The sequence below is a fragment of the Scleropages formosus genome, chromosome 12 (assembly GCF_900964775.1).
Source record: "Scleropages formosus chromosome 12, fSclFor1.1, whole genome shotgun sequence".
Classification (NCBI taxonomy): Eukaryota; Metazoa; Chordata; class Actinopteri; order Osteoglossiformes; family Osteoglossidae; genus Scleropages; species Scleropages formosus.
Genome location: NC_041817.1, coordinates 22,358,944 through 22,503,122, shown reverse-complemented (window position 1 = coordinate 22,503,122; position 144,179 = coordinate 22,358,944). Strand labels below are relative to the sequence as shown.

General features: G+C 44.0%; 1 protein-coding gene across 2 annotated transcripts; it reads left to right on the top strand.

The window, feature by feature from the left end:
* Positions 1-44,364: 44,364 nt before the first annotated feature.
* LOC108928474 (ephrin type-A receptor 3-like) lies at positions 44,365-123,248 on the top strand. 2 transcript variants are annotated; one of them, XM_029256736.1, is made up of 18 exons: positions 44,365-44,565; positions 54,415-54,479; positions 61,097-61,757; positions 85,197-85,352; positions 88,721-89,056; positions 91,969-92,093; positions 97,527-97,689; positions 98,563-98,665; positions 99,158-99,222; positions 99,894-100,019; positions 101,891-102,076; positions 105,749-105,810; positions 108,174-108,383; positions 112,614-112,763; positions 113,531-113,724; positions 117,534-117,689; positions 120,801-120,896; positions 121,679-121,754. In XM_029256736.1, the coding sequence occupies exons 1-17, from the start codon at positions 44,481-44,483 to the stop codon at positions 120,874-120,876; spliced, it is 2,919 nt and encodes a 972-aa protein (XP_029112569.1). In that variant the 5' UTR covers positions 44,365-44,480; the 3' UTR covers positions 120,877-120,896; positions 121,679-121,754. The 2 variants fall into 2 exon arrangements, with proteins under 2 accessions (XP_029112569.1, XP_029112568.1); XM_029256735.1 differs by lacking the exon at positions 120,801-120,896 and having other exon boundaries at positions 121,679-123,248.
* Positions 123,249-144,179: the final 20,931 nt, after the last annotated feature.

Below are 144,179 nucleotides of genomic sequence, written 5' to 3'. Positions count from 1 at the left end.
GACATTGTTATGGAATAGAGCAGAATGCACATATTGCGAAAATGGTGCCATTTTATGTGTTACAAGCGAATTCAGGGAAGTTGAAGCCGTTTCTCTTGCTGTGGTTGTTTTTAGAGCTGAACATTGCAGTGAACTTGTAGAATGTGTGCGTGAAATTTACAGCTGCAATATGTCACTTAAGATACATTTTTGGCGTTCCCATTTGGATTTCTTTCTCACTGAAGGGCTGCTGTGAGTGATGAACACGAAGAAAGGCTCCATCAGCATATTTCTGTCATGGAGAAAAGACATATGGGAAAATGGTTGCCAAACATGCTAGCAAACTATTACTGGAATGTCATTAAAGAAGTTCCAGAATCCAATTACAAACTAAATGCTTCTAGAAAGGATTTTTAAATATATATTTCTAAGCATTTTCTGACCCGTAATCACATGCTTAAAATATATTTTAAAGAGGATCTTTACTGTCATATTCGTCTTCTCCGTGTTTGAATTAATAAAAGGATGTTTATATGCCTTCAGCTTTAAATATAATGTTTTGAGTAATTTATGACAAAAATTCAAATTTTCATTGCAGAAAAAAAGTATTATGGTATACCACATTTTGGATTTCATTTTTGAATTCAGGACATGGTATTCAGTAAAAATTACCTATTTTTATTCTAAGGGTAATATAAATCATTTAAATTTGTGGATCAGCGTAATCGTGACATTTCTTTGAGAATTTAGTAAGTTTTTCCGTAAACAGGTATACATGTAGGGGGGTGTAGTGGCACAGTGGGTTAGACTGGGTCCTGCTCTCCTGTGGGTCTGGGGTTCGAGTCCTGCTTGGGGTGCCTTGCGATGGACTGACGTCCCGTCCTGGGTGTTTCCCTCCCCCTCCGGCTTTACGCCCTGTGTTGCCGGGTTAGGCTCCGGCTCCCTGTGACCCCATATGACAGTGTGTGTGTGTATACATGTACATGCTGTAGACTTTGCAAAGTGGCACTGAATGAAGTTTCTTGTTGAGAGGGCTACCCCAGTCCACTCATCATTACACTGCTGTGTACCTGCTTTTCAGACTCCAGAACTGGTGTCAAGAAGAAGATGGTCAGTTTGCATTTTTACATCTGGTTCCTTGACTACTGGAAAAGCCACCTCTTCTATATCTCTCTCGTGCCCGTTTTCCTGCCAATGCGAAGAGAGTGTGTGTGACAGGAACGTTCGCCCATGTGTGTGAACATGGTGCCCGGCCAGCCCCCTCTGAAAGGCCTCTAATTAATAGGCTCATTACCTTTCAATCTAACCTTGTTCACCCTCTCGGGGGAATGAAAGGGACTTGTCCATCTGAAGAATACTGCCCCCTGGACGGTTAGTGATGCTTCACTGCTGCTGCGTAATTGATGTCCCTGTAACCAGGAACGAAAACAAAAGGGGACGAGGAGGCGACGGCGCGTATTTAATGGCGGATGGCCCTGCCCAGAAAAAGGCGCTGAAAGGCCATTATCTCCCCGTCCTCACTGCCTGCGTTGTGTCAGGGGCCGGTGATGAGATGCAACTGGATCTGCATGCAATGGCACAAGGGAAATTAAACTGCCCCGATGGCTCCATTGGAGGAGACTGAACACAATGGGAGGCTGTATCTGCGCATGTGGGTGTGTTCCGTGAGTCATATCACCCACTCCGTTTTTTATTCCTGATGACAGCAGTGCATCAGGCAAAGTCTGATTAAAACCAAAATTGTCCGTAATCAATTTACCTTTTCGCGTTTATCAGTTTGTCATCTTCCCGCCGTTTCAGATGCGATGAGCCGATGGCTCCGGCACGGCCTCGATCTAATCGACGCCTGTCCAACTTGCGTGACTTTAGACAAAGGAGGGCTAATAGGAGCTGGGATGAAAGCCTAGCACCTCAAGTGAAAGCAATCTCTTCCTCCTCAGGATGTCATACATTAGCATCCCATAGCTCGCCACAAAACGTGTAATATTTAACCTAACTCCTAGAGTGTTCAAACAGTCAGCACAGAACACTAACTACATTTGCAGATATAATCGCTAACTGTATTTACAGTTATAATCACTTATAAGCAGTGCATAATATGTTTAAAAAAAAATAGATTGTACAAAATAATGACAACTCAGGAAACCAAGGTTTGCACATTTTTGTATTTTATTTGCCTATGACAAAGAGCGGCACAGACAAAATATTTAGCTCTACCCTCAAAGCACACACAAAACCAGATATTACATGAAGTTTCACATAAAACATACTGGCGGTGAGCAATCAAATATTACAAATACACAGAGACACACGCAGTGAACCACCCCAGTAACTAAACCATAAATGACACAACAGAATTAACGCAATGTGCCAGATTGCTTACTAAAATATTACTAAAACTGCACAAACACAATACACAGCAAGAGATCTTGGGCAGGGTCTTACCGTCCCACCTCTGCAACATAAAAAAGATGTACGCTGGTCTTCGCTGTGTTAAGGAACTGATATTAAATCTGATAACCATTTTTCTGACACTTTTCTCTGAAGCAGTTTACAATTGTTTACCCATTTATACAGCTAGGTAATTTTTTACTGGAACAACTCAGGGTAAATTCCTTACTCAAGGGTAGTACAGCTGGATGTAAGGCTCAAACCTGCAATCTTTACGTTCAAAGACAGCAGCGCTAACCCTTACACTACCAGCTATTTGGTAAGTGTAGACACATTTAGGCAAATTCAAAGTCACAATTTTTCAACTACTTGGCTCATTCCATTTTTGTTGGTTGCACCCGTATTCAGGGAAAAGGTTTGCTTCAGTTATTAGGTTATGATAGGTCTGCGATCACGCTTTCACTGCTTCGTGAATACACACAGGCAATGGGAGCTGATGTAAATGCATTAAGTGAGATCATTGCGGTGACAACTGCGGTGAGAAAGTCCAGCCCTCCTGGGAACCATACTGGCAGGCCATTGAGTCTTTATAGGTGTGGAAATGAAGGGTCGATCTCCATGTACCGGGATCCCCATCACAAAGCCACCTCCACACCCAGCCATTAGCCCCAGTATTGATTTCTGTCCCACTTTGCTGAGTGAATGGACAAATTGTTCCTTTCCTTGAGACCACCTACAAGCCCCCGTGTCTGTGACTCTGGCGAGACTTGAACCCGTGCACTTTGAGAAGAATGCTCTGATTTGCTGGTGTATTGCTTTTGATTCTCTGCAAGACACATTAAATGGTTACCCTTACAAAGAAACCACTCCTCTGATAAACATATTCAAATGGCGGATTCAAGCTGGTATGTCCTCAGTGTTCCTCTTTATATATAAATATTTATGAAGCCTACATGGATGTATAGCATGGCTTGCATCCTGATTTTTGTGGTTCAAGAGGCCAGCAAAAAATTGCAGGCTTCTCCACAGATTGCAATAAAAAACAGTAATGATGATGAACTATATGATTTCTTACCACAGTTCACTTGGGAAGGGCGCAAGCAAATAAGAAGATGAAATTTAAGAAGGTATAGGGCTTCAATCAAAGCACCCAAGTCTTTATTAAAAAATGTTTCTCTTCCAAACAGAATCATTGATAGCTTATGCTAGTGTGGTAATTAACCTGGGGGTAATTACACCCTGGATGGTGATCCTGTCTTTCTGAGGGTATGGTGTTTGTGGGTGTAACACTTGAATCTTTCAAGCTTCTGAGCTACAACTACAATACATTATTTTCATATATCATACTGAAAGCGAATCCCGCCCCTTTCCAGTGACAAAGAATTGCCCCATGTGCTAATCTCAGAAACACAGCCTGGTTCTCCTCAACACCAGAGTATACTGTGCTTTTCAGTGCCTCAAACCTGAATTCATGTTCTTGACCTCCAGCTCTTGGGCTGGAAAGCTTGCAATGCATAGAAAGTCCTGAGCGTCGAAAGGACTTCATCTGAGGATGGAATTCAGCTCATCCGTTTAGAGCAGATGCTTCGCGGTGAACACGTGACATTCAGACGGATCAATAAGGGATGGACGCCTGTCAAGCAAACGCAGCAGCAGTGTCCAGTTTGCATTGCATGTTAAAATGAGGTATTGCTGCCAAAGGAATTGTTATGAACAGATGATAAACTGCACCAGCAAATCTTTCTAGACCATTGGTGTGAAGCCTTGCCAAAGAAAGCTTGTTACAAAAGCCATTCTCTCTCTATCATCAACATTTGTCTCTGCATGCAGTTTCCGTGATTTTCTGTCTCTGAGAAGCGTGTTCCTCCAGCAGGAGACTGCCTTTATTTACAGTGTTTTGAAAACAATACCTTGAGCATGTGCTCTCTGTGGAGCAGAAGGGCTCTGACTCAGTGGGGTCGCATGTATGAACATTTCCGTAGCTGCTTGTTTTACATTTACATAGGGATGGGTGTTTTTGTATAAAAAAACACCCAATAAATCAAGAAGGCCGGTGTTTAAGGAAGAATAGCCTGAAAAATGAAAACAGTGCAAACAATGTCAATATTTGCACATCGACACACAAGTTTTAGTTTATTCCCCTTTGATAGCTGGTGCTGGGAGAAGAATGGAGGTTTGCTTTTTATTACGATCCGGAAGAAACAACGACCTCGATTGAAGCTGAGGATGCCAAATGGCTGTTGGTATGGGTTTTTTGCTCTTTGATTGATTTTTTGGGAGCCCTGCAGAGTATCTACAATCTTGAGATGCTCAAAATGTTGCACATTTCATGTTCTGAAAGGGCAAAGTCTTGTCTTTCTTAAGCTTAGCTGCACACATTGGTTGACTGTGTTTGAAGCAGCTGTGAATATCAAAATTCTGAAGGGTGAGACATCAGAGGCAGCACCGGTCAATGTTTATCCTATTGGTATGGTACGCTGGTGGGGCCTTACGCACTTGGTGGATCTGCATGAGTGGGTGAGAACATGCTCCTGATCTCTTTGAATCTAATTTGAATTTTAATTCAGTCCTCAGACTCTCTCATCTGTCCGAATGGAACTTCAACGCGGGCAACACAGCGCTTCTCCCACTGACTGCCCCCGCTAAACAGCTGAGTGAAGAAGTTAATTAGTTCTGAACACACGAGGCTTCCGTTCGGCCTACTTAATGAGACGGTGTGCCCATGCTGTCAAGGAGCTCAGCTTCAGATGACCCCCTAACTCTGCTAATTGATGTCCCTGTAAACAGGAAAAAAAAAAAAAGGATACGTCTCTGCTGTGAACCCTAACCCCAATGCTCAGAATGCCTCCCATGGTAGCATAACCCCCTGCACCTCCATTCAATAATTCCTGTCACCTTAATCTGGAAGCATTCAGATACAAGTATTCCCAGTTATACAGACCTAATTCATTCCTGAAAACGGTCTGTATACCAAGAACCTGTAAACCGGAAGTCCTTTCCCATGGGGAAAAAAAATTGTTGTTTCTGAACTCCACGGAGATGCCCAAATATTTTGACAAACACTTAAAAACAGTCTCATGAAATATCAGTCAAAACGTTAGGATGGAAAGATATTAAAAATAATCAAGAAAATGTATTGTTTACTAAACTACTGTAAAGTACAGTACACATAAACATATGAAAGACATATATAGTACTTTTATATTTACATACATTTACCATTGCTCATGTGCTAGAGGCTTTTCTCCAAAGCGATGTACACATAGTTGCATTAGCTGCGTACGGATGGAAAGCTGCACTGAAACATGGAATACCAAGATATAGTTAATACCTGAGTTATGAAGACTTGTTAATAGATTACAAAGAAACTCATAGCATCCTGTCCCTACTCTCAAGGCAGACTGAGTCTAGAGGTAAAGCACTTGAAAGAAAAGAAACATGAACAGCTTACTTTTTGAAATGGCCATTTTGGCCGTTGAAGAGCTGTGAATCTTAAGTGTTTTTTAAGCTAAATAACTGGTACTTTCATTCTTCGGCGTAAAATTTGTCACCGATAGGGTACCTGGCAAGGCTGTTGCTTTAGCTCACGTTGTTATGGCAACATCCAACTGTGGTTTGCACCTACAGAGTGGGCTGTGTCACTGAATACACTTCAGCCTTTTCCAAGTCTTTCAGACTCCTGGCGCCCTTCATGAGGAAAAAAAAAAAATCAAAACCGCATAGTCTTTTCTGGAGTTTAATCCATCTTTAAAGCAAACACGGAAATTAGCATATTTCACTGTACTTTTGCCTTTTGAGACGACCGGTTATTTCATCTGTTTGGATGCGCTCCAGGCCTGTTGTGGGCAGGGCTTCAGTTATGGTTTGCCGAGGCCCCGCCCCTCGCTCTTGGAGGACGCCACATTTTCCACACTGGTGGGGTAAAGAGGGTTGGGTACAAAAGAGAGACATTGTTGAGCTTTGGGTCAGACCTGCACTCTGAGTCAGTATCCACAGGGAACCCCGATCATAATGAGTTTGTTTTTAATTATTGTTCTTTAATTTAAACCAGCATCCTCGCAGCGGGAGCTCCGAGAGCTTCTCGGAGGCCTTGCGCAACTGATGTTCCGATAAATGCTTGAACTTTCCTATGAACGGAGGCATGTAGAAAGCTGGCGTTGAGGACCTTGTTTAAGGAAGGTACATCTCCCGAAACGATGAAGTAAAAGTTTGGGTTTCCTGTCTGAGAAGGAAGTTGGTCAGTGATTCCCGTCTGAAAAAACAGGTGAAGTGAATACAGTCTAGCAGCAGCACCACAGCACTAACAAGCACCAAATGTTCAGATATTTTTTCCTCATAGTGATAGAAATCCATTTCACTGTCAGGCATAAAATAACAGTTAATAAACTGACTTCCCTCAATGTTTCTGGATGGAAATGTGCGCACTGACAGGCTTTCAGTAAACGGTTACCATATTTGCTCTCGGTGTACAGTCCGAGGCGTGACGGGAGACCCACACATAGACAAATGAGCGCAACCCAAACTGGATCGTGTGCCATTCGTAGGCCGCACATTAGGGGATTAAAATTCCACAGCCCTCCACCCAGCGTTGATGTCATCTCGGGAGTGAGGAGGATCCAACCCGCGGGAGCCAGACCGCACGCCTAACCCCGGAGCTCCGATTCCTCTGGGCTTCTGCGTCTGGTGAGGAACCCTGGGAGAATCCAGCCTTCGCTGGCATCGGGCCCTCAGATCACCCACAACTGGAGCTCCCTCCTGGGCCCATCCCGCACATCTGGGACATCTTGGTCTTGAGTTTTACATATAAAGGGTGCAGACAGATTTTTATGTGCTTTAGTCCATCGTATCAATATCTTGAGCTGTCTTTGCTATCCGAATCATTCGGCATTCCCCGATCAGGATGCCAGACATTATGTTTCGCACCCTTTTTCTCCAACTGCAAGCCCTACGAATCTGCTAGCTTGGTGCAGGAGCTTTCGTGCAGGGTAATGTTGTGTATAATGAGGAAAACAACAGCTGATTAATTGCTGATTTAATCAGGGCTGCGTGTAATACGTGACATGTATTAATTTGGATACAACAGACTTGTTGTATCATAATAAACGTTGTTGTTAAACTCCAGCACTGCCTTGCAAGCGTGAAGACATGACTGATGCTCATTGGCATTGTTCAGTCCTTAAACAGGTCGTGTGGCGATCGCACCGGGGTGGCCTGTGGTGACACTCGAACGGTGGGAGTTTGCCAGGAAGACACCTGTTGCAACGTTGCCTTCAGAAGGGTGCGGTGACTGTAAGTCTGGAAGGATAGACCAGGGAGCTATTGATGGGTTATGAGAATAAGGACACAGGCTTGAACAGCAAGATCAGCTGTGGTCCACCCATCTCTGTTGCCTTCTCTCATCTGAGTCTCCCCAGAGACCTACAATGGCAGATGCAGAAAACAACAATTACCCGCCCACAGCCTTTCGCTGGAGTGTACTGGTGGCTCGGGGCTGGAGCTTTTCTTAGTCTTTGCTTGGCAGCTCCACAGGCCTACGAGGGTAGGACCGTGTCACCCTCTTGCCCTAATTTTCTGTCGCCTTTCATTTCTCAGGCCCAATACACTCCAGTCCCTCAGCCATGGCAGCAGCTCTCCAGTCTGGGACTCTATGACAGTATGTTTGTTCTCTGCTGTTCCCCAGAGGAGCAATAGCCTGCTTGGTGCGGAGATTCCTAAATGAAGACCAGGGATGCTGCAGCAATAGGTATGATCGGTGTGGCCTTTGTTCTCGGATCACTATAAATGGGTAAAACGTTGTAAGTCACATTGGAGAAAAGTGCCAGCTGAATGAATGGATGTACATGTAAATGCGCTTGAGTCTGAAGAAAATGCTTTGCTTTGGTAACAGTCACTTACTGAGCTTCCACTTTGTGTTTTATAAAGTATGACGTCTGTTTATTGCGAGGGGGTGCGGTGGTGCAGTGGGTTGGACCGGGTCCTGCTCTCCGGTGAGTCTGGGGTACCTTGTGACGGACTGGTGTCCCGTCCTGGGTGTGTCCCCTCCCCCTCCGGCCCTGCTCCCTGCGCTTCTGGGCTAGGCTCCGGCTCCCCGCGACCCTGCATATGGGACAAGTGGTTCAGTGTGTGTGTGTGTCTGTTTATTGCACCACATTCACATATTTGCTTTGCTTTGCTCTTATTATAAAACGTGCTGGAATTATCCAGAAAGGTTTTGCTAAATTGGGGCGAGACGTCATTGTTTTGTGACGGTGAAAATAATAATGCAGGAAAGAATGTGGATTATTTGGAAAAGCAAGCGAATAAGTGTAAATGAGATGCAGGCCCGGTGACCGTGAAAGCGGGCAAAATGTAAGGCCACGGTTGCCTTCGGGACGCCTTGACCCATTCCACTAGGTGTAAACGTTCGAAAACTCCACCTGCAGGCTTGTTTGTGTGTTTATGTGCCTTGTGACAGATGCCCTGCAGAGTCTTCGGAGGCCTTCCTTAACGCACCCGCTTTTCCCCCTTGGCGCCAGTGTGGAAATGTCAGGCTTATTAAAAGTTCTTCAGTGTAATCCGGTGGTCCCCGGCAATGGAAAAGGTGCGAATTTTCCCGCAGTCCTTGCCGCCGCCTCTCCTTTGGTAGGGTCTGTCAGCTGAACGTTCAGAAGGGCTCTTATTAGGATTGCGGTGGAGTTCTGCTGCAATTGGATAGGTGCTCGAGCCGAGCCGCTTTCGAAAGCCGCTGAAACTTGTTAAGCCGGCAGCGGGCAGGTTTTCAAGGAAGACCGAGTGCGGCAATGAGTGCACCCAGCCCAGCTAACTTTTACTGATGGAAACACTTGCGATCTAAGTGAGAAGGGTACAGAGCGAGGACAGTAAGTACTGCCTGTGTGTGTGTGTGTATGTATGTGTGTGTGTGTGAGAGAGAGAGAGTTTTGTGTGTGCGCCTGTGTGTTTTTGTGTGGGATAGTGCACTGCGGTTCAGACCGTCCAAGGTTCCACAGGCAAATTGGATTTTACACTGTGTTGTGAGGCGGAGCTGGGAGGATCCATCTGGCAGGCCCTCGGTGGGTTCTGGATTCCCACAATGGCAGACTGTGTTTCCTCCCACAAAGATGCACTCGCTGGGCCAAGAGGAGCAGACCATGGGGTTTGCTGGAGCTGCTCTGGACCTCCCTTAGGGTTTGGATGCTCCGGTATACCTTCGACTGTCCCGTATCACCTTACACTGCAAACAGACGCAATAATCTGCTCTGTGACACTTCATTTATATTCCGCAAGTCAAGATAACTGCTTTTTAAAAACCATTCTGGCGTTTCAGCTTTGGAGCAGAAATGCCATTTAAATTGTCATACTGATTTTTATGGCTGCTGGAAAATAAACAAATAAATTGCATGGAAAGTCATGGAAGTCTGAAACCTTCGAAACGCAGTGTTTACGATATTGTAACCAAAAACTTTAATAAAGTGGCCCAGAAAGGAAAAATAAAAACAGGTTCCGTCAGGAAATTAATTAACTGCCTCAACTGTCAATCACTCTGTGTACTTGCCACACAAATATTATTGCAGGATAGATTGCCAGCCATCATGACAGCTGGAAAGGAAACATGTGCGTTTCACCTCCTTGCAGATGTTTATGTGTTTAAACACACACGACCATCCATTATGTGTAGATAATACGACTACAATATCCCCCACTGCAGAGCTGTCCAACCTCGCAGAGTGCAACGGTGACAGAAAGAAATTTATGTAATAATTTATGTGGAAACACACTGGCTCGCACATTTATAATGTGACATGTCATGATTTAATGTTAGAGAAATATTACAAAAATGGAACTCTTGAAGATTTCCCAGGTTCTCCTCGGCTAAACGTAGCAGGTCGTTAAGTCCACAAACTGGGTTTATGATCAAGACCATGAAGGTCTTTAACGAGAAAATCCCTGCCCTGTATCCTTGAGCAACATACTGCGCCTAACCTCCATTGCTGTGGTAAAAATATCCAGCTGCAGAAGTGCTATGCAAAGTAAGTCATGTTCACTAGAAGCACCGACTTACTACTGAAAACGAACAAATCTGGAGCAGCCGCTGTGCTTAGAGGACCTAAAATAAGATGTTTCACACAATGCCAGTTAAATGTCTCCAGATGTACTGTCCATGTTCAAAGGAGCTGCATGCTGCTCACCTGCAAGACCCCTGGCCATTTTTACTTAATATGGAATCCTTTTAAAGTGCACAGAATGTACACATGTGCTTGTCTTTAGTACCTTTGGCTGTCATAGTGACTCAGTGTTCAGGAATAAGTCAATCCAACAGATGCATCCGGAAACTAAGAGATGTAGACAAAGATCCTCACTATTACTATTACTATCAAAAAAGAAAAGAGCAAAAAATTTTTGTGCAAAAAATTGCTCAAAATGCAACTGGCAGCAGGCGGCACAGTGGTTACAGCTGTCGCTTCTCTTAAAAGACAGAGATTTTAATCCCTACTCCTGCTGTAGTACCTTTGAGCAAGGTACTTACCCTGAATTTATGTAGTAAAATTACCCAACTGTATAAATGGGCAAATATTTTTAAGTCCCTTACCACTGCAGATCGCCATGGAGAAACATCTTCAGATAAATAAATTAATAAAAATGTGAATAAGTTTGCTATTAACACTGATATTACAATTATGGGTGGCTAAGATGATATTTTTATCCAAAACAGCACGCCAAGTTTATAGCAAGTACAGTACATGAGAATTTTTATTTGTCTCTTCCTCGCTGCAAGAGAAGGTTACAAGCTTGGCCATTATGTAGAAATGAGAAAAAGGTTTAAAAATATCTAGAACAGAAACTTATCAGATAAGCCACTACTCAACATATTAATATCACCCTGGTGGACACTGCCACTGTCCGCTGGCATCGGACAAAGAATCCAGATTCACTATAACCTGACATTAATTGAGCTCCAGCACAGCTAATCTCTTGTTTTTCAAATGGTGACACAACCCGGTTTGAAAGGGGTCTATGGTGAGAAGTGTTCTGACCCCAGCGCTGTGGTCACAAACGTTCCTATTGGCTGTTAATGGAGACACTGGAGGGTACCAGACGGCTCGGGAGCACGTTTCGGAAGCACGTCATCGTCGGTTGAGTATGCAAAAGGAATACGGTGAGACGTTGTGCAAAGAATTGGAGAGGCCCAACCATGCAGCCACTGCTGCTAATTTTTCCCAATAATAGCAGCTGACAAAAAGCTGGGAGCCCCCCGGGCCCCTCGAATTTATGTAAATCCTCTATGGTTTATAGAACACATCTACGTGGACAAACATAGAGGAGAACAACGCACCTTATCCCCTCTGTGTGACGCGGCACAACGGTCAGCAGGGCCCGGTCGCTCTCTCCAGAGAAAGACCTTATTCTACATGTAATAAAGAGATGAAAACATTGAGCCCCTGAGGATCCAAAGCCAATTTGAACTGGTCAAAAAAAAAAAATGCATATCAGGGCAATAGCAAGATGAGGGTAGAGCAGATGAAGTGAGATAATGATATGTAGGGGAACGGGAGGGATTCAAAGGTGTCTGTTCACTAATGGGATTAGGACGAGGTCTGGGAGACTGATGCTTAATTTATTAACGATGCTCTCCTCAATCCGTCCTCTTCGCACACAATAAAGGGTCTTTGACCAGGCATGATGGAATAGCCAAGGTTACCCACGGTTCGTGTTTCGAACCACGGGATTCCATACACACTTGTGTTTACTGCTAACATCACAGAAATGAAGACACACCGACAATCAGCGGCAGCATGAGGATTTATGCTTAATCTCACAGTTGAACCATCGTTCACATGTGAACGGTTCTCATCCCCTGTTTGTGAGTCAAGCGAAGAGGCCCCGAGTCCTTGCTAAGCTAACCGACAAACACGGCTCTGAATGAGGCGCACGATCCAGGGTAAAGAAGAGAGAAATCGTTCTATTTAACTCCCCTTGAACATCTGAGATGGATGCGTCTAGTTTATTAAGCTGTCACTGTGTATTTAACCACGTTCTCGTTTTGTCACGCTGCATCCGTAACAGCAGATTTGCTAGCGTGGAGGCATTCAGGAGCTAAAAAATATATATATCACAGGGAAAATGAGATGTAAATCCTACAATGCAACTGGCAGTGTGCGGTTCGGGTCTAATTCTGTCAGTTAGAGGCCCAGCCTCAGCAGCGCTGCTCCGATATACAGTCCAACGGCAGTAACAGAGTTGTTCATATGAGGACATTGTGTGCCTTTGGCAGGGAGGGAAATCAATGAAGGCATGAGGACAATAGCCAGCGTTTAAACAGGCTGCCGAAATGGCCTAAGACACGCACAAAGGAAGCTATGATCCGAATAGCGGACAGGGTGGGTTGAGCGGGAAGCGGTGCTGGGGGGGGCTTTGGGAGTCTGCTGGCTTCGCTGTGCCCTTGAAACAATCCTCACTTAGAGATTGGATTTGCATCCGTAATAGAAGCTCAGGCCTCCGTTCCTGAAAGGCTTTCGCCAGGCGCGACCCCTTGGCTGAACCCACGCATTGACTAGCGTCCCGCCTCATCCGCGGCCCGCTGCGGCATCATGGGAAAATTCACCAACTTAAAGGAAATCCCGGGGAGGCAGGGGCCTGAGCTGAAAGGCTCGGAGCTGCCGCAGGGGTATTTAGTGGGGGAAATTGCTCGGCCGCACAATGGAAACCGCTGCCGTTAATTACTGCTAACAAGAGTGTCTAAAAAAAGGCTTGAGGTGACATGGAGGCGAGCGCGATGAAATGAAAATTCACGTGAGCTTAGAATTCAAGAGTGGACCTTCTTGCACTGCTGGCATCGCTCTGTTCCTCTTGGCACAGTTTCTAGTCTCGTGTTTTCTGTTGTGGGTTTTGAAGCTTGAGACATCATTCAAACATACTGAATGTTGAGCGGAATTGGGACAATTCGCAAATTCTACACCGGGGAGGATTGTCACAGCAAATCCAACTGAATGTCATAATCATAGTACTTCCATCCATCTGTTGTCAGTAAATGCTGTTTGCAGTGGTCTAGAGCCTATCCTGGAAGCACAAGGTGCGAGGCAGAGTACACCACAGATGGGATGTCAGTCCGTTCCAGGGCAGTCGGACTCATTTTTTCGATTGTTCATTCACACACTAATGGGAATTTACAGTAATCAATTAATCTGAAACACATGTCCTTAGACTGTGGGAGGAAAGCCACAATAACACAGGGAGAATATGCAAACTCCACACAAGCTTAACATGTCTTGAACCCATTTCCAAATCCACAGCCAAGGTGCTGAGATGTACTAGTGCACCCATTGTGCTGCTAAATTATGATCATGATATTAGATTATGGCATCATTAAAACATTTTTTACTTTAATTTTTTAAAAGTACAAGTGGATTTTGGGCAACACTTTAGGAGGTCTGAGCAGTAGTTAAGGATTTGTTATTAAAGACATCAGCGGACAATGACTTGGTTTCAAAAAACGGAAACATCTTTCGTTTATATTTTTCTTGCAAGGCTGTGTTGTTCTTTCTGGTGACCTGCCCCTCCAGTTCAAATGTTTCATGTTCACTGGAGCAGAGATATTACACTCTGGCTGCTATCCAAAATAATACACAGTTGTCATCAGATATTGTAAATGCAGAAGGTTTTCCCTGTTTCACGGCAAAATGTTTTTTCACAAGAGGAAAACGGAGGTGAAATAAAGACAATGGATGGCAATTTTGATAATAATAAATAAATACAGTAGTAATAATAACAAGAATACCCTGATAACTGAGATATTTCCTTGTTACTGGGCATTGGGCAAAAATCTAACCAGACCTTTGGAATTATGAGCTAAATGTTTTATTATATTAAGCAAAAAGGAATCTTTTCACACCTTATTGGAATATTTAATTTAAACCTATTCATATGGTGGACTTTGCTGTAGTTTTGTCGCTCATTGATGTAACGCTGCGCAGTACATTCTTTCTTAGGCCTAGTTTGTCTGTAAGTTTACCGTACATGCTGATGTACTGCATGATCAGATGACCCTTGTGTAAGTGTACTTTTCCCCCACTGATGCTGTGGCCAAAATACATTTTAGCCATGACATTCATAACCGGTTTTAAATTGTTGAACTCATTAAGCCTTGTGTCTTTTGACACTGAAAAGTCAGTGTTTACTATAAAAAAAAGAATGGTCCTAGAGAAAATTAATTTGGCATTGTGTATAAGAAAATTTATCTCGCAAAAACAAACACTGCGCCCAAAAGGAAAGGTTAAAAATAACAAATAGCTCAATGTAATCACTTTAAAATGAAATACCTTCAACAATCTTTTTTGCTTTAGGATGTCAGAGCAATTTGCAAGACATCACAATCTCAATTAGCTGGCATAGTGCTGATCTTAATAGGATTATCGCTGCAAGAAAATTATTTACTTGCATTTATGTGGAAAGCCTTATTGCAGATCGCCTATTTAGGCAAGTCACTCAGGCTGTACTAAATCACATGCTTGTCATGTGTTTCATGTAATAGGACAGAAAGTATAAGACGTTACATTGATTGGCTTCGGCCTCTAAGGACCCCGGTGTCGACAGCTTAGTGGCCCTTAATTGAAAATGAGAGTATAGCAAATATTTGGTCTGTAGTAGGTAATTCCCTGCAGCTTTTTTGTTGTTGTTCGACGACATGTGGGACGGGCGTCATAATTAGCAAACAATTCCATAAAGACCAGACAAGTAAAAAGACACTCCCAAGTGAGGAAATATCTCTGAGAAATATATTTATATATCTGTATATCTAACCCTAACCCTAACTCCAACAAGGACAAAAGTTATTCCCACAGACATTTTTCTAGTTTATGCTCCAAATTGAGCAGACGGGTCAGGTTCTATATTTTTTATGTACGAAACATAACTGTAGGTCAGAGGTCTGAGAGTTTGAGGAAAATTCTGTCGACGGGAGTACTCATTTCTTTATTTTTACATGATTAGCGTGAGACTAAAGACAAGAGACTAAAACCTGGACTGAAGAAAGTACCATCTTCAGAAGGGTTGGCAAAAAGCGAAGCTAAGGCATGTTGAAATCCATTATAAATGATCACCTGTCTCTTGATCATACTATTTACTTTTGGCATTTCTCAGCAATCGTAATTTATCATTTATCACCCAATTTCCAAAGAAGTAGACATAATTAATTTAATTCACTGAATTAAAGCCCACACAGGAAATTAATGAATAGCAGGAATCAACAATACTGAAAAAATACAACCACAACACAAGGAAGAAAAAAAAACAACAATCACAAAGTACATTAGTTTGGAATTTTTCCAGGGAATCTTTCAATTATGGAGAGTGAATTGAACCTAGCTGTACGTGAATGATAAATAACTTGGTGCTGGAGCAATAGATGAAACAATTATACTAATCTATAAATTTAATTAATATAACACCATCTGGGAACACTGGCCATGTAGACAATGATTTTTTCAATAGACGAGCTCCCCACAAATCGAATGCCTAACACAATAACTTGTAAAAGTGTGTTCATAAAGCACTCACGCCGACAAGCGGGACGTTTCATTGAGGTAGCCTGTAACATATTAGTGGCGCGCAACACAAAGCTCTCCTATTCAAAACTGTTGACTCGTAGCTTTACGCTAACAGTCCAGTCTCGTGTGCGGAATATTTATCGATAGAGATGCACGGTGTACTAATATATCGTGATGATTTAGCGGGAAGTAAAACACTTGTCAAATTAAGTTACGGCAGCCTGTCAACCACTCTCATCCACAGGGCCATCAAATCGCCTACAGCGGAGAAATAGCTAACAAAAGACCTCCGGTGTTGCCGAGAATAATCCTTCACAGCCAAAGTGTTATGTAGTTTACTGGATTACACATCCCAAATTTTGGCATTTCCTGCAGTCGGAACAATTCCAGACGTTGGACATTTTATTTTGACAGCACTGCAGTGTTCATCAGTGTAAAATGGAGTAAAATCAAGATGGTATTTCTATGGCAGCCTTTCTGGTGCTGGTGCTCAAAGCGCTCCTCCTGCCCTGGGACACGCTGTCCTGGTGACCCCCGCGCCCGACCGGCCGCCCGCCCGCTTGTTTGGCACGTCCATTACTCCTGAAGCCTTTGAGCAGACTGGGAATGTGCACACGGGACCCTGGGTGAAAAGGTTTCCGTCCCATTAGAGGTCCGAGAGCGAGAGAGGGCCCTCAAACTATTATTTTAACAACCGGGCCCCGGCTGCAGTTTTGCACGGGGGCCCTTGTCCGCCCAATGAAAGAGCGATTTGTGGCGCCTGCCCCTGGTTGGACATGTGTTTCCTATTCTCTGTGCCGTTTAGCCAGTCAGAGTCCAAATTAACATAAAAGAGTAGGTAGGCCTGTTCTTGCACACGGCCCCCGGGCTGAAGGGTTGGGGAGGGAAAGGTTGCTCCCGGATTACCTCATTTATTATTATTTAAATCTTATTTACCTTCTTAAGTGTGCATAAGAATGAGGCATTTTCCAGAAGCTCGGGGGTCCCTGCTAATCGCGCCAGGGGTTGTGTAAACCTTGGGGAGGGGTTCGAAGGGGGTCGCGATGGGACCTGTTTGTCTCCGGGAGACCCGCCAGGACTTAGGCCCCACACACTGAGGTCTGTACTCCTCGAACCGCTCGAGCCCAACCTTCTTCAAGTGCCAAGCCACTGCCGAGATGGGCAGGTGAAATGGCAGTTTTGCTGCAAACCCCCCCAAAGCAGACAATAGCCCTCTATTCCTAACGTCCCTCAAACACCCCAGCTAAACCTCATACCCTACGAAGAAATAGGCTTCTGCTGCACAAAGACCCAAAGAGAGATGTCAACGGTCATGGTTTCCAACACACAAAGTTAGCAGAAGATGAAAAATTGCACGACCGCAGACCCGAACGCACTCCACGATAGCTCGCTGATCGTGACGCATTGGAACACTTAGACTAATAGCGCCAGCATTCCTGGTTTCTTTCAACAGGGCAACTCACAGCTGTAAACTTACCAGAGATGCTGGAATTGGGAAAAAGCGAACGTGTTAAGCACATTCGCAGGTGAGTATCATTTTCTTAATTATTCTACCCTAATATAATTCTCAAAATGACCTCTGCGTTTTTACATTGTCCAGCTGTTATAATATGCAGCCTTTTTAGCTGTTGATGCGTAGAGTTTCAGGTTAACCTGCTGTAAGCTGGAACATCGACGAATTTTCCGTACCCAAAAAACTGCATCTCTGAGAAGATACTCAGACCAGGGAAGGTCAGTGTGATCCTGCGTGTGCGTCTTTCTGCACTCGAGGACACAGGTGTGTTGTGTCACTGTTTCCATCAAAACGGATGAGTCCGCTTCCAGCCAGTTTCCGGCCAGCGCCCCCTCCTGGGTTGCCGATCCCCAGAGCCGTGGCGGTTCAAAGTCGGGACTTAGTGCAGAGGAGAAACCCAGCTGCTTCGGGTCAAACACGGCTAACTCTGTTTGAAAGCACAAAATTAAAACATTTTTTCGTGAGTGAGAACTTCCCTTTGTTGGTAATTTAGCAGCGGTGTGGCGCTGGGCTCTGACCCATCACGACTTTGACCGAGAGAAACCGCCGAAATGACACATTTTGACAACGAGCATCGAATCGGTGCAAACTGTGTGTAGTGGCTGCTCCCACACTTTTGCCAGCTGAGCTTTTGGAGCAATGTTGTGTTGACAGCGTAATAGCTTCTCTCTAAAAATTCAGCTGTCCTGCCCTAACTGTACACACACGAGACACAAGTTCTCTCCTTTTGTGCATGTCTGTTTGTGTGTGCCTTTTGGAATGGACTTACTGAATATGCCCATCTTTGATGGCTATTTTGAAGAGAGTTTGGCATTAAATTTTGTTAATTTGTCTGACTCTTTCCTTCAAAGTGACATTATCCAGCTATTTACAGCAATTTACCTATTTCTATAGCATGGTAATTTTTTTAGTACCAGTCCAGGGTGTACTTTGATCAAAGGTGCTATGGTAGGAGGTTGGATTCAAGCCCAGGTCCTTCAGGTGGATAGCAAAGACTCTAACCAATGAATTGCCTACCTTCCAAACTCAACTCTTTAAATTAATGTTTCACACCTTGGTACAAAGCTACTTGCATTTTGATATTTGTACTCTGAGCTTCTTACAATAATTTACCAAGTTGAAATTGCCCTCCTCTTCTAGCACCATTGAGCAAGGAATTTATCCTCAACTGTTCCAGTGAGTTACCCAGCTGTATAAATGGGTAAATAACTGTAGGTAACTTAATACTGTAAGTAGCTTTGGAAAAAGGCTCAGTAAAATTAATAAATGTATTTTTTTTGGCAAAATTCGGCATAGAGAGCTGGTTTAATGGTACTACGAGAGGAACAGGGACTCGATCCCAGTATCTGGCAACAGCTCCAGCCCCCGTGTTACCTGCACTTGGCGCGTTTCAGCACAAAGCCATGCCATGTGAAAGCTCAACATCCCGTAAGTAACATTGCATATGCAAGTGCTGACAACCTGTTGGCCCTTAAAACAGAAAAAATCCTCGACCTTAAAGCCATTTCTCTGCTATAGTGCTACAGCGCCGAGCACATTTTCCCTTCCGCTCTGAACTTTCAAACCTGAGGAAAATACAAAAATCCCATAATATTTCTGGCTGGAGCTCAATAATCCCTGACTGCAGAGCTTCACCTTGAGAACTCCGAGAGCACCTTTCCACGCCGCCGAACCCCGACGCCAAAGGGAACGCATTCACGGCGAGCCTGACAGCGAGACAAAGGAGCACGAAACAAATTAGCCTTTTGTCAGAGAGTAATGAATATAATTTTGTGCAGTTTGATTAAATCATAATGCGTTTTGTAATGAGTCTACCTCCCGACTCCATTATTCAACTTATGTTATCGATGCTAAATATAGCTGTATAATAAATTCAAAATGTTACCAGCTGCATTCAAGGGGAAGTTCAATTATGTTAGTGTCAGGTGTATTTTTATCTCGGCGAAAAAGCTACCATTCTCAGCAAAGAGATCTTTTTTCACCCTCTATGTTTAATTTCTCAGCATGAAGGTGTGAAGGTAATTCACTTATCTTCTGAAGAGTCACTGTTGAGCAATTGGGAACTATTTTAATCTTTGTATTTATCTATTTCTCCAAGGTAAGGTGGTCCCACGCTATTTTATTACTTTTCTATTGGCTTTTTGTTCTGGCACCTTATTTTTCGTGCTATGCGGGGAAGAAAGGCCGACGCTCCAGAATAACCAGGAGTGACAGGGCACAGTTTGCAGTTTGGAAAATAAGATGAGTGTGTGTTGAACCACACCAGAGGCAGCGGTGGATGAGTAGTTCTCCAGTGTGCTCTGGCTCTGGTCTTTGTGAAGTGGAAGATAACAGCTTGTTTCCCATATGCTGATGTTAAAGTTGTGAAGTCTTTGTTTAGCAGCACACAGTTGTGTAAAAACAGTTTTGTTGTTCTGTGGATATGACAACAGTACAAGTTTAAAACCACCGTGGGAAAAAAAAAAAAAAAAAACTGCCAGAAGTGCACAGTCTGTCCGATAGGCCTGTCTGCGGTGGGAAGAGCACGTCTCAGCATCATGAGAATCATGTCGAGGCGCAATGCTTACAGTTCAAAGCTCATTCTCTATAAACTTTTAAACTTATTTATTTAGTTCAAGCCTTTCTCTAAAGTGGCTTACAGTGTTAAATTTCATTCATGCATTTAGTCTCAGAGGTTATTCTTTATTTAGCCAGATAATTCTTACTGGATAAAATGTTAGAGGAAGTACAATGCTGTGAAAAAGTATTTTGAAATACTTAATCCCAAAAATTATCCAGTTTTTTTCTGTGTTTGTAGCTTTTTGGCATTAAATATGATGAGATTTGTCATTCCAGTAGTGTATGATCGGAGCATGAGCGACAAAAAATGTCAGCTATATTGTAAGTACTTATCCCTTCGCAATCAATATGTGGCTGCATCACCTTTAGCTGCAATGACTGCAACTAAATGCTGCTGGAAAGTAACAAACTAACTGTGCTTATGAATCATGCGTCTGCATCTAAGTCTCTCTTTCTGTTAATGTAATACACAGATTATTCTATGAGAGATGCTTTGGAGAAAAGGGTCTGCTAAATGAATAAATATAAACGTAAAATGTTAAAATGTAAATACACTTCTAAGATGGGGACCACGGGGATGAACTGAAGAACCTGAATTGGGATTCACATGGACACCAACTGCAGATTCTTCAATTGTGAGACACTGAAACATCGGGAGACCGGAGCAGAAATAAACATGAACGGTACAGGGGAGTGAGATAAAATGCATCGGATGCGGCAGTGACTGAGAATACAGTGCTTTGTGTGAGTGTGTCGGTGTGTCTGTTTTATAAGCCCTGGCATCAGGTCACATGTCTCAATGTTAATTTTAATCCCACCTCCCTGTAGTGCCATAGCTGCTTTTGGGTCTGTTCCTCACACCCAGCGTGAGCATCGGTAAATCGGGGAGAATCGCTCACTGGTGTGAGAACTGGGAGGGGGGAAAAGGGAGCAGCTCCTCTCGCACCACCATCCCCCATGAGGCCGCGAGACGGTTGCACATTCTCCAGCAGCCCCTCCTGGATGCTCCTCCGCACACCAAAAAAAGCTTCTCGCTCCAATTATTGCAACATAATAGCGCTCTAAAATATATTCCTGGATGGATTTCCAAATAAAGGGGCTGTTCCTCGGTTAGGGTGGTAGCTCAAGAAGCTGTGAAGATTCACCCTGGGCTTCTTATTCCCCACTGTGGTGCTGTGTAAGTGTCAAAATTTAGTAGGACTGTTATTTAGATCTTCGCACCTTATGTGTTCCTCTCTCGAATACGGAAACCTGTCCAGTGAGTCAGAAATATTATTATCAACAGAAATAAGAATGTGTCATGTGGGAGGTGTCTTGGCTTGTCAGTGTTAAATATACTGTACCACTCGTGCAGTACGTTCTGCAAATGTTTACCAGGTTATGAAATGCTCTCCATATGGAAGCAACGCCGATCTCCGTGTCTTTAGTGTTCTCTGATGCATTCTGTGGGGTCTCCAGGGACCCTTATCTCCAAAGACTTCCCCAAACTGCACCTGCTGTTTCCTTGGCAACAGAACACCGACTCACCTGCAGTGACCGGGGCGCTCTCATGACGGACAGCCCCTTCCACAGGAATGGATGGGAAAAGCAACAATAGCCCACCCCAGCTGCAACAACAGCGAAAAGGTCTGGTGTCACTCGCTGGAAATAAACATCTGGTAAACAGACAAACCCATGTCAGGTAGATGGAGACGTCAGATGCAGCATCTCTATGAGAAAGGAAATGAATTCGTGGACTAACGAATTGAGACCTTTCAGCCGGTCGCAGTTCGGGTGTCTGGTGGTTGTTCAATGATTTCTCTATAATCTGGAGTGTGGTTTGTGATACGGAGACGGCAAGCAGCACGATCGTGGTACAACCGGACCGGCAGGCTGCTGGATCAAATCCCACACAGAGTCCCAACTTTCTCAAGCAGCAAGTTGCATAGCGGTCAGCACAGTCACTTTGAAATGGAAGAACCCAAAATGAAATCCCAACTCCTGCAAAAGCACCCTTAACCAAGGTTCTCACCTTGAACCGATGCAGTAAAAATTACCCATTTGTTTAAATAGGTAAATAATTATAAGAAGGTTAATATGTAAATGTAAACCAATTACATGATGATTTAATATATACTACACACACACACACACACACATTTTCAGAACCGCTTGTCCCATACGGGGTCACAGGGAGCCGGAGCCTAACCCAGCAACACAGGGCGTAAAGCTGGAGGGGACACACCCAGGATGGGACGCCAGTCCATAACAAGGCACCCCAAGCGGGACGCAAACCCCAGACCCACCAGAGAGCAGGACCTGGTCCAACCCACTGCGCCACCGCACCACCCTAATATATACTAATATTTTATAATTTATCAGTATAATAATTATTAGTGTGTAATATTAATATTAAAAGCATTATTTTACTGTATTATTAAAAAACCAGCTTCATATAGAAATGTTGTGAGATTCTTTGGAGAAAAGCATCAATTAAATCAATAAATAAACAATAATAAATAGTTAATTGCATTTTGCAGGGAGCCATACTGAGTATACCTAGCACAGATGGAGGGAAATCAAAGCTCGTGAACATGAAAATGTTCTCCATATTAATGTCAGGAGCACAGTGCGACGTTGCTGAGAGAGATGAATAATGTACATGTGGGATTGTTTTGGATCTTCTTCCAACCTCTTCTCAGAACGGAAAACAAGAGGTTCGAAGGGTTACGATGGCTCCATAGCAGAGCTGACCTCGCTGTGACCAGCGTGTGAGTTTCCCTTTGTTCCCAGACAGGGGAAGTGCTTTTGCGAGGAGGTACGGCAACACAGGCTGAAGTCAGTCTGGAGCACAGACCAGCAGAACTGTTTCACTCTGATTTACTTTGCCTTCATGGTAAAGTTTCAGCACTTTTCAGAATTACACCTCACTTCTCCACAGAAGCCCCAGCATTTGACACATGAACGTGCGTCCGCAGAGGTAAGACGGAAAGCAGGGGATTAGTGCGTGTGTCCCATATGGATTCAGAGCAGAGAGCAGCGGATTATCAGACCATCACCTTAACCGCTCCGACATCTTACCAGGCTGCTCATCGAGCGAATGGCGGAAGAGCCTCATTATCCTTGTAAACTTGACCTTAGCAATGCCATCGGTTTAGGGTGTCCCCTGGTCCCCAGTGTGCCCCTTCCCTGGATGGCGTGATGCTCTCCGTGTGGGCGTTCTTATCACGGCCAGGCCGGCTCTGGGGTCAAAGCCCTCGATAAGACAGGGGCTGTTTGTCCTGCGGGCTGCAGGAAGCCTGCGGGCTGCGATAGACTGCTCCACGCACAGGTGTTGATGCAGCACCGCTGTGGCGGGACCACGCTGTTTGACTTGGCTTTCAGCTGGGGGGCTGGCAGGGGGGTGGGATGGAGTGGGGGGGTTCTGATAAGCTTGTTTGCCCCCTGCCCATGTGCTAGACAATGGGATCCTACTAGGTTGTTTGACCACTTCCCATCTATTATCTCCACTTCATATTTCTGATCTTGCGATTTTATAAGGATTGAACATGTAATTTAATGAGTGATTCGCTGATGTTTATTTTTCATTTAGAGGCTCCAGTAGAATAATTAAAATGTGACTTCAATTGTATTTTTGCGCCGTATTCACAGTGTGGGGCAATCTGAATTGAAAGCCCAGCATTTCGGTTATGTTTCAATAATTTAGCTAACTGATATTAATACCTTTCACCTTTCGTATTGAACTGCGGGAATATCTGACTCATTCATTTATTTTTCATGTTTCATTACAGCTTTATTTCATTTTTACAGCCCCTATCCAAATGGATTATTTCCTTTTGAAAAACAAAACCACACTTTTGCACATCTTGTGCTTTTAATTTAAATTTTTTATTTTTTTTTTATTTGCAATCCAAAAGCAGATCTGCGTCTTTTTTTTAAGATGATTTGTGAAGCGGGAAGAGTTTGTCAAGGAGGTGCACCGGTGATGCAGTTTAATTAGAAACTGAAAGAGAGACAGGGTGGTAATGAGTGACACGCAGAGGGAGGGTGAAAAATATGCAGAGCTAGAAATATGGTGGGTGTGAATGAGTGCTCGTGCAGGAGCGCGTATGCGTGTGTGTTGCAGGATGTGACACCGAGTCAAGTGCAGGTGAAGGATAGTGAGGAAGTGTGATCTTCGAGGGGAGAGTGACAAGCCCGAATGACGGACGGCGGGAAGGAGAGGACCCTGCTCACCCTCAACCTACTGTGTTCCTAATTGCAGCTTGATCGCTCCCAGCTCAAAGACATCTACCCTGGGGGCTATAAATATCTCACATTACTTTCTTTAGAACCCTGACAATATGTGTTTTCTTCTTTGCATCCTACACCCCTCTCTCCTATCTTTCTCTCTCTCCCTCCACTTACTTTGATTGCCTTTTTTTTAAAATCAAATAAAAACAGATCTAAATTACATATATATATATATATATATATATATGTAATTTATATGTATTTATATATATATATACAGTACTGTGCAAGTGTTTTAGACACTTATTTAATTTCTTCTGCATTAGTGTCAATGGGAAAGAGCATAATTTAGATTTCCAAGCATTCTTTTTGCAAAAAGTTACAGTGTTACAGTAAGGGTTTTGTATCTTGTTAAAGAAAAAAAGTGCACACACACACACACACACACACACACACACACACACACACACACACACTGTCTGAGACTGCATGACCTGAGCGGGGTCGCAGCGAACCGAAGCCTAATCCAGCAACACAGGGCGCAAGGCTGGAGGGGGAGGGGACATACCCAGGACAGGACGCCAGTCCATCGCAAGGCACCCCAAGCATCGTTATTGACGATGGATGGTTACTAAGCTTTGTAAGAAGTTTATTAATTAAGAGCATCATTTTTGGAAGCATTTTCACTTTACAGCTTTTTTCCCCAACTAAGTGCCTTAAACTTTTCCACAGTACTGTGTGTGTATGTGTGTGTGTGTATATATTTATTATTACTACTCCCTTGGTTTAACTACAACAAAAACCTACCCGTCCATTATTATTATCCACTTATCCAGTGCCGGGCTGCATAGCCATTGCCAGATTTCCCATTAGGTTCTATGATGAGGAAATAAAAATGAGAAAAAAAAAAAAAGAAAGAAGACAGAAAAAATTTAAACCATCTAAAACTTCAAAATTACATTTCAGAAACCCAGAATTTCTTGGTTTTTTTGTTAAAAAAAAAAAAAGACTTCTCCTTCAGTAACGTGATTTAGGACTCGAATATCATGTCACTCAACATAATTCAACTGGCGGTTACACCTCCTTTGGCACATTTTGGATTGAAAGTGCTTAGGCTGTGTGAACATCAAAATATTGCCCTGGTTGTGGTGGTCCAGAGTATATCCTGAAAGCATAAGACGTAAGGCAGGGTACACCCTTTACAGGACACCGTTCCATCACAAGCCCGTCACACAGACTAATGGCACTTTAGTCGTGCAAACATGGGAGAACACAACAAACCCCCAAAGGCTGAACTGGGTTTGAACCAACACAGAAACACACAGCCCAGGAGCTGTGCGGCACCAGTGCTACCCGCTGTGCCGACATGCCGCCCGCTCAAATAAACTGTTACAGAAATTTAAAACAAAAATGCATATTTTGACTAACTGACAGATATATAGAACTTTCCCAGATGTATTTAATTGCGCTTTACCTTGGCCAAAAAGCCAGTAAACAACAGACATCATGTACACATATAATCCATATTCTGCGGGTAATTTAATAGCAAAGAGGATCTAGATGGAAGGGTGTTGCCTTCACTTTCCATGGGTTATGTCTTTGTGAAATACCGTTAAATCTGCTCTCCTCAATTAACTGTAATGCGACACAATGCAATTGCCTGAACTAAATTCCATGTAAACTGTGGGATTTCTTGCCTTAAACATGCCATTTCCTTACGTGCCACATGTGCTGTTATGAAAAACAAATGCTTTCTCTTGGAGACACCTAAGCTACCAGAAGGAGGGCAGTTCCGCTCTGCGCTGGACGGAGTTTCTGTGATGTCAGGGACGTTCGAGTGCGAAATACATCCTCCCTTTGAGGATCCGAAGGTTAATTATATCCCGCCTGGGCGTATGAATAAGATGGAGTGGACGTTTTAAGGAGAAAACATAAGCTTTTTATCTTCCACATTGTATTTTTAGATTTCTGTTTTAGTTACTCACCTGTGATGAACATGACAACTTGGCAGAACAAAAGTACATGGTTTTCGAATCTAAACAATGGATGTTGATTAGAGGCACTGGAAAAACCCTTTTTTTTTTTTTCTCAGCAAAGTCTTTGTAGCGGAACTTTTAATAACTAATCCTGCTTTTTTTGGATTTTATTTTTTCCTCATTTACTCGGTGTTCCTCCAAGACATTTTACAATATAATGTGTGCTACAGTAAGCTACAAACTTTTACTTACACATTTATGCATCAGGGTATTCGTGACACGCTGTTGGGTCCGGTCAGCTGAGAAACCAGGTGTGCGGTGGCAGATGGTGGACCACTTAACTGCACAATTCACACAAATACAAAAAAAAAAACAACAACCCCACATGGTTCTAACATTCAGACCATCATTTTTTTCCCCAAAGTCCACTTAGACACCCTGGTCTTTACCGGCCGCACTTGGCGCTCACCTCCTACCCAGGCGGTCTGAGCTCCTGTGTGCCACAGTATCCTTACTGTTTCAGTTAGGGGTAAGTACGATAATCAAGCGTACTACGGCAGGAGCAGGGATTCAAGCCCCGGACCTAGAACTAGGAGGCGACAGCTCTAACCACTGCACTTCCTGCTGCCCCGAGCTGACAAGTATTTGTATTATGCTGTAGGTCATGGGAAGGATCCCAGAGGCTTGTGGCGGGGTGCCCCAAAGGCTGATCCCCTGGCTGACACTGCAACCCCGGTGCAACATTTAATACCTTCCTCTCGTTCGCAGCACCTGTGCCATGCGACATTAAGTTCCGTCTGCTTCGCCAAAAAGGGTCCCAGCTGGCGAAGACCCGGCTGCAGCTGCAACGGTAGAAGGGGGTCTCAGTGCACATGTTGGACTAATTGCAGTATTGGTAACCTGGTCGTCCCGGTGTCTTTGAACACAATCGCGTGGACCGGGCGAGGGAGGCAATTATCTGTTCGGTGTTTTTCCTAGCGTCGGTTAGCAATTTGCCGGCAATTGACCCCCCTGGGCTACGCGGCAAACGAAAACATGTAGGCCGACCCACGAACGACCTGGGCTGATGGGCCCCAACACAGTGGCTCCCTGCTCCTGGACGGGCAGCCAGCTCCCTCCCTTTGGGACCCCTTCCCCAGCTAACTGGTTCAATATGACCTGACGTTTTTATATCTGTTAGCTATGTGCTCTAAATTATTGCGTGTGCCCGTGAATGTAATGCCTTTCTGAACACGGTTTTTTTTTTTCTCCTCCTGTACTGCATGTTGCTGTGTGTGTATGAGATTCAAGAAGCTTTTTGGTTTCACGAAGAACGTGGACTAAAACACATCAGGATATTGAAAATGATAGCGAAAATTATATTTTACGTGCACAGATTTGCGTTCATTCGTTAAGGAATCACTTTCCTCCAGAGCAGCCTACAACTCAGGGAAAACTAAAGACAGATACGGAGATGTAGGTGCAGGTATGTGATTCTCGAAGTAAGCTAAGTGACTTGAAATTGTTTCCTCATTCATACAGCGGGGTCATTTTTACTGTACCAATTCAGAGTAAGTGACTTGATCACTATTACTACAGCAGGAGCTGGGATTTGACGCCAGAGCCTTCGCTTATAATGTAAAGTCTATACCCACTACATGATCCAGTTAGGATTCAGGAAGGCCTTTTGCAGTTTAATTCTTGATAAGAAATAAAATAAAATTGTTTTTGTGGGCTTTCAACACTTTAACGTAGGGTTTATTGTTCCTATTTGAACATCCCACCACTGTAGCTGTATTTTTTTTTTTTTTGCAGAGTCAGCAGAATCTCAGCCCGTTTCTCACTGAAGTGCCCATAGCTTTAACCCCCCAGGGCACAGTGGGACTGCTGTACTGAACTGTAGGAGCGCAGAGACTGCCGAAATGAGGTCCTAAACGAAACTCACCACGTGGCCACAGAAAAGCACCCATAGCAGCCACAAGCAGGCACCGCAGCCACCAGACGTTTGCTGCTGTGAACCTCGACTTGCCGAACTTGTCCTGTAGAGCGTAGCGTTCGCCGATCTTGCGAAAGCTGTACGACATGTCGGCGTTGCCCTTGCTGACGGCCGCCTGTAGACTCGATGAGTTATGGAGGCAATCCACGGTCGATGGGTGAGAGGGGGGCGGACAGGGGGTTCATTTCCTGAGAGCTGAAGTGTACGATAAGTAAACAGCGATAACTAAATGGTGGAGATGGCGCAGTGCTGGAAGGCCCGGCTGAGTAACAACATAGTCGAGACGCTGCTAGCTCCCGGCCGCTTTGCCATTTTTGTCGCCCCCAACACAATCGTCCCGCTCCCCCTTCCAGCCACATGGTTCCAATTATTAGTGAGATTTGTGTGTGTTGGGCGACTTGAAAGGCTTGTAAAGGGAAGAGGGTGATAAAAAAAGTCGGGCGGCCCCCCAATCCTGCACACCCTGCACCGACTCCCCACCCCCTTGTCTAGGACTCTTTGAAAAAAAGTCTGTTACCCTCTGTTCAGAGATGACTGCCCTGAGTAAATACTGAGCTTACAGCCCAAACCCCGGTGACAAGACCTTTTACACTTTTCTGGTCAAGATAGGCAGGGCTTCCGGCTGCAGAGGTAAGTGAACATGCAAAGACAGTGCCGTTTATTCTCGGGGCAGCCGATAGTGCACTGGTCAGCAATACTGTCTTTACACCCAAAGAGTGCTGGTTTGAATCCTCCCTACTGCTGGTGTACCCTTGAGCAAGGTACTTGCTCTAGTAAAAAATGGCCTAGTTATATACTGTGGCGCGCAGCGCCGTGGGTTTGGATGGGGCGAAGGAGGACGCGGAGGCAGCGTTCATAACGAACGGTTTATTTGAACACCAACACACAGGGAATAATGCTCTCGGTCCGAGGACCCCTTTTCCTCCAAGACCAGCGCTTACAGCCAGCCTGCCTTAGCGCCCCTACGCTCTCTCGACACACCAGGAGACATGGTCACCCTACTATTTTCCCCTTAAGTGCCCCCAGTGGTTACACACATTATTTACAAATTTCCCATCATGCAACTATCTACATTTAAACAGTAACGCGGGTCGTTACATAGCCCCCCATCAAAAAGAATAGCAGCGTCCCCGCTGCTGCCTGCCCCACATTTGTCCCAACGTCCAGCGCTGTTCTCACGTGCATCCGGTCGGGAGTACCGGTCCCAGACGCTCACCGCTGGTGGTTGGGGCGGGGAAACCTGCAAGAGACCCCCATGGCGGCGCGCTTGGGGGTCGGGGTGGCCATCCTCGTCCCCCGTCCGCCCGGCCTCGGCCCCCGCAGGACTCCCTCACTCGCACGTGGCGCGTCCCGAACATGGCGGCGCCCACGTGGCTTTCGCTAACCGGCTTCCGTGGGACCTTCGCGACGGCTCCCCGCAGCCGCTCCGCGTTGTCCCCGCTCCGTTGTCGGGGGCGAACATCTTTCTCGCGCCCGCCGTCGTCTCGCCGCGCGCCTCGCCGCTCGGTCATCTTTCGGCGAAGGACCCGACAAAGCCGCCCTGCTTGCCGCCCCCGCCTCCGCCGATTCGCCGCCCGCTGAGCCCGCCGCGACGCTCGCAAAACGGGCCGCTTCTTGCTACGCAGCCCTCCTCCTTCTGCGGCGCCTGCTCCGCCGCGCCGCTCCTCAACAACGCCCGCCTGGGCTTCAGGCAGGCTGGGCGCTTTTTCCCCGAAAGTGCCGGACTCCCGATCCGCGGGAGAATTCGCGTCGGCGGTTCCGCTCCTCTCCGACACGGAGCTCTGCCTGTCCACAGACGAGGCACACTGCTCCGCGTCGCCCAGCACGGCATCTGTCCTGCTCGAGAAAGCGGCGCGACTTTCCTCCGCGGTCGACGGCGGTTCGCTGCCTCTTCCTGCCGCTCTTTCTCTGGGCGCAGGGAGACCCCACTCGACCTGCTCGCCCATCTCCAGCGGCACCTCGCAGCTCTTCTCCGCCGTCCTCGCCCTTGCGCACGCTTCCCCAGCGTCCCCCTGGCCACCCGTGCTCCGCCACGGCTCGTCCGCCTCGACCTCCACCGTCATAGGCACTTCTCCCGCCGGACACTGTTCTTCCGTCTCGGTCTTCTCTCCTTCCCGCTGCTTGGTGGTCAGCTGTTCCCTAATCCAGCCTCTCATCGTCCTGCCCCATCCCACTTCTGACACCAATGTGGCGCGCAGCGCCGTGGGTTTGGATGGGGCGAAGGAGGACGCGGAGGCAGCGTTCATAACGAACGGTTTATTTGAACACCAACACACAGGGAATAATGCTCTCGGTCCGAGGACCCCTTTTCCTCCAAGACCAGCGCTTACAGCCAGCCTGCCTTAGCGCCCCTACGCTCTCTCGACACACCAGGAGACATGGTCACCCTACTATTTTCCCCTTAAGTGCCCCCAGTGGTTACACACATTATTTACAAATTTCCCATCATGCAACTATCTACATTTAAACAGTAACGCGGGTCGTTACATAGCCCCCCATCAAAAAGAATAGCAGCGTCCCCGCTGCTGCCTGCCCCACATTTGTCCCAACGTCCAGCGCTGTTCTCACGTGCATCCGGTCGGGAGTACCGGTCCCAGACGCTCACCGCTGGTGGTTGGGGCGGGGAAACCTGCAAGAGACCCCCATGGCGGCGCGCTTGGGGGTCGGGGTGGCCATCCTCGTCCCCCGTCCGCCCGGCCTCGGCCCCCGCAGGACTCCCTCACTCGCACGTGGCGCGTCCCGAACATGGCGGCGCCCACGTGGCTTTCGCTAACCGGCTTCCGTGGGACCTTCGCGACGGCTCCCCGCAGCCGCTCCGCGTTGTCCCCGCTCCGTTGTCGGGGGCGAACATCTTTCTCGCGCCCGCCGTCGTCTCGCCGCGCGCCTCGCCGCTCGGTCATCTTTCGGCGAAGGACCCGACAAAGCCGCCCTGCTTGCCGCCCCCGCCTCCGCCGATTCGCCGCCCGCTGAGCCCGCCGCGACGCTCGCAAAACGGGCCGCTTCTTGCTACGCAGCCCTCCTCCTTCTGCGGCGCCTGCTCCGCCGCGCCGCTCCTCAACAACGCCCGCCTGGGCTTCAGGCAGGCTGGGCGCTTTTTCCCCGAAAGTGCCGGACTCCCGATCCGCGGGAGAATTCGCGTCGGCGGTTCCGCTCCTCTCCGACACGGAGCTCTGCCTGTCCACAGACGAGGCACACTGCTCCGCGTCGCCCAGCACGGCATCTGTCCTGCTCGAGAAAGCGGCGCGACTTTCCTCCGCGGTCGACGGCGGTTCGCTGCCTCTTCCTGCCGCTCTTTCTCTGGGCGCAGGGAGACCCCACTCGACCTGCTCGCCCATCTCCAGCGGCACCTCGCAGCTCTTCTCCGCCGTCCTCGCCCTTGCGCACGCTTCCCCAGCGTCCCCCTGGCCACCCGTGCTCCGCCACGGCTCGTCCGCCTCGACCTCCACCGTCATAGGCACTTCTCCCGCCGGACACTGTTCTTCCGTCTCGGTCTTCTCTCCTTCCCGCTGCTTGGTGGTCAGCTGTTCCCTAATCCAGCCTCTCATCGTCCTGCCCCATCCCACTTCTGACACCAATGTGGCGCGCAGCGCCGTGGGTTTGGATGGGGCGAAGGAGGACGCGGAGGCAGCGTTCATAACGAACGGTTTATTTGAACACCAACACACAGGGAATAATGCTCTCGGTCCGAGGACCCCTTTTCCTCCAAGACCAGCGCTTACAGCCAGCCTGCCTTAGCGCCCCTACGCTCTCTCGACACACCAGGAGACATGGTCACCCTACTATTTTCCCCTTAAGTGCCCCCAGTGGTTACACACATTATTTACAAATTTCCCATCATGCAACTATCTACATTTAAACAGTAACGCGGGTCGTTACAATACATTTGTAAATAGTATACATAGTGTAATCTGTAATGTATAAATAGTGTAAGTAAAGTAACACTTTAAGTTGCGTTGAAGAAACGCATCAGCTAAAGGAATAAATTAGTACATGCTATGGTGGTGCATTGGTGTAAGAGTGATTCGCTTCACTATCGTTTTCTCAGGGTTGTGGGGGTCCGGAACCTTCCCCCGGGAACACGGGGTGCTGGACTAGTCAGGGTACTCACTGGGTGGGGCGTCAATCCATCACAGGGTTAATTGTGATGTCGACTCATGACACGAAAGAAGTTACAACGACACATTTCCAAGAAGCATGTTAACCTAAAACGTAACACCCATCTGTGTGGTATAGTGCAAATTCAGCTTTTTATTTATTTTCCTAACACAGGCAAATCACACACATCCACACTGTGATTTCAATGTGCAAAGCCAAGATTCTTCATTTATAGAAATGAAGCATAATAATTTCTGGCTTTTTAAAATGCGACACAATCAACATCTTGGAATGAGTCGTCTCAAAGAGGGTTGAGGAAAACATTTACATTCGGAATGGGAACACGACGCCGAAACAGCGCGGCACTCAGGTGGCAGGGGGTTGGTCACGTTCTCCTCGCGACGTAACACTTTCAGCGCTCGTGCGTCTCAGCTGCATCCTCTTCAGCCACATGTAGGATCCTAACTTCTCAAAGCCCCTTGCTCGGTCCGGCGCACCGATCGGACGCTGAGGTCTCGTTTGGTAGGTGCCGCTTCGTGGCGGAGGTCTCGGGACATCCGAGAAGGCGAATCCGCGCACTGCTGAGAACGAACAAAAGCCTGCCGCGCAACTCAAAATAAGACGTCTTTCTTATTCCCTCGGACACCTGGGCTGCGCGCGGCGTCCTCGGCCAACCGCGGCGTCTGTTTGTCTGTAAATTGGGAGATACGAAAGACAGATGTTCGGAGTCACACGCTGCGCCGTTCGAACTCCGCGTGGCCGAGGCGTGTTCCTCATTAACGGCTCACGCGGGAGGGGTGGGGCCTTTTCTTGTTTGCTGGCTGTTGATAGAAACCCGTGCTCTTAGTGCACTTTCGGGAAGGCCCTCCGGGGCCCTCAGATCCGAGTGTCCTCCGATGCGTGAAATCATAGGCCCGGCAATTTGAACCGACACGGGGAACTCTGCAGATCGCTCCTACACTAAATGAGCGATATGATTGCCCCGGTATGGGTGGGGCCAACTCAAAAGGGCCCGGCGGATAAACTGATGTCATCGTGCCATCGTTCGGTGGAGACGTGGCACGCTGCATCTCCCCATCGATCGCAAACTGTCTCGCGAATTGGTGTCGGAGATCCGGGTTGTTTTTTCTCACTCTTTACGCACTTCGTCCTGCATGTAAACTTCTCAATGTGCTGCTTGTAAACATGAAATGAGCCACGGAAGACTTGTTCCTAATTGGTTGGTTTAAGACTGGTGTGAGCAGGACTGGACAGCTAATTCAATGTCATCCCCCCCCCTCAAAAAAAAAAAGAAAAAAAAATAGTAGAACAAATAAATATGTTTATCACATATTAATGTGAATATATTTAACGCATATATGTGTTAAATATATGCATATGTGCGTTACACATATGTGGGGACAGCTGGTAGTGGAATGGTTAGTGTTACTGCCTTTGGACCCACAGATTTAATTCCCACCTTTGGCTGTAGTACCTGTGAACAAGGTGCTAACCCGAAATTGCTCAAGTAAAATTACCTAGCTGTATAAATGGGTAAATAATTGTAAGTACCTTAAAATTGTGAGTCGCTTTGGAGAAAAGTGTCAGCTACATGAATAAATGTGTGTAAAATAAACATTTTAAATAGACACATGGGTATATATGTATGAATTTGTCTTCTAACAAATGTATTTTTGTTCATATGCACATACAAATTCATCCCCACGGATGTTTAATTTAAGATGCTGTGGCCGCAACCCAACATGTGACCAGGGGAGTGCGTGTCTTTGCCCACTCTCAGGTCTCGCCTGTTTTTACTGAAGTCAGTGTTTGGAAAATTATTCATCTTTTTCTTAATGTCAGTGTGGCAGTAATTGAAATACCTCCAGATCTCCAGGAGTCCGGCCCTCTGGGACCTGAGCTGAGCATCTCTGACGGTGGGGCCACACAAACGTACATACGCAGAATCCTTGTCTTGGCCGCGCACGCTGGATGTGATGTGATTCGCCGTCACTGAGACACACTTTAAGAGCCCCATCCCCTGCCCTGCGTGTGACGGATGCCCAGCGTTTGGCTGTGAGTGATTTTCCAGGATGGGAAGTGAGGAGCAAAATGGAAAGCTGGACAGAACGAGATGCTGCGGAGGTTTGGCAGAAGTAGGGTGCAGGTCTGTTGCAATCCGTCAGCGCGCTGGGTGGGTGCGGGCGGACGGTTTCTCACTTTGTCCATTCTGCCGGGGAAAAAACATAAAACCACGATTCTGTTTAATTCCTCTCTCTATGTCCGCATTACGGGCTGCGGAACAGAAGTGTCTGGGATGGGAAGCTCTGAAGGGGTGAGTGACCCTACAGCCCTTCATTAATTTTCTAAACTCGGCCATCTTCGAAACCGAAACCCACTTATACAGCTGGATGCGTGTGCCGAAGCAGTGCGGGTTAAGTATCTCGCTCAAGGGTACAGCAGCAGGGGTCTATCCGAGCATTGTGAGGACGCACGATGTGCGTGTGGTTGCTGGCCTTGTTGTGTACCGTGGTACTCGACTGGCACGAAGGCTTCCGTGACAAAACTCCCCACCGCATCTCGCCTGCTGCCTCCCCTCCCCACCCCGTGCTCCTTCCACCCTTCCAATCCCATCTACGTGCCCCCCTCTAGAAAGTAACCCGGGACACGGAAGCTCACAGCACGAGCCTCCAACTTCTGCTTTCCCCGACTTTGAAGATAATGAACTAGGAGTAATTTCCACGGCGGGGTGGAACTTATTTACAACACATCTCATCTGCAGTGTTCTCAAATACAGAGTCGGTGCGGGGGCAGCCGGGGGTGCTTGTCTATATGTGCATTAAAAAGTGAGATGTTTTATGCAAGACTTAGTGAAATTACAGCTGCTGCAGACAGCAGTGGCCGTCCAGCCTCCCTCCTTTGTCCCATTTCCCCACTTCTTTGGCTTCTGCTTTAATTGGACTCAGTTTTGACATCTGGCATAAATACCCTCAATTATAAACTCATAATTGAATAGCTGTTTTATTGTGGGACAGATTTTTTTATTCTCCCCAAACTGTCATTTGTTATATTCTTTATAATGAAATGACATCTTGCTGAGCTGATGAACCTGTTGAAAAAATTTCATTTTCAGAATAAGTTATGACTTATACGTTTAAATATTCTGACGCCTTTCTTACTTGCCTTAGTGTGTTTTGGTTGGTGGCTGGTACTTAGTGAAAAGGCATGACAATGTGAAAAAAATCAATCGATGCAGGAGGTGGCGTAGTGGTTAGAACTGCTACCTTTCAATCAAAAGTCCCACCTACCTCACCCTTGATCATGGTACTTTTCCTCAACTGCTCCAGCATAAATTTCCCTGCTGTACATATGGTTAAATAAATGTGCCACCAGAAAAATGAAACGGGTAAATAAATGCATGCGTCACCCGAAGAATGATCCGAAATATGACGGAATATGTTTTCTTTCTTTCTTTTTTTTTAAAATAGGTTTAATTATTTGCAATTTGTACCTCTGCATTTATCGCACTGCAGCTGGGAAGACAAAAACACTCAGACTAATTGGTCCGATAAGGCTTGTCTGTTCCCTACGATCAAATAAATTCTCCGGCCCCGTTGTTGTTTGCCTTCAGCTCGGCCGGCGCCTCTCAAAGGACGGCAGAGAACTCAAGGTGAAGCCCTTCTGCTGAACTTCAATTTCCTTTTGTGTTTCATTTCCAGGCTATCTGAGCTTTCAGCAATTACCGCAGCCTCCCCTGGGTTCCGGCGAAGGGGCAGTGAGCTAATATGGTAATGAAGATAAATGCTGGTAATCTTCTCCCTGTCGAAATGCACGGCTACCGAGTGGACGGCGGAACCGTCCTGGTGTTTGGCCGACGGCAGGCCCAGTATCCTCATTCCACTCACACAGACACACTCGAATACAAACGCACGCGCACGCACACACAAACACAGCAATCCCGATTGCTTAACCATTACCAAGCCACCGGAGCTCAGATTGCTTCTCAGATACTAATAATTAATGCATCCAATGACAGGGGTTCTTAACCTGAGGTCTCTACACCACTTGGGGGGTCCGTGAAGGAAAAGGTGGCCTTGGAAATAACAGTCTAACTACATGAAGATTCAAATAATAGAAAAATATAACCACCCTATGAACAGATGCAGTGGCATAATTCTGTGTGAAGGTAATCCACTGAATTAAGTGGATTGCGTTTTCCCGGAATTTATTTGCGGATTCTTTTATGATGGGGTCATACCTTTCATTGGATTCTGAAAGGGGTCTGGAAAAGGTTAAGAAGCTGTGGTGTAAAACAAAAAGGATCTGTGAACCCACTCGGAGTTACAGAGATCTTTTTGGAAATTGAGTATGCAAACGTGATCTTTCAGCGCTTTTGATTCCTTTCAGAAAATTGCCGCTCTTCAGGCTCATATTTTGATTTTCGAGTTCACCGTGACTTCCGCTGCCTTTTTGACATTTTGTTCCGCAGCCCCTTTTGTTCACAGCTAACATTTCTCCGTAGGCTATACTAATGATACGGTTTCGCATTAAAGTGAAATGTCTCTGCCCTATTGCAGTCTGCTCTCCAAAAAAGAAAAAAAAAAAAAAAAAACGGTTGTCAACACTTCCGAGATGCTAAGTGTCTGGTGCCAAAGCAGTGCCTGGATGCGCTGCTCTTCCGGAAGGTCCCCGGACCGGTGCTGCCGATCTACGGAGGGCCGTTTGAGGGCCGGCCTTCACTGACTCATTAAAGAGCGCTGTCATCGGAGTTGGAGCTGGGTGCAGAAGGCCGTCAAAACGCGACACCCCCTGCTCCATCAGGCCGGCCCGGGGAACAGAGGAAGACAGCTGTAATTACACTGCTGGCAGTTAATTACCAGGCCCCCTCTCCCACCGCCACCCGCTCCCTTCCAAAAAACCCACATCTTTCGCAGAGGTCCCCTTGAATATGCAGATGGCCCTCTGTAGTAATTAACTCTGCTTTGTAGGTTTTTCAAGGCCTCTTCTTCTCGCCTTCCAAGAGGAGGTGACCGTGACTGGCTATATATAGTGTGACTCGTCCCTTTCACACCAGCGGAGATGGCGGAGATCTTGCCCGTCCCTTTGCCTCTAACAAAAAAGGGAGTTCGTGACGGCTCCGGGGCTCACGTGGCGACGGCGCCCGGCACTAACCCGCGCACCCCTTCCACCAATCTGAGTGTCATCAAGTCAACGTCCTATAATTAAACAGCTGACAGGCTCTTATTATTCGCTGATAAGATTAGTTTCCAGCGAGTTTGGATTGTTCCCCTGCCAACTCGGATCAACACGCGCCGCAGACTGAGGTCGCATTTCTGAAAGTGGCAGAAAGGAAACGTTTGATGGAGATTTTCTCTGGGAAGTTCCAGAGATTTCTGAAATGGTATCATTTTAAAGCAATATTGACAGGTGCCCAAAATTGTGTAGGTTTACATCCCAGAGCTCGTTGTTTGCTGTCTAAAATCTTATCTATGCAAGCAAACGTTTCAATAAAGATTTAGAAAAATTAGTCCTTTTTGATTATACTAGAATACTGGTACTAGAGCACAGAAATGAATACTTTCAATTCACACAGTGGATAAAAATCTGTGCGGTATAGAATAAAGTCAAAGAAATGACCCACATTGTATGCACTGTATCTAGGTGCGTTTACAGCTGGTACAAAATGTTTCTTTGTGGTAAATAATGGTAAACGTTGTTAAAATGTTTATGACACGTGCACCTCATCCAGAAGCTATTGAAACAAATAAAATCTCATTTTACTGGGAACTGCAACATAAATACGGGTTCCGTTGATAGCTCGGAATTTGTAAGCTCATATTTTCCTGCAGAGGTTTCCGTCTGGTGAAGAATGCAGTGCCACATCCTTCGAGTCATTTGTGCAGCGCTGTGGCAGGTTATTGAGCTTAATTGGGAGAACAATTACACTTAACTTTTAACGAGAGGTGGAAGCAGCCAATTGCTTCTGAAAGGCCTCTGTTTTCTTTACACATAGCCTAAAGAGCAGTCCAACATTAACCTTTTTAATTTAAAATGAAAACACAGCTTACCCTAAATTTCAGAACTCAGGATGTGTCTCGGGGGTTTGGCGTGTTCTACCATTTAATTTACTCTCCAGCGCTGCTATGCACTTAAAGAAGGGAAATTAGAGGAAGAAATAGTCAAAATAATCACGTTAATTTTATCTGAACCCAAAGCACTCAGGTTCAGCTCCCACCTTCTGCCCTCATACCCTTGAGCAAATTACACTGGTAAAAAATTCCTTGTATAAATGGTGAGCGATGGCAAGTAGCATAGTATACAAAACCCTAGACTGTAAGTCGCCTCGGAGTAGAGCATCAGCTAAAGGAATGTGTAATAATAACGTTTTTCTCCATTTCTAGTGTAGGTATCAACATTTTCCTTTAGTATGTCTGAAAAAGAATAAAAATGATTGCTTTCTTCAGAAACTGGTTCTCAGGGCTGAGTTCCTGAGTTTGGTTTGAAGCAGAAGCACATAACTGCATGTGGTCCTGTGTGGAAATAAGATAATTTAATACTCCGAGAGGTTCTCACAATGCTTCTGCATTTAGCAACGCGAGCTCAGCAAAGTGATGCCACAATCATTAGATGCCCTTAGACAAAGCACTGTGGCAACAATGAAAGAAGAGTCATTCATTACCGCCTCGCAATGGAGCCTGCAGCTCCTCGCCAGACAGTGGGCTGACTTTCCTTTTTTTCTTTTTATCTTTTTCGCTATGAAATATTGCAATCTTTTTTTTTTTTTTTTGCGTTTGCGAAGACAAACTCAAGATGAGTGTATCTCAGCTTCTTTCGTACAGTAACAGACAAAGACGAGCATCACTGGTCTCTGTTCACTGCAGATGTTCGGCACATAAGGACCATCGCAGATGATCCCGTAGAACCTCGAAGCTAATTGTCACCTCCCGTAGGATGGGAACGTGGTGGGCGTGGCCTGGGGACAATCGCCCAGGAAAGTAACAGGTTTCCCATGAACAGAGCGGCAACTGTCACGGCGCTGCTTTGGCTCGCGGATCGGAGCTGCCGTTGGCACTATGGCTGGTGTCTTCCAACAGCAGATGGTGGAGAGGTGGCATTCGAAACAAGGCTGGCACACCCAAACCAGGGTGGAACTTCCGCACAAACTGTGAAGTCAATTAAAGCAGAAATCTGACTGCAGGCCTTTGTAGGAGAACGAGGAATCTGAGAAACTGGTGGCCGACCATCTCCCATCATGCCTAGGTCCCAAATTAATCAAACCACCGAGCAATTTCTCCCTGACTTTGACTAATGAGTATTTGTCATTGTTTTCATAACCTGCCGTATGCAATATTTCTGCTAATTTCAGAAACCACGGCTCTCATAACATGACAACATAAATTACGATTTGGCTCAGTTCATAAAGTTGTGGACAAGTGCCAAAGCACATGAATAAATTCGAGGCATTACTATTTGTCATAAAATGTAAATGAAATGAAATGAAATTTGTTGCCCGAAAAATGTTTATTGAAACAAATTTAGATCTCGGCGAACAGAAAAATAGCTACGCAGCAATTTTAGGTGTCAAAAAGTATCGAAACGTAATACGACGCTGCAGAAAGTAGTGCTCTTCTGGCTGAAGCTCGAAGATCAAATGCAGTAGGTTTACGCTTTCGCTTTCTACAGAGGGATTACCAGTAAACTGGTTTCTGCCTGTTTTTTTCCACACTGTGGTATCTTTTCAGCAAACAATAAAGCCACAAGCCACTGCATTTTCTAGACAGTATCTCATCACATGTGCCAGACCAGATTAGTCGACGGTCAACCGAGTAAACTGTAGGCGAAGCCATGTACTGAGTTTTAACTGAAGCTGAACAATAAGTGGGAAGCCCTGATCTGTTCTTTTTTTTTTTTTTCTTTTTCGCCAGAACAAAAGCAAAATATGAGTATGACCAGTAATAAAGACAGTTTTTTTTTTCTTTTTTTTTTTGCTTTTGGTCTGTTGACTCACGGAATCAGCAATTTGGTCCTGTGCAACTTTCACACGCTATAAAAAACTGCGCACATGGTTTTTTCATGCTTTGAGGCGAAACCCCGACACCATCAAGAGAACCAAATGTCGCGTCCCTCCTTCCTCTTGCCTCTTCCTCCCTCCTTGGCCGCAAGGTCAATAAATCACCACGTAGATGTGTTTACCCCTCTGACACGCCGTTGAGTTTTCGGGGAGCACGTTTCTCTCGATTTGCCACTGGGCTCTTGGGATCGCAGGGCTCCGGCCCGGCCTGGGACCACCCCACCCCAATGCCCTGCCCCCTCCCGGAGGCTTGCTGGGCTCCGGCGCTGACAAGCTGCGTCTCTGATTCCCTGCAGAAATCAAAACTTGGGCATGAATTAGTGAACGCACACCAGCTTTTGCTCTGCACGTTGCAAGCACCTGTATTTCCTCGCCTAATTGTTTGGCCCTTTATCCCGGAGTGTACTGCAGCTGCCACCGCAAACATGGACCATTTATGCAGCTTTCAGGCTGCATTTTGTAAATGAAGTAATAAAACAATAATAGGTGGATCTGCCATTTGGACAAGCGTGATTTTGCGCAATGAACTGTCAGTTGTTCAGCACACAGATATTTGGATGCTGGTCAATTTGAGATATATAAAAATTATATATATTTTTATTTTTCATAAACCTTGTTAATTAGTTACGCAATTAATATTATAATGCCATAAACAGTACCATCTGTTCATTTTATCCCGCTCTGGAACAGCCAGGCATGCTGATGACAAGCCCATTGTTCCATTGCTGATTTTTTTAACTGCAGACAGATGCTGATTTTGAAAGAATTTTTATGCTCAGGAACAATTGCGGAGATCTGCAAAGAAAGAGCATACATGGAGTCCAGACAAATTTCACAGGATCAGGATCTTACTTTGGCTTTGAAGGGAATGACCAATCAAGTCAAAAATTCTTCCATTAGGTTCTTGAATTTACGCTGGAGGGGTGTCCCCCATAAATTCTTTAATATTATTTTGTATTTATTTCTTAGTCTTCAGCTTAGCAAAAAAGATAATTTAAAACTATATATAAATGTTCACTCTTTTAACTATTTTTTGAATTGATGATAAATACTTGTAATTCTTGTTTTTTTGCAGAATAAAAACAATTACGCTGACAACTAATTACGAACAACTAAAATTCAGTAGAGACTGATATTGATTGGACATGGGAAATTACCAAGAGAGAAAGATTAATCTTTGTGAGTCATAGAGGTTAATTTATGGCACAAGGTGACTAACCTGGAATGGAACTCACCAGAAATGCAGACTTTCATTTAAAATGCATGGCACTGAGACAGATATACTTTCCCACAAATGTGCCTCATCTGAACATTAATTCTTGATATATTATAGAGTAAAATGTGACCGTACATGTAAAGAAATAAAATTAATTACCATTTTTGTTTTATGTATTTTAAGAAATGTGGGACGAATCACAGGCTGCAGCTCTGACAATAACCGGTGTTCGTAACGTGACTGTTCAACCGCGAGAAACAAGGTAGTAATGGCTACTGACTGAACGTAACCCCTACTTAACTGAAAACTCGACGTCTCACATTATTACTGTTTAAACAGTTTGAAGGAGATTAAGAGGAGTACATTTACAATTATTCACTTAGCAGATGCCTTTGTCCAAAGCGACTTACAACGGATACTATGAAGTGTTACCAGCCCACACACCTTATTCACAAAGGTGACTACATTGCTAGATACACTACTTACAAGGGGTTACTCATCCATAAATCAGTGAAACACACTCACTCCACGACACACACTATGGGGGAACCTAAACAGCATGTCTTTGTACTGGGGGAGGAAACACGCAGACACGGGGAGAACATGCAAAATCCACACAGACTGAGTAGGGATCAAACCCATGTTCTTTTCCACCACCCAGGCGCTGTGAGACAGCAGCGCTACTCGCTGCGCCACTGTGTCGCCCACTGAGTAATCATGGAGTTCAGCTTCTTTCCCAGTTCTGACAGCCTTCAAAGCATCTTCTATGCGAACGCTGGCCTCAAAGCAAAATGGCTCTAAAAACCAAGTGGAATATTATGTTTTAATGACCCCAGTCACGAACGCTCACGGTCCGTCACGCTGTTTCTGCCGTACTCTGTATGCGGGGCCTCTTTTTTCTTAGCCTCCTGTTTAGTCTTCACTTTGAAAGTCATCACTCAACAAACTCCAGAAAAAGATCTAACAATTAATTCCGGAATATAAATTTATGCGTTTGTAAACTACACATGTAGAATTTAAATGTACGGCATTTATGAATAGAGAAAACTCAAAGATTGGAGTGTTACCTTCATATTTGAAAATTTCATAGACTTTTTCAACGTTCTTCTCTCTGTTGTTTCTGTTTTCTATTTGTCTTCCGATAATGAAGAAAAGAAGAGAAACAAGAGCCAGCTCATTGTACCGCCTTCCTGCTTTGTGTTCCTTGTTAAGATAGTTTACAAGCTTTGCAACCAAGGTGGAAGAGGTGCTGTTTACTGAGCAGGTTGTCTTTAAATGGCCCTGGGTGGCTGTTAAAATGAGTCCACGGAGTGTGCGGATCCACTTCCAGGCCTCCTCCGGCTCCAGGCGCTCCACCCAGCAGCTGTCTGGAATTGTTTTCTGAGGATATATGACATCATTGCCATCCTGTCACTGTGGATATGGCTGAATTTGTTCTGTGGGTCAGTGTTATGTGGCCTGACGGTTGTGTTACGATGTGCTTCTATTTCACAATACCTGTTTGGCTCCTAGAGACTGACTGACACCATAGTAAGCTCTGCTTATAATATTTTATACCTAATAGGTGAAAACCCTTCGATAATAACACAGGTAGATCCGAACGACCCAAAAACACTTGTGACAATTTCACCAGGGTTCTAAAGGATGATATGCCTTTTTTTCAAAGAAACAAAAAAAAAAAGAAAAAAGAAATCTTAATGAACAATAATAGTAAATTCATGATATTTTAAACTTAGACATTTTTTTAATTGAAATTCAAATTCTGCCCACTGTATGGCACCCTGATGTATGTCATTTACAGATATATGCAATCTGGCAGGTTTCAATCCCGGTCAATTATGTATGTATACACAAAATATACAAAGAATAAGCCCTTCAGAATACACTTCATAAAAATGGGAAATTTGATGTGCAGTTACTAGTAAATATTTTTTACAGGACAGTAATTAATTGGTGGTTACCTACGGTTGCTATTTTATCCGTTTCTGTTTTCACAGTGCAACACTGTATATTCTGCATCCTAAAAAAACACCTCAGACACGCTAACTGCTTATTATAGAAAGTGATGAAATACAATAGTTACTGCATAAAAAGAGTAACACAAATATGATGAAGTGTTTCATCCCATCTAGTGTGTATCCATGGAGGACAAGTTCACAGGTTGCTGTGAGTTTGCTACTAGTTTGTTTTTGCACTAATTGGATGTTTACGGTGCAGAGTAACTTTTTTTCTTATATCATCTATTTATTCTTTCCAAATATTGTTAAAAAAATCACCAGATTAGATGCTCCAGCAAAAAGATTAAATGCTGACCTGGTCTCCAAGCTTTAAGGGGTGTCATATTAGTCTACATTAATAACATTGCCCATAGTTTGTTTTGATAACTAAAGCTGTGCATTAGAAGCCACAGGATTTCAGTCATTATTAGCATTTTATAGCATGAACTACAGCATAAATCTCTAGCAAGAAAACACAGCACATCCTCTGAAAAAATAACCAAATTGCAGTTTCCTTGGACTTAATGAGGATATTACTGTAAGGACCTTTTACCAAAGTTTTTTATTTCTCATTAGTGTTATTAATTATATTGACACCTGTATTTTTACCTTTACTTATAAATAAGGGTTCCACAGTTTTAACACGCAGAACCTGCGCTACACAACCTGTACAAAGAAACATGGAATCAAGAAATTCATTGTTGCTGGCTGTAAACTTGGGAATGACTTAAAATGGGAAAACAGGCGTGTAGAACCCGGTGGGAGAGAGAGAGAAAGGGGTGGGGGGATTGAGAGAGAGAGAGAGGGGGGGAGAGAGAGAGAGAGAGAGAGAGAGAGAGAGAGAGAGAGAGAGAGAGCTGAAGACTCCTCCTCGTCTCCGGTGTCAAACTCGACATCAGGCTCGAGCCCGGGATGGTGAGCGGGTGCGCGCGGGTCCCCACACCAGCTCCATCCTCCGCGGAGTTATGTTCCTCTCACTGGCCGCTGAGCCGCCGTCATGGACCGCACGCCACCCGCACTTCTCCTCGCGCTCTTCTCGCTCCTGTGCCGCGGACAGCCGGGCGGACAGCCCTCCAACGAAGGTAAGCGGGAGCGCGCGCGCGCGGACGCCGGCGCGACTGGGGTGAGGGGAGAAGGGGGGGGGGGCGCGAAGGGGGGGCGGGGGTGTCCAGCGTCCGGTGTCCAGCGTCCGGCTCCGGGGTCCAGCTGGAGGGATGCGGGCTTCGGCGGGCAGCATCCTTCTCGCGCCTCGCTCTAAATGCCCAGTTGTTCTCCCCTTATTCTCTGCCTCCGATTCGCGGCGCCTTCGCTTCGGTAACAATAGTCGGTGTGTCAGGAAGAGTTGCGCTGCGAAGCCTGGCGCTGGACGGAGGAAAGTGGACGGACTGATGAGGCTCGGAAGTGCTGAGACTCGTGGACACCGCTGGCAAGGTCATCAGATCGGGTCAAAGCGATGTCCCCCTCCCTGGAGAAGTGTGGGGGCGTGGGGGGGGGGGCATGTCAGAGGTGTCGTCCCCAGCGAAACGACGTCTCCGCTAGTCGCGCCGTGAGACGCCGGTGTCGCGCTCGGTCTCCGGCTCCTCCGTTAACACGGTGCATCGAACGCGTGTCAAGCGCACTTCGAGCTCGAGTCCAGGGAGGGAGAGACGGTCGTAAAAGGGCACGAGCGGTACACGTGTGCGCGGCGACAGGGCTCTCGTGCAGAGTCAGTGTGTTCGAGAGTGATCCGAGACCACGAAGGCAAGGCGATCAGCGGTCACAGCTCGCGTCTCCATCACTTGGGCGCGTTCACCTCTTCACTTTACAGTAGAGTACTGTCAGTAAAGAGAGCTGCGGGTCCTCTCGGTGTCCCGTGGCTGAAATGTGTGTTTCAGGGTCTTCTTTCCCTCGCTGGACGAACTGTAGGAGCATCGGTGCCTCGCGGACGCGGCTTAGTTCCACCGCACGCACAGCTGCAAGTGGTGAACAACAAACACTGCGTGCCGCTTTTATTTCTATAAACACTTAAAGCGCTGTAAACATGATCTGCGCGAGAGTTCCGGCAACCGGGGACGGAGGGGGTGTGCGAGCAGTTACTTGTGTGAGGAAATTTCTGAAAATTATGCAGATGACGACAGCTCAGTTGCAACAACTTATACATACATAACAATTTATTTATTTTATATAGAAAATTATTCCTTGTTTATACGCTATAAGTGTGTACTGTTGAATGAGAAAAATACATTAAGACGATAATTGTTCTATTCTTCTAAGTTTTGGACATTATTCAACTGATGATCTATCTATCTATCTATCCATCTATCTATAACAGGCTGCAAACAAATTCAGACAAATAAATACATAAAAATAAATTAATATTTGAGGCACCAGAGAAAACAGTGGCACCCTGGAGAGGTCTGCACTGCCCAGTTTCTCTTGGCAGAAAAACCGCAAAAATCTGAAATACAAAGGTTTATGAAAGCATGTGTTATCTTTAAAAAGTAAGGGAAAGACTATAATAAATGCACTTTTGGAGGGAATAGTTGGGGGTACTTTGTTACGTGCTGCAAAGCTGTTTTTCAGTTTCACCAAAACATGCGTTTTCGCCTCCTGCTTTTGAATATTTGTAACTAATTTTGAGCACGTCTAAATGAATTAATGGAGTGTACCTTTCCATTATTCTCTTTAATTTTGGGTAGCTAGAGTTAAAAGTGAACATGTATGTATGGATGAAAAATAAAACAATAAATATATGACCTGTATATGAAAAGAGAACTTAAGAAAGATCAGAAGTAAGAGGCGAAAATAATATAACAGATGTGTAGTGTAAATACGTTACAGGGGGAAATCCGTTCTCTAAGAGTTGGTCCTGTACAAGTTGTGATTCAGATCATAGCTTTTTCATGAGTTTGTGTTAGACTTGATTTTTCCCACTCGCTCTGTTGGTCAGGTTATGTATTTAATCATGGTAAAATCAAGATGTATAGGCCAGATAATGCAGTGACTTGTTTGGTGGTTAATGCACTTATTGTATAATGACATTTTCCCGAGGCTTCCGCACATGTCATGATGTGTAACAGTTATTGCACTGGAAACAAACTAACATTGTAAGTCGCCTTGGACAAAAGTGCTATCTTGATAATAATAATAATAATAATAATAATAATAATAATAATAATAATTTGCCGAAATATGAGTGAACAGCTTACAAAATTACGTGATATGATTAATGAAGAGGAGAAAAAAAGTCAGAATGTATTGCCATAGCTTATTTTTTTTTACTCAAACCAGAGGGCTTCTGCTATTTGCATTTTTTTATTTTATTTTATTTTATTTTATTTTATATTATTTTATTTTATGGCTGATACGTCATGACTGAGCAGACCACCAGTAAGGGTCAGTGTGGAGCTGCAGTCTTGAATTGGAGCAGTATTATGTGCGCGTTTCTCTGTGGAAAGTGCGAAGAAATTAAAGCATACGGGGGGAAATAAATAAATAAATGAATAAACTTAAAATAAATAAATAAATAAATAAAATTATTTTTTTTTGTGGGGGGAAAAAAAACAGCCTTGAAAAGTCTTAGCAGGGAAATGGTACGAATTCCAAATATTTACGGCCCAGGACACGGAACACTTACGTGCTTAATTAGATGCAAATGAGATGTTTAGCATAAGTTTGCTGTTTACGATGTAGATACATGGTTTGCGCTTGATGAAGTGCACTTCTGAAGCTCTTTCGCTGGTTTAATGGCCACAGCGAACAATATCCTTCCGTTCAGTGCAGTGCTGTGGGCTTTTTCTCCACTGATCTCCATCCAGGTCCTCCTGATCTTTGACTTGCTCAACCAAAATCTATCCATTTCTGTTTACACAGTTTTACCCCCGTTGTAAACTTTGAGAACATGTTTTAGCCTTGCCCTGTTTATTATAACAGATTACATTTTTTCTGCCATTGACAATACTGTAATATTGCCAACTTCCGTATTTCAGTAAAGCCCCTTCAATGTAGGGGCACTGTAAAATTAAAAAAAAGGATTAAAAAAACACAATATCCTTAACTTTAGTGGATACTGCATAGTTTTTAACTAAATTTGAGACTGTCAGATGGGACTGGGACTAATTGTGCTGAACCATTTTTACATTTCTGAAATTATGAAGTCAACATTTCTTGCATATGTTAAACCCCAAAGCAATTTTATTGTCTATAATACACTCATTGATGACCTACAGCCCCCAAAGTGCCAGTGAGCAGAAAATATGTCCAGTATTTACACTCATACTCACATATATTCTGACATGTGTATACTTAACATGTTATAACATGAGCGCATTTATATTTTAAAGAAACAGTCTGTGTCAGAACAAAAGGGAGAGGCCTTTTGTCAAGGTGACATGTGAGTGTAGGACACAAGGCCTATTAAAACTTAAATGTTTTAAAATTTTCTTTTTTTTAAATATTTTTGTATCATCATTGTAAGAACACTGGATTGAACAACAACAACAACAGCAACAACAATAATAAAATAGATATATTGCATCACTGTAAAACCTGTCTTCATTAAGTGTTACGTAGGACAATAACAGTTTATTTACTAGTCTTTTTTGCACAAATTCAGAGGGATTCGAGTCCATATGTAGCCCAGTGATTTATTTCAATGAGTGGATCTTGTCTGAGTTTAGGAATGGATGTGATTTTATGACTTTTAGACATTCTTGTATTTGAATTGAACCCAAGGCTGATGGAACTCAGAGACACAGCATGCGACACGTGCTGTCCTCTCTGTCCTCTGTGATGGGAATAAGAGCAGGTCGCCCTTCGGACCCTCACTGAGGCCACAACTCAGTGGTTAAGGCACTTATTGTAAAATGACGTTTCCCTCCGTTTCCAGCCTCCGTGTCCCTCTCGAACTGAGCGCTTCGCGTAAACGGCTCCATCCCGTTTGTTTCTGTCGCTGGAAACATGCGAGATCTATTAATTTCGCTTAAATAACATCCTTTTGTTTCCTTTGTTTGTTTTTTTGTCAGTATCTGGAGGAGCTTGTACCACGTAACTCATGCAAAAAAAGTCATTTCTGGGGACACTTATGTGTAGTTTGTCTATAATGGTTTACATCGTAAATCAAAGCAGCGCTTAATTCCTTCTGTTATTTAATTACGGCTCTCAGCAAACGTTGACTATTTCATTATATATAATCATTGAATGAATAAACAAACTTAAAAGTTAATGAATATCGATATCAATATCTACATCAGTAATGAACATCAGTAGACACATATACTGTAGACACACACACACACACACACACACTTTGTTCCTGACAGTTTTGATCCGAGTATTAATCTGCGGTATAACAACGGTCTGTTATGGTCAGTTACTGGTCTGTAATTACAGACCCTTAGTTGCATTACTGTACTGTATCACTGTACTATATTACTGTACTTTATCATTGTACTGTGTTACTGTACTTAGTTTATCACTGTGCTACTGTATTACTGTGCCGTCTTACTGTACTTACTTGCTGTACTGTAATCTCTAACTTCTGGTCATCATCAGAACAATTTCACTGTTGCGACACTTCTGGAAGAGTAAATTTATGGTTTACATATGACTGAGGGCAAACAGAAGTTCAAAGCCGCGTTCGTTTCGTTGTGTCTTTTGTGGAGGAAAATAAGCGCTCTTTGCCACGTGAGACATACACGTCGTTTTCTCTCTTCTTTCCCAGGTTTTTTATTACATTTATTTTGTGCCTGAATTTGCCTATAATACCAGGTTTATTTCTTATTCAGAACACGACATTTTATTATTTTACCCCCATGAATTAACGTTAAGTATCCTGCAGTGAAAATAAAATAAAATAAAATAAAATGGTCCTCCTGTAGTGTCAGCGGTCACCAACAAAAAAATGGAAGTTTAACAATTAATTTAGAGGCTGTTTTAAAACTCTGCTGTAAATATAAAAAGTAAGAAGTAAAGTAAAACTGTAGGACAAATATAAGTGTTGAACAGAACTTTGTGTTCCAAGCATTTGATTTTGACCAATAATAATAATAATAATAATAATAATAAAATTTTCCATATTTCAGGACCTTAACTTGATTGGTAATTCTTGATTAATATGTTCTAATGAAATAAATAACACATGGAAGTAAAAAAAATTCCTCTTATTTCATATCTTTTCTTTGTAATCTGGGCAGACTGCCTACTGAAACAGGCTTCTGTTTAAAGAAGCAAATTAATTTTTCTGCCATTTTCGTGGGGCTCATTTAAGGCGAGCTCGTCCTGGGCTAACACCGCGGGCCGAGATGTTAACCTGTCCTGTATGCTGTATCCTGGTGTGGTGAGGTGCCAAGCACACACCCTTTTTACTAGATGCCTTTTTTCCTGCGTGATCTGGTCTAAACCACACTTGCCTTGTAGGAACTGCCTGGAGAACACTACTTTTGTGTATAACCCATAGGAAATAACATGTTAGTGTTAAGTATATATGTTCTGTACATATGCTACCACATGCCATGTTTTACACTGCCTGTTGTGATATGACAACATTCAGTGTGTAGCAAGGAACTGGGTTTTCCATACTGGAGGTGTTTTGTGGATGAGCAGCCACCGGGTCTAGAAGTAAACGGGCTGTCTGGCGGACCGTGTCGCTCCTGCTCCCTGGCCTGGAAAGCGTGCCGGTCCGTATTTTTAGCCAGCGCCGCCGAGGCCCTGTCAGAGAACCCCAGAGCCCACACTCCCGCTGGGAAGACCAGCACCGTGTGAGCGATGGTACCTTTCAGGAGGGCCTAGATTGTCTCCGTGGTAAAAATAAGCTCATCCTGGCATGCGGAATCTCAGGTGTCAATCACGTGGTCCAAGGTGTTTCTCGGCAGTGGTGGCTCATGGGGGTGGTGGGCTTGGGGGGGGGGCATCTCTCCATGGAGGATTTGGGAAAGGCGCAAAGAGCTGAATAATTCACAGTACACAGTACGTCTCACACAGCACTGAGCGTATTACACTTGTGTCTTTCCCACGGCAGGCAGGCAGAGCAGCATTTATGTGGGTGTTTTCAGAGACATTGCTGCAGTAAATATAAATATGATTATAAATATGATATAAATGCAAATTAAGAGATTGTTCTTTTTTATCTCTGTAAAGGTATTTTTCGCAACTTGGTTTTGCTGTGTTGCCACTCTGTACAGTATGGTACTTTCATGAAAATTATTCTTTAAATTTCATCTGGTGATTTTGTGTATTTTTTAAATCAATAAAACTTTCAGATTGAATGATCTTTTTTTATTTATGAAAATGCTGAGCATTACAATAATTAATTCCTTAAGGCTATTATTCAGATTTCCCCTGTATTTATTTTTAAATTTGATCTGTTAAAAATAAAAAAAAATGTAATCGTTTACTTCTGTTCTGTAATTTTTCAAACTCATCTTTTTTGCAGTTTAATTCCATTTAATTATGTTTTCATTTTAATGCCGAATAAGTACAGTTAAAATATACTTTTGATCCCTTTGTGAAATAATGACTCAAAGAGCACAATTTATTTCACTTTTTACAGTTGTGTTTTTAAGGATTATTCTGAACCGAAATTTCCCATTTTAAACTTTTCCAATGTTTTAAACTTCTTCTGTTCAGATGTTACAAATCCATAAACTGACACAATTTCAAGTTTTCACCAGTTTAGCTTGTTCAGTTTCACAACTGTTCAGCAAATACCAGTTTAGTGTTGCATTTTAATTCCACCTAAATTAATTAATATTAAAGCCTAAATGGAATTACGATGAAACATGAGCATGATTTGTGAAAAGATGAAAAAACAAGACAACATAAAAAAAAAAAAAAATCTATCTCATCAATAGCTTGAACTTCTGAATTTAATCATGAGAACATGAGCGATTTTTTTCCCAGTTTTTCAATGGATTTGACACAAGCTGTCCCCCCTGCGGATCGTATGATGCCGTGTTTATCTTGGACGGAAGGGTGCTGTTATGTACTGGTCGATGTGCAGGTTGGAGGTCTCCCAGCAGGCTTCGCGTACTGGATTTAACAACACCAGCTGCAGGAGGAGGTCTGTTGTTGGGGCCGTGGGAGCACCGAGATCCCCTTTAACATCAGCAAAAGTGAGGTGCGGCTCTCCTCATCTGTTGTCCGGTGGTCGGGACGGGTCGGCGCCTACGCTGCTTGACCGCAACGTCTGACGGTTTTGCATTCCCACCGTCCTGGGAGTCACCCATCTAATAGTCATCTTAGCCGAACCGGGTTTATGTCACCGTCCGGAACCCGCAATGATCCGGAAAACCCATTTCAGTCACGGTCCCAGAGATGAAAAACCCCAGATCTACACAAGAAAGCACAAGGACCTTTAGCTCGAACATTTGAAGGGAGACAGAAAGTTCAAAATATTGTACAACTTGGGTTAATGTAATAAAAAACGGATTTGTCTCGTAAAATACAGTTTTCATTCTCCTATCATTGACGGTCACTGTTTTGCAAGGCGAGGGACTTCGTGGATGGCTTTCGGGCAATATTTTTCTTTGTACCATTGAGGCCGTGTGTCAGAGGGAGACCGCGGCCAGCGGCTTGGTGACGGTTTACCAACAAGACCAATCCCCTTCTGGCTGCGTTTGGGTGCGGCTCTGTCCCATTGTCTCCAGCCGGCACGGATCCACCTGCTTCGCCTCCTTCGCCGTATCCGGTGCGGGAGGCGCTCGGGGGCGGAAGACGGGCGCCCCCGCCCCCCGGCACCCCCCCTTTCCAGTTTGCGCAGCTGGAGAAGTGGCTTCGCCGACGCAGTGGCCTCATTTCGGTCTCCCGGTTTGCTTCGACCGGCCCATCTCGTTGAGAAATTTACATTGGAACCAATGGATGGGAAGTGCCGTCGTCTGACGCGAGCAGATAGCTTTATTGCACTTAATGGAAATGTGTCCGCTACCAGCTGTTTGGCTAGCGCTCAGGTGAGGCCCACTTTAGGAGTTCTGCGCTGGAATTTTATAATTGCCTTCTCTCCGCTGACCCACACCAGTCCCCTCTCCACCCCTTCCACCCCCACCCACCCAATCCAAATCCCCCAGTCGGGGATGAGCGCAGCGATCGGTGCAGACGATACTGCTGCTTGCTTTTTCCATTGCGAAACGGGCCACGTCTCATCGTCGACTTGCTCGTTTCCAAATTTTCCGGCACCCTTTGTACACTGTGCGTCTCGAAACAATAGCGAGCACCGCGGGCTGTTTCGAGAAATTTGTGTGACGTTCTGGTTAAGCTTTTCATCTCAGGAATCATCTTGTCGTTAGAGGAACCCACTTGTACTGACATTTAAAAAAAAAAAAAATTAGAACGTGAACTACAGTTTGACTGGGAAGAATCTGACTGTAGCAAATATAACGGCGCCCGAAACCCCGAGACACACACGTTGCGACTGCGCAGCTGCTTGCCCTGCTGAGGCGCCCGCTTCCTCGTGCGCCGACCTCCGATGTCGATCTTTTCTCTTATCCAGTGCCCCCCTCCCTGTTCGTGGATGCCATCTGCAACTCCTGGAGACACCTCCCCCGCTGTGTCTACCGCCGTGTGATTTGTGCGTAGATGTGATTGCGGTGTGTGCGTGTGTATGTGCACACCAGCGACCGAGTCTTTCGATCTCTGTGGACCCAGAGCATACCTTCTGCCAGGAGTGTATGTGTGCGTGAGAGTGCGTGTCGACGTGGGGGTGGGGGGCAGCTGAAGGGGGCCAGTCGGACTGCTTAATTCAGTGATTTGATTAACTAGGAGCTCATTGTTTCTGAGGTTAGTCAACTGTAAGCCACCATTTCAGGGTCAGCAAACTGTGCCCTTGTTTTTTAATGAAAACAGATGTTCAAGGTGACCTGTGTCTAGATATTCCTTCCTTTTCCAGTTGTGTGTTTTTCTTATGTGTTTGGCTATATTTAGGCCACTCCAAGTGCGTCTTGCTTAAGTAGGCCTGTTTTCTCAGTCTTCTTGATCGCATCTAGAAGGCAGTTAATTACGCTATTCGTCTCTAAGTCATTCTTGGCTGCGTAGAGACCGTGGTGTGATTATAGGAAGAAATTATTTAGGTTAATTTGATGAGAAATAGCAACAAAGGGGCCATAAAATAAATTAGAAACATGCGACCGACTCGCTTCTTTTCTTCCCGATATAAAGGGGTAGGATTTGGGAAATCGGACAAATTCCACGGCGCCGCGGGGAACCGAGCGATCTTGTCACCAGTGTGTGTTTTCCGGTGCGTAACCTCCTGCTGCGTATTTGTTCTTAAACTCACTGAAATCCTGCGTGTTTTTCGGTTCCGTGAAGGAAATACGTCTGATAATAATTTACACGTTGAACCTGACTGGAAAACTAATTACACTGTGGCACACAGAGAGAGAACAGCCTGGCAGCGTAATGAAAAAAAAAAATGTCATTTGGCTTTTAAGTTTATCCTTAGATAAATAAAAGGATCATCTGGCGTACAGTTTCGGAGAAAATCGGTTTCGCGTGCGCCCATTGTTTCGGATCTCCGCGAAGCTGACGAACCCGCCGAATGCGGGGGTAGGATTTCTCTCTGATGATACAGACCGGGTTCGAGAATAATATGCAATTTCCTTGCCATGTTGTAGATATTTATCAGAGGAATAACACTCAAATAGACGGTGGCCCCGCCAAAGGTCTCGCAGCAGCCGCTGGTCTACAGCGGTACAATAAATACTGAAATAGCTTTGAATTTGGGTCACATTTACACAGTTACCAAACTTTTATGTTATATTAAATCTGTACAGTTGGATGACTTCCTATGAAGAATGAAGGCGGGAGCAGGCCTACGCCGCGGGTTCGTTTCGCTTTATCGGGACACAAAAGGCCGACGGTTACAGTACATTCATCCCCGTGGAAGCGGAGCAGTTAAAGAGGTTAATGAGGGTCAAATGGGGAACGTCTCACTGATCTTTTGTTTTTCTCCTCACATGCAGTGAACCTGCTGGATTCCAAAGCCAGTCAAGGGGAGCTCGGATGGATTTCCTACCCGTCGCATGGGGTGAGTGTGCTGGGGAGGGTTCGTCTGGGCAGATTCTAAAACCACATTGTGCCTGTTCTTTCTCTGGAGTGTTTTTCTGCCTCTCGGTCATGGCCATTGCGTCCACTTTGGATAGTATGTATCCACAGTGCATTAGGAGAAATATGAAGAAAACTTTTCTTATTGACATCGTAGCACAGTTGTTAAACCGTTCTGTGCGTTACCGTAAAAAAAAGTTTAAAACAAAGGAAACTGCTCAGTTACTCAAATATGAAAAAACCCCAGAAATTCTCAATTTAGTTTCTGTTTTTCATTTGCCATCTCCTGTGGAGACCAAAAGTCACACGTTCTTACTTTTGTGTGACGGTGGTGTTTATTTGGCGCGCTAACAGGGTGTCGGCCTCATGGGGTATTCCAAGTGAACCATTTTCAAAACTTTATTAAGTGTCCGAATTACCTGTTGGCAGTTGCTAAAGCTAATCCTATAATTTGCTCCATATAGCTGCCAAACCTGGTTTCCCGTTGCTGTGCGTAGCTGGCACCGTAAAAGAGCCGGGAAGGCGTTTGAAGAATCCGTGTTTGAAGAGCGAGCAGAATAAAAAAAGAAGAAAAAAAAATCCATGCTCCATTGTTTCTAATAAACCTGCTTTGGATGATGACTGGGTCTCCTGTGAGGACGTTGTCAGTAAACAATTTTTTGTCTCACGGTAAATGCATTTTCCATTTTGTCTTGCAGCAAACATTTTCTCCACGGGCACACGTAATTCACACGAGATGAAAAAAGAAAAACGGAAAATTCATTTGCTCTGAATGAAATAGAACGGGTGACAATTTTTGGCGAATTTCAGCTAGAAATGATTTACGGTCGTTACTCCGGTCTTCCTTTACCATGAGGATGGAGCCCTCAAGGTGAATTATCTGTAATTACCCACAGTTCTACCTACTTTGAGGGATGCTAAGCTTTATGCCCCGATGAGGAACGATTCGGAACTATGTGCCTGCGTGATGCTGACACTGACGGATGGGCCTCCCGCCTTCTGGACGTGTAAGCGCAAACGGCGGCACTTAGAGCAAATTAAGAGCTTAGCCTGCAGGAAGTCACGTGTGCGTGCGTGCCGCTTGTGCACCTCACGTGACTAACAGTTGGCCCCGTTTTGCATGACGTGCAAAAAACGTGACTCAGTGTATGACGGCGGTCCTCCACCTAGTGGCCCCCCCCTTCAAAGTCTGTACACTTAGCTTTCTATTGCCCCAATGATGAGAGATGGAATGATATTCAAATATACTTGCAAAAAATATTGTGCAGTTTATGTATAGCTAAAAATCTGATTTTAATCATTTTTATTTTGGGTCATTAATGTATTATTTGTGATACAACCTACTAGGTAGAGCTGCTTCCTTTGGATGTAAAGGCTGCAGATTTGAATCCTGTTTACTGATGTAATACCTTTGAGAAAAGTGGTTACCCTGGCTTCATTAAATATTACCCAGCTATATAAATGGGTAAATAATTGTAAGTAGCTTAACCCTGCAAGTCACTTTGTAGAAAAGCATCAGCTAAATGAAGAAAAATGTGAATAAATCCTCCTGAAAATGATCATTTTTAAAATGATAATTCGATTATTTCTAATCTGGCTTCCCCCTACCTCACACCTCGCACTTCCGGAATAGGATGTGGGCCCTCAGACCCTGCGCAGAGCAGCTACTACTGATCATTAATCTGTGGAATAAGGAGAGCTAGGTGTTTCTTACTTACCTTTTCTTGTTCTATTGACATCGCGCAAAGTTATTTAGGCTCAGTACTTCGCTAGCGATTTGCTATTATAATTCAGCTATTTTTTTAAGTGTCTGTATAAAGTTTACGTATATTACGTTTATTTATTCTAGCAGATGCTTTTCTCCAAGGCAACTTCCAATGAACTCTATGTAGTGTTATGAGCCCACACACCTTATTCACCACGGTGACTTACACTGCTAGATACACTGCTTACACTGGGTCACTCATCCATACATTGTAAAAGTAAAAGCAATACTGTGTAATGAACACAAAGTAATGAGTCATGTTTTGTTGGTAGCCAAATGACCTAGAAATATCTAAAGTCCTGTGTATTTCAACACTGAGACTAAATGAAGTGTACGCTGAACCAAGATGGAGCAGCGAGGTGGAGCTTCCAAACCTCTGATGTTCCACTAAAGCCCTCACGTTGAAACCATGCTCAAAAACTCAATTAGGCAGGTCAGGGCTTTACTGGACTTTCCAGATGTAAGGAGGGAACGTTAAACCCCACCAGGAATGGGGATTAGCGCTCCGATAGGGTCGGGTGGGGCAAATGGGGCGGCTGCGGCCTGTTATGGCTTCCCTCCCTGTAAGAGCTGCGATGAAAAGCCATTGACTGACACAGCGCAGTTGTTCTTGGTGGCCCAGTGCTGGAAATCTAACTTGAGATTGACGCTTGTTGTCATGTATTGGGTTTCCAGTGGCGGTGTGGGAATGCCAGATAGAGTAAACATCTCCATCTGTGTTCGTTCCATCCCTTCTATTTCCCCGCCTTTGCAATTTCAGCCTGGAAAGAGCCTTGCACCTTTATCGGCCGGCCCGAGGTGTCCGTTTTGCTCGAGGATTGGCAAATTTCTTTCGGTTACGGTGACAGAACCGGAGAGCTGGTGCTACTGAAACAAATAGTTTGATAAAACTTTAAAAAAGAAAGAACAAGCATAAAATGAAGCAGAGCTATAAGAAGTAATAACTCTGCACCTCTTAGGGAAAGTCTCTAAGGTTCTTCGGCTGACAAACTGACCTTGTGACCCGACATTGGTCTTTGACCTCCAGCCAGAAATTGATTGAAGGTGTGACTTTGGGCCAGGTGGACTGCTGTGTACAATGGTTCGGGACCAGAAGGACCGTGACATTTGTCCTTAAAATCTACCAGTGGGATCATCGTTTCACAACACAGAACCGGCGCTGAATGGAACGTTCATGCGGCTTTTGGCTGCCGAGAGTAAAGGCAGAAATGAGAAGGTCCGAATAGCGAAGCGATTCTCACATGTGATGCGGCCATGTGGCTGAAGTCCATGTCAGTCCTTTCGAACACTAATGTAATTCTCCTGTAATATGAGTAAGCGGAGGATTATAATTTCATTACATATCTTTCTGAAACACAAGCTCTTCTTATGATCAGTGACTTGTGCCAGGGACTCTATTAGCTAAAAGTATTTACCAGTTGGCGTGCCTTCAGAGAGGGAGCGCACTCAGAACCCGGCCAGATGTACCAACTGCCCATTTTCCCATTTCCATATACGCCGCTTTTCCTTGCTGGGGAGGATTACCATAGTAAAGTGATATTTTGAAAAATTTGCAGTCACCCTTGGACCACGGCCTAGGCCATCAGGCCACCGGGGTTCGAACGTGACATTTCTTGGGGTGACTTGGGGAGAAGGAGGCGGTGACCTTTCCTTGTCCATGTAGCAGTGCTCCCATGAGCAGGGTGACCACGTGCTGTAACCCCTGTGCTTTTTACGAGTGTTAGCAGAAGATAGCCAGAGACACTGGATAACGTGTTGTTTGGAGTGCGGGCGGCTTTCATGTGGATCGCCCGGTTTTTCTCAGCAGAGCTGATGTGGTGGGGTGGGGGGGTGCTCTAATGATGTCATGTGTGACAACGGGCAGCCCTCCTAACCTTTCCAGGCATGTTATGCACAATCGTCTATGGCATTTCATCCTTTCTGGCAGCGGTGGTCCCTTGCAACGTGAGCATGTGCTACGGTGGCCACACCTGGCTTTCATTTGGGCCGTCTAAATGTTTTGCTGAAACCCGGCTGAAAACCCGATGGCGTATTGCGCACGGAGCGTTGGGGAACCGACGTCAGGAACTTGCTCGCAACGGGTCGAGTCAGGAGGTTTCTGGAAACAGCCTTTTTTTTTGCAACATGCGTGTAAATGCATAATGATGTGGAGCTTTGGCAGCCAAAGGACCTCAAAACTGTGCAAGGCCTGAGCTGGGAACACCTAGGCGGCCTTTCCGGTGGCACGATGGGACGGAGAGCAGAACGAGTTGTCGCTGCAGAGCCGCCGTGGAATAAAACACAGGAAACAAGAGTGTGTATGCCAAGTACAAATGTGCCCAGCATAAATCTACTGAGACAGCAAAATATATTCAGGCAGGAGAACATGGCTAAAGGTCTCCCTAAAGTATGCAGCCATTGCATGAAACAAACGGCAGCTTTGACAGGTAGATTAAAGGGAAAGATTGTGTACATACCAAATTTTTTTTCACATAAATTAATCTTTGCTTTTATTAAATATTATCTTAAATGTCAAAAAAAAACTGAAATGTTTGAAAGTTGTAATTCCATTATTCCATTTTTTTTTTTTTGATGTTTTACTTGGATGATTTAACACTAAATTTAAAAAAAGAGATTTTTTTTCTTGTTTTCCCCAGTTATTAACGAATTAGAGACACATTATTAAATCAGGATGGAAACCAAGTTGTTTGCTCACTTATGTTGGCAAAGAGAGGGTGAATAATATCATTTATTAATCACAATAGTCATCATAAACTCTAAGACACCAGGCAAGAAAATGATTAAAACACTGGATAGTGATATAATGATACTTTTCAGAGTGCTTTAATTCACTGATGGGGTATCAAATTATTCAATGAATTTCTGTCAAGTTTCTGCCTGAACAATGAAACAAAGCACAACTTAAACCAATGCAGATTAGAAGTCTGAAAGATGATTTATTACTTATTGGCAAAGTTCCAAACCAAGATGAATGAAAAGCCTAACATTATATTTAAAAAACTGACAATTTAGCAAGTTCCTTGATTCTTTTGATAACGGCTCCCACCTGCCATGTCTAACTAATTTTTTCCATATCCGAAGTAAGAATAAACCCTTTAATATTTACACGTCATACGCCTTCAGAATTTATTACTGCAGACCCAATGGTGCAATAAACGTTTCTTGAACGGAAATTGGAGGATTTACTTGTTCGTATTAATCGTGGCTTTATAAAAAAGGAAATACTTTAAACATCCTTCAGAATGCTTGGGAAACGCAAGGTTGGATTATTATTGTATCTCCTGACACTGTTGTGGTGGAGTGGGTATATTAATCTGATTTTCTTGGAAAAGTTGGAAGGGGCCCAGAATGCATGTGCAGTTATAATGCAGTTCTCCACAGGGTATTATTGTAGCGATTTGCATTTTAACCTGATGACAATATGCTGTTCTGTGTTTTGCAGTCTACTAAAACCACATTCACCTTCAACTGGGTAAGAGAAAGCCAGCACACACTTTTCCATACATTGCTAAGAACTCTCTCTGTTTTCTGAACAAAATTAATTCCCAGACATCTCCACTCCAATCCCAAAAGTACGCTGGTTTATACTTTCTTTGTTTCTGGAAATGAACAAAAGTAATGAGAGAAAATTAGATGCTGTTTTCCGTTGTTGTGCTGTTTCTGCTAAGACTGTTCACTCAAGGGTTTAAATCATCTCCTAAACAACACACACTGGTAAAAATGCTGCTTTTCTCTGCCAAAGCAGCATTGGTTGCTTAATTGAATCAAGGATGACCGGGGGGGGACTGTGACTCAGTGGTCAGCGAAATGCACCGTCTTCCCTATGGACTGGACGCCCAACACTGTAAAGGGAGACGGCAGTAATATTACAAAATTGTGGCAGCCTGAGTTAAATCATCTCCCAAACGATTCAGTGGCCCTTCTACGGAGGGGTCGTCCAATCTTAAATTGGGATTTATTAACAAAACACATATCAGCGAATACTGGTGTCATAGAAACAAACGATAGACCACATCCAGCTCAAGAAAAATTCATTTTTCCCGCTATGTCAGTGTCAAAGCACACTTATGTAGTGTTTTGTACTGTCTTATTATATTCTATTCTATTACATTAGTACAGTACTACATTGTTTTGTTTTTTGGTTGATGAAAAATGCAAAATCCCACAAAAAATGTAAGCGCAGTAGTTGGAGGGGTCTGTTTGTGAAAGAAGCAATGCTTTTTTTGTGGGTGTTTCATTGAACAGTGGCAACAGCAAAGCACGAATGGGTAAATTTTCAGTCTGAAACACACTTGTTCAACCCGGTAATAAACTACTCCCAGCCACTTAAGAGAGAGCGCATTACTCAGCCCATAGTTTTTTCCCTCCAATATAAATTGCAGAGAGGACTTCAGACTCTTGTTCTGTTATTGTAATTGAGAACATGCACTTTAGTTCAGTTCATCATGTGTTTCCCTTTGTATATGCAGAACCTGAAAGCTCCCATGAGTTTGGGGCTCTGTGGCTCTCGACCCTTAAGTGATGTTCTCATGGCAAACCAGAGACTCCGATTTCCTTCACACCAGTGATGTTTATATATGGCATGAAGCTATAATTTAATGCACAGTAGTAAGAACAAACATCTAACCAGAGGTATTTCCCCTAATGAAAGGTACTATTCATAACTTAAGTATGTTCATAATAACCTGCTAAAAAGATTCCACTCCTAATTTGAGTGTTTGTGGTTTTGAGTACCTGGAAATGAACAGCAGACCTGATTCAGATACGTTTCTGAAAGCTGCTGACTTGCTGAAAAGCTGAGCAGGATTTTTAACGTTCTTCTCTTTTGCTCTCAGTGGGAAGAGATCAGCGGGGTGGACGAGCACTACACGCCCATCCGCACCTTCCAGGTGTGCAATGTCATGGAGTACAACCAGAACAACTGGCTGAGGACCAATTGGATCCCACGCAACTCAGCACAGAAGATATACGTGGAGCTCAAATTTACCTTGAGGGACTGCAACAGCATCCCCCTGGTCTTGGGCACCTGCAAGGAGACCTTCAACCTGCACTACCTGGAGACGGATGAGGACATGGGTGCCAAGTTCCGGGAGCACCAGTTCTCCAAGATCGACACTATTGCGGCTGATGAGAGCTTCACCCAGATGGATCTGGGTGATCGAATTCTCAAGCTCAATACGGAAGTGAGGGAGGTGGGACCCATCACTAAGAAGGGCTTCTACCTGGCTTTCCAGGATGTGGGGGCCTGTGTTGCCCTGGTGTCTGTACGCGTATACTTCAAGAAGTGCCCATTCACGGTGAGGAACCTGGCCATGTTCCCGGACACAGTGCCCATGGACTCCCAATCTCTAGTGGAGGTGCGGGGCTCCTGTGTCAATAACTCCAAGGAGGAGGAGTCGCCCAAGATGTACTGCAGCACTGAGGGGGAATGGCTGGTGCCCATTGGCAAGTGTCTCTGCAACATCGGCTACGAGGAGCAAGGGCCATCCTGCCAAGGTAGCTTCTCCCTCTCTCAGCTTGTTCCTAATATTGGTGCATGAGAATAGCTCTAAAGTTAGGAATGAGTTAGGAATTGCAGAATGGATATGATGTGCATTGATCCATCTTCAGACTCTGCGGCCAGAGATGCCATGGCAAATTAGGTACACCTAGTGCAAGAAATGCAATACAAACTCCGAAATGTTAATGCAATCACCGTTGTTATGAATACTGTATGATAATAGAATTACATTATTGAAAACACGTAAAACTTCAGGTCAGCGCAACATGAACAAATAACAAGGAATGTGATGAAAATACCAGATATTACAAATTACAGTGCAGCATAAAGTGACAAGAGGTATTGCTGACAATTGAAACCTTTAACATTTTCAAATCGACACCATTATTCCTCATTTCATTGGATGTTATTTCTTTATCATATGTAGATGCTTAGGGCAGTCCCAGGAATCTAGGAGCAATTATGTATAATAATATAGTGAAACAATGTTGTTTCATTAACTGCGAGCTGTTGTCAGAAGAGGCCAAGGTTCTATCTCATCAAATGAATATTTTATGGACTAATGGAAACAGCGGGACTTTGGCATCACTGTGCAGGATTTACTTCCAGACATAGAAATGCACCTTGTATCTTTCATGGTGGGGTAGTGGTAGGTGTTGGTGGTGCTTGCTGCAAGGACTCGGCTCAGCAGCTTGGTGGACCTTAGGGTTTGAATTGGACTGGACCCATAGAGTGTCGTGCTGCAGCACCTCCAAAGGACATATGGTGTAGGCTAATGGAAAGGCACCGTGGCCTCTGCAGCATGCGGAACTAGGTACCTGACTGACCACTGGGGCAGAATGATAAATGGTTTCAAGGATTATGCCCAAAAAGGGGATTCTCAGGTACGACTGGCTGGCAGGGACCTTCCTACTGGTTCAAGTCAGTGATCCATCCAGCCCCTTTTAAAGAAAGCTTTTTCCAAGCAGCTGTTCCACCTGGGATTTTTTGCCAAAATACACTACTGATACTGTGATTTTTAAAGTATTTCCTACACAAAACAAAACCACTCACGCCTAGTCCATCACAAAGTTGTACACAGGCAGTGAGATGGAGGAGGGAGAGAGAGAGAGGGACACACCCTTGCCCTGAATGCAGGAGGGCTAGTGGGCACTGGGAGATCTGATGCCGCTCAGTGGTGCAATAATAAATGGGCTGGCAGCTGGCTCATGCAGACACTCTGCACAGCCTGTGTTATTATTTGACTTTAGCCAGGCCCCCGGAGGAATTCGTGCAGCTCATAAAGTAATCTGGTTCGTTCCTTTCCCCCAAGACACTTTCGGGGTATTCCGTTGCACCGTGCTGCGAAATGCGCTTGCCGATGAAAAGCTGCTCATAAAGGAGAATGGGGCATTTGGAGCAGTCTGTCATTCAGTTGGAGATGAACTCAGAGCCGGAATGACAACTGGTCAGCATCAGCTCTGCCCGCAAAACCACAGTCCATTTTAAATCTTGTTTGTGGACTGGTGTTATATTTTAGGCGATGATACAACCACCTAGAGCAGAATCATATGGATGGACTCAAATGTAACTGGCGAGGAACAGCACACTCAGAACCTGGGTATGGCCGTTGTCTCGGTGTAGGATGGTGTAGTAGTCTGTCCTTTCCACTACACACCCAGCTACATTATGTTAAGGAGCCACTGCCAATGGCACTCATTGCTTATAGTCAATGACACTTGGTTATAGACATGCCACTTGATTCAGCTGCTGCAGTCCATCCCCTAATAGGCGTCAATGTCTCCAAAGCCCAAATCCACAGTTTAGCTTTGTTTGTATTGTGAATAGACCCACAAGGACGGTCCATCTCAAACAGGAAACACAAGTGAAGCTGCTGACTGTGTTGTTCAGATGTTTTAAATAGTTCTGACTCTTTCCAAACTTGTTTTGTCCTCTTGTCTGTTCGGTAGTCCTGAGGATGTCAGTTTTAAAGCCATGACCTGTTCCTCTCATATGGTGGGACTTGTCAGAGCATACATCAGCACTTCTGGAAGCATCACAGAAAGAGGAGTTCAGAAAAGCATTTTTAAATAAATCTTGCGTACTTATTGCTGTCATTGATTTGCACCTTTGTGTCCAACCTTGAAAGCATAGTTTCTTTCATTACCGTCATATCAATACATGTCGAGGAATAGATGCATATTAAATGGAAAAAGTAATGCCCGAAAAGCATGCTGTATCTCTGGGTTTAAAGTGCATAGGCGACAGCGGTACAGTTAGCCCGCAGGAAGCGTAGTAATGTAGTAAAGGTCAGACACGGTCACTGCGACAGATGAAAAGCGATACAGAAAAATCGAACCGACAGCTGATAGCTGCGTGTTAAGGTCTCCATTCGCCATGTTATCATCTGCTTGTGCAGTTGTGTGAATGTTTGGATGTATTTGACAATCTCTTATTAGTTTCAGAGGGGTCTAATGGAGGCTAATAAGGGCTTAGGTTACCGTGGCCGGACAGCTGCACCGCAGCGCACAGAGCGGGGGAAGAAGGGCCTGGGGTTGGTGCGCAGGCCTTAGGCGCTAATGGACGGATTACTGCACTTTCCGGAACAGACCATCGAGGAAGATGCTCCTGCTTTCTACTGTTAAGAATGTGCCCACCAAAAGTTGCAGAGTTCTGGTCCCTGACGTGGCAGAATTTTCTGGAGCACCACCGCCAAGCAGAGGTGGCCATGCACGTATCTTCATGCTCGTGAACCTTATTAAATGTTTGGTTCATAGTTGTTTAGATGGTTGCCCACAGCATCATATTGTGGTTACACTCTGCCAAATTGGGTTTCTCCTTCTTTTTCATCTTAAACTTTGACCATTGTTCAGTGCATATATTTTGAAATTTAGAGACCTTACAGTAGTTTGGAGATTCTGATCACGGCCGTGTTTGGTGTGTATTTTCTTGTGGTCAAACCTCAGTCTATATTATTATGTGCCTTTTATCAATCTGAAAGAGGGAGCTACACTTTCCAGTGTGCCTGGGTCAGGTAGGATGTACAATCTCTGGAGAAATAGATGGAAAGTGGGTCACTGGTATAAAAAAATCCCTTCAACAAAGACAGTTCAAAGGAAGACGTTGCTATGTTCCAGGCTATAGTCACTGGCAAGACTAGATTAGATTTCGGTATTGATGATGAGAAGGAGTGGCAATGATATAACGCAGAATGTATTTCGTAAGTAATCACATATGGCTCATCTGTGACTTATTGTGCATGAGCTGGAATATGCAAAACAATTTGCTGCTTATTTATGACAAGACTGAAGAACCGAACTGAAGCTGAGTGACCGTTTTACAAAACTGAACCAGCTGTCCTGCCTTCAGCGACTCATTGGTGGGCGGAGCCTCATCCCAGAGCTCCAGGTCTTCTGCTGGGGGGAACAGAGATACTACAGCAGGTGAACCGTCCGTGGACCCACGACGGTCTGCACAGAGGTCCTTCCTGACCTGCGTAGTGCTTCTCAGAGCACTTTAGGGTCGAAAAGCAACAAATGGGTGATGGCCTCTTGGCAGGTTGTCCCCGGTGAGCTACGAGCAGTGTTCAGTCCTGCTCCATTTACTCAAGCACCTGATTCCCATCCTGTGGCATCCCCGGGTTACTTAACTGGGTCTGTCTGGAGCCACCCAGGACAACGTGATGAGATACTTGAACAAACTGCTTTCTTTTGTGGTGAAACCTGCAAGGCCGAGGAATGGATTTGATTTTCCTCGTGTGTGTTTACCAGAATGTTCTTCAGATTTTCCCACTCCGTTTTTGGCAGCCGCGATGCATGGGTAATTATGTGCACAGGTGATTCAGATTATACTGTCTATATTCTGTACTGTAAATTCTGCAGGCGCAAGTCTTAAAATCAGAGGGTTCCTAAATATGGTCCTGGTAAGATAGTATATATTGGTGTTCCCTGGATTTCTAAATTGCTGACAAGCTTGGTATAAAAATAGATGCCAAAGTGGTTTAATTAAGGAAATGATTACCTTAACAGAGTGCTTAAGTGCTTAGGTAGAATGATGTACGTGCTGGTCCCTGCCTGCGGTAAACTTTCAGCACTAATATTCCAGTTAATTTCAATCTCATCATTCAGCAGTTCGATCACACATGGGTTATTACATTTAGTAATCACATCTCTTCAGACTTTGGTTGTATTTTGTCTTCTCATTAATTCTGAACATCGATATTTGGTTTTTACAAGATAATTTACCTTAATGGGGGGTGGGCAGAAAAAGTTGTATTTATTCCTGAGCTGTTCTCCGCTGGTTTGGGAGTTGGTCATAATGACTATGATAATTAGAATAAGTGTTGTAATATTCCAGGCACGCTTGGGAGGTTTTTCTGTTCCGTTTCTGTAGTTTGTTGCTGAGCTGAGCTGCAAGATAGGTGGTTAATTTCCCCAGTCACTGATTACCAAGACAGTCTCTCCTTGAGTAGACAGGTTGGCAGGGGGACTGCCTTGCTCAACACAACAAACTGAATAAAGACAGTGGCAAACAAAGCTGGGGCTGTTTTTACAGTGTTCCACATGCTCTGCATTCTGCCCGATTCGTGGAGTTTGCGCTCGTGCGTGATTGCCATCCAGTCAGGCGATCTCTATTCAATCAGTTCAAATTCAATTTTTTCACCTTTTGGAGCACCATATTCTTATCATAAAGTGCTACAGGCCGTCGCTTGTTGGGAACAGACGCATTAATAAGATTTCGGCGTGTCTGCTGGGAGGCTTTGTAAATTTTTATTACAACCTGGTTCGCTTAGTTTATTTCCATCACTGAGGCCCCGTGGAAGCCATGAGGAGTGACTGAAGATGGCGAGGACTGCTTCTTGGTCTGTAAGGTCTTGGTCTTCTTGGTCTTTTGAATTTGAAGCTGAGTTCACCATCATGGAACCGGCTTTCTGTCTGGAACCTGCACACACGAGTTGATTCTGATGGATCATTTCAGCGGATTCAATGCTTTTTGAAATTATGGAAGCATTTTAACCTTTTAACACTCATCTTCAGTAAGTTCAGTCCAGGAAATATTGTTCATAGAGGCAGCTGGTAACATAGTGGTTAAAGGAATGGACTGTTCCAGAACCTGAGATGGACATCTCTGCACATAACAATTCTACATCTTCACAAGTCATGAGTTGCAGCACAAGGCTTTTCCTGCCAAAGCCCTCTGTAATTCCCAGGTTTGCCGAAGATCATTAATGCAGGAATTGCCTTAAACAAACTGAGGTCGGATCCCAGGTGGAACTGATTAAAGCGGTTCTGACTCATGCCTTTTGGTTTTCCTATCAGTTTTAGTGAAGGACACTTGTTCCTTCAGCTTTTCTTTCTGGCTTTCCTCCAAAACTGACCCCAAACACCCGAAACACCCCTCCTGCAAAATCCCAGATTTGACATTTTCCATGTGCAGATAAGAGGACGAGATTATTTCAGCATGTCTTCGGATCATATCAGCAGCAGGACTTTGGACAGCTGCGGTGTGAATGGTCATGGCACCCAGGTGCTGTGTAAGGACACGTCATCTGTGAAACCTCAGAGGTCATCAGCAGGGCAAAAATAGATTTCAGGTCCATTGGCTCTGCCTTTCCAGCTCCCAAAATGGTACATTTGACAAAAAGAAAAAAAAACGATAAATAATTCCTGCGATATGATGTATAGTGCATACAATTTTCTTACAAATTCCCTTTGGCCACTGTAGACACAAAATCTATTCAAATCCTAGTTAACTGTTAATTTCTCTACGGGCTTTTTACTAGCTGAATATTCATTGCGGTACCCAGCAGACCCCTGGGATGTGCTTGACTTTTTAAGAAAGTCCTGTCATCTGTTTTTCCACACAACAAAGTTAATTAAATCAGGGGAAAAAAATCAACTGTAAGCGTTGCCATACAAAATCAACTGTGAAGATTCTTGTGGGAAAAGTCAAGGAGATCGTGGTGAGTTGCCTCTAAGACCGAGCGTCGCTGAAGACGCCTTTCTGACGTCCTGACCCAGAAATTAATTACTGTAATGAAAACTAAACAACACAAATCCCAGACAAAACAACCGTCTAAGCATCTGCCTCAGTCCCATGGCTTGCTGCACCAGCCTCTATTCATAGCATCAAAGGCTGTTTGCTTGTCCAACTGTTCCTTTATGGTCTCACCTTCCAGAGTGGGCTTGGGAGGGATGGTGCTCCTTGAAGGTCCCCAGCGGTCCAAACTGGGCTTTTCACTTCAAAAGCGGCAACTGCGGAAAGAGGAATGTGCCCCCCACCCGTCTCCAGATGCAAGCCCTGCTTATTTAGGATGGACCCACGTGGAGGGTAGGGGTGCTGAGCTCGGGGTGGGGGATGATGGTGATCGATGAGCGTGGTGCACGCCTGACAGGTCTTCGCTGATGGTTGGGACCTCTGAGGCTGGTTGGGCCTCCATTGGCCCCTACTGCCTTATGCCGCCGAGTGTGAAGGGGTTAGGGATGAATGGAGGTCTCTCACTGGGGGGTGCACGCAGTTGAACCCCATTCCTGTAAGTACTGGTTCGGCTCAACACGCCCAGATCTTTTTCAGGAAGCCAGTACAAAGAACGGAGAGGAATTTGAGTCAGAGTCCCCACATGCCCCCCCCCCCCGTCTTACACACACATACACACACACATCCTGTTGTGGTCACCTTGACCTTAGCGCTTTTGAAGCCCACGTGGGGTTCTTGTTTACCTCCTTTGTCTTCATCAGTACAGCAGGTAGCAAGTCCTAAACATCTCCGCAGGGATTATTGCGTGAGGGCACTATTTTAAGCGCCTCGCTGGACAGCCCTTGTCGATACAGGCAGATCATTACCGTAAACTGGACAGGAGGCAAGATTTAGTGCTTGAAGCTACAGAACCGTAAGCTCCCCATCTCTCATTCACTCCTAACCATCGCAAACACATAATTTATTCCGACAGCTATCAAATCTTCAAAATCAAAGCTCGGAAATGGGACGCGGGCCTTAATAATATGGCTGGCTACTGGTGACTTTGTTTCCTTTAACTTAGTGGAACAAAGGAGCTCTGGCAGCAGAAAGGCGGGTGAAATCTAGCCATGGATCTTCCTGGTCGTGTTTGTTTATTTTGGCGGAATGGAGATTGTACTCCACCCGTCGTGCTTCCGGGGGCCGCTGTGTCCTGCGAGGGCCCCAGGGATTCCTGCCGCTTAGCCACGTGGGATTGCTCCCAGTGTCCAGGTGATGAAGTGGACGTGCTGTACTCCCCCCACCCCAGCAGCACAAAGCGAGGACTCAGAGTTTGTTTTTGCTATTTTTTCATGTAAACTGAATGTTTGCTTGGAACAAACAAAACTTGAACCCTTCTTGCCAGTGAACTGAGCCGCTTGTGTCACGTCTGTCAAATCCATCTGTCAAAGTGTATACAAGTTACTGCAACTTACTACAAGTGCAGTAAAACAAGCTGCTGATTTTTCTCTGTGCCATGGTTTTTAGCTATTTACTTTTGGTGGGTGTTTTACGTCCATGTTACTGTATAGATTGCAAGGGGGGTGCGGTGGCACAGTGGGTTGGAGTGGGTCTGGGGTTCGAGTCCCGCTTGGGGTGCCTTGCGACGGGCTGGTGCCCCCTCCTGGGTGTGTCCCCTCCGCCTCCAGCCTTATGCCCTGTGTTGCCGGCTTAGGCTCTGGCTCCCCGCGACCCCCTATGGGACAAACAGTTCAGACTGTGTGTGTATGTATATATTGCTTAGACTGTTGGAGTTGAATCTTAGCTTGTGTAGAACACTATTTTTGCCATTCTAAAAAAAGGAAAACTGGATGTGAAATGCTATGATGGGGATGTAAACAGCAGTTTACAGCCTAAAGCACAAGTCATATTCTACAGTAACAGTGGGGTACACTAGTAATAATAGTTTACAGTGTTAACCTAAAATTACAGCCCTAAAATTTAAGCAGCTGACTTTGTGTTTGTGTTTGTTTACCTTGTGGACTGCGTTTCAGTGTGAGTCTTAAGTGTAAGGTTGTTGGATTTCGAATTTATTCTGGGGTCTCTGACTTTGGGTTTAACCCTATTAAGCGTAACTGTCACAGCCCATGGACTTGTTTCAGACAAAAAGTGTTCTCAAAACCGCAAGTATGAAAACAACAAGCCGTCATGTGGCATCGCTCCAGACCCGGCCGAGTATGATGGACGATGTTTTCATAGCTGAGACTTTCACTGACACTACATGAATATCTCTGTGTTCCAAAAGTTCCAAAACACTTCGCCACCTCTGCTCCAGCGCACAGAAAGGGTGTCACAGCCTCGAGAGGAGAGACCGAGGAGAACCGAAAAGGGAAACGACCCCAGACTGCAATGCGCCTTTTCAAGCGGAGGTATTTTCCCTTTTCTCACACTGGGGTGTCGTCAAACAAGCTGCTTTTCCAGAGAAGAGGGAGGTGGGACTTTCGGATCAAATTCAACAGCGACGGGTGAAAAGTGCCACTGGCAGGTGGAATTTGGGCCAGACTCAGGGCTGGGAACTCTGCAGAGGCTCTTGGTACATTTCCTCATCGCTGGGAAAATGGACACGTTGACGGCTGTGCGTTAGTGAGCTCTTGGGGGAAGAGGTTCGGATGTCTAACCATATTATCATTAAGTAATGCTTCAGCTGACACTTTTCTCCAAAATGGCATGCAATGTTGGGTTTGTGTACGAAGCGACTTACTCTGTTTTACCCATTTATACAGCTGGGTAGTTTTTACTGGAGCAGTCCAGAGGAACTACCTCATTCAAGGGTACAACAGAAGGAGCAGGTATTGAAACCTGGATCCTCTCATTGGAAAGAAACTTCTCTAACCACTTCACTTCCCTCTGGCTCTAGCTTTATGCACTAAATGAGTTCAACACAAGTGCAAGATCATGGAGGTACTGTCCTTTATGGAAAAGAGCCCACGGTGGAAAGAAAAAACATTTAATTTGGACTTTTGTAATGGAACTTCATCCCTTCATATATTTCATGCATATTTTTATGGTTCCTAGAGGAAAAAAGTGTGTGACTGTGGGTTCGGATTTAAACCTGTAATCTGGCTGCTTTGCAGCCGCCTGACTTTGATTTGCCTGGTGCTCGAATACAGGGGCACAAAATAAGCAACCTTTAAAGCTCTACGCGGTGACCTTCACCACAACGTCTCTCCAGCCCGGCAGGTGTGTATGGTGTGTATGGCGTGGGTGAGTGAGCGCACTGCGAGTGCCCTGCACGTCATGCAAATGCCATGCCGAGGGCTGCAGCCATTAATATGCTTCCATCTGAAAGTCCAGAACGTTCTTCTCCTCGCTGGAAGTCAGCCACAGCCAAAGAAGTGTGACTTGGGTGGGACGCTCCGTGGAGGGAGACCGTTTGTTTCAATGCTCTCACAGTGACACTGTAGTCACGTGTCGCCAAAGAGATGCTTTACTGTGTGTTTGTCACGGATACGACGCACACTCCTTTCAGATGACGTTCCTGCACTGATGGCACCCGTCCCCCGAGTGTGTGGTGTAAAGCCCCCGTGGAAGCCACATCACACAGCTTCCCCTTGAGATTTTGCCAGATGCAATTAAGTTTTAAGTCCGTGTGAGATTTATATTTATTATTTTTTTTACTGAGAGATGACAATGTCGGACAATTGCTTTAGTCCCAGAAAATTGCAGCGGCAGAGAGATGACAGACGCGCTTTGTTCTCTGCTGAAAAGCATCCATTCTCTCTGTTTACATAGCTGTAACCATGCTGCCGGATGGAGAGGAAATTTACTTTTCAGTGCGCCTCGGTTTCATGTGTTAAAAAAAAAAAATTAAAAATAACATGAACACGAGCACAAGTGTATTTGTTTGTTAGACTCATTGCTGTGCACTTGGCTGTTCTTGACACCATTCTGTGCGGCAAATCGGAAAACATAAATTACAGGTTGCCTGTCTTGTATCTGAGGCTTATAAAAAGGCTGTAAACGCCTCGTCCATTTATTGTTTGGTAAACGGTGGGACTCGGCATTGTGTTTCTCGCACAACCAGTTAAACACGACAGTCTGACACACCACTGTGGAACCTAGCATATTTAAAATGTCCAGATTTTCTTTTTTGGACAGATATCTTAATATTACAATTTCTGCACATTGGGACAAAATGTTCTTTACCCATTTTAAATGTTAGGAAAAGGCAAATTAGTTCAATGGGAATTGATTTACACTTATTGGATACTGTACTTAATTAATAAAGGTCCAGTCATTAAAAAAATTATTTATACTCAAATAGATGGAAAAAAATGTTACTGCATGCTGTGTCATTTGCATTTATTTATACTGAAGGCAGTTGTCACCAAGAGAGGCATTTGACAGCTCTGCATGCTAATTCTGGCAAAAATAATAGTTCTACATACAATTAACAACACACTAGATTGCTGATTGCAATTTCATATATTAAACACTGAGTTTTTTTGAGTTTAAATTCCAAGGGCTATCATGACTGCTGCCTTTATTACCTTTTCTTATTTTTTGTCACCTGACAGCACAAATATCCTTAGGCGGCATTAAAGGTCCAAAGTGCTGATTTGATTGGCTGCATATATAAATATTTGTAGAAAGACTCGGTGTTGAGCTTCTTTTAAAACGATCCTCATCTGTCCTCTGCGACCAATAGGGAACAGATTGTTTTTATTCCAGTCTATACCGCTGAGTTTTTCCAGTGCTTTAAAGTACAGCATGCAAATGTATATTATTTGCAGAAACACTGGACAGATCATTGTTAATTGTTGGGACATGTTATGCTTCATTGCATAAAATTGTCTCCAGGTGTGAGAAAAAACTGCTGGCCTCATTACCGATCATTTTCATTGAGGCAATTATGATCTGTAGCGCCAGCCTATTTTTGGAATTAATCAGTAATGTAGGAGTCATTTTTTTAAAGCACCGCATGGAGATTGACCGCAATCTGAGAGAGAGGGTACCCAGAGCGGGCCTTTTCTGTTGGGACCCTTAGCTTTTCCAGCGATATAGGTGCCTGAGTATTCAGGGATCCCATTCACTCACAGCGCTCAATGGCAGCCGTTCCATCTGCAGCATGAATGGAATGATGGTAGAACATCGGGAGGGTAGCCCTTGAGAGCATGTGGAGTCTGGTCCCGGTCAGCGTTAGGACTATGACAAGGTTCGCTTTGACACTTCGGTGTTTTTCCACTGATGTCGGCGTGCGTGGCGTGGGGCCGTGGGAGTGAGGGGGTTGTGAGGAAGGCTGAAATACCATGTGGACACCCAGTAGGGGAACATTCCTGAGCTCAGCCTAGCTGTTCTCTCCATGCACTCGTCCTCCGGCTTCTGGGGCCCCACTCTTGGACCATTGTTTTCATATTGGCCCCCCACCCTCACACTGAGGCCCCTCATTTGCGGACGTCAGGGTGGGGAGAACAGTGGATGTTTGCTGTGACTGCACCCCCTCAGACCTGTTTTTTTCTTTTTTTACAGAAAGTGGGTGTGGCATTTGGATCAGGCTCCACCCACTTGGACATATCACATATCCTACTGCTTTAATGGAGAAAAGTCGTACTTCAAACCAAGTATCTTATATTGGGGGAAACACTGGAGCATAAGATTAACAGAGTCATATTTTAGCTGTGATTAAGTCATAAAACCAGCGAGTCAGGTATGTGTCGAGAAAAGCGAGAATTTGATCAGAGACATTTTTTTCACTGAAAGTACACACACACACACACATTTTCAGAACCGCTCGTCCCATACGGGGTCACGGGGAACCGGAGCCTACCCGGCAACACAGGGCGTAAGGCCGGAGGAGGAAGGGGACACACCCAGGACGGGACGCCAGTCCGTCGCAAGGCACCCCAAGCGGGACTTGAACCCCAGACCCACTGGAGAGCAGGACTGTGGTCCAACCCACTGTGCCACCGCACCCCCCCACTCACTGAAAGTATTTGCAGTTAACTATTGAAGTTGATTTTTGTCGTCCTTTGGTGTGAAATTACTTTCCTCATTGTGTAATTGGTTCTTCACCTTTACAGCTGTAGCTCTTTGGGTCAAAAATTCCTAATTTATTCCATGCAGTTAAATTTAATTACCCAAACCACAACCCTAATAGCAATGTATACATAGTGCTGAAATCCCATTTCCAGTTCTTACTCTGGCTGAGCAGTGGACGGAGAGACTCGCCATGTGAAGAGGCATTGTTTTCCTGCTTCTCATCTTTATTGTGTTATTGCAGGTGAAGGTGTGAGGCTCGGCTGACTCATAAAAAAACAGAGGCAGAACCTGGCTTGGTTTAAGCCTTTGCAATGAGGTGGAACATTTCAGCAAGTGCAAGACCCACGGCCAGATGCTCTAATGTATCGCGTCTGTTTCGTAGCGGCAAACCAATGCAGCCAACTCCCTGTGATGCTCTGCAGACACAGGAGGTGCAGCAATACCAGGAAGGCTTTGGGGAATTAGGTGCACGACTTTTCTGCTCATAAGCAATTTTATTCAAACAATGCATTTCCTATGATATTTAAGCAGGGGGGTGGCACGCTGGCACAGCGAGTACCGCTGCTGTATCACCGTGCCTGGGTAATGTGAGGGGGCATGAGTTCAATCCCCATTCAGTCTGTGTGGAGTTTGCATGTTCTCCCCGTGTCTGTGTGGGTTTGCTCTGGTTTCCTCCCACAGTCCAAAGACTGGTTGTTCAGGTTCCCCCGTAGTGTGTGAGTGACAGAGAGAGTGTGTTCCACTGATGTATGGATGAGTGACCAATTCTAAGTAGTGTATCTAGCAGTGTAAGTCACCATGGTGAATAAGGTGTGTGGGCTGATAACACTACATAGAGTTCATTGGAAGTTGCCTTGGAGAAAAGCATCTGCTAAATAAATAAATGTAGGCAGAGGGTTCAGTTCTCCTTTTATGTGTCTTTATGCACTGGATTCAGTTGGATGTGTATCCTGCATAGCTCACACTGTGGGTATTCATTGTTTTAGGAAGTAGAGGGGATGAGTTTTCCCTCTTGATTCTGCTTCTTCTTCATTGCTGGAGGCTGGAAGATCAAAGGGCTGCGGTGGAGGTCTGCACTAGGTTGGCTGGATGCTGTGATCAGGACTCCTGAGAGAGAGCGGTGTCTTTGTGTTCCTCTGGGTGAAAGAAAGGGTCTGGTGTGTGTGTGGGGGTGATTAACGACACAGCGCAGGCTGCACTGCTCTATGATACAAGCTGCCCCTCAGAGGTCCTGGTGAACAGTGCTGTTGCTGACCATGTAAACAGCCCTTTCTGTAGGATAAAGCGGTCAAGGGTTTGACTGTGTTGGGAACATCAGTTTGACACCGAAGCAGCTGTACTAATCACTTTTCAGTATTTGAACGTTTTATTGCCTGCACGCATGTTATGCAGGGTTAAGTGTGTGTGGACTGCGTGTTTATCTGCGTGTGCGCACTGAGTGGGAGCTGTGGAGCACGTACTGAGTGCGTACTGAGTGCGTACATCAGCTCGCATGCTGTGCGAGGACATATGTTAAGTGGTTGTGCGTATGTGTGTTCACGCGAGGGTCCTGCCAGCCCATCTCCCTCCCCAGGAGAGACCGGAGACAGACAGAGTGTCTGTGATTTAGTGACAATGAGCCAGGCTAGGGGTCTGGGGGCTTCTGCAGATCAATAGGGCATTCGTAGGGGTGGCCACTGAGGGGGAAGTTGGGTTGGGAAGCTGTCATCTTGTCCTCAGCTTTGCTGTGCCACCCAGCTGGCCAATCACAGAGTCCCGAGGCCAGCAAGACTGTCAGTCGTGCTGTGGGAATCAGGCCGCTTTGAGGATTATTGTTCTTCAGAGTCAGGTGTGCTGTGGTCTCCTCTCTAATGTATTAACAGATCCATCAATATGACCAATTCTGGACTGAGAGGGCGAAGACATTGAGGAGAGGAGATATCGAACTAGAAGCTCACCTGAAATCACCAGCACTGTTGTATTCCTTGTGGGGCTTTTTTTCATTTTGGTGAAAAGAAAATACTTTATTGTGCTGAACCTTCTTTATTGCTGCGCTCCTCTGGATTCCCAGAACCCTTCTGAGCATCGAAGACTGGCCGTTGACTGATACCGTACCGTGCAGACCATGCTCTCGAATGCTGGTGATGCCACAGCGCTTCGGGGACCGCGATGCCCCTTGTGGAGATTGCGCGGCAATGCGGCGTGGAAGGTGGGCTTTAATCACTCCCTCCTGCTCTCTGGGGCTGTTTGAACCGGGCCCAGGTGAACGGAGGTTGGGTTGCGGGGATGGCAGTATACCCCTGCCGCATAATGACTCCAATTACGAGCTGGTCGTTATTTTTTCCACCCCTGTGAAGTTCTGCAGAGGTCTGCAAACTTCCGACAGTTATTTTGGGTCATATCTGTGGTGCGGTTCTGCTGCGTGCGCAGTTCTGGAACTGTATGAGCCCCCAGGACAGAGAGATGCAAAGAGCAGGGAAGAAAGTTTAGTTCCAGTGGGAACTCAGGCTCCCACTCCACGTTCTGTGCTGGATGGACAAGAGCTCTGCTGAAAGGTGTGCTTGTGATGCTGAAGGAGGCTGAGCAGGTCCCACCGGTGTCCTCAAAGGTGTGAGGGAACTACGCTGAGAGGAGGTAGCAGGGCTGAACTTCATGCCTAAGGAGAGTAAAATTCAAGAAACAGCCAAACAGCCTGGGACATGCGGCCTGAAGATTGTCTGATCTGATCAGACTTGAAGAACGCCATACTTTCCTAGTGTCAGCAATTGCTTTCAGTGATGGAGAAGCCAGATGAATCGTAGGTGCAGAAAAGAGCAGATGGTCCATGGAATGAAGAGCCAAGATTATTTCAAGAAACACTTTATCCACTTTGTAATTACTACCAACCGTCTCTACAGGCAGTAGCGATGGCCTCCGACAGAAACGTCAGCCTCAAGTTGACCAAGTTGGTGTTGACATGTCACCCGAAGGATCATGACCTGTTCCTAAGGCTGGGAGGACATTTCCATTGATTCCAAAAGGAGACAAATCCATTACCTTATAAACAGTAGACATAACCTTTGAGAGAAGGGACTTGTGGCACCAAGGATTTCTGATTTTACTCTTGGGAGATATGAATGAGTAAAACCAGAGCTAGATCTAATGCACCAGAAAAAAAACTATCCATCTAGAATTCATCTGCTTGAGTGCTACAGAAGGCTTCCATGTTCTGCATGGCCTGTGTTTAACATGAAGGTCTGCAGAAGATCAGGGTTAGACACAGGGCTGGAGGCTCACAAAGCGATGAGCTGAAGTCCTGAGAGACATGACAAGGACCGAGTGTGTATGTGTACATGTGTGTGAATGAGGGTGCTGGGCAGCGGGGTGGAGGTGTAGGTGGGGGGTGAGCGTGAAGCAGCTGTCCGGGACGGGGTAAGCGGAGACTGTTGATGCGTGCAGCCGCTTGTGGCCGTGTCTGAGCCTCACCTGCGGCGACGTGTCTCCGCCCGTGACAGCCATGTCTGTGTCCCAGTGTCCTCTGCCCTGATTTATGGTCCTATCCACCCGAAACAGGTCAGCCTCCCCACAGGGCCTCAGTCGAGATAGGCCCTCACCCCCACTGCACACACCATCCCCAGAGATGAATATGGGGGTGGATGGTCTGATTGCGCAGCTTTCCCAAATGCGTGGACACCCTGCAGAGCACCGTGTCAGGGGAGATTGATTTGTGGGCCCTTCTGCCAGGGCTCATCCTGGCACACCTGCCATCGGAATGTAAATAAGCACCCTTAAGAGGCCTTCATCATCGCTCCACACTGGGGGGGGTCACCTCCGTTTGACCCCTTTCTGCCCCGTGTCCGGCTGGATCCCTGTCGTCCATTTCCACTCGGCAGCACCATCCCCAGCCACCGCAACATCCCCATAGTTCAGTTTATTACCGTGGAAGGACAAGATCGATAACAGTGGGACAGATGAATATACTAAGAACGACACGCATACTGTTATGGGAAGTGTTGGAGTGATTAAATTTGATTTATTTTAACAATTTGGCATGCAAATGATCAGAGGAAGCCCCGTGGGCAGTGTGAAGAAGATGGAAAAAGAAAAATGACTACGGCTGAGATGTAATTCATAGTCATTTCTCAACAAATATCTCCACTCTCAGGCTTGGGCGGTTTTCCTGGGTCCATAGCAGTGGAGGGGGAAGGTGAGCTGGTACCTCAAATCTGGGAAGCAGCATGACTTTGGACTGCGATGCTCCAGATTCTTTCATTATTAAATGTTATTTAGCCAACACTTTTGTCCAAGGTGACTTAATTACACTTCACTTGCACATGAAACTAATTGCAATGACTTAACTATTTATTCAGGATTGTATTGTTACTTCATCAATTTTAAGTATCCTGGTCAAGGATTCTATAGCAAGAAGAGGGACTTGAACCTGCATCCTTCAAGTGCATTGGCTGTTGTTGCTACACTACCCACTGGGCTCAGAGGTTGGAGAACACTGGTGTTTCTACTTTCACCAAGCTGTGTTAGGAGTTGAGAAGTCGCTTTATTCTTTTGCTATGTCATTTTTTGGCATTGTGAGCCATTAACTTTAAAAGTGTGAGATTATGGAAGGTCTGACTTTTGAGAAAGCAGTCGGTGAAATCCAGTGTTTGCTCCCTGCATGTAGCTATTACTGTGGCACATGTGGATTTTACCTTGATGTGGCTCCTAGGTACTAGGTAACATAACTCATGCCTCACAACTGAAGAGCCCGGGTTTGAATTCCTGCTCCTGCTAAAGTACCAGTGAGGAAGGTTCTTACTATTGAACTGACAGTAAAAAATGACCCAGCTGCATAAATTGGCAAATAACTGTGTACAGTGTAAGCCAGTTTGGACAAAAGTATCAGATAAATAATAATAATAATAATAATAATAATAATAATAATAATAATAATAATCCAGCTGTGAGAGATGTGAAGAGACCATCATCTGAGGGCCAGACTATTGGAAATGAAAATGCCCTCACTGTGGTTATTGTGGCACAGGAGAACACAACCTTACGGTGCTCCCTATACTCCTCTTCCTTCTCTCTCCTCTCTCGAACGATCATGGAGAACTGCTGCCTGGCCCCTCCGCACAAAGCAGTCCCCGGTTTGTACCATTAAAGGAGGACGAAATTCCTCTCACTCTTTACCTGGACGTATACATGCATCCGTGGGATTAACCAGTTCATCTATACACACCCACGCAACACAAGCAATCCCGTCTGCTCATTCATCCACCTCCATCCCATCTGCACGTTCTTTTCTATCTCTTTATTCTTCGCTGTCATTCTCATTAACAGAACCAAATTGTCTCGAAAGCAGGTACACCTATTTGTCTTTTCTTTATTAGTCAAATCCTGTTGCTTTTATTGTCCTCCACACAGACATGTTGAAAAGCTCGCAATCTCCAGCTTTCAGCACTCGCTACTATAAGGACGGATCCCTTCATCCCCGATTTGTCGGGCCCGGTTGAAATGAGACCGTTGTACACAGAAGCATTGGTGGTGAGACAATGGCCAGAAGCAGGCTGTTTGGGTTAGCCTGATTTCATTGCTGGTATTCCGCGGCGCTCCCGGGTGGAAAGAATGCCCCCGTTATCAGTCATGGCCATGGCCCTCGGTGCATGCTGGAGCCCCTGGCTGACCCCTCCGCTCCCTTTGTCCGCTGTGAGAGGTTTATCCGGCGCAGCGGATTCTGTGTGGTCTGTCGGCACGACGCACGGGGGAGGGAGCCTCCTAGCTTCCACAATGGGGGATTAGGTAGCGGAACGGCACTGCTCTCTCTCCCTTGCTTTCTCTCTCATTCCCTCTTTCTCTGTGCTGGCATGCTGGCTGAACACCCAGTGCGCTGGGGTGGAGAGCCCACTGGAGCCTGAGGAATCATTCCACGAGGCCTTGAAGCCACTCCTGGAGATTTTTTTGTCCCAAGGCTTAGTTTTTAAATGTATCTTTTCTGGTTCTGCCCTTTTTGATTCCTGACCCAGTGTTTTCCTGAGAGGTCAAGAAAACGGTTTCCTTTAAAAAAGCTGACTCGGTGATGTGAGTATTTCCAGTACAAGGATGCAAGCAAGGTGGGGTCAGGCTTGGTTCTGCCCTATTTTTGCCTTAAAGGACCTTCTGCATCTGTATGCTTAGAGATCCGGACCAGTTGCATGATGGTTCTGTGCTCTAGTAGGATGGAAATTAAGATGTGTCTAGCGGCAAGAATGGGCAAAGTCCAAAGTAGGCGTGTTGTTGCTGTAGCCTTCAACAATGTCTCGAAAGCCAACAACCATTTCAGTAAGTGAGCAGAGCTGTTAGTCGCATTGGATCAAGGTGTTGGCTAAGGAGAAAAGCAATGCTAATAGTTACGATGCAGCCACACCATGTGACCTTGGCTGCTACACGTTACAAGGCACAAAATACGGCAATGAAACGTCCTTGTGTGTTTCCGCTCCTTTCCTTTCCAGGCTCAGCGGTGAAACCCTTCAAGGGCAGTTCCAGGGGAAACAGCTCTGCACATTTTACTAATTAGCCGTAAATGGCATGATCAAATTAGCTTTTCATGCGTTTGCCAGGCTTGCAGAGAAAGACAAGTGAGCGCTCTGGCAAGATTGGTGAGGTGAAGGCACCGATGCGCTCTCTGAATGAGTCTTTGTCTCTCCTGTGTAGCTTGTACAGAGAAAACCTCCGATGTAGATGATACCACATAATGAGCCCTGCAACTCATTAACACGGTCACCGTGGCGACCGCTTTGCCTGATCTTCCCCGTTAAGATAAATCCAAGTCTAAGTGAGCGTTCCTGAAAGGTGAGTGAGGTGTTCTCTATGGGATTTCCATTCTAATAACATATCTGAGTGATTATTCAACAAGCCCTCCTTGATGAGTTGCTCAGTGTCATGCAAGCTGATCAAGACAGGACAAAGACCTTTGATGAACAGAGTTTCTGTGATAAGATATATTTTTTCCTTGAGTTTGTCGCAAGTGTCCTGCAGACCAGAAATTACTCAAACATTTTTTACTATAATTTTATGGTCTCACTATAACGTTTGTCGAAGCTAGACGTGGGCTTTGTTTTTGGATATATGCTTTTGGCTTCATTACGGTATTATAAATCATCAGTAGATTTCAGTATCAAGTATTAAAACGCAGCCAAATCGAAACAAATATACACAAACACACACACAGAAACGCATACAAAAAAACAGCGCAGTGGCAGATTGCTGCCTTTACTACATGGCAATGACACTCAAGTGGGATCCATTCATCACAGCAACCTCCACGTGATCCTTAGAATTTGAGTCTCTTGCTGAAAAGCCTCATTAATGGGCCCTGATTTGAATAACTGCACACCCGTTGTTGGGCTGAGACCTGAGCTGTAAAGACGCAAGCACAGCATGTCCCGTTGTGTGCGGCAGCAAAGTGGGAATAAAAACACGTGTTTGGGAAAGCGAGCGGTCATGTTACGGCGCCGAGGTCCATTTCCAGTGGTGCTGTGGTCCCAATCACTGTTCCGCTGGTCAGTCCTAATGCCAGAGAACAGCTCTCCCTCTGGAGTGCCCATCAGATCTAATTTTGCTCCCGAGTCTGGGAGATGGGGAAATAAAATTCCCCCTCCTGGCTGGATCCAAACCCCTCCTCCCGATGGCGCAGGGTGAAGTGGAGGTTGGAGGTCAGTGCAATGGCAAAGGACAAGGAAATTGTTGGCTAACACTGTGGCGCTCACTTTGCTTTCCTTCGGTGTTGACTCAGTATGTCTCCCTGCCAAACCTGGCACCTTCACCAAGGACAATGAGAGTTGTGATATCAGACCTCACCCCGTCACCTTCTTGGCCGGGGGTGAAAAGGAGGGTAAGTTCCAATTTGTCACTGGCCCTTGCGCAAGCGCTTCCAGTTGTTTACAGTGAAATGTCTTTTGTGGATCTGCGGACATGGTGCCGCTGATCTGATTTGGGTGCCATACCCTGTTTACAAGGCTGTAGGCATCGATCCATGCCGAGGTAGCCTTCCCAACAAGGGGGGGGGGGCCTTATCATGTAGACTCCAGGATCTTTAGAGGAGTGCAAACATGAGACGCGATCAAATTTCACGGCTCTGCGGTTCTGAGCTTGTGTGCCCCTAAGTGCTGGTGGGTTGCAGCGGGTCAATGAGCAGCAGATATCTCGCAATAATGCCGCATAGCTAGGCCTGGCTACGATTGGCGCTCGGTTTTTTGGCTACACCTTTTTTGAACAGTTGTCAAGCTTGCGGAGGGAAGTTGGGTCACGGAAGGCTGAAAAGTGCTGCTGGATTTGCACAGGTCAGGGTATGGCTAGCCACCAGTGAGCTGGGAAACGCGACAGCGCCGGCGCTTAACATTCAGTTAAACGAAACAAACGGCAGACGCTTTAATTATAGATGAAAGTATTTTGTGACTACAGCTTATCGATTTGTTCGGCCATGGCCTATATTTCACATCCCAGCCTCACGGAGCCAGCTGGGTGAAACCCTGCCTTTGGAACATAGCTACCATATCATATGGTGGAGCCTTCCACTTCCATATTGATGGGCATCCGACCTGAACTGTCCTCTGACTTCTCCAGAGAGCAGACCTCTACTGTACATTATATCCCGGAGTTATGAGGAGAAGGGCCAGATTCAGTTACACTAGCAATTAGTCTGAACCGGCACTGCTGAATTAATGTTTGTTTTTTTTAATCCAAGCCCTGTTATTGAGAATGGGGGACATTATTTTACATTAATCTTGCCACTGTTTGCCGTGTGTTGTGACTCACTTTAATATCGATTGCTCCGGAGCGTCAGTATCTTGTTGTGCTGCAATTATCTGGGAACAGAATCCGAGAACCGTGCTGCTAGGGACTGATTTTTGGACCCTGTTGTGATGTTATGGAAATACTTAACGGTCAGCAGCTGTCTTAGGGGGATGAAACTTTTGGTCTTATGAGTAAAATCGTTTGACTAATAAAAAGGCAGTAAAGGTACACTTGATCCATCTGGGGTGATGATTCATATGAAAACAAGGAAATCAAGAAAAAGGGAGAAAAAGCACATTGTTCATAAATTTGATAGCGTCTCATCACTCCACATGTGAAGCGAATAAACTGGACCAACACAGTGCAGTATCAAAACACACATTCTGTACACATACTCTCTATCTGCTGGAAAAAGGGGATTTTCCATCCCCCTGAGCTGGAGGTGGTGCCGTGGTTAGAGGTTCCGGCATAGGTTCACATCCCTGCCTCTGCTGTAGTACCCTTGATCAAGGTACTTACCTTGTTTTGCTCCTGTAAAAATGATCCATGTGTACAAATGAGTAAATCACTGTCAGTGGCTTCATATACAAACCTAATATTGTAAATAACCTTGTAAAGTGGTGAAAAGAGCCAAAGTAATAATGATGTTACAGTTGACCTTTTTATGGAGCAACATTTCCACTGGATCTGAACTAATGATAACTAGAGGATTTAAAAGCAAGCCTTTAGGTTTGTTTCTGTTATGGATACCCCGATAGCCTTCAGCAGAACATATAGCTTGTATTCAGAGGGCCTCCTATAAGTCTGTGTATGCAACCTCTGAATATTAGTTCATAACCTCTTTCCTGCATTCTAAAACAAGCAATTGTAGTATGGCCCTGAAGCAGAAAGCTTCACCTGTGCCAGTTTACGTTCGATCTGCTAACTCTTATTTTATTTTTCTGTTTCCACACACCGCACACATCTGAACTCTGACGATAGTTGAAGAGTTATACCACAGTATGGCATTTGGGAACATGCAAATGGCAGTAAATAAACAAAACTAAACTGCTGTTTGCTTTGCCTGATCAGAGCGCTTGCCCTGGTAGCATCTCACTGGCCCGGCATGTCTCTTGATCATCCTGTCTGGGAGCAATACCTGTCCTATTTGCCAAGGAAACGCTGTGTCGGACTTGATTTCCTGTTGAGTGCAGCAGCCTGAGCAGCTGGTGTTTGTCAGCTCTCTTCTTTTACTCCCCACCATGGACCTGTGGGATCAGCAAGGTTAGCGTAAACCTAGTTTACCTGAGACATTCAGCAGACTCTCCACCAAACATTTGCTTCTTATTTGTCTTTCAGAGCCTCTCCGGAGAAGCAGTAGAGAAAGGAATTTGTTTCCCGTTCATACGTTGATATGTAAGGGCTCCATCTGTCTGTTCAGATTCTGCTGGGATAGGAAAAGTAGGTAAGGAGTCTGACATGGGTGGTGCGGTGGTGTAGTTTATATCCCTGGTGCCTCTCGACTCCTCGACTGCGGGTTTGGACAAGGGTTCAAATGTGGTTAAGTGTGAAAAGTTTACATGTTCTGATGTTCATGGGATTTCCTCTGAGTGCTCGGGTTTCCTCCCACAGTCCGAAGACACGTGTTTCAGGTGAGCCGGTAACTCTAAATTGCCCTTAGTGTGTGTTTGTAATAGACACACTACATACACATAGATGCCAGTCCTGTGATGGACTTGTCCCCTTCAGGGTGTAGCATCATGTCCTATGCTTCCAGGATGGACTCTGGACCACCATGACCCTGCGTTGGGTGGCTGGATGAAGTTACAGATACAGCGTGACAGCTGTCAGATGGAATCTCAAAAGGGGCCTTGGCGTTGTACTCTTGAGCTAAGTCCACAACCTGAATTCCTCAAGTACAAATCTACAGCTGCATAAATGCATAAAACTGAAAATCCCTTAACATCAGCTAAAGAACAAGATTGCAATAAAAAAATGTTTAGCGTCTCGTGCAGAGCGGGTCTCAACCCCATTCCTACTGTATGACTAAATAAACGGAGATTTCCAAAGAAAACACTGAGTGCATATGGAATTAGACCTTGATGATGTCCATGCAGAACAGAATTAATTAAACAAGCCTGTGCTCACTGGACCGAACAAACAAGCATGTGTCACATGAGCCGAACGTGCAACACAAGAGTGGCCAGACACGCACTGGCCAACCTCTTTCATTAGTGTTTCCCCGTGTTTTCAGCCTCCCTATTTCCAGATGATAGAAAGGTTTAGATTCATTGTAAGGGAGCGACCCACTGAGTGCAGTCGTGGTCTGGAGATATTTAAAGAGCGCTTTTACATTTTAAGTGGTTGATCTGCATAATTCATGCAACACATCCTGAATGAGCCCTCGCAAAAATTGCTGCTAACAACTTTTTAAATGCTTTGCATCGGCGGCTGTGGGACAGGCCCATGGTGGGTTCCCTGGCCGTTTGAGACAAGAGTTTTTTTTTTTTTTCAGTTTCTGCATGAATTTATGATGCAAGTGGAAACTGTGGATGTTTAAACAGAGTTTTCTTAATTTGTTGAGCTGCGCAAGTACGCGGCGGTCGTCTACGACACGGTCACGATCGTGCCGGTTTTCCATAGACGTGCAATTTTCTGGGACATCTATGATGTCACAGCATTTGCAAAGTCCAGATGAGACCTCAGTCAATAAAATAGTTCAGGTTTTGGAACCTCTCTCTGACACCCTCCTTCTTTTCTTCTCCACCACCCTGCAGTCTGCAGACCTGGCTTCTACAAGTCCACCCCCGGGAATGCGAGGTGCTCCAAGTGTCCCCCCCATAGCTACACCCACCACGATGGTGCCGTACACTGTAGCTGTGAGAAGGACTTCTTTCGCGCTGCTGGGGACTCCCAATCCATGGCCTGCACCAGTACGTACCCTCTTTCAATGACCCCAAGACGTTCCGAGACATGACACCTCCATATCCTGCACCACAACAAACCCCTCCTTCACACCTACATCCCCTTCCAAAGAACATATCTATGAATATATATTTACAGATAAAAATATTGATTTTAGTGATAAATATACATTTTAATGGGAGCGCGGTGGCGCAGTGGGTTGGACCGGGTCCTGCTCTCCGGTGGGTCTGGGGTTCAAGTCCTGCTTGGGGTGCCTTGCGATGGACTGGTGTCCTGTCCTGGGTGTGTCCCCTCCCGCCTTATGCCCTGTGCTGCTGGGTTAGGCTCCTGCGACCCCGTATGGAACAAGCGGTTCAGGCAGTGTGTGTGTGTGTGTGTGTGTGTGTATGTATACATTTTAATATATATATTCATATTTCTTACAATAAATATTTATGTTAAAGCAAAAGTATGAATCAATTATGAGCTAGACTGCAACAAAATGCAAGTAAGATGCTACACAACACAGGTATCCTTTCACACTTTTGGGAGTTAAATGTTTAGAACTTTTTCTTTTTTGGGAACTGTAGCATTATCAAAAGGGACCGTAGAAATATTTTTAACCATAGTGCAGATAGGATCTCAATTAAAAGAAAAGACTGAAACAGCAAATGATGAGGTGAAGGTGTCCGCTAAGGAGGCAGAGACTGCAACAAAAGAAGCCAGTCCTTTGAAGGGATGTAATTGCAGAATCAGGAGGAAGCAGTATAGCAGTACAGTGCCTTTAGTTACTTAAGCCATACGTGCATTATGTGAACAAGCAAACGACAAAACACACAGCTCTGATGTTCAAGCATCTCTTAGGAGGCCGTATTACTGAAGTGGCAGTTGGACCTTTTGGCGTGGAAGTTGTTTAAAGGAAATTTGTGACAAACAAATGTTTAGCTAGTTTATTACAACTCGTCCTTGTCAAGCAGCAATAATAACGTGTAGGATTTTAGAGAGGAGGGGCATGGTGGTGCAGTGGGTTGGACCGGGTCCTGCTCTCCGGTGGGCCTGGGGTTCAAGTCCCGCTTGGGGTGCCTTGTGATGGACTGGCGTCCCGTCCGGTGTGCGTTCCCTCCTCCTCCAGCCTTATGCCCTGTGTTGCCGGGTTAGGCTCCGGTTCACCGTGACCCCATATGGGACAAGCGGGTCGGAAAGTGTGAGTGAGTGAGTGAGTGAGATTTTAGAGGGGAGCGGGAACAGTCCGGTCCATGTCGCTGGGGTTTCAGATGGTGTGATTAGTAGAGGCTTTGAGGCCGTGTTCTGTGGAGAATATTTATCAGTGTGAAACTTGCTCTCTGTGCGCTCCGGATTTTCCTCTCCGCTGTGCCCGATTTCCCCCCACTTTCTCTCTGTCTTTCGTACTCACACACACACACTCAAAGTCCTGCTTGAAAAAGTTCCCTCACTCCCTCCCTTGACATCGCCCCCCTCCCCCTTTCGCTCTGTCTGTTTCTGAATTGAAGCTCACTAACTGGCGTACACTATTTCCGAGTAATTTACACTCCTCTGCTAAGCTGTTCCAGCCGTAAGAGGAGAAATGACATAAATCAGGCAGTTGGAAGAGTAATAACAGCAATGCGATTCCATTAGGTATGAGCGCAAACAAGTTTTTCTTTGACTTCTTTGACAGTTTCGGTCAAATTAGGATCAGATGCTGTTGTGTATTACTTGAGAACATATTTATTTGTTCATAGAAGCAAAATTCCAATAAACCTGCACTTCGGTGAGGGTAACGATGTTGAGCGAAATAGGAAAAGTGACAGGTAGACTGGCACTATCAGCTATCGTGGAAGGAACCCCTCCCGCTCCGGTGGGAGGCAAAATGTCAAGGAGTCATGAGAGGCTGCCATTGTATCCTGCACATTAACCCAAAAGTAATCCCTGGACTCGAGCTGTGAGCCTGTCTTTCCACTAAAGTATGTGAAACGCCGAGGGGGGTTCACGGCAGAGTCATGAAACACTGGTGCGCATTTTTCGGGGGGTTAAGCCGCTGATTTTCCGGTAGATGTAGCCAATTCCCGCTGAAGTGTCGGCTGGTGTTGGGTTCTTCACCCTCCGACAGGAGGCATCTACAGATTTAAGAGCATCTCTGGGTGGGAATCGGGGAGCCTCCCTGACGGCTCTGCTGTGGGGTGTAAATTCTCCACTTAAAATCAAAGAAAGCAAAATGTTGGTTTGTTAAAATCGAACCAAATGTCCCCACCCCTACCCCAAAAAACCCACCTGCCCCTCTCCTAACCTTTCTTTCCCCTGAAAGAGTTGTGTGAATAATTTTGCTTTAGTTCCTGTGTAATTATAGCCACAGGCTTGACATTGACCTGTGGAAAGATACGGAAAATATGTTCGGCGTGAAAACATCTAGTTTTCATACACTCAATAGAGTCAGAGGTCAGTGCTAAATTAGTGCCCTGACAATTTCAATGATTATTACAATTTTAATCACTTTAATTTTTTTCAAAGAAACTACTGTAAAGTTGCCCTTGGAATTGTGCAGTGAGTCTCAGTTTTGTTGGTTTAAATGACAAAAAATATCTCCCGCATTCAGGCAGAGGAAAGGAAGCAACGTTTCATTTTCCTCGTTCAGTAATAAATACCCCGAAAATAAGGTTAATCAAGGAGATCAGAGGCATTACAAGGTTAAACGAATGTCTTTCTACTTTTATTGTCGTAAAAAAACAACAACAAAGTCCTCGGTGTCACGTATTTGAGTTGCATGTAAATAGCCTCAGAGCTGAATGTTATGGATGAAAAAAAATTTCATTTCATCAAGGGAATAATTTTGACATTCTAGTTCCCCACTTTGGTGCAGATATAATCTTGCTGGTCAAGGTACCGCTGTTCATAAATGTTCTCCTTCAGTGTTAAGATGGTAACTTGAGAGGCTCCTCACAGACCTGACAGTATTGAGTGGTGTTCATTCAAGCCAGACGGCAGATAGAACTGACACGCTGGGAAGAGTGTTTGCGATGAGCATGTCTTGCTGAACAGGGGGTCGTTGATTCAGGGCCCGGTAAGGGCTGCACTCCATCCATTTCACTATTTCGAATTGCCGTGTAGAGTCGGGGAGACGTTCCCGCCATTCTTAAGTACCTTGATCAGATTCCACACATTCTGTTTTCACGCAGGGAGAACACTTATAACATAGGTTATATGGTTTTTGCTTATTTTTACTTTTGGATGATTTCAGTAAAATTATCGAACACTGCGGTAAAAACTGAATTCTTTCTCAAAGCCTCACGAAAAAGTCAGTATTTTTGCATCCCTTTGCAAAAATGTTTGCCAATAGCCATCTGTCAGCTCCTTGTCCTTGTCTCCTGAAATGCTGAGCTATTTGTGCACCTGTCGACAGGACCTCCGTCCCCTCCTGGGAACGTCATCTCGGTCATCAACGAGACGTCGGTCATCCTGGAATGGAGCTGGCCGGCTGACACGGGTGGCAGAAAGGACGTGACCTTCAATGTGGTGTGCAAGCGCTGCGGGCCAGGCCAGTTGCAGTGTGAGCCGTGTCGGGGAGCAGTTCGCTTCCTGCCCAGGGCCACAGGCTTGAGGAATACCACGGTGACCGTGACGGACCTGCTGGCACACACCAACTACACCTTTGAGATTGAGGCACTCAATGGGGTCTCCACTCTGGCCCGTGCCCAGCGCCAGTTTGCTGCTGTAACCATAACAACCAACCAAGCAGGTGAGACCCGTCAAAAATTATAAATGCTGCGTCTTCTTCTACGTCTTCTTGTAAACCGCATCTCTCACACTCCTTTGAGATCCCCGTCTCTGTGACTTGATGTTGAAATTTTAAAGAGCTGCTTTAATCGTTCTTACATTTCGTGGCCCCTTCCTTCAACTCAAAGAAAATGAAAACACTAACAGCTGCAAATGCAATTTTCACAAAAACCCTTTGCAACAGGCAAATTCAGTACAAACTCTCGCTCTCTCTTTTTTTTTTTAAAACTGAAAGCATTGAACAAAGAAACTCATCAAGCAGGATGTCCTCCCTCTCATTGTGTCCCCTTGCAGCAGATCTGTTGATCTGCAAGTCTGTCTTCATGCAGAATGGTGACCCATATTTCTGTCTGAGGGTCATAACTCCTGGTTACAGTAAAATCACCAACATGGGTCTTGGACCATCTGCTCCCAGTTGGTGTTGAGTTTCGTCCACAACCGACCGTCTCATTTTGTTCTTCGGTGGTGCGTCGCTCACCGCCAGGTCTGCGTCGTCTCTCAGGAGTACTGGGTGAAGTATCTGTAGGGTGATTTAACACAGTACTTTCAAAGCATCTAGGAGGCACTTCTAAGGAGTAGGTAGAGGAACATGAAAATGATAAATAGTTTTCTGTTCTGTTTAGAATCTTTGGTTACCAGTTAACCATGATTCAGATCTTTTCATTGCTTCTATACCATTTATGTGCCAATACTTTAGTGTCTGTGCTGTCTGTCATGAGGAGTGTTGTAAAGAATAATATAATACAAATCTATTAATAGAAATGTTACAAACAAGTTATTGGGAACAACAGATTTAGATTAATATATGCTGCTGGAATGTTTTATCAATATTCAAGATTTGAAAATTGTCAATGTAAATATTACAGTATTCATATGAATATTGTGAGCCTCATTAGCTTCAGTAAGAGCGTAGACCTTTGAGCTGAAGACTCTCAATTTTATATGTGGGGTAATTACCTTCACTCAACAATTATTGTTTGATGAAGAGACTTGATTGGCAGCGCTGTAGTCCAGTAGGTAATGCTGTGAATCCAGCTCAGTCTATATAAAGTTTACATGTTCTCCTGTTTCTCCTCTGGTTTCCTTCAACACTTGAAAGACATGTATGGCAGGTTCATTAGTAACTTTAAATTGTCTTTAGTGTGTGAATGTGTGTGACTACCCTGCAATAGACTGGCATCCTGTCTGGTGTGTATCCCCCTTTGCCTTGTGCCCCTGGCTTCCAGGATTGGTGGCCCTAACTTGGATAAGCAGCTACAGAGAATGAAAAGACTTGGTCAATGAGAAGAGCAGAAAGTATGAATCACAAACAGAACTATGTATCATGCACAGAAGTACACATATGGGATGGAAATAGCTGCATAACGTTTGGTTCAGTCTGTTTCCATGATACTTGCTACTGGATTCTGAAAAAATTCCTTCTTTCATGTGGCTCTTCCCTTGCATGAAGAAATGCAGAACCTGAATGGATATTTTGTTATAAGCTTGTAACATGAGAAACTACACCCCTGTCTGCCACTTCAGTACTTGAAGGTCTTAGACAAATAATCCAGCTACGTTTACGATGCCATAAAATGCAAATGGACTGAGGAGATGTATGTGTGAATCCACAATCCGGGTGTGCTCATGCCCCCAGCCTTGGCCTCTGTCAGGCCCCCCATTTATGAGGAGCTCAGGGAGATGTCAACCAGGCTTTGGCTGCTGCTCCAAATGCCTGGAAGGGAATGGATCTAAATTCCGGGAGGGGGATGTACTCCTCCCTTGGGAGGTGAGCCAGGCTTCATGAAGGGAGGTGATCTTCAACCTCGCCAAAGGACTGCTTTGGTTTTGCTGTCCAAATATATGAAGACACTTTCTGTTTTTACTGGAGTTTTTTTTTTTTAAAGGGGGTGAACCTGCCTCAAATTCATACAGACAAAAGATACAGGATGCCAACACCATATTAGGAAATATGAAACTGAAAACAGCCTCGTATTGTAGATCATATATCATTCAGTCCATCCAGTACAGTGAGATTTAAAGAACTCATAATCAGAGAGGCATATACATACTTTTATAGAGGGATTTTTTTCTACCAGTCACTGATTCATTGCCATAAGGACAATGGGTCACTCAATGCTCTATGAGTGACTTCATTCTTCCTCTACTTGAATATTATATAGCAGGTTTAAAACTGTGTCCATATCACATGGGAAGGAAAGAGTTGAAACAGGCTGTTCATCTGGATTCATTACTGCCAAAAAAAAAAAAGCTTACAAGAAAGAAAAAAAACATCAGGAAAAAAAGGAATTCTCAAACAATATAATCACAATCACGAAAAGCTTGAACATTTCAAAGAACAACATGTTTTTTCCTGTGGTCTAATAAAATAAAGACACAGGCCAGTGCCGGGGCCTTTATGGGCCATTGCTGCATTGCAATTACAGAGCTGTAAAACTGAAATGGAGGAGCGAGACGGAGACGGGGGAGAAGGAAAGCAAGCCCTGACTCAAATTATGACAACAGATTGGGACCATGTGGCAACCAAGAGCCAAGAGACATTTGAGAGCCTGAGAGACTGAGGAGCAGCGATGGGTCTCTTCATTATTGTGTGCCCAAGTGGGAGCTACAGGACAAGTGAAAGAATCTACTGAAGGATATAATTTTGTCTTCTTATCCTATCTCTTTCTGCTTCTCGCTTTTACATCTTGTCTTCCTCAGGGACATAATATAGAAAAAACAAAACTAGGTCAATGGAATAGAGGATATGTTTTGAATGGTAAAAATTGACCTTAATGTGCACTTTGCCCTAATGGACAGTGTAATGCGGTCGTAACCGTTCCTTACAGTAAAGCCCTTATCAGTTTCTTAGCCTTCCATTCGGTTTCTCCACAGCTCCATCTCCTGTCACGGTCATCAGGAAGGACAGGACATCCCGAAATAGCATCTCCTTGTCCTGGCTGGAGCCAGAGAGACCCAATGGCATTATTCTGGACTATGAGGTCAAGTACTATGAGAAGGTGGGTGAATATTTTATATGACACTATTATCATTACTGAGGGGGTGCAGTGGTGCAGCGGGTTTGGCCGGGACCTGCTCTCTGATGGGTCTTAGGTTCGAGTCCTGCTTGGGGTGCCTTGCGAAAGACTGGTGTCCTGTCCTAGGTGTGTCCTCTCCCCCTCCAGCCTTGCGCCCTGTGCTGCCGGGTTAGGCTCCGGTTTGCCGCAACCCCACTTGGGACGAGCAGTTTCAGACAATGTGTGTGTATCCTTCTTCTTCTTATTATTATTATTATTAGTAGTAGTGGTACTAGTAATATTACTTGAGTCAGGGCTGATAAAAATAAACATTTTTGGACAGTAATAATACTATTTCAAAGAATTACAAAGAAACTAGCTGTGCACCCATTTATTCAGGCATATTATTGTACGTGGATATATTATAACAGTAACACATTTGTAATAGCTGCTTTATTTCCCTGAACTGTAAAATTGCAGATATTTAAAGAGATTCCATATCGCTTAAGGGCACATTTCACACTAATATAAAAGTCTCATGCCTGTGACCTTGATTTAAAATAGTATTTAGAACACTGCTTTGTTTCTCTGCTTAATATAACATCCCATCGTCCGCTTGTTGTGAAGGTCAGTTTCAAAGTCAACAACCAGAGAAGAGCCACACGAGCCCCTGCTTTTAATGCATACAAAATAAGATACAACACAAAAGTAGGTATAGTAGGAGTTAACAAAGTGAAGTAACTTCCAGACCCTAGAGGTTACTTCTTACATGGTAGAGATATATTAGCCATAGTGGATGAAAGCATCCCAGGTTATTGTTATAAAGGGACTAGGTGTGAATAGGATGAACTTCTCCTTTATGTTCCCTTTCATTTACTGTCAGGATCCAAGTGTTCCAACAAATCTTCCTGTTCCCTGGATGACTGTCTTCTTTGTGTTAAAATGATTGCTGATCTGTGGTACCAGGGAGCTGCCATGTCAGTATAACTAAATCCTTTTAACTGATCAGTTCTTCAGCACCATGTGAAACCCACATGTGATGTTTTGTCAAGCACACTCATCTTGAACCCACTTCATCGTCAGAACTGCTTGTCTCATACGGGGTTGCGGGGAGCCGGAACCTAACCCGGCAACACAGGGCATAAGGCTGGAGGGGGAGGGGACACACCCAGGACAGGATACCAGTCCATCACAAGGCACCCCAAACGGGACTCAAACCCCAGACCAACCAGAGAGCAGGACCCAGTCCAACCCACAGCTCCACCCATCTTGAACCGATTTCCTTCAAATTTGGGTATATTCCTACTTTTTAAAAGCTGCTTTCTGTAACCCTCCATGGGAACGTCTGAACCTCAATGTTGTCAACGTCACCGTCATGCAGGAAGGATCTGAATGACTTGATCCGCTGATGGAGGACGGGCACTGGTTCTCTGTGTTTCTGTACCACAGCTCTCCATGCTCAAAAGCCATTGTGAACGTCTCATGCCTCTGCAGCTGTGCCTCTCAGAGGAGCCTTCTGGTCCCTTGGCCCTTTCAAAGCCTGTCAGGGCCTGTGATGTCTGGTCCTCCAGCACTGAGTGCTTGAGGCCTCTGCTCAGCCTCAGTCACAGTGGGAAAAGCTTGGCTTGTCACTTTGGCAAGCCAATGACATTGTGGGACTCTCTAAAGTTACAAGGAAATCTGATGGTGCAAATCAAAGCTGTGTATCACTCTTAAGTGACCCCTGGCAGAGTTTGCTCATAGAGAAAGAAAAAAAAAACCATATCCCAGTTGGTTAATATATAGCTCCATAAACACAGATGCACACAAACAGACATACACACACCCCAGCTGACAAGCTCTATTTTTAATTTATTTCTTGGTAGTATTTTTTCCTCTCATAAAGATTACAAATTTATGTGAAATTTAAATCCAGGGGAACATTCTGGATTTTAAGATTGATTGCCGTGCACACAGCAAAGGAACACCCGTGAGTAATGGCTTCTGCTGTACGTTTTCTGCTTGTGTATCTTTGATCGAGAAGGTCATCATTTTCTCTTGTTGAGAAGTTCAGGAAAAAAATATCCAGGTATCAGCCTGAAGATTACAGGTCTTGTTTTTCCTTGTTAAACGGTTTAAACGAGGCCCTACAGACTGAAGAAGGTTCGGAGGGTACGGCGAACATGTACTCGTCTGTATTGGGAAGCTTTCCAAAGGGTAAAAGGCCTAGCCTAAATGGAGTGAAGGTTTATTACTAACAATAAATGTGTCTTCAAGGTCTCTGTGTGAAAATTAGTGCAGAGCAAATTACAGCCCTTCGCGGCCCCGCGCATGAACTATCAGTGACATTTGATACTGAAATTAGCCAAGGAGGCATTTTTAATCACTACTGGACGAATGGCCCTTTTAAGGATCCTCAGAGCTGTTTGTCTGCCATGTTTTACGGGCACGTCCAGGGAAGATATAAGCGTGGCTTTACTCGGCTGAACAGTTGAGCGGCCAGACTCAGTAAAATGAGAGCTCAGTCTGCCGGTGAAAATAAATGCTGGCATCGCCTTCTGGACCACTGTGCTCTACACAAAGAAGCTTTGTGATGTCTTTTTATAAGAAAGATTGGTCAGGCCCCACATCCTTCCCCCTGTGGAAATGCCATGAGTTTGTCATAATCTCCTTAAACCACCCATGATTTGCAAGAAAAAGACGTTCCCCTCTGTGGCTCCGCTTCTAGCCTGGCTCAGGTACAGTCCTAGGGGATTATGGGTCCAATGTGATGCTATCTCAATGGCATGGTGCCATCTCCTCAGTCCAATGGAGTCACCCCCAGCATTGATGTTGGTTAATGACCCGTTGGGTTGTGGAGTCACCTCTTTGATGGCAGCTAGAGAACCAACCAGCGTACAATAGGTATTGGGAAAGCAGAATGGACAATCAACCCTCATATTCCCTCTTAAGGTTGCTCCTTGAGTAGGCCTAACAGAGGATGACAGAGGACATCCGCTTGCCACCCACGAAGAGGCAAAAGGGGGCCCTCGTATTACCCGTGAGATTCGGACCGACTCAAGGAACACCAACTGGCTGCAGTATACAGCAAAGCTAGAGCGACTGCTAGACGAACAAAATTGGTGTCCGATGCTTAACTGTTTACCGTCACTCTGTGTTGTTTATTGTATCAAAGGAAGACACTGCGATGCCGTCAAAAAAGAACAACAAAGAATGCAACCCTACCGTGAGTTTGTACGCTCCTGTGAGAAATGGCCACACTCCGCAGCTCCTAGAAACGGCCATACTGTTTTAGTTAGAAACATGTGTATTTGACTACAGGCCTTACAGAAGTTAGAAGCCCTACTGTGGATGTATGTATATATAAGGGATAGTGCTTACTTCTGGGTAAAGCCAAAAAAAAAAAAAAAAAAAAACTTCCAGAAAGTATCTCTAAATATAGCACATTTTCTTGCATATGGCTCCAGCGAACTTCCCCACTTCTCACTTATGATAATATTTGCTGTCAGGAGTAATCTTGAAAGTGCACCAAACAATTATTAAGATTATTATTATTATTATTATTATTATTATTGTTAAAAAATAGAGATTGTGGGAATATGCTTCAGTGATTATTTTTGTGTTATTATCACATCATCTAGAGCAACAGCAAAACTGTGTATTTCAAAGTGTTTATTTGTATTCCTTCTTAAATGAGGGGAATATTTGCTGCAGTGCATCTTGTGTTTCCCATTTACCCTCTGGTGGAAAGTAAAGATGTAACCCCAGACTGCAATATTTATGTTGTTAAAGCAGAACATGACAAGCGCACTCGGTAGCCCCGAATACCATGTACGGTGAAAAGTAAAAATTGCCGACTCTAATGCAGACTCTGGCTGACGTGACCTTGGGACGGCAAGAGAACTTTCTCGGGCAAGAATTTGGACACACCTGTATGTGATTTTCTGGGATCACATGATGTCGTGTGCAGTGAACGGCGACAGCCTGCAAAGAGATTTATTGCTTAAACGAAGTAACATACAGCATGAGGCCGAGGTAGACGCTCCGTCTGCCTTGAAACGAAGGGTGAATTTGGTGCAAAGCACATCGTAATGTCGTGGTTGTGAAACCTAAAACAAGTTTCTAAACCTATTAACAAGTGGATAGACCTGCATGCAATTTTTTTTTTTTTTTTTAGATTTCAGATACTCGCAATAAACAGGAAAGTAGAAAGTAGCTAATAAATTTTGCCCAGACGATCATGCAGCTGGATCAGTGTGACTTGATCCGAGTGCCTGTTTGTGTTGTTTCAGTGAAGCTGACTTTTGTCTCAATTTCAGGAAGATATTTGAATGCTGCAAACTGTACTGTTTTAGATTTCATGCAGCTTGGTAACTCCGTGTCACCTCGAACCATATCCGACAGCATAAGCACTTAGATTATGCTTCAGAGAAATGTAACAAGCTTTGCCTTAAAATACTAGAAAACAGAAATAATAATAATAATAATTTTTCCTGTTTAACATACTTTTTGAAATACTTTTGGAGACATTTACTCTATAGTTAAAATAAATGTCGTCTACCACATTTTGATGGAGGTCTGTGCATGTACACTTCCACATTTAATTAACAAATTATTATTTATTTTGGATGACACTGGTACTGTTTTTTTCTTTTATCAAATTTAATAACCCTTCATTTTATTTTCATTGCGAGCAACTACAATACTTTCTCTCATCTCGAAACTTCAAAAATGACGCGAAAGACAATTAACTTCAATAAACATTTAATCAAATTCCTTGTTTAATTTCTTCTGTGTTTAGTAGCCTTTCAGAAGGATTTTAATAATCTGCTTTCTGTTAATTACTTCAAAACGCTGTGCTGTCATGATAGTTTTCGTATTTAGCTTTGCTCAAAGTTCAAAGGACAACCGATGGGCTTATCTTCCTCTTTCTGAGTCGCTGTAAATTAGATCCAGCGCCCTGCCAACTTCCACTGTCTGTCATCTGCTCCAAATGGTTTTCAAATACGACGATGGCAGACAAAAGATCAAACAGTCAAACCGGAGTTTTTCTCCATATTAATATATGCTATTAAGCCCTTGTATTTCTTTTTTCCGTTTTTTTTTTTTTTTTTTTTCCCCATTTCTTGCCACATCTGGAAACAATGGTTCAAATGTAAAGACATCCTATAAATTCTTTACCGCCTCTTTGCCGGTAGACAGCATCAGCGCAGCACAGAAACCTGCAGAAAAGCCATAAAAAACCGAGGTGGCGATTGATCGAGCTGAATTGATACTGTCTCCAACTTGTGATCATAAAAGCGTGCTTTCTACGCCGGGGACTGATCCGACACGATGGGCTCTTGGCCCGGTGTCGACGGGACCCTGTCAAAAGGCGTCAGGCCGACAATCCGATCCCACCACCGTCACTCCTGCCCGATTATGACGTGCCCCATTCTCCCGTTTTGTTCCCTGAAGCAGGAGCAAGAGACAAGCTACACGATCCTGAGGTCAAAGGGCACCAATGTGACGCTGAGCGGCCTGAAGCCGGACACCAGCTACCTGCTACAGATACGGGCACGCACGGCGGCGGGTTACGGCGCCCCCAGCCGCAAGTTCGAGTTTGAGACCAGCCCTGACTGTGAGCACCTCTTTCTTGCTACCTTCTCCTTCCAGCTGATCATAATAAACAATACTTAAATAATAAAAAATATTTGAAGCGATGCACACAGGTGGTGTGTGCAGCCACTGGGACCTCCAGAGGTTTTTTTATTTTTTTCCTCGCTTGCCTTTCGGTTGGAAGTTTTTTTTGTTCCTTTCCTCCGTGGCCAGTTGGCTTACTTACAGCTTTCATAATTAAATAATTATTGTAGTAAGTTAATGTATAGCCAACATTTTATTTGTGTGATGCCTCTGATCCTTTGTTCAGGGTTCTGTGTGACAAGAGGGCTCTATAAAAATGAATTGAATTAAATCCTGAGCAGAAAATGCAATAGAAATGTCAATTTACTAACAGTAAAAAAAGTACATAAGAAAAATGAAAATACTGTTAGTGGTGTACAACAGATCTATTTTAATTTAGTTTATCACTGTTCCAAAAGAAGATTGAAAAAAAGCTTTCAGTCTTCTGTAACTAGTTGCGTATCCACAGACTGTATGGATATATCATTAGATGGGTATTATGCAGTATATAGAACTACTTATAGCTGATGGCGATCAAATCTGTTGGAAAAACAGCATTTTCAACTTTCTTCACTCTGCAATTCTGTAATTTGTCCCAAGGGTGGAATTTATGTCCTCCGTCAACTTCCTTCTCCCTATTTCCAGGGACAAAAGCGAGTAACTGTTTTTTGCAGGGGCTCGTTTGAAAGCAGTTCTCATGGAAATTGCTCTTGTGAGGATTTGGAAGGTGTCAAGTCGCGGGGGGGGGGGGGGGGGCGCTGAACGGGACAGGCCCGGGCGCAGACCTGCTTATGCTGACTGTGGCTTTCTTTCGCCCATCATTCCCCCGCAGCCTTCTCCATCTCCAGCGAGAACAGCCAGGTGGTGCTGATCGCCATATCCTCTGCCGTGGCCATCATCGTCCTGACGGTGGTGCTGTACATCCTAATCAGCAGGTGGGCACCAGAATGTGAGCACGGAGAAAACAAAACACCACATTTTATACGTTAACTCTTTAAGGGACTTACTGTATAGGATATTTTTTCTTCTATAGACTTTAAGTTCCTGACCCTCAGATTCAAGGCCATGTGCAGGCAAAGAATGACCCTTTTCCACATAGAGACCTTTCTACACTCACTTACCGGAAGACGTTTATTTAATGCGCTTTTGTCTCTTACTTCATAAAAATGGGTTCAGGGAGAGACGAGTGGCATGTTGTGCAGAAAGCTGATCTTGGCAGCCCCAACGGTCCTAAGAGGAAATAAATCTAAGAGTTATTACAAGACACACAAATAGCGTTCTGCCTCAAAGCACAGCAAAACAGTGGGGCGATCCTCGCGCACGGCCTCGCTAGGAACTGACCTCGCTAACGCTGCCGTGACGTGGTGTAATACCGCGCCTATACCATGGGTTCGGTATCCATTCGCATTTGTTAATCTCGTCTCCAGGTTGTGTGGCTACAGCAAATCCAAACATCCAGATGAAAAGAGGCTTCACTTTGGCAACGGCCACTGTAAGTGTGTGCTCTTCATCCGTGGCAGTGCCGCAGAGTGAGAATCGCAGCATATTTTATGCTGAGAATTTTTATACTACTTAAGTTGTGCATTACATTCTATTTTCAGTGGGTGTAATGAATAACTTTCTTCCTTGATTTTATTTTTGTCTCTAGTATACTAAATTATATTGTTTGTGAAGACAGATCTCTGTGGTATACCCTATTTGTGGCGTACAAGTAAATATTGAAATATTGCTATATTACTGTACTATAACATTGGTGTAATTTAAATGTCATATGCAAGGATTGTTTGATGTATTCATGGACAGTTTGGGCCATTGTTTTAGTCCGTAATTTGCAGACATTGGTAAATGTTTCTTTAAGCAAACTCTATTCAAGTTATACATACAGTTTATTTACAAATGTAAATGGTGCATATTATTCAAAAAATGATCTGTGGTCCATTTCCCAAGACCTTGGTTGCGTTACAGTGATCCTGATTCGCTGGCTTTCTATTGAACTATGATCACTACAATGTTACAATCCTTATGGTAAATGGACCTCTCTGATTGAGGTCAGATAAAATTACTGAAACATGCAGTTTTCTTTCACTGTAGGCTTCCAAGTACTCGAAGCTGAAACACATGTTGAACTATGTCCGTGCGTGCATTTTTCTCCCTGTCATTAAGTGAGGCTTCCAGGAATCAGAACTTATGTGGACCCACATACCTATGAAGACCCCAGCCAGGCTGTCCATGAGTTTGCCAAAGAGCTGGACGCCTCCGGAATAACAATTGACAAGGTGGTGGGCGCAGGTACGAGACGATCCTGGAACACTGGATAGTCACTGTTTCGAAAACACTAATATAATGATGATGATTGCTGTTACTGATTGTTTTTGTTGTTAATATAATTATATACAAGTTATGCAGTAGTTAATAGCAGAAATAAAAATTAAAAATTAGCTATGTGTCTCAAAGAGGTTAATGTGTATATAAATGCTCCAAGTACTAATGATAACTCCTCAGTTGGACTTCCACCTCCATCTGAACTCCTCCGGTGGCAATAGGGGCCTTTGGAACCCTTCCTCGCTGCCCCTCTGGGGCTTAACGGGACCCTTAATGGGAGCCTTGGCTCACCTTCAGCGGGGGGCCTGAAATCTTACCCTCCGGGCTCCATTTTCACACAGGCACCCTGATAAATAGAGCAAGCCGTAACCTGTAAGGTGTGAGGTTTTACCTCAATAGCGCGGGACAGATAATGTACAGCCTAACAGGACATCACTCTCTTGAGTTACATGCGTAAGCGGTTGCAGCAAACCTGCCATCCTTACATCAGACATTTGTTACAGTCAGGTCAAAAATCCCCTCCTATGTTTCGTTTCGTCTTGCTTTGAGCCCCTATTCTGTTCAAGTGATACGAGGCAGAAACGGCGGACGTTTTGACAGATTTGGGTACGTGACTAATCTTTGTGGCCCGCTCAGCAATGGGAGCGTTCTCCAGTGAGAAGGATAGGAACACACAGAGCCGCTGGAGTTAACTACCAGCCAACACGGTAAAGCCACTGAAAGCCGTTTGGATGGCAAACACACACACACACACACACACACACACACACACACACACACACACACACACACAGCGGTTCGCAGCCTGGTCAGACATGAGTGACTCTACTGGACACATACAGGAAGCGCCTGCTGGTTGGACAGCTTGTAATCATTCCAGTTTAAATTTTTTCCAGATATCACCTTAGCTCTGCAAATGCAGCGTGAGTAATAATGACACATAAAATGGACACGGTCCTGCAATCGTTCCCTCGCCCGCTGCCCAGGTCCAAGTCCCTGTCTCGGTGCGTTTCGCTCCTCGCCTGCGGTCTGACGCCAGTTTACCACTGAGCCAGAGCACCAGGAGCTCTGTTACACCTGCAGGCTGGAATACCATGGAAATGACTCGGGACCAGTTGTGCTCCCCACTAAGCACTCAAGAATGCTGGTTGCCATAATAACCTGCGTTGTCGTTCCCAAATGCTCCCAATAATGAGACTCGAGGGGGGATTTAGTGTCTGAGTTCACATATTTGAGACCTTTCACAACTAATTCCAAGCCTCTTATTTGATGTCTGGGTACCAAAAAGTAGCAAAATCTTAATGTAAGAATCATCTTTTACATTTTTTTTTTTTTTAACGTTTTTAGATCTACCGTTTTTTCTTTTGTAATCTTGTACCTTCATGTAAACTCCGGAGAAATAAAGTATAAAGTGTTTCTCATTTTATGTGTGTGTAACTGACAACTTTTCGCTAATAGCTTGGCAAAACACTTTTTGTAATAAACATGTAAAAAACAGCAGCTTAATATGTCAGTTAAATTAAACTGAATAAGAGCACTTTGCTCTTATCTACTTAATTTAGAATACAAGAGCAACATTCAAAAGTAAAAGAGAAAATGATTGGGTTTTATATAGTCAGTTCATTTTTTATGATTTACCAGCTAATACACACCACACATGGTGACCACAAATTTAATTTACAAGAGTACATTTAAAGACTTTGACTGATACCATCTGCTCTTAAGAAATAAATGACACATAAAACCAAAAAAAAGGTTCTTTTTTGTAAATTAAGATGATAGATGTGGTTCTTATATTTTAGTTTCTTCAAAACCTGCTCTATGATTTACCTGTTCAGGTGAGTTTGGGGAGGTGTGCAGTGGACGCCTGAAGCTGCCATCCAAGAAGGAGATCTGCGTAGCAATCAAGACCCTGAAGGCAGGATACACGGAAAAGCAGAGGCGGGACTTCCTGAGTGAGGCGAGCATCATGGGACAGTTTGACCATCCCAACATCATTAGGCTGGAGGGTGTGGTCACTCGGAGTAAGTGCAGCTGCCCCCAAAGTCTGTCACTTGTGCATTATAGCTGAGGTCCTATCAGACTTGTCCCCCTAACCCTAAACGTGTCTTTACCTGCTTCTGTCCTAAGAAATAACCCAAAACGAAAGTTCAAAGTGGTTTTTGGAAAGAAAAAGAACCTATGAAAAAGAGAACATACATTAAATGCATTAATTTTATCCACGAAAAAGAAACAAAACATGTTTCATTACTGACAATTTCGTATTGGATACATGTATTTTTTTCTTCCTTTTGTACTTCAAACCCTAGAAATCTCATTCATTATTTTTAGGGTTCATAGATTTAATATGAAGTTTCGAAATATTACTCAAGAGTTCTTTTTGTGAGGAGCCTGTGATTTAAGATGGGCTGTCTCCAGTTATGAATGGACAGATACCGTAAAATTGGCAAATATTAAATAATAAAAGTCAATTTTTTATCTGTCTTCTGCAATAAACGTTCCTGGAACCGCGGGGCCAATGGCCAGGGTAAGCGAATTCATATAAAAGAATAAATCTTACGAGATCGTTTTTGATGAAGGACTATAGTTTCATCCTTTTTACCTCGAATTCATTGCACACTCCCCCCCACCTGAGGTTTCATCAAAGCAGAATTATCAGATGCGGTCGTCATGGACACATTATTGAAATCATTAGGTTGAACTTTACAGTGATCTTGTCCTGCATACTGGCTGTTAAATGGCCATTTCACCCTTCCACTGTGTTCCGTATAAAATTGCATCTTTTATCATTTGCCAGCTGATTAAAATATGAGCCTTTATTGAAAATGAGGAGAAATGTCGCTTGCACAATGTTGAGGAAGTACAAAGGATACCGAGGATGTGTACAGATTAGAAGGTTCATTTGCCGAACTTCACATACTAGCTTTTGTTTCACGAGCCTAAAATCTCAACGAATAAAGTTTTAGAGATTGTTCCCTACATGATGTGCTGAACAGGATGTAAAATAAATAGCTGTCAATCTGTACCGCTGTCTTCGATTCACAAAACTGATATGCAGTCGGTGGTTTTATTGAAACTCTTTGTAGATTTGTGCATTTAGTCACCTTTATATTTTACGAGACCAGTGAAGGTGAAACACTGTTATCAATGGTCCTTAAGATGTGCCCCTGAAAGGAACCTTTGGCTGTAATCTATATCTTTTACCACCATATTGCCTTTTTTATAACTCGCTTTGTCTTTGCAAAGTACAGACATAGAAGGGAACGACTGAGAAATTCGGAAACATTTGTGCATAGACTAAAACGAATTCCCCCTTAATGCAAACCTTTATTTCCCATCTGGCATGGTGGTGCAGTGGGTTGGACCGGGTCCTGCTCTCCGGTGGGTCGGGGGTTTGAATCCCACTTGGGGTGCCTTGCAGTGGACTGGTGTCCCATCCTGGGTGTGTCCCCTCCAGCCTTATGCCCTGAGTTGCCAGGTTAGACTCCGCGACCCCGTATGGGACAAGCGGTTTAGAAAATGTGTGTATTTTCCATCTCTCTTGATTGGATTTAGCTTTTGAGGAAAAAAAAGCATCAAAAGGGATGCCTGCAGTTATAGAATTTTCAAGTTTTGAAAGTTTTTCTTCTTAAAGATCAAATTAATATTCCTCCTTCTCTAAATAGTATCCAGGATGGAATGTAGAATGTTCCTTTTATGTATATAATTGTTCATAAAACCAGGATTATGTTTGTCTAGTAAATCTTGCATCACTCCCACAATTAAAGTTTCAGCAGTAAATGATGAGGAGGGTAATTGAAATCGACTGCAGATTGTTTCTGTCTTTCGGGATGTGGTAGAGGGGCCGGGTCAGGGGTGGGATAAGGGGCGTGCGGAGCACATGTGCGTGATGGAAAGCAGCTCCAGAGAGAGCCGTGGTTTGGGGATGGGGGATGAGGTGATGGGATGGCATGTGACTGCCACGGCTGCTGACGTCCATTGATTTATTAACCTATTCCCCTTTAATTCCTAATAATCCAGAGACTTTTACACCTCATTTAACCTGCTGCTTTTTGGCTGTATGTTTGGCCAAATTTTTTGGGAGTTGCCTCTGCTGTTTAATAGAGGACAAAGGGCGGCACTGCTGATTAAGGGCTAACTTTCATGATCACAAGGTTTAAGTTGCAGAAAGTCTGTGGAGGTCTCTTAATATCATAACCTATAAAACCAGTCAATAGAGGTAACTGTTTAGATCCATCAAGACTTTGTGAGGAGTGGAAATGTGTAACTGGTTTGTATGGGCTTTTGGATCAAGAGCTGCCAAAGTTGATGACTTGCAGACAGACTTGTCAGTTACTTATTTCACATTTGCGATACACTGTACCACAGCAAAACATTTCAGAAGCTGGAATGATCAGTTGTGGATTTTTTTTCCCCCCGCTTTTTTATGCTAAATCCATGGATATGTAAATGCAGGCATTTTATTTTTTTTAAGAAGAATGAAACAGAAGTTGTTTTTCACACTACAACATGCATATATATTTCATTCTGTGATGATACTGAAAAAAAAAAAAAAAAAACTGTAGAGTTGGGAACAGGCTAGAAAATAAAGCCATCTGTCAGATGAATGGACCATGACAACAGAACCAACCACTCAGTTGTAATTTAAAGACAATTTTTTCCCTGTTATTTTTTAACAGAAACCATCAGTTGGGATTGAATTAGGGTACAGGCGATAAAGTGAGTAATTTATGCAGTGAGGATGGTATAAAACTGTCAGGGAGGCCCTACTGACCTTGACAGTCCTATAAATTAATTTGTGCCTCCTTTCCCTCCTGGATGAGAACGTCAGAAGTGGAAGGGGGGCATTAACTCATCATTACCATGGCTTGACCACCTTTGTCATGGGTGTCACAGGATCATCTGCCGCTACTACAGGCTGGAGTGTCCAAAACATACAACCTTTACTCCCCCCCTCTGCAGAAATGCCCATGTTATGCTGTGGCCCATATGTGCCTAGGCTGAACTCCATAAATCCTCCATTCGCCTCCGGTGTTGTCATTTCAAACAAGGACATAGTACAGAGACGCTTAGTGCTTTTTTTAAAAAAATGCTGCACGTTTACAGCTTTTTTTAAGGTTGTAAGTGTGGAGAGGTCTCTGTGATGTTGATTTTTAGGCTGAAAAGTATAACAGGCTAAGAATTTGCATAGTACAATAATCCTTAACATTGCACTAGGGCTCCGTGCAGTGGGTTATGCTGAGGACTCACAGTGGCTGAGCTGTGCATTCGAGTTTAGATTTAAGTCCGAGTCAGGGTGGATGGGTTTGCATGTCCTCCCTGTGTTCCCTATCCAAAGTCAGGTGTGAAAGAAAACTCTTGTAAGCCGCTTCTGTACCATTCCTTACCACGAAAACCATGCGTCATGTGAATTTTACTGCAAGAAAATGAAGAATTTATTTTCAGAATTTCCGTCACACTTCGTGCATATTAACACTGTGGAGAGTTCACGGCGTGATATACCTACTTAGTATGTAGCAGATATGCACCCAGAATTTCGAGAACATTAAAAATTTATCTGCAGAATCTGAATCAGGCCACTGGGGAATTTTAATAAAGCACCGTTTTGTTTGAATAGAGATCCCAATCTTATAATTCTGTGCAAGTGAAATGCTTTTATTCCATTCTGGTTTGACATTATTTTCATCTCTCCACAGGTAAGCCGGTGATGATTGTGACGGAGTACATGGAAAACGGTTCATTGGACAGCTTTCTGAGGGTGAGTGTGCCGCACACAAATCCGAAAACGAGACTTGTGCATGTGTGTGGGCAGGGGTGGGGTGGTTGCATTTTCATGAGCTCTGGACACCCATCTCCTCCTACCTGTCTCGCCATCCCGGTGTCTGCTTAGCACTACTAGAATGGAATGGAAAGCCTTATTATGCGGGAGAGCAGTTATGTTTTTTGCTGAGGAAACATGAATAGCACTTTCCTCTCACGCTCACCTTTTAATCCATACAGTTTTTGTACGGATTCACGCACAAATGTAACAGAGGTCAGCGAGTACTAATGTCAGGATTAAGCTGAATGCTGGTTGAAATTACATGGGTTCTGATGGCTTAAAGTACAGTAAAGTACAGAGTACAATAATGAGGGCACCTGTATCAGTAGCCCAGCGAAAAGAGATGCACCAACACAGTAGCACCACTGCCTATTTATACTTTACCTCTCTTATTTAGGTGAAAACTGTACTGGGACTGGTGTGCACCAACCAGGGTCTCCGTTCTCATTAAACCGAGTGGACATGCCCTGTCCTGCATCCAGATCCTCATTACTGAACCAAAGAAGCTGTTAAAATCAAGGAAAGAAAGAACACGCTTCACTTCCACACTCTGGGGGTTAGGCATCATTACAAAACGCAATAATCGATGAAACCCTGAACTCAGTCAAGAAGTTAGAGTGAAAGTTACTGTAGTTCAAGTCTTATTATATTGCTGTACAAAGCTTGTTATGTACACAGGCTCCTCAGCTTACGACTGCAAGTTGTCATTAGAAGTCTGTTTGCAACTCATTTTGTTCATAACTCCAAACTCACTTTTAGCTCTAAGTCACAACTTTTAAAAGCTTGGAGGTACTGGTGAACCGGGTAGCACAGTGGTTATAGGTGTTGCCTTTGGACTTGAAAAACACACATTGAAATCCAACTGCCTTCTGTCGTCCCCTTGAGCAAGGTACTTATCCTGGATTAATACAGTTAAAATCACCTTGTACTTCTATCAAGGAGTTTAAAAACATAAGTCAGTCTGGAGAAAAGCTTCAGCTAAATTAATATTTGTAAAATATATTCATGTGCGTCAATTTATTTGCCGTTTGGTTCTTTAAAGATCTAGGGTGTAGCTTTAATACATGATAAAATATTGTTGCCTGTTTGCACTCAAAATAACTAAGTTTAAATCCTTTTGCCTTGATCAAGGTACATAACCACAGTTGCTCCAGTAATAATAACCCTGCTGTGTAAATAGGTAAATATTTGTAAATAGATTAACACTGTAAGTCGCTTCAGACAAAAGCATCAGCTAAACAAAAAAAAAAAAAAAAATGTAATGATGTTTTATCTACAAACTCCTACTCTGTGCTGATTGTTTACCAATTCATCCATAAAAATGAGCTATTCATCATGTCGCTTAAAAACCCCAGACACCAGAAGAACGTGGTCCCAAATGCCTATTATGTTCGGGTGCGTTTTGCTGCCAACTATTGCCTGGACAAATAAACGCAAGTCACGTTTGCTCCGAAACAAGCAAATTTGGTAGAAAACAAGTAAATGAAGAAAATGCTACAAAATAAATAAAGAAAATGTGAAATGCTTGTATGTTCAGCGTAATTTTGTGTGCATTTACATTACGACCACTTCAGGCTTTGAAAATTGGGATTGATTCATGTATAATAAGGAATTCAATTTTTGTAATTAATTTATCCTCCAGGTAAAGAACAGCATGAATTTATGTTAGGTTTTTCTACCTCATTTCACCTCAGGGTTCTGGATACTCAAAATTTGGCAAAGCATTACATTAAATCAACAAGGGTGAACCGGAGTTTTAGTTCAGCCGGACTTGTGTGAAATATATTCCATACGCCCCTGCATATTATCTTGCAAAATAATAAAAAAAAAAAGTTCCACAAAGACTGCACAGTTATTCAGCAATTTCCTGAAATTTTTGTACAGGACTGCACTTTATCAAAGAAAGCTGTCATGCTCCTCTGACAGTATTTCCTCGCTGCTGTTCGTGGGACTATTATTAGATGGTCTTTTGAACTCGTTCCTGCTGTGTTCCCCTCCAGGTGGTCTGCAATTCATATGTAACGCTCTCTTTTTGACTCTTTATAATGTACCAGAGAAACAAACTTGCTTTATTTCTCTTAGTGCTTTTTGTTTGGCCCCACTGGCCATACAAACACACGAGTGTTTTATGTATGTGTGTGTGTCTGTGCAGTGAAATGTCACAAATGTACAGCATTGTTTCACTTCATGGCAGAGGAGTTTCTGGAAAAACGATGCGTTTTGGGTATGAGAGTTGGTGATGGAGAGGAGAGTGTATGTGTTCTCTTGTTAGTTGACTTTTTGGTGTGTCTGTGTGACAGAAGCATGACGCTCAGTTCACGGTGATCCAGCTGGTGGGCATGCTGCGTGGCATCGCCTCGGGCATGAGGTACCTCTCCGACATGGGCTACGTGCACCGCGACCTGGCCGCCCGTAACATCCTGGTCAACAGCAACCTGGTGTGCAAGGTGTCCGACTTCGGGCTGTCGCGGGTGCTGGAGGACGACCCGGAGGCCGCGTACACGACGAGGGTGAGCATGTGCCGTCGCAAACCGGTCTCCTTCAGGGTCTCGCACAGCGTCCCACTCTGGTGATTCGATCATCTGACAAGTAAATGCTAGTAATTGTACAAGGCAACATGAAGGTGCTTTAGTGAAAGGAATGGCTGAATGTTCCACCTACATCCAGTCTGATTTTGTAACCATCCAATGTTCAATAAACTGCTCCAGAAATTCATATTAAATAGTCATTGAAAAAAAGTCAGGAGTGAAAAAATTAGTAATTGTAAATATAAAAAAAATATTATAATATGACCCCCCTCGGGACAAGCGGTTGTTTACGATGGATGGATATTATAATATAGTAATCAATATAATATCAAATTTAAATATATTTTATATAGAACATATGTATATAGGGGGGTGCGGTGGCGAAGTGGGTTGGACCAGGTCCTCCTCTCCAGTGGGTCTGGGGTTCGAGTCCCGCTTGGGGTGCCCTGCGATGGACTGGTGTCCCGTCCTGGGTGTGTCCCCTCCCCCTCTGGCCTTACGCCCTGAGTTGCCGGTTAGGCTCCGGTTCCCCGTGACCCCGTATGGGACAAGCGGTTCAGAGAATGTGTGTGTGTGTGTATGTATGTATGTATGTATGTATGTATGTATATAATTAAGCAATAATGTTGACTGTATGAACACATGTATACATTTTAATAGTCTATATAATATCACATCATTATATAGTACATATAATGCTGTGTGTATGTATGTATTTTGGAAAATCTTCCAAAATATGTTTAAACTGTCTAAAATAGACTATGAAACAGCAATAACATGCCTGGAACTGGTACATGGAAACATGGATCACAGCACCACAGATATTTACAGTGGCCAACGAAACTTTACAAACAAATTACAGGACAAAGCAGTAACACAACAATCATCTGTGTGACAAACATTAACACAACGCACTGTAACAGCTCTTATCCAGAAGTAAAATGATGAGCTCCAGCTACAAAGCACAAGATTATAAGAAGTCTCCCCTTACAACAACCGTATTTAGTGGTTATTAATTTGTCTAGCTGACACTTTTCTCCAAAGCACAAAGCAACTTCCAATGAACTCCATGTAGTGTTATCAGCCCTCACACCTTGTTCACCAAGGTGACTTACACTGCTAGATACACTACTTACAAGGGGTCACTCATCCATACATCAGTGGAACACACACACACACTTTCTCTCTCTCACTTACTATGAGGGAACCTGAACAGCATGTTTTTGGACTGTGAGAGGAAACCAGAGCACCCAGAGGAAACCCACATAGACATGGGGAGAACAAACAAACTCCACACAGAATGAGTGGGGATGAAACCCACATCCTCACGCCCCACCCACATGCTGTGAGACAGCAACACTACCCACTGTGCCACCATGCCACCCATGGATTGTAATGCAGTGATACCACCTGCTACCATTACAGTCATTATAGTTTCAATACTACTTTTTGCACAAGGTGTGACTGAAATGATTATCAAGACTCCAAAGCAACAGAGGCAGTTTTGTTCCTCAGTATGTGCGCAACACCAGCTCTCTGGTCCAGAAACTTATTAACCCAAGTGTCTCTTTCAGACAAAATGCTGTCTGGCTTCTTGAGAAGGATGAGACACCCAAAAAGAAAATTAAACAAGAGAGAGATAATGTCAACATATTTTCACGAAATGCCCCTGTTTATGCAGGACCGTTGAAATGCCATTACTATTCATAACATCTCGTGTTTGTTTTCAGTAGCACTTTGTTGACGTGTGTGATGTTTATGTGCGGAGAGGAATTTTGAGAACAATAAGGAATCTGTTGGAATGAAGACAGTCTTTGGTTTATTTGTTTAAGTCTCTGAAAATCTTGGTTTAAAATGCTTTATAATCGGCATAGACTTGCTGGTACAGCCATCATTATAATGCAACGTTGCTGCTGGAGTCACCGTGTTGCAGTTAGTGGATCCAGGTTCAGTCCCCTGCTGTTGTTCTCTCAATCAAAGAACAAACCCTGAACTGTTCTGGTAAAATTTACCCTGTTGTACAAGTAAGTAAGCAACTGTTAGTAGCTTAGGGTTCAAGGCTGATTCTGAAAAATCTCAGCTAAATGATATCAGAAATGACACATCCATGGCTATAATTTTCTAATGCCACGCATGATAAACACCCTACAGAAACTTCTCTGTGTGTCTGACACCATGTATGCAATGAGTCTCAACAACACAAACAGATCAGACTCCCAATTCCAACCCCACCCCCCCACCTCTCAGGCAAGGCGTTGCGTGGTTGTCCGATCTTACTCACGTTACTGGTAATCTTCCCCTTGCTAAGGACCTGGGCTGTTTTTCTGAGCCCGCAAGGGAAGCGAAATAATGGGGAGGGAAGGGGGGTAGCACAGCAGTGGATTTATTTTTCAAGGCCTTGCTTTTGGAGGCAGCGGGGCAGCGCCTGTGTGACTTGGCCTGGCCGATGGTTAGCTTTGGCTTCCCTCCGTTCCCTACAAACCTCACCACCCATAAGGGTAAGGCTGGAGGGCGGAGCGGCTCCAGCAGCCGGCAGAGCTATTGACAGGGCACCCTAAATGCCTCTCCCATCCAGTGGGATCACACCGTGGAGGTGAACACGGAATTCAGCCCAGCTGAGGCCATCCGCTTGAAGGAGTCACGCATTTGCATCTCGTCTCCGTTTTTCCGTTGCTTTCCGTTGCCCCGCAAAACATTTCATTATTTAAAGTATTTGTCCTCCTTTCTGAACTGACATAGTTTAGTTTATTGAAGATTACTTTCAGATCTTTGCTTTTCGGGTCCTGAATTTGGCTTCATAAATTTGGCTTGAGCAGTTCAATGCCGGCTATCCTCCAGACTTTGAAAAGGAAGGGGTTTTTCGGTTTTGCAGAATGGTTTTTTAATAAAAGACAGACTTATTTTCAAAGCATTGTGTCCTTCCTTGTTGAATCCGCATTTTTATTATGTTAGTATAAGGAACATGATATGAATAATATAAAGTCAGCAGTCTACTGTTTGATATTAAAGAGAAATTAGAGTTGGTGTGCATAAATAAAACAAATCAAGGGTAACATTTTAATGATTGCAATTAACATTACATTTTCAAAGCGGTATGTAATGGAACTCGGTAACATTGTTATTCACATCCACTATTCAATATTGCTTTCATATGCTTAGACCTGTCCAGATTCAACATGATTGTTCATCTAAAAGAAGTCACAAACTTCTTTTAAACATTTTTATTAATATTTGACATCGGCATCCATCATACAATTTTTTTTTAAAGCCCAAAAATCACTAATTACCAGTTAAATGGAATTTGGTTGCTTTTTAAATTTAAAAAGAGAAAAGTTATTTTATAGATCCATGCATCATGCTGATGCCAAAGTTTCACCCTAGCATTAGAAATAAGCAGAAATAAAGATTTGTCTGAGCAGACCTTTTTCCACTGTAGTCTTATTTTCTTGTCCTTAACTGTCAGGAGTGGATCCTGGCATGGTGACACTGTAGAACATCAAGTCATGGTTCAATGAGTTGGGTGTTTATTATCTCTAGATACTTTTCTGTATATCACCATGTAGACCTGTTATTTTTGCACTTTGTGCCCATCCTCATAGCTTTATTAAGTTGGGCAATCCTGCTCTTACCTTTCTCATTAACAAGTGGTGCTATTGGTCTATGCAAATCCTGGGAGCTGTTTCTGAGATGCTGGAACCACCACTTCTAGTACCAAAAATAATTTTAAAAAAAAAATCAAGACCACCTTGATCACACAACTTGCCCTTCAAAATGCTTATTTGAAAAGTGACTGAACGTCTCAACCTTGTCTCCATACTTCATACATACTGAGCTGCAGCCATATGAAGAGCAGGCTGATTAGGTTAACAAGCAGGTGTACCCAATAAAGTGGCCACTTAGGGTACATCTATAGAAGGTCACATGTGAAATTATCATATTTCTGCTATGAATGTCATAGACTTGAAGGTAGACTGTTTAAAGGAGTCATTGTGGAATATCACACTGGGGTATCATTTTCAGCACAGACATTGTCCTAAGCAAGAATATAAGAAGGGAATCGATACAAAGTGTCTACCAGCCTGTTAGAAAGTGCATTTGTCATTGGCCGAGTAAATTAAATATGCATTGTGTTTGGTGAAACAAATTCTGACTCTGCGAAACATGTCGGACGAGGCAGCTGAGTCAGTGTGTGTTGTTTTTGCTGTTTCCCAGGGCGGCAAGATTCCGATCCGGTGGACGGCACCGGAGGCGATCGCGTATCGCAAATTTACTTCAGCCAGTGACGTATGGAGTTATGGCATTGTGCTGTGGGAAGTGATGTCGTACGGGGAGAGACCCTACTGGGAGATGTCCAATCAGGATGTGAGTAGGCTGCCTTTGGGGGGAAAAGGCAGGGCCAACTTTCTGCTGCGGGTGGAAGACAGGCATGGAGTGGTTGGGGTGGCTGATTTAACCCACCACTGCTGAGGGCTGCCTACCACCTGTAGTTACATCATTGCTTGGGATTCTAGATCATTTCAGTAGCCAAGAAATTCTAATAATTACACCCAAGGTAATGCAGTGTGGAAGTATGATACATTGAAATTTTTATTATCTTTCCTGCAGCAATAGTTCTGTACATTTGAAGCCATCTGCAGCTAGTTATTAGCTATGATACTTACAGCAGGGTTCGGAAGAGTTTATTAACTAAAATCAATCAAAGTCAAACCCGAATTTGTTTCTTTAAGATGATTCAGAATTTGTCCAGAATAACTGAGGATGAAGCCCAGCTTTGCTTGAATATGGTGAGAAAGAACTCAAAGCCCAGTGTTTGGATTCAGAAGATGCCAGAAGTAGGAGACAGCTGGTAGCATAGTGATTAGAGCTGCTCCCTTTGGATCCAAAGGTTGTAGGTTTGATCACTCCGTCTGGCTGTAGTACCCTTGAGCAAGGTACTTACACTAAAATTGCTCTAGTGACATTACCCAGCTGAATAACTGGGTAAATAATTGTAGGTAGACTAACGTTGTAAGTCGCTTTGGAGAAAAGTGTCAGCTAAATCAGTAAATGTAAGTAAAACCTGCTTAACTATAAGGAATCTCCAGTTAAATATACTGGATGGAGCTGAGTTGCTGTCTTCCCACCTGCAGGTGATCAAGGCAGTGGATGAGGGCTACCGCCTGCCCCCACCCATGGACTGTCCTGCGACGCTCTATCAGCTGATGCTTGATTGCTGGCAGAAGGAACGGAACAACCGGCCCAAGTTTGAGCACATAGTCAGCATTCTGGATAAGCTGATCCGGAATCCGGGCAACCTGAAGGTCACCGCCAACACGGCCTCCAGGTGTGGTTCTTGAATGATTTCTGAATCAATCACCCAACACATGCCTCAAGCAGAAAAAAAGTATGAAAGGAACAGTGAAGCTGCGCTCTCATGCCGACCTTACAACTCTTATCGATTTCCAGTAGCATATCGTACATGACATTTCGTCACGAGTTTTTTCTATCCTCATGTAATGTTTACTGATTCATATACCCTTTCTTTAACTTGTGGGATTACAGATAGTTGAGACTTTGTGTGCTGGATTGTAGCCCCAGTCTTTTAATGTTGCCATTGGCAGTTTTCTTTTCAATTATTCAGAAGTGTTCTTTTGGCCTCTTAGGGAAAGTAATGCACCTGAGTTATGAGAGAGTGTGTGAATGAATGTACTAGGCTGATCATCTCAAACATCACATCACCTTCTGTCCTGCTCTTTGGAGGTTTGTGAAATAGGTGGAAAAGTCTTTGAATGGCACCAATCATTTGATTTTTTTTAATGCTTCTGTAACACGCTACTTCCTGAAATGGACAGTGTCCTCTGGTTTCGCTTACACTACTGACAGCGGGTTTGTGCAGGAATGCCATATTTATATTCTCTCCATTTTCCAAGACCAAAATTGTTTGTTTCCACAACCGGCTGGCAGCGATGCTGTCTGCAGACAGGCTGAGCATGCTGTAAACAATCGGCGACTTCCTGCGTCCTCGATGCTGGTTCCCATATCCCGTGGCCTCATAGGCAGTAGCACATTGAGTGACCAAAAGTGGTGAGAATCTCATTCGCAGCGGTGACAGAAAATCCCTCCTTCGATGCTGTTTTCCTTCCCTTTGTTTCAATAAACGGGAACCCACAGGAGGGCCCATTGCAGCTTCCTTAGCTCGCGCCCGAACAGGGAGCCGTGTTATTATGAAGACGTCAAAGTGCATAACGGTGACTAATGATTTCTTAAGAAAGTGAAAATGGCTCCCTGGGAATTTGCATGTAATTTTCCTGATTGGCTTTTAACGCAGGCGGCTGAGGTGCTGGACGCAGGTGATTTATGGAGGCTAGTAAAAAGTGCCTAGAAGGAAGAGGGAAAGGGAGGGAGACACTGCGGGGCTCCAGCCGCAGATGCGCTCAACCCGGTGCTGCCCCATTTGTCTGAGGTAGACCGTGAAAACAGACCAGGAATCCCCCTATGGACAGGCCTCATGGTCGGACCCTTCCAGCAGAGAGACTGGGGTCGCCGGCGGATGGGATCGCGTGGAAGAAACCACAGGCACTGCTCGAGCGCGACCACTCAGAGGCACAGCGGCCCTCTTCACAGCTAGACACATTCCTGTCCATGACCGAGCTGCCCAGATGTCTTTTCTACAAATGTCCGGGGCCAGATCCTGTCCTTCCTCCAGCCCGGGGGGAGCTTTTAGAACACGATACTGCACAGCCGTGGTTATCTGGAGGTCACCCTGCAAGCGGGGAAAAAGGAGAGAAACAAAAAACAAGGAGGAGTTGTTACGTTCACTCATTGTCCCCGTACCCTCAACCCTCGCCGTTGTCAAGTGGAGAACGGCAAAGTGCAACAGTTCGTAAAACAGAGCGTTCACACCTGGGCTTCTCATAGCTGTTCCTCTTTACGCTCATATCTGCCTTCTTTCCCTGTCTTCTTGGTGTCAGTAATATGCTGTGGGGTTTCTATGCTGAAACACAAAGACACAAACCATAGAAGCAGGCAAAGAAATAAGAAAACAGGGTCATCTGCAGTTTACCGCAAAAAATAAAGTTTCTGGGCTTAGAAAGTTGTTTAGATCAATAATCTTTCTGTGCGCCAGAATGTTGTCTCTTGTTAGTGTTACCAGGGATGAAAAGTAGAAAACCCGCAGTCCTTCAAAAGGCGTCTGCAACAGTCATGGATAGCAAGCCAGCTTTTCTCCCTCCTTACAATGTGTCTGTTTAACGTAGTAAATTATTAATATGATCGAAAATTCATGCACTTTTTACCTCGTTAGGTGAAGGTAGGTACTAAAGAAAGAAAACCAAGTTGGAGAGTCAAGGATCATTACCCTTTCCTGTTTTACACTTTTATTATCCATATCACTCCTCTTCTGATTACATTAAAATGGGATTCATTTGGGCTTCCGGACCCCAGGTGGATCACTGAGCTCCAGTGCTCTATGTTGGGTATGTTATTATTGTTAGACCTCTCCCAATAGAAATATCTATCTCAACTGCTTTCTGACAGCTGTAGTCAAAAACAATAGAACTAAATAATAATTTGTCTTGATCCGAGTGCTTATAACCACAACAGGACCTTTTATGGCTGCTAGGCACAGAGATTGCTGTCTTACCACATTTACCTGTGGCAGCAGCTACTGTAGTGGAATGAATTGAGGTTTTGTGATCAAAAATCCCATGTTCAAATCTGAGCTCTGGCTTTAGTACCATTGATTAAGGTTTTTACTGTGAACTGATACAGTAAAGAAGTCCCAGCTGGATAAACAGGTAATTAAAGTCGTTCAGTATATAAACGTATCATTGTAGGTAGTTCTGGAGAAAAGTGTGAGCTAAATGAATTAATAATAATAAGCGTGGTCCGAGAACTTGCTGATCCTCTGTGGAAATCTGAACTGCTGAGCCGGGCCTTCTAGGTTCTGATCGAGCACGGCGGGCGAGCCATAGATGCGGCCCAGGTGTCAAGGAGTTTTGGAAATGACTCGTCAGATGTAGCATCTGATGAAATGGCTCTTCAAGGGGAAACTATTCGCCGTCCCTTCTGGAGCAGCAGGCTGGACAGGCGGCCGCTCTCTGCGTCAGCCCTCTCGCTCCTCCTCATGATTACAGAGGCAAAATCGATAGAAGGAGAAAGATAGAGACACCGTATACCTTCACGGCTTCTCTGGGCACTTTCATCATCTTCTGTCTCAGAAAAGATGTTTCAAAGACATATTTACGATTAGAATATAATAAAGGGTATAAAATCTCCTTCAATTATTAATAAAGTACTTATTACTCCAGACTTTTTAATAAATGTGTTAGTGTCCTCTTCTTCCGCATGTATCCAATATAAATATTTAAACATTTTATAGATTATTTCTTATTTCTTTTTTTTTTTTTTTAACTTTGCTTCCCTTTACATCCCTTCCATTTTAAGATTTAAACAGTGCATACAGGTTATAATTGATATAAGACTGACTTATAATTAATAGAAGTCTGAGATGATTATTTTTTAATCCGCTTTGATAAAATGCGGACACTTGTGTTTTAAGATTTATGCTGTGGTTTTAAATAACATTGAACATCCATAAGTTAGATCAGCGTGTTTAGCGTACAGTGTATGTGAGATTAATTCTTTGTGGACAGCAGGAAGAAGCAGTTTGAGAAAGTGTCAGGAGATTCAGGAAGCGAGTGAGGTGCACAGATTGCCTTCTCGCAGAAATACCCCCTGAGATGTGCAGGGAAAAGAAACAGTTTGCAGAGAGTCCCATTTCTCTGCAGGTATTTCCTAATGGAGATGCCTAAGACGTCTTTTTAGGGCTCTCGTGTTTTCCTTCCACAGCTTGCGTCTTGGCAGGCATGTTTTCTCAGCAATAACGTTTTCGTACCTGATGTGAAAAACGGCCTGGAATACAAATCTGTCTCTCTGGGGGGGTGGTGGGGGGGTCGGGAGGGCTTTGCCGGAGAGCTCAAACCTGGGGTTAGTGCCGTGGTGGGCCAGCAGATCAGTATCTGAGAGCTGTGTGGTCATAGTGAGAGATTTATTCTACAGCTGAGGTTCACGGAAAGAGGGGGGGTGGTCAAACAGGTTCCGCTGACACCCCGCTGACAACACGATGCCCCCCCCCTCTGTCATTCCCACAAGGCCGGCCAACACGCTGCTGGACCGGAACAGCTCAGACATGGCCTCCCTCCGCTCTACAGGGGGCTGGCTGGACAACGCGCGGACCCTGCCCTGCAAAGACGCCTTCGGTGGGGTCGGCTACACTTCCTGTGACACCCTGACCAAGACCACCGCTGAGTAAGAGACCCCCTCCATTCATTCTACAAAGACACCAACTACTTTAGCGGCAAAGTTACCTTCAAATTAGCCTCCAAACGTTGAATTGCCAGAACTCCTTGGGAACACATAATCCGTAAATTTTACCATGGTCTTTTTAAATTGATATTTATACTGTTCCCAACATGGTTCAATCAAAGCAAAATCAGTTATAGTGTGGTGCCTCTTCTCTATTTTTGACACTATTCAAGTTAACACCATAGGTAGTGGAGTGATTAGAGCTGTTGCCTTGTAAATGTAAATGACAGGGCAAGGGTTTAAATCTCCCCTCCAACTCCAGCACCCTGGAGAATGCTAGTTACTTGAATTGCTCCAATAAAAGCCATCCTGCTGTGTAAACTGGTAAATCAATGTACGTAGCTTAGTGTACAAAGCTTCTACTTTGTCTTAGACGAATAGCTAAATAAATGCTGACAGTGAAAAGTGACTCATGCATAGCAAGAAACCTCAGGCGGGTTTTACTTATTTAAAAATACCCGTAAAGTTGTACTAGGGATGTATGCAAGGTTAACACTGCAGTAGGTGGTGTACTGGTTACGTGAACCTGAAGGATGCAGGTTCAGATCCCCACTCCTGCTGTAGTGCCCTTGATCAGGGTACGTACCTTGTAAAACCACAGCACCACAGTAAAAACTGCCAAAGTATAAAGAGACTGTAGGTAAATCATTGTGAGCATCTCAACACTGTAAGTTTCTTTAGAGAAAAGTGTCAGAGGAATGAATAAATAATAAACATGCTTTTCTCCGTTTGTCCAAATATACTGTTTTGTCCGTATGAGATGCTCTCTAATGGATTCAAGCAGTTTCCAGCAGAACATCGCTGTTGTCAGACATCTAAGTAAGAGGCCTGTGAAATGAAGCACTTAGTCACGCTGGACTACCCGCGTCAAGTATGGATCCGTGGCCCTGGCGCTGAATGTCTGACGCTAATTTGAAGAGATCAAAAAGGAGAAAACAAGCACAGTTTCCATGGGATTGTTGCGCTTTCAAGACTCAGACGCACGTTTTGGTGCCGCCAGCTGCAATATGGTAGAAATGTTTACAAGCATGACTCCGCCAGGTCCGGAGCAGGGATGTGAGCTATCTTTTAAATGTAGCTTTCGTGTTTGATTGCAATGGGCAAAGGCGAGGCTTTAACCACCCCGATTTCTGTCCGACGTCCAACCGCAGCCGAGAAAAAAAAGACGTAAAAGTACGTTCCTGTCAGGATGTGCTGGCCGGAAGCTGGTTTCGAGAATCAGATCTGGCAGTTTTTACAGTTAAGGAACCCAGCTGACTCAGAAGAGCTTCTATTAATAAACTCCGGCTCTTGGTGCTGATTAAAGTTTGTAGGCCGGCACATTGCTGCACGCCAGGGGCTGACTCTCAGAGCGAATGATGCCCCCAGAGACACTCTGCTATACCCCACTGATAAGGTATTTGACACTGTAGAGTTTGACATTTGTGATCAAGAGGATCAAAGACTGAATGTTCGGCGCAGCCAGCTGGGTCTTGTTGTAACTTACTGCTTTAATGGACCGGACATAGGCCAGCGAGCAATTAGGATTTTTGTGCACGCGTGTTTGCATTTCACTATCTTATGAATGTAAATAATTACAAGGAAATTGCATGTACAGTTCTCCCCGTCGATCATGACCCACACTTAATTGTGTGCATCACTTGTGCAGCACTTTGCTTCACGCTGAGAACAGCTGGAGGACGCCATCTGGGTACACATCAGACCGTGGGGTGAATGTGGAGTAACAGTGTCGCACTTGCCAAAGGGAGCAAAATGAGGCATTTCAGTTAATTTGCTTCCAAAAAAAAAAAGAAAAAAAGAAAAAAAAAGCAGCGTCTTAAAATTCTTCTTTCTTATAATTAAACATTTAATCTTTAGCTTTTGTTGCACTTTTAACTAACTCTCCGTGTTTACGATGATTAATATGTACGCACATCGCTGTGCGCGCTTATTCATAGTAAATCGACTGCAAAAAACCAAGAGCGATTTGAATCATGCTGCAAAGAGCTGGCCTTTCATCTAGCATTTCATTATTTATTGTTTATAGAAATGAGCAGCTGTCGGAATAGTTTAAGCAGTCTGAACCAGTAGACTAGACATACCTTGGCATCTCTTAATTACGTTCCATTTCAGAATGACCTTTTCCTGTTTGTATAAAAGTTGATTTAGTAAGCAACTTCTGCAGTTTTATTGCTCGGTTCATTCCTATGGTGTTACTCTTCTTCGCTGAAAGTCTACCACGGTACACCACGACGGCAGATGTTGGACTGGCATGTAGATGAGTTATGAGGATGAAGACCCGGTGGTCCAAGTGCAGTCGAGGCTCTTATCCTGCCAGATTAGTTCCTGAATGTCATATGGGATCCAGTTGAATAAACTCCTAGCAATGTAGCGTTGTATAATACAACGGAATATAAAAATGGAAAGGACTCTACTACGTGCCACAAAAACCTATTCAGCTCACCTGAACCGAGCCAAGGAGCGCCGTTGAGCTAAAACTGTTTCTCAGTTTTGACGTTCAGTTGTGTTACAACAAGAGAGACGTTAACAGTGATTTAAAATAATTTAGCTAATGTAGGTTTAAAACAAATAATTAATGTCTGTTTTGTATTACATAAAGGGGATCTGGTTAGCGAATACTGTTTTTGTGCTCCCATTTTTATACAGGTTGACATCAATAAGGACAGTCGAAGGACATTCAATCTGAATCTAAGGGAGCTGAGCAATACCGTTAGTTTAAAAAAATAACAAGGTCCATTATATGGGGTAGGTTCGTGTGAAATAGTTTGTACTGTATATCCTTATGGTCCATGTAATATAAGGGGATTTTTGACTTACAATGAAGTTAATTTACAACGAGGTCATCCGAATGGATGTAAGATGACCACCTGTATTCGGAACTGGTTGTCATGTTTATAAGAGCCTTATAAAGTACAGAACTGCCAATAGCTTTTTTAACCGTGGGACTCATACACGTTTTTATCACTCACACAGCATGAGTCTAAGATGTGGGTGTGTCACACATTGAGTCCCACCCACCTGATTGTCTATCTAAGAGGCTTACTTTGTCCGTAGAATCTGCTTGACTGAGGTCAGGCCGGCAGCCACGTGTCCCGAGTGGGAGCCGTCCCTGGGGATTACGACACTTTAACCCATAGAAAAGTCCTCACGGTGGGTTTGAGTGCCATTCGCCGCACAGCCTGTCTTGGAGAGGCCTGAAGAATGATCCTGGAGAATGGGTCCCTAAGAGATGGACAGCACTTTCTTTAACCTTGGTCTGCTTGTACTAATATGCTTCAGTAATGCCCATGACCAGCAAGAAACGCGCTGTCCCGCAGCAGCATTTCCCCGATGCCTGATCTTATGGTCCGGTGCAACACAGTTCCTGTAATACACTAACTTCTTTTTTCCTCACATCATCCCCAATCACAAGGTCCCTGACTTTAATCGCTGAGGAAAGGCTTTGACCGTCTAAGAATCCCTCATTCTAACAATCTCCGTGGAGGTGCACGAAGGGCGCACGGCCATGTGGCGAGCTTTAAGAGAACAGTACGGCCATAAATAACGAATGCATCTGTCAGTTGCTGCATGGAACTAATTTGGTGAATTCCGACTATCTTCTTTTATAGGAGGGGATTGCAATGTGTCAGTGCTGCTCCATCCTCAGCATCTACTTCAGATTACATTCAAGAATTTGGAAGGGTTTGCAATGACTACTTCAGTCATTGCGAAGAGTAGTGATAACTACAGTATGCATAAAACATATTGTAAATGTCACAGCTCATTGAATCGCAGATGTTTTATTTCAGTTTATAATAATAATGATAATAATTCTGTTGCTGATTACTGGTGCAACAGGCTGGAAGACTAAGAAGGAATGGAGCAGCATTGCAGACTGGCACTTTGTGTGTGTTTGCTTCTGAAAGCTCAACCTTCCTGCTCTGTTTTTGCAGGGACTTCAAAAAAGTCGGCGTGACGATCATAGGACCTCAGAAGAAGATTGTGAGCAGCATCAAAGCACTTGAAACGTACACAAAGAACGGCCCTGTTCCTGTGTAGACCTGCGAGACACTGTCGCTGCTTTCGCTTCCGTAGATGGGATTCAATATTTAATGGAAAAGAGAAAATAGAAATAAATAAATAAATGAAAGGTGACCTTTAGAAAGTCAAGGGCAATTTCCTGAAGAATGGCAGCGACATCCCAGCACCTATGACTCCTTGCTTGGGGTCAAGAACTACTTCCCACCAGTGATGAGATGCCTTACAAATGAGATGCATGAATGGGAGGGCCCAGAGAAGGGTTGAACCTGGGAGTGTGGGCGGGGCATGAGTACTCAGTGGGCATGTCTACTAAGCCTCACTCTGGAAAGCGATATGCTACGTTCATTTGAGAAGAGAACGATAAATGGGAGGTTGCTGACTTTTGCAAGTTTCGTCCACCGATAGCCTATAATATGTGATGGAGGATCATTTAACACCTTTAGCAGTTGATACTAAGACGAAGGGCCACTTTTAAACCATGCCAGTCCCGAGGCCTTTTAGCTTTGGGCTGCAGGTCATGCCACTAGCTCTACGAGGCCTCAGCTTTGACAGGATGGATCTGCCTCTGCGCTTCACTGCTTAGCGTGATCATTTCAGGATGTCTGATGTAGACACAGCCCTCTGTGACCCGAAAACCTCCCTGACCCGATTTAAAACAGGCAATAGCTGAAACTGTGGATCTGTCCCAAAAGGCTAGAAAATCTGAAGAAAGGCAAGCCAGTGTCCTTCATGATAATTGGGTGGCGATTGCAAAAAAAATGTGTCACACTGAGCAATAATATACTGTAAGTCCTCAATTATTTTCCATTACTGTTATTATATGGGACACGATCTCCTTCAGTCCCAAGGTCATAACTCAATAGCTGCTTGAGGTGTGCTGAGAAGCTTCACTGTCTTCAGAAGCAAGACTGGGAATGAAACAGAAATTCAAAGATTTTTTTACCCAGTTCAGAGCTTCCTATATATAACTGGTCTTAATGGAATAATGGATATACAGTATGGAGATAATGAAACACACTAATATGGTCGTTATTCACATTTCTTTTTTTTTTTTTTTTTTTGAATAAATTCTTGGTTATCTGAAGATTTCCAGATGATCATATCAGGACATTGGGAATCTCTAAAGCAATAGAAATGTCACCGTTTTGGAAACATGCAGTTCCCATGCAACACAGACACTTTATCACTGATTGCATTGTCTTATTTGGTAGCCATTTATTGTAACAGGGGACCAAGCTTACATGAGAGCAGGTTTACTAAAGTACAGTTTCATGTGATTATCCACTACACACTAACACGTAAGCCGTTTTAAATTTCACTCCTCAGTTCTGAAATGCTGTAAGGGAATTCTGGTATATGTGTAAATGGTACTTTTCATGTTTTTGAAGACGAAATGATGGGAGTTTGAGAAACATGACATAGACCTGATATCTCCCAGCCCAGGTACAGGTGCCCACCTGCTCTGTGTTAATCCAGGGTCATAAGTGAGGATGTCTTTGCTCATGTGTTAAAAAACACTTACAGTACAAAGTCCTGATTCTTTGATCTTGGCTTGACAAAATCTGTATCATATCGTGATCTTTTTTATCAAAATGATTTTTTTTTTAATGGAATGGACAAATAAGTGTCTGCAAAACGTATATTTGTAAGACAAAAACAAACTTCTCTTTCAGTATGCTTTTTCTGTGTCCATAAAACAACTTCAGTGTCACTGTTTAACATTCTTTCCACACTGTATGAAATATATATTTTGGGTGTCCGGGAAAATGGATGGAGGATAGCTGTAGGGAACGTTGAAATGTTTTTAATGATACTTGACTCCTGGTTTCTCATGCTTGGAGACGTGAGAACAAGAGCAAGAAAAAAAGAGAGATTCATGCTGGTTATCCAAATGCATAATGTTTAAAACTAATGTAGTACACAACAGACATCACCAGTAAATGGTTAAAACATGCTTATTGCCAAGCTGTAATCCTGTGCTTCTTCATCAAACGCTTCCTCCGCCACTCTCCATGTAACCAAAGGAATGACACTTGTGGCCGCCGCCTGGATCCACATCCACACGCAGACTGGTTTCCACTGAGCTGCGCCGTTAGGGAATGCACACAACACACACAACACACACAACACACACTTCCACACCCGCCCCCCGAGTCCCACATGTACAGGCCACCGCTCTCTGCATTATCAGCATGTACATATGTAAACTTGACATTGTAACAACGTCAACGGTTACTAGCGGTACTGTCGATTACATGGCCATCACTTTGTACAAATGTTTGTATATATAAAAGTCAAAAAAGAAAAAAAAAATATTTGTGCAAAATTAAAATAAAAAAACTTTGTATTATATTTTGTTATTTTGTATTATATTTGTTTTTGCATTAAAAAAACTATAATAATTTACATATTTATTTTTAACATATACAGTGCACATTTGAATGTTTTGTTTGAAGTATCCGTAAGTTATGACATGGTTATGTGGCAATTTTTTCAGTGCTTTGTATTTACTTTATAAACATGAATTTCAAAAGAGCAATACTGTTTTGGGCCCCCTCCCAGTTCTCGATACTCTATTTAGACCTGTGTGTTTGTGTGTCTGTCTTGGTGTGTGTGGACACACACGAGCGTATGTGGCTGCATGTGTGCATACATGTGTGCAAACGTAGATGGCCTACTATTAATGTAAAAATGATTTGTAGTGGAAATATTTATATTTTTATAATAAACGTAACAAAAATATTTTTAAAGGCTTGTAAAATTGCAGAGAAACTGTCTCTCACTGTCTCTCACTTTGCATAATATGGGCAATCTGTCATTGTTACCTTAGCAGGTTGTAAACCATTACAAGATGAAGTATAATTAAGTTTTTTAATTATACAGTTATTTTGGCCTTTACAGGTGTTTTGTATTATTTTAAATGTGATATCAAATGAGTTTCCCTTGCAGATGATTTCATATTTTGTATTATTAGATAATTGGGGCGCCTCATGCTTTAGGTGTTTTTCCCCCAAACCCCTTACTTCTAAAAATGGACCTGGTGGAATAAATAAAGATTTTTTAGGGAACATAAACGAAATGTTTTCTCGTTGCCTGGGAAGAGAAACTTAGACTCATGTCCTACTTTTTATAGACTTCACAGCTCTTAACTGCTAAAAGGGAGAAATATGTTCCGACGGCAACCAGAAAGAACTCTGACCAAAACCCCCAAAATCTTCTCCTTTCAATTTGGCTTTTTCCAGTTTGTTAGGAAACTATACATTTGTATCAAATTGCTGGTTACCAACAGTTTTTCTCAAGGATTTAAATATTTGTCAAATATTATTTAACTGAAAAGGGGAAGGATCTGTTTGGACAAAGAAATTATTAAAATTTCACGCACACACACACCTGAAACCGCATGTCCCATACGGGGTCGCGGGGAGTCGGAGCCTAACCGGCAACAGAGGGCGAAAAGCTGGAGGTGGAAGGGACGCACCCAGGACGGGACGCCAGTCCGTCGCAAGGCACCCCAAACAGGACTTGAACCCCAGACCCACCAGTGAGCAGGACCCGGTCCAACCCACTGCACCACTGCACCATCGCGCCCCCCTCTTAAAATTCCTTCTTTATAAATTTATTTTTAATTTTAATTTACGTGATCTGATATCTAATGTGCTGTTGCAGAAACGATACATTTTGCTTTTTTTGGGTTACATTTTGAGTAGTAAAGGTATAAAGAATAGTTCACCACAACTGCTCTGTTCCTCACTCCCTTTCCCTAACCACTTGTCCAGAGCTGGGTCTTGGTGGTCCTGAGTCTGTCCTACAAGTATAGGGTGTGAGGCAGGGTACAAGCTGGATGGGACACCAGTCTATTACAGTTTAATCAGAAACACACGCTCATTCCCAGAACACACACACTGAGAGAAATTTAGAGTCACCTGAAACACTTTGGACAATGGTAGGAACCTGGAGCACCTGGAGGAATCTTAAACAAACACAGAGAGATCTTCGAAACTCCACACAGACATATTGTGTACTTAATGTTTATAACAACAACGTTCATAAAAAGAAAAAAAGGGGGCTTTTTCCCTGACGACTATTAAACCTCAATTTTACAGTATTTTTTGAAACTCTTAAATATTACCATTTTTGCAATTGCTAATTTAATTTCAAACAATAGTTTGTAGCCCTGCGTTTTAGTATCTAGGAGTATCCACTTTACTCTGGTTAGTAAGGCTGAAGAAAATTGTATGGATTTGGACATGTAGTCAAAGGCATCTGAATCAGTCTTCTTTAAACCACTGGTTGAGTGTCACATAGAGCATAGGGCCTGTATTTCCCCTCCTCTATATTTCACCCAAGTATCCTCTTTAGAGGCAACGACACCCAGTTCACAACTGTTATGAAACTGTACTAAACTTTTTTTATGGAGCACGTTTCAGTTTTCAGCACACCACTTGGATTCAGGAGATTCTGTTTCCAATGCACTTAGTGTTTTATGGTAACACTTTTTTGATAAAACATCTCAGTCTCATTCATGCTTTGTTAGAAGCCGGATTTATTGCAAGCTTTCGATGCAACTGATCTTTAATGTTTCTATAACAGTCCAGTGCGTCTGTACCAGTGTAAGGGATGTTCACCCTGTCCCAAGCACTTGAAGTAGACCAGATGTGGGCTTGCATACTTGTTCTGAAAGGAAGACAAAGGAAGAGAGGGAGATTAGGATGTCGACCCTAGACAGGCGATAATGAAAGAAGTAGGGCTGATTCCAGCCCCAATATGCTCCACAGCGATCTGCAGCCCATCTGCCATTGCTGTAAATCTTGGTGGGTGGAGATGGTGAGATTAAATGCGTAGACGTAGAGCGATAGGTAAGGGATGCAGAGACTCCCTGTCCATCCTCTGCAGATTTAACAAGACCGTCGAACCCTGGAGTTTGTTAATGCAGCTGCGCTGGGGGAGGGGTTTTCCATCCCTGTTCGTCACCTGCGCTCTGTGCTGTTCTCCTTTTTAATGTCCTGCCAGCACAGAGCTGGAAATGAAGTTTCCTCCTGGGAGTTTTATAATGATGGCAACATGAATCCAAGCTGCACCGAAAGACACAGAACTTTTCCAGAGCGGCATGAATGATGAAAGCTATTTTTTTTTTGCGAGGTCCTGACATCCCTGCTATCTTTTCTGTTTCTACGGTGCTGTCTCCATCTGAATGGGTTTGTGTCCCTCTGCTTACGTAAGAAATCACATCGCCGCACTCAGCTGCCATGCTGAAGCCTATCTTTCAACAACAAGTTCCATTTAATGTAATTATGTGTAATTTATGGACAAAGTCAGTGGAAAAACAAATGAAAGCATCAAAATTTCTTCAGAAGTCACAATGCTACCAATAAAAAAGAGAAAAAGAGAATATGAAAAAGTGTAAATATGGTTTTTCCTAATTAAAAGGAAATATTCAGCATCTTGATAGAAATGCTCCTATTCCTTCCCCTCCAGCAAAGCCTCTCCTCATCCTTTTAAAAGATCTCCAGCTGTTTGCAGCTGCACTCTACACTACGGCACCACCTTGCAAAGGCATAAGAACATATCTCTTTGGGAATCTTGAGAACCATGTGGCTGTCATACACAAAATTCACTTCCTGACTGGGTCAAATGTCCCCAAGGAGAAGGTCGTGCCTTGATCATATTGCTTCTATTACAATTCATTTTTAGTTTGAGGAAAAAACATTCATTGCAGCCACAAATCCAGGAAAACTGTGGGTCATTTGTGCTTGTAACTTTTTTTGGCATAGCAGTAAAAACTGTAATGCCAATTGCCCCTCATTTAGATCATGCATCAGACAAACTATTACAAACTGCATTGCCAGCAACCACAACCATAAACATGTGCTAGAGGAACAAGTTCCTGAGATGCTCTTTGTCCTACTGTAGGTTTTGTAACATTTACTGTACAGAGTTAGACCCATCTTGTATGCTGAGCTCAGGGACAAGAGGGAGTGATTTGGGGTTGTCAGGGTGTTCCGTCACACACAGACTGTATCCTCTGCTGGAGCTGGTGACTCTGGGGTACTCTGCAAAGCTTCAGATCTCCATGGGGCTCTCGCTTGGGCCTGCTCGTCAATCTCGGCTGGGGATCCTGGGGGTAACTCTTTGTGGCTCGAAGGTGGAAGCAACTCCCAGAGGCTAAACGAGCTACTATGTTCCTGTCTAGGTAACAAACGATCTGTCAGGTCCAAGATGGAAATCATCATTGCAAATGTTCAGCGGCAAGGTAATCCCACTGCATGTAAAAAGAAATAGTGTACATCAACCTGATTCTTTTCATTTTTTTTTACTCTCACGGAGAACTCCAGCTGAGTTGGGCAATTACAGTAAAGAATGTCTTTTTTTTTGTTATTTATGTTAGTATAATCTGTAGCTGCTCTCAATTTCACCCTACTTAAGGTTTCAGTACAGTTTAAAAATGTATTATGACAAAGAATTCATCTCTCACACGCCTGCTAATGGGGGATTCCATAGCTCCGTCACCCTGTCTTTGCTGGTCCACCGTGTTCCTCACAGCTGCCAAATAAGGCTGCATTAAAAATGACAGATTATCATTAACAGAAGCAACAGCGCTCCCCATACAGTTGCGGCGACTGTGTTTTGAAAACATTCTGCGAGGCGAGTAGACTCTCCCATCAGTTTATATGAAGAGAATAGGCGCGGCATTCCTCAATTCTGAGAAGTTCAGTTCGGGTCCATTACAGCCCCACTGTTTAGCTTGGTGCATACCGACACGGACTCATTACGACAAAACCCTAAGCAGAATCACAACAATACATCACGGAGTGGGTACTTAAGAGTGGCAGATATTAAATGAACGTGTAATTGTGTTTGTCTTCAGTGCTCACTTCAGAGGCCATGGCGGCTGTGTCTTCTGGCTAATGACTGGGGGGAGGGGAACAGCTGGCCGGTGTGATGTCTGCCATTTGCGAGGCCTCCTGTTTCATGCTAACAATTGATTTCAGATAAAGGACAAGTGATTCCAAAGGGCTGCGCCTCACAGCGACGAGTCGCCTCCGCTGGCGTTTTCTCACCATTGGTGTGGAAGCGAGGAGGGGCTGGAATGGTTGGCTGTGGGAGGTGACAACACCCAGGAGCGCCTGAGACATGGAATGGAATTCAAAAAAGTAAACCCTGTCACACAACTGCTCTGTGATGAAACGACTTCCCATCTGCTGCTCGATTCCCCCATCATCCCCGAAGTCTCACATTACAGATGTATTCCATGTTGTGCCACCACAGAGCAAAAAGTCTCTCATACTCTGAGACAGGCTGAACTTCTAAAACTAGCAGCTCTTGTCTTCAGCACAGCCTGGAACTCTGGCATAGATTCCTTTTTGCTGGAGTTATTGCAGTCTTCAGAGTCTTTCCCTTAGTCACAGACATCGTGGCGTGATGCGTGGCATTGGCACGTCGATGTTCTGTGCCTGCAGCCGACTCATCTGGTGAACTTCACTGACAGTTTATGCCAAATGCTCATATGAAGCTCATTGATGCAGCTGCTGGACCTGTTGTCCTGTTAGCCTTTGAAATGCACAACATTTGCACGTGATCACAGTTAACTTTTTTCCACAGAGGTCATTTCCAAGATTAGAAATAAAAAAATTATTGTCTTTCCATTTTCTTGCCTCTTTTCAGGTTTAGACAGCAAAGAGTCTATACTTTTCAATTTTTGTTTTTTTTTTTTACAGTTTTCTCATACTTTAGCTTCTTTAGTTTCATCACTGTCTTTGTTCACAAATGCATTTTTTGTTGTTCCGCCAAACACACTACACTCTTGGCATCACTTGAAGAAACTGTATGTTCAACAGTAGTCATTCTGCCAGGTGTTTACATGCACAACGCAAAGTAGATCCATGGAGGAGGTCCAGGGCCCAGGCAACATCTGGAAGCCAGGGGAATGTGGTGGATCTGGCCCCCCATCGGGTGCACTGGTCAGCAGACAAAGACGGTACTGAGTAGCCTGGAAGCGGCATGCTGGGAAGGGAGCCCACAAGAGCACAGCCATTAAACGGCTGCAGCGGAGGCTGAGGGAATCTGCCATAACTCACTTATAAAACAACATCGAGGCACAGTAGCACTGAGATCTAGGAGGCCCTGCAGGGCATGATCCAAATGCAGGAAAGCTTTCATGTATGTCTTCCAAAAAATTATTCCAATGTGTGTCTGTTGGCTATCCAGTTGTGTACACATATTTTCTTATTTTTGTTTTTTGTTCCTTTTTATTCCTTTTCTGTTGTTAGTCTCCAAGCTTTGTTGGGTACCAGGGTATTTCTTTGATCCACAGACATGATCAGTCCTTTCCTTCTCCCGATTATGGAATCCGTTGAAACCACGGCCAACCCAGTAATTCTTCAACAAAAAAAATATGATTGGATGGCTTTCAGATAAAGCTTAGGGCTCTTGAATTTTATGATTTTTGCACTCATGGTTCAAGAATGACACCATTGTATGCATGGAAAAATGATGGGCTGGAGATATGTTTACAAGGTCACTTTTTCAGTGAGAAAGAAAGCCAGAGGAGAAAGTATTACAGTTATACTGTATGAATAAAGACAATAATAGGCTATTGTTTGTTTTTGCCCAAATTAGGGCCAAATCGCAGAGCAGTACAATAGGTTAACTGGTGGAAGAACCTGAAGAAAGAACCTGCATCCTGGCCTGAGGCCCTTGGTCATTACGTGAAGTGCGTTCCCAGGATTAAGTGCTGTCACTTCTTAGCCTCTTCAAAAGGAAAGTGCTGTTAGACAAAAGCCCCCCTCATCCTTAACACCCCCACCTCCAATCAGCTCCCCAACAGCGAGGAAGTCGGGGAAGGTTTCCTCAGTTCAGCTTTGTTGATCTCCTGCTGCACCAAGGTAGAGCTATTTATCCCTCTGTTAATTCTCCCTGACATTTACAATTACTGGCCATTTGGATTCTGGCAGGGACTCCTTTACAAGTGCTGTTGATTGTCAAACACAGTTAGCTGTCTTAAGATCACTGCCCACTTTAAAGGGACAGTGAATAGATCAAGGGGTGGGGGGCAGACTTTCTGCAAGTGTGTTTTGGTGTTCAGTCAATGTAAACCTTGTTTACAAATGGCAAATGATGAAGCTTCTCGATTTCCTATTAACGACATATCCAGAGAAAATGACAAAGCAATCCCACTTGGTTGAATCTGGACTCCTGTGTCTTCCTTTCTCTTTGGGATTTCCTGTACTGTGTTCATTGCCTATAAATGATTTACGGAAATAGGAAAAGCAATGTTGTGGATATACAAGTAGCTGGCTCCATATAGCGTCTGACAAACTTTCTTTTATTTGTTCCGGTGTTTTAGTTCAATTGAATTTCACAGGGAGCGATAATCTCTAACAGTTTCCTGTTCGTATTGATCATTATGTGCTTCATGTACAAGTCAGATATTCGCAGGACTTTCAGGTTCATGTTATAGTCCAAAGCTATCTGTTCCAATTTAATCGTATAATGGGGTAATTCAAATATTTTGTATATATTTAACTCTAATATGAAATTTAAAACAACAGTGACTTCTCATGACTCAATTAGTTGTTTGGTTTAGTGTCTCTGCAGGCCTCACGGGAACTAGCCATGCACTAGAAAACAGGTTCCCTTTGCCGCCACGCAAGCTCTACGATCATGTGCTCAATAACATGAGCATGCCATCAATTAAACGTACAGGTGGTCCCCGATTTACGATGGTTCGACTCATCATTTTTTCAACTTTCTGATGGTGAGCTGGTGATGGACATTCAGTAGAAACCATACTTCGAATTTTGAATGTTCATTTTTTCCCTGGAAATGGATATGCGGTGCGGTACTCTCATTCGATGCTGGGCAGCACCAGTGATCCGCATCCCCCAGTCTGTCACGCAGAAGTGTGTATTAGGTCTTTTAAATGCATTTTCGACTTACAATATTTTTGACATGATGAGTTTCGGGGAACGTAACCACGTCGTAAATCGGGGACCACCTGTACAACGTTCCTGTGGAAGCGGAGGCTGTGTGAAACACGGCTCCCTTTCCTGGCACATTTGTCCTGATGTGCTCCCGATACACCTTTCGCACACTATGCTTTACCTGAAGGAAAGTTCATAGGTTCGCATGTGTCACGTTCAACTAAGATAAAGGATTTAGAACATCGCAAGGGTGCTGGGTTTCAGACAACATGAATTTCATGTGGAGCGCAGTTGGACCTCTACTTGTCAGTCCACATCTATAGGAAAGACACTGCTGTCATACACTTGAGCAGTATTCTCACTGTCAGTTTTATTAGCACTACTACTGCCACTACTACCAATAATAATAATAACGACCAGTGTCTTTCTGAAATTATAGTCATATTTGTTTTATGACCGGGGGCGTGGTGGAACAGTGGGTTGGACCGGGTCCAGCTCTGCGGTGGGTCTGGGGTTTGAGTCCCACTTGGGGTGCCTTGCGATTGACTGGTGTCCCGTCCTGGGTGTGTCCCCTCCCCCTCCAGCCTTACGCCCTGAGTTGCTGGGTTAGGCTCTGGTTCCCCGCGACCCCGTATGGGACAAGCGGTTCAGAAAGTGTGTATGTATGTGTGTGTGTGTTTTATGACCACTGCAGAACTTCACATCTTACTGTTACAAAGTCCTGGAGTTTGAAGACTTCAGAGTGACTATCTGCTTTCATCCTCTTAATGTTTTTGTGTCGTTTGAAGTAATTTGGAATCAAATAAGGAAATGTCAAGGAAATAATAAAATGTACCATGTCTAGATTTTCTTACATCTGTATAAATTTTATAAGGTTTTCAGAAAAACGTCCTTGTATTTTCTTTGATTTTTTATGTTGATTGTACTTAATTTAGAAGAAATGCATGTTATGTGTTAAGGTGTATTAATTTATATGCATTTCAGCTGTCTGACAAACAACCATTTTAAGATAATGCTGAAGTGTACAATAAGTTGTTTTGTTATGTGAAAGTACACAAAAGAGACCTGTCTTGCTTTTTCCCTGGAGGATTTTGGGATGCTTTTTGACAGCCCGCAGAGGACAAGTTTTCCTGAGGGAAGAGATGTTACTAACTTCGATCTAATTATGATGGTCCACTAGCATACTGGTCCATCTAAACAAAAAGAATACTAACACAGTAAAGTCAGCTTAAAGGTCTCTTGCTGGATTTTGGCCTCAGGGCTCAACATTTGCCCTTTTTATCCTCTTGTTGGCTCTGTGAATGTACTCCAGGAACCTTGTGGTCAATGTGTGGTCTCAGTTGGTTATGAGCTCACCTTAAGAGCCTTGTGCGACACGACCCGGTCAGTGTTCACAAGAATATTAACAACAAATACCATTCTGTTTAAAGGGTAACTTGCAGTGATTTGATTTTGATTCATAGCCCCCACCTCCAGTACTTCCATTCCCCCTGGGAGCTGTAGAACATACACTACACATCCACGCTGGTCGGATGGAGTCTATGCCTTACACTCAAATGTGTTTACAATCTGTGAATGAGAGACAAAGAGAGGTTTTTTTTTTTTTTTTTTAGCATTTTACGACATGACATAAGGCTTAAATCATAAAGAAGTCTCCCTTACACAGTGTCAGCCTTTTGTGGGTAGTATCAAATTTGCGACAGGCTATTCTTTAACTGCAGCTGCCGATTTTAGCTGGGAAGGATGGCGATCTTACCACTGCAAATAAACAGAACGTATTACATTACCCTTACATTATTTTTTGTTGATTTCACGCTTAAAATACAGCACAGTTTTCTTGACATGTTTATATAAAGTAAGAATCTTGATAATATCAATTCTTTTGTGCTTTGAGTGACTTACATACACTGTATGTGTTAATGACTGAAGGGAATATATGATTTCATGGAAATTTCCTTTGCATTTTTGTCTAATCACCCTGTTTTATTATGTTTTTGCATCCCTGCTTTGGCATAGCATTCTGATCGGACAGGTTTGATCCCTATCTAGCCGCGCCCGCGCGCACTTTGTTAAGCCCAGCGAAGTGTTTAGACAAAGGCAATCCTGAGTGATGCTGATTCGACGGTATCCGGTGTCCACAGGCAACAGATGTAATCTTTGAAGCATTATTGCTGGTTCCATGTGTGGGCTGCCGACTGAATCTTCCCGTCTCAAGGAGGCAAAGTTACTCAACGGCCTTTTACATCTGGGAAACCGTCATGGCCTCCTTGGCTTCCCTGCCATCGTTTGAACGGAAAAAGGAACATGTGAAACACATTTCATTTCAGGTACTGCCCCTGTAATTATATCCTTTGTTTGTCAATTCCAGTGAAACCAATCGTGAAACTGGCTGCCGCAGTTGAAAGCCATGCCTTTAGCACAGATGGCCGAATTGTGTTTACCTCTTGTTTACAGAGGGTTCGGTTACATATCACTCATGTCTGGCAGCTGAAGCAATAAAGATTTGCTTTTTTAAAAGAAAAGCTGGTATTAATTGCAAATGCTAATATGCCATTACCCTCTGACATAATCATATGCAGATCACTGCAAATAGTCTAGCGTACAGCATTGTTGGGGAACGGACACACAGGGCCCACACAAAGAGCAGCAATTCAAGAAGGAGTTTATAGAAACCTCATTGCAATAGCTTCCTGCTGCTCTGCGGGGAATTTTTATACTCTACATTGACTTTCAACCCATGAATATTGCTCAGCCGATGTGAAGCTCCGGTTGGTCGCTGAGGTGACAGACCACCCTTGTCTCAGTGGAGCTGTAGTGATGGAATGATGTTTGGAAAAGCATTCTCTCCAGTCTGTCAAAAATGTACTGGTGAGAAAACACCCACGGAGACAACTTCTTCCAGAAACAATTATTATAATTATTGCTATTGCTATTTGTTTTGTCGATGTTTTATTGGAAATGAGAAAGCTGTCACACATAATGTGCAGCTGAACAAAGAAATTAAATATCTTTCAGTACTTCATGTATTAAAGAGTAATTAAATATTATAAAAACCTTTGAATGAATTGTAATGTTTCTTCTTTAAATAACTATATTAAAATAAGTTCATTGTAATATCTGTTGGAATATGTAAAAAAAAAAACAACAAACTAACACACTATAGACACGAAACTGTTTACATTGACTTGTTTTTAGCTAGGGGGTGTGGTGGCGCAGCAGGCTTGACCGGGTCCCACTCTTTGGCAGATCAGGGGTTTGAGTCCTCCTTGGGGTGCCTTGCAATGGACTGGCCTCCTGTCCTGGAGGTGTCCCCTCTCCCTGGGGACACATGGTTTCAGACTGTGTCTGTTTTAGCTACTTACAGTGATTTATCCATTTGTACATTTGAGTATCAGTTCAGAGTAAATACCTACCTACTGATGCTTTAATGCTGCTCCCTCTGATGTAACGAACCAGACTTCCTGTCCATGCTTTTGTCCATGTTGACACTGTGGCATCACTGTATTGGCTGCCCAGCTTTGCAGTTTTGATACTGGCTCTGACTTTGGCTTGAAAGATTTTTTCAAAGACAAAACCATTTCTTCAACAGCCATACTCACAAGCTGGCACAACAAGGTTTACCTTAAAGAATAGACCAATTGGCATATTAGCTTGCGTTGGTTATATATTTATTAAAGTGTACTTACTTTTTACTCACTATCTTATTTTATTGTTTACTAGTCTTCATTTCAATCGTTTTTTTCCTTTTTTCTTTTACTTATTACTGGGAACTGCATACCATGGAAAGTTCCAGAGCACAGAATGCCATGTGATTTTGTTATTTTCCACAGGCCAGGAATAGAGGCTGAAAGGCCTTGACTAGTTTTTGTTTTAAGAACATAGTGATAAGTAAGTTCCAGATTGTATTGTAGGATGTAACAGAGACGTGCTGGGGGACAAACTGCAAACACACAGGACACACGCAGGATAACCTTGGGCACATTAACATCATCATGGTTCTATATCCTTTGAGTTGTGTGCGCATACATCTGTGATGGATAACACCTGGTAAAATTCTGCAGAACAGTAATAAAACCTTCTTAAGCTTTTATTGTGTCTCATCATTGAGACTCCACAGAGCCTTGAATTTTCTGAAAAAATATCAGTCCTAACATACGAAATGATGTATTATCTATAAACAAGTGTTTGGACAAAAGTCCTGTGTGTATTGTACTACTGGCCGCATGTTGAGACTTTTTCCCTCTGCTTTTGTAGAGCGAAAAATCAACCCAGAAATCGGCCTGCTTATTATCTCAAATGTTATAACATCTGCATCTGTCGATATATTTGTTTGCAAGCAATTTAGGTCTGGAAAACAAGCAAACTAATGTGTCTGCTTGACAAATTAGCCCAGAGGGCTTTCTTGTGCTGCGGCCTCTGGAATTAAAATCATATGTGACACTTGAGAAGCGGCCACCAGCTTCTAGGGACAGCCTGGCGGTGGGCTGGGAAGCGAGAGGAGAAACGACATCGGTAAATATGATTTGTCATTGTGTTCCATGCGGACTGCCAGCCGGCAGCGGAGATAAACGGAATGAATTCATTACAGCGCCGCAGGCCTGGAGGAAAGCTGTGCTTCGAAGTAACGCTGGATGTTCCTCCGTGCGGATTCGGTACGAGGGAGTCTCCGTCGTCTTGGAATGTGACCCTTGCTGCCACGACTCCAAACCACAGCCATGGTGTGAATGATGTCATTTAATGACTCTCTTTGACAAACATGTGGCCTTCATAAGGTGCGAAAACATGATTTAAAAGGAAATTGAGTCACGGTGTTGTTTCTTTTTTTTTTTTTCTTGTCTGCATGTAACATTTTAATTAATAAGCCTGGAATGTTGACTATTTTTTATGTTTTTATCTTTAAAATATGTTGCATTATTTTATATTTATTATATTTTTGTTTCCTCAGGAAAAAGTTATCCCTTGGTGTCCATTACAGTGGAATACTGCGTTATCCAGGTGACTGGTCATTTTCACTACTCGCCAAATGTTATGTCACCAAAAGTGTTTCACAATATGATGAATGAAATGCTCTTTTGAGGAGGACGAACAAGACAGAGCGGTTTAGGTTGTTTCAAGCAAGGAGCATGCTGATTAACAAAGCGTCCATTCAGCAACTCAAGACACAGGTGTTTCTGATATGCGGAGCTGCTTTCTGTCATTTGGCACGTTGGCTACAAGAATGTTTCTCTAAACAAATGAATCGGAGACCAAACAAAGCAGAACGGTTGGAAGGAGAGAGGTCGACTTGGCTTTCAGTCTTGGAAACATCTAAAGTGGCTGTTTACATCATATCTCCTGCATTGCTGGCCGGCAATCTGTTGCTCATAAGACACATGAAACAGCATTTATGAGTGGTTTTAGCTCAACAGCAATATTACTGAAGGATGAGACATGACTGAGCCAGCTAAACCAGAACAAGGTGCCTGAGCGTTTGCCAGCAATTGTTCAGATCATTCTTTGACACGCTGGCCTTCGGTAGGTTCTCGCATGTAGATGTGGTGTAATAGAAATGGTTTCCAACTTGAAACAAAAACAAAGCACACTTTAAAAGCTGTGTGTCATTATCTGTGTTGGACAAGGCGATCAGATGAAAACGTTTGAGTGCTGCAGACGAATGAGTTAAACGTTAACGTTAGCGCGTTTTCCTGACAGAGCATCTGATTGACTTCCGTTGCTCGGCTAAGATGTGTCACCATGTGCACGTTTGTGTGAAGGGCACTACGGCTTTCCTCAACCCACCAAGAGGGCCAGTTGGTTTAGAAAGAAGGGTCAATAGTGATGCAACAAGGACCTGAGGAACCTGCTGTCCAGCTGGAAAACTTTGAAGTGGAAATACAGAACTGGAGCACTTGGTTTTGTTATCATTATGCTTTCATCCTGCACAGTTATTTACTCTTCAGTCCGTGACTACCAAAGGAAGAACAGCCCTATCGTTCTCTCTCACTCTCCTTCCCGCTCTCTCTCTCGGTCTCATTTCATTTAACTCCACTTGCTTTATTGGCATGACAAAAATTATTTTACGTTGCCCGTGTGCACATAATGATAAACAAAATTATGCAATTAATGTTGTAAATGATGATTATGAAGAACAAACACAAGAAAAGCGTGCAGCCATAAAAACCATCTCAGTCAAATAAAATGAAATAATTAAAAAGGAAAACAATTAAACATTGACAAGCCTTGTTCCATCTTCGTAAAAATACTTCCGTCACACATATTCCCTTTTCGACACGCACAAACATTGTTTATGGAGTTTCATTGCCAGGCAAAACAATTTGAATTTATAAATTAAGTCTTCATGTAATCATTAGTTAAATATATTTAATTTTCCCTGCCTGAATAACACTCTAAGTAACTCCTAACCTAATGCCACTCTTAATGAGTCTCACGTCTCCTTCGCATTCCTGTATTTACCATAACTGCTTTCGGTCAATGTTTCCAAAATGCATGTTTGTTCAATATTTTGAATGCTTTCCTGCCTGTTTTCTACAATCTCCCAATTAAAAGCCATGTCCTTCAGCAAAGTACTCAATGAAAATCCACAAAGCTCTTTACCTCTTGGAGTTCAAATGATTAGGTCTGTACTTCTAAGGCAAAACACAACCTAACAACACCAACCACAGCCTCAAACCATTATGTCTAGATGCAATTTAAGTTTGTACAACAACAGTCGGGAAATATCATCTACACTGGTCTAAAACACAAAGAAGAAACGTTAGAAGCCTTCATTGTACGCAAAGTCCACTATTTAGGCTGTGGCTAAGTGCTTTATCATAATGATAAACCATCACTGTAATGATGTAAACCAAGGCGGCACTCCAAACTCGTCTTGACATGCGAACAGATACAAAATCCGAGGCCTCCTCTGAACACTTTTCCGTGAGGAAATCTGCTAACTGATAACAGACCGGCTTTAGTCACAAGGTTTGGGCTTCGGCGGCCCCGGGAATGAGGAGCTGAAGACATTCAGACAACACCCTGCGACTTCAACTTTATCAACACAGGAAGACCGCTTAAGTTTTTGGATGGCATAGTGTGGACATGTCTGGCAGGGGGATGACAAGTCAGGCGAAAGACGGATTCTTTGGAGGATTCGGGACTCTGGAGAAAGAAGGGGCTGTGTAAGGAACCGGAGATGCTGTGCTGCCTTTGGTGTGTTGAAGAATGTGCCTCTGTGTTTATCTCTTTGTTTCTTTGCAATTTTAGACTGAATACTTCCAAAGCTAATAAACTCATTGGCACGACTTTGTCTTCTCAAAATATGCATGCTAACCGAGATTGAGAAGCTGCCAAGATGAACCATGAAACAGGCAGGGTTCATTGACAGTGCTCAATCACCTTTTTTTCGAGATATTGGGAAACTCGTATCCCTTTGTGCACGCAGGGCTGCGGAGCTAATCTCTGTATGAAACTGAGGCGATGGGTCAGGATTTGGGGTGAAGTGGATATGTTGACAGTCTGGGCTTCAGAGTGGCCGGCCCAAGTCAGTCCATCTGAATGTTTGAAGTGTTCACCAGCGGGGTGCCTCTCTTCTCCAAGCCCCTGCAGGGTACAAGGCCCGAGCCCCAGAAGCCAACGTTCTCTCCCACGGACCCCAGGGGCCAGTGCTGACAGATCGCCCCCGACTCTGTGACAAAAATTGGTTTAATTGGGTAGAAGTCAAGTGGAGACATCCAGTGAACCCGACGCTAATCGCTTCTGAGGTCGATTTTGTGGGCAAACAGGAGAAAAGGATAAACCCCTGCCTCCCACCTCCCCACCTTTCCCCCAGCCTCTGCTACCACTTGCATCTTGCCTTTTACCCCACAGAAAGTGAGGATGAGGCCCTTTTTTCTGCCCATGACGCCCCCGGTCTTCTTGGGCCCATTTCCAGATTGCCAAATTGTGTCCTGTTTCTATGCGGTTCGGAGCAAACAAGAAAAGATCAGAGCAGAGTAAACAGCATGCAATTAGTGAGAAAGGCATTCAGAGCCAAGCCACTTGGTAACTGACTCCCATTAGTAGTCATCCCTGATCTTGCCTTCATTATTTTATTCATTTGCTCATCAGGCTCTTTTGCCCAAAGCAATTTACATCACTTGCACCAATTAACTCAGCTGGATATTTACTACAGTGTCTCAGGTTAAGGATCTTGCTGAAGGCTGCAACATCAGTTACCCATCTAGGAGTAAAATCTACAGCCCTTTTTCACATAAGTCCTATTCCTTGACTGGAAAACCTGTAAAATCATTCACTTCTATTAGGCCCTTTTGGCATAAGTGTGTCGAGCTTGGGTCAAGAAGAGCAGGAGCAAAATGCATGCGATACATGTGGTATTTTTTACACAGTACACATGAGTAAAATTTTCATTCCTACCTCAGGATCTAGCTCAGCCTGGGGTTTTGGAGGTCTGTATACCGGTGGGTATTCCCTACTGATGCTGGAGATGAGTTTATCTGCTGACATGAAGAGACAGGAAACTGACCAGCCAAATCAACATCGCAGGTGTGAACATAGTTCCAAATCCCACCTCACATATATGCGGTATAATGGGAACTGTTGTATGACAGGAAGCATGTTGAGTGAGGGGTGAATTTCTTTTTCCCATCGGCTTAATAACAGCAACGGAAACTGACAAGGCAGCATCACAGACAGTTTTTTGGCTTCACCATATCAGCTGTGGCCATCGATTATACAGTATTTTGACTGGAATGTGGTAGCACAACCCACAGCTATAATTTTATTTAGACAAAGAATCCATTTTCTCAAAATAATATATCTCGCAACGGAATTGCATAAAAATGCAGACAAATTACTAATTAAAAGGCCATGCAAATCTTCCACGTCCGCCGTTTTTGTTAGTGAGATTACGGAGCGATGAAAAGACCAAGGCAAAACATGAACAAATATTCAAATCTTAACCCAAAATGCAAGCATATTTTGAAAGTTTGGCTTACAGTATGTATTCGAATTGACCGATTTGAAATACAATTTAATACTGGTCCCATAAGTACAACTTCCTTCATAAAAAAGTTGCTTGCTTTTCAGGAACAGCAGAATTTAACTTCTTTTGTCTTCCAGCATGGGCTGTCTATTCAAAATAAACTGCATTTTAAATCTGCATATTCTCCCCTGCTGTAGTCAGAGGAGCCTATAATGCACAACAGCTGAAGGAGTGGCAAGAAACACTTAAACCTTAAACCATTGAGAGAAGAAGATAAATAGCCACATTTAACGCATGGCACAGATTTAATTACCGACTGGCATCGTCAATAGCGATACTGTAGGGCCATAATGACTGTTGCTCGACTTTCGCACCGCAGACACAAGGAGGGCCTGCCTGGAAGCATGGGAATAGGAGAGGGGAACTGGCTGATTGATTAGAGTAAATCTCCGACAACAAGCCAGGACTCGACGTGAGGGGAGATAAAGACCACCACGGGGTTCTGCCGATTCGCTTTGTGAAGCATTAACTGATGAAATCCCTTTATGCACAGGCCACAGAGACACTGAAAAGCTTAATTGTTTTGTGGTGGTGATGGATGGACTGTCCAAAGTGAGTGGAAAGTTAGCTGGGCTTTTTCTGTATTTTGTTTGTTTGTTTGCTTGTTTGCTACAAAACTGAGGCAACAATGTACGTCTCTGGTAGAGCATGTGCCGGAGGTACCAGGTGTTGTGATGTTGTTTTCAAACACCTGCAGTGTCATTTTTACACCCTCAGGTGATGAACTACTGTTGAACCACTATGGAAAACGTTATGTATCTAGCTATGTTAAAGCTACGATGTAATATTTAGAGGAAGGTGTCTGCTAATAAAATAATATTGATCTCTGCTGATGACCACTAAGTTGTACATCAATATATCTTCTTAATTAGGTTTTTAAATGGATAGTGCCTGGTTATAACCCGCATGTATATCCACCATGAGAGCATCATAATTATTGACTCAATTTCCATCACTGGGAAAGTACAGTGCACTTAGTTTCAAACCTTCCCACAGTCATCCACCACATTAATTTCCTTTACCATCCTGATATTCGGTTACATCTGAAGACTAATCTCTCCACGAATCCGGTGTGCAAGCCTATACATGAGGCTGGGTTGGATTTGTGGTGGGTGGATACAAAAGGAATGCTCTCCACAGATATGAAAACCATTCTGTTTGGCCTCGAAAACATTCATTTCAATCATACATGGAACACAGCCACTTGAATTTAGATGGCCTTCGTACATGAGATGAAAGAGGGAAAGTGGAAGATGAATTACGGGAAAAAGGAGAGTGTCAGAGGTCAGACAACCAGGGGAATGCGTCATTTGTTGTGCAGGAAGAAATGCATGCGGACCTTTTTTTGAAATGGTAAGCACTCTATCATGTTACCGTGGCCCAGGCTGTCCCCTCAGGCTTCTGTAATTGGTTTATACTTCCTGTCATTCGAAAGCCCAGGCTGACTTTGCACTTCCATTGGTCAGGGTACAAGAGCAGTGAAAGCAATTATTGCCACTCAAAATAATCACCCAAAGACTGACAGAAGATCATATTATTTCTGTTAAAGCTGGCAGACATCAAGGGTCAATCCAATCAAAACCATCCCTCCATCCACACGGAACAATAACAGTTTAATCGCTTTTGTATGTAACATGTAATACAGTTACATGTATTGGTCATGGTGCTATGTCATGACAGGTCACCTGAAAAGAACTTCAATTCAATAAGGATCTGCTCCATCTCTTCAAATTAGGCTAATGCAAAAATGGACCCAGATTGTATTACAGCTACACTGACCCCATGTAGAAAATTCTGTGGGATTTGAAGCCCAGGTTTGATATATCATCTCTAACTGGCAGATTGTAAACCGCATTGGATGCAGTCTATTTTGCAAGATGGACTTTGCTTACATTTTGACAGCCAAGCTTTTGCCGTGTGACTTTTAGTCATATCCAGTGGTGTCTTAGATTGGTTGCTGGAATATTTAGCCACTTTAGATAGTGACTTTGAGTGGTTGGAGGGACGTTCAGCCACATTTGATGCTGGCAGGGATGTGTGGGATGGTTTGTAGTCCTCACCTACTGATAATAACACATTTTGTATGTGAGACTTGATCTTCCGTCTCTGAACACCATCTTCTTTTTCTCCAGTAGACATAATATTCGGTTAATTAAATTGCAGTTATGCGGGTTACAGTCTCAAGAGTTTTGCTGTTTGTGTATATTAAGAACAACAAGTATCACTCCAATGAACCTGAAAGACAATAAATATAATAAATTCTACATATAAAACTAAATGTGAGTACAAAAGCCTTCAGTGGAGGTGATTCCCAATATTGAACTGATGTTCAGATATGTTCTCAGCAGAACTGCTTTTGAATAATGGTGTGTTGGATTTCCCAGCTGCCATTACCTGCTACATTAGGCTCAAACTGCAAATGCTCTGTTCTACCTATTTGTCATTTGATTGCAGTTCTGCAAGAAATGGGCTCAACATGTTTTCTCTTGCAGAAAACTTCTGTCCCACCTTAGGGATCAGAAAATTCTTGCTTTACTTTTTGGAAGGTTTGCTTGGTATAGCAAGCGCAGTGGCAAGAGTTGCACAGTGTTCACTATACTATTCCACAGTCCATATTTCCCTTGGTTGTCACTAGAATCGCAGATCAGCTTTGTATCTCGACTTAGCCACATGTAATATGGTAGTTCAACTGATAAACAAGCAGAGATGGCCGCACTTGCAGAAAAAGGAATCGGTTGTTGACAGCTTCTTCCCCTGGCAAACATAACTGAGTGTCCAAAAATATGTCCTTATCTTCATAAGATTAAGCATTAATAAAAGGTTGCATTGGGAAATCCATATGGTATGAATTTTTATTGAAACTGTCAAACCTTAAGTCCTGGTCTTGGTACAATGCATTTCACTTGTGGTTTAGCAGGAAAGGAATGAATCATGTTAAGGAATGATTGGAATTAGAAATGAGAGATTTTCTAAAAAAAAAAAAAAAAAATGCTTGAGTTCTCATTTCTTACAAACCTCTACAATCTAGAGAAACAATTTCATGTAAGATAATGTGCTCTGTCTTGAAAAATGATTTTCAGCCTGTAGCCTTACATCCTCTCTTCACAGTTTCAAATATGTTTTATATAAATCATCTAACTCATACTTAATATTCAAGACAAGACACCTTTCTGTTGGTTCCCAGGTAAGTATCAAAGGGAGTGCAAATACAATATACTCTTCCACAAAACATGGCATGATGTGTTTTACAGATCATCTAGAAATGTGTCTGGAAAAGAATAACCTTCTGTAAAGCCCCACTCCCACACACCTATAAAATGTGGTTTCATGCCATCTCATTTCATATGTCGTTAAAAGAAGTTGCTAGAACAACTTTGTAGGGTTCACTTTGCAGTTCACAGTGCTTCGATCTCTGTCTCCTAGAGAAATAATGGTGTATCTTGAAATTACACAGGATTGATCTGAAGAAGA

Coding starts and splice junctions, on each gene's coding strand:
- LOC108928474 (XM_029256735.1), top strand. CDS start 44,481: ATGGACCGCACGCCACCCGCACTTCTCCTCGCGCTCTTCTCGCTCCTG. Junction 102,077..105,748: donor GGAGGGTGTGGTCACTCGGA/GTAAGTGCAGCT, acceptor ATCTCTCCACAG/GTAAGCCGGTGATGATTGTG. Junction 112,764..113,530: donor GGGAGATGTCCAATCAGGAT/GTGAGTAGGCTG, acceptor TCCCACCTGCAG/GTGATCAAGGCAGTGGATGA.